This window comes from Zalophus californianus, chromosome 8, assembly GCF_009762305.2.
Source record: "Zalophus californianus isolate mZalCal1 chromosome 8, mZalCal1.pri.v2, whole genome shotgun sequence".
In the NCBI taxonomy this organism is placed as follows: domain Eukaryota; kingdom Metazoa; phylum Chordata; class Mammalia; order Carnivora; family Otariidae; genus Zalophus; species Zalophus californianus.
Window position 1 is genome coordinate 30,324,803 of NC_045602.1, and position 119,057 is coordinate 30,443,859.

Consider the following 119,057-nt stretch of genomic DNA (forward strand, 5'->3'; position numbering starts at 1 on the left):
AAAGCGTTCTAATGTATTTGTAATCATTTAACTAATATGCACCGTATAGCTATCATGTGTCAGTTCAAAGAGCTAGGAGGAATAGGTCAGTGACCAAAACAGATAAAAACCTCTGCCTTCCCAGGCCTACATTTTAGAGGAGGATGCACAGTGAAAAATTAAATAGGAAATATTGTTAAAATGTAATAAGCACTATGAGAAAGATAAAGCAGAAGAGAGGAAGAGGAAATGCTGGTGGTAAATGGGTGCCATTTTAAACAGGGTGTCCAAGCAGGGCCCCACTCGGGATCTGACATTTGAGCAAAGTGGTGATCCATGCAGATACCCAAGCGAAGCCATCAGCAATAGCAAGTACGAGGCTTGGAGGTACCATGGGTCTGCTGAGTACACATTCACTGATAAGTGTTCCTGCAAAATGTATATTGTTGTTTTATGTGCATCATTTTAATTTTCATAATTGCATTTGTAATAGTCTGGGTTTTCCAGAGACAAAAGAACCAAGAGGGGGGAGAGAGAGAGAGATTTACTATAAAGAATTGGACAACATGGAGGCTGAGAAATCCAGGATCCGCAGTCAGCAAGTTAGAAACATAAAATTGACACATAAAATTAACCATTCCAGTATTGTATTATGTTTCTCATTCTGCTTCTTACTTTCCTTCAAAGTAATGTTTTTTAAAATCAATAGCTATGGTAGGCAGAGTTCTAAGATGGCCCATGATCTTTGCCCCTGGGGCATGATTATGTTATGTTCCAAGGCAAAGCAACATTGCAGATGTAATTATAGTTACTAATCAGTTGACATTAAGATAAGAAGATTACCCAGTGGGCCTAAACTCATCACAGAGTCCCAGTAAAAGCAGCTTTCTCTGGTTTGTTGCAGAAGAGAAAGTCAGAGAGGAGCCAACCATGAAAAGGATGCAACATGCCATGGCTGGCTTAAAGATGGGAGGAGCTGTGTGCGGAGGAATGGGGTGGCCTCTAGAGTTCAGAGCACCCCTGGCTGACAGCAAACAAGAAACTGAGGCCCTCAATCCACTACTACAAAGGGCTGAATTCTGCCAACAACCTGAACCAGCTCAAGGCAGTTTCTCTCCCCGAGCGTCTAGATAAGAGCCCAGTCCAGCTGACATTTTGATTTTAGCCCGGTGAGACCCTGAAAGGAGAACCCAGTCATGCCATGCCGGGACTTCCGACCCACAGAACTGTGAGCCGGTAAACGGGTGTTGTCCTAAGACGCTAACTTGGTGGTCCTTTGTTACGCAGCAATACAAAATGAATATAATAGTGTTGATGTACATTGTACTTATTTAAAAAACACTAATATCGTATTTGTCTCATGTGAGTTAGGATTCCAAGAACTTTACAAATATCAATTCCCTTAATTGTCATAACTCTGTGATACGTAACTCTGCGTAACTCCCATTTTACAGATGAAGAAACTAAGAAACAGAGAGGTTAACACAATTTGTTACTTGTCAAATGTCAGGTGCTAAAACCAACAGTGAGACTTAGGTGATCTGGCCTGGGGAATTGATGCTCAAGCCCCACATGTAGTCCTTTGCTTCTAGGTGTTGCATAATATTTCTTTTTTCTTTTTAAAGAATTTATTTATTTATTTGACAGAGAGAGAGCAAGCACAAGTAGGAGGAGCGGCAAGCAGAGGGAGGGGCAGAAGCAGACTCTCTGCTGAGCAGATCCCAGGACCCTGGGATCATGACCTGAGCCGAAGGCAGATGCTTAACCAAGTGAGCCACCCAGGCACCCCTATTGCCTATTTTATACTGTGCATTTCCCATACTTAACTCCTTAGTTCTCCAGGAATGGATTTCTCATGGCCCTGTGCAAGGAGCTCACTGAGGACTACAAAGAGTGTTCCCGGGTCCATGGGCACACACGAACTGTGACTAAGTACCTTAGATGGTTCTCTAGAATGGTCACATTTGCCCACACCTCCAGCAGCCCCTCAGGACCACCACATGTCTGTTATGGGCGTTTTCCAGCTTTCTCATTTTTGTCAATCTGATGAAAATAAGGTGATATTTCATTACTTTAAAAAATTTTTTTTGAGATTTTATTTATTCACTTGACAGAGAGAGAGAGAGCACAAGCAGGGGGAGCAGCAGAGAGAGAAGGAGAAGCAGGCTCTCCACTGAGCAGGGAGCCCGACATGGAACTCAATCCTAGGACCCCGGGATCATGACCTGAGCTGAAGGCAGACGCTTAACTGACTGAGCCACCCAGGTGCCCCTTCATTACTTTTTTAAAAAGGGAATTTCTTGGGGCACTCGGGTAAGCATCTGACTCTTGGTTTTGGCTCAGGTCATGATCTCAGGGTCATGAGATGGAGCCCTGTGTGAGGCTGTGTCCTCAGTGCAGAGCTTGCTTGGGTTTCTCTCTCCCTCTCCCTCTGCCCCTACGCTCTGTGCTCTCTCTCAAATAAATAATCTTAAAAAACAAATAAAGGGAATTTCTCTTTCTTTTTATTATGAAACACATATTACAAAGCCTTTGCTAGTCTAACCATTTTAGGTTCGTTACGCATTAGCATTAATTATATTCATAATGTACAACCATCAGTATCTACAGTAGTCTCCCTTATCTGCGGTTTCTCTTACCCATAGTCAACCTGGTCTGGAAACAGATGATCTTTCGGATGAATCACCAAAGGGTCAATAGTAGCCTAATGCTATGTCACAGCGCCTCTGTCTTTCACCTCACTCTGCATGGGCACTGCACTATCTTGGACCATCACAAGAAGAGTAGAGTACTGTAAGATATTTTGAGAGACAGTAATCACATTCATATGACTTTATTACAGTATATTGTTGTAATTATCCTATTTTATTATTTGTTATTGTTGTTAGTCTCTTACTGTGCTTAATTTCTAAACCAAAATTTATCATAGGTATGTACCTCTAGGAAAAAACACAGTACGGAGAAGATTCAGTACTGTCGTCAGTTTCAGGCGTCCGCTAGGGATCTTGGAATATGTCCCCCACACATGAGGGGTGATTACTGTATTTCCAAAGGTTTTCATCACCGTACACATCGTTGCTTTTAATTTGCGTTTCTCTTTGAGCATCTCTTCATTTGCTTTTCAATACATTTGCATTTGATTTCTGCATTATTCACCACAAGAAAACAAATTAGTGAAAGAGAAGAAGCTCCAAATGAGTAGAGAAGCTAACACAGCACGGTTGCCTCTGAATCACACAGCCTTGAATTTGAATCCCAGTTGTTACCTTTCTAACTGGGTGAAAAGTTCGTATCTCCTTGAGCCTCAGTTCTCTTAACTGAGGAATGAGCATAATAGTACTGGCCTCTTCAGGTTCTTGTAAGTATTAAATGAGGTGATATATGTAGAGGGCTATCACCATTCCTAGCAAAAGTAAGTATTCGATAAATGGCAATCATTATTATCATTATTATTATTATTAATTTGGTTTGGGCTGCCATTTCATCTGAACCTTCCCTGACCCCCTGACGATGGAACAAGACGTCCTCCATGTGGGCAGCACCATCCTTCCTACCCATGGTCTTAGGTTCAGGGTTTTGTGGAGGAAGAAACAGAACCAAGACATATTTTAAATGCAGAACCAAATGGAGGGGAAAAAGTTAGATAGCATTCCAATGTTAATCTTAAATAACGAGCGATCTCAGCACCCACAGATAGGGCTGCTGGGCTGGGGCTGCGGGAGTGCACATTCCCCAGCAGGAGGAGAAATGGCTCTGTGCTACTTCCCGCCCTGCTGGAGAGGAGATGCTGGGTCACACTGATACCCATTTGAATCTCAAGGAGTGCCAGATGTACGCTTTCATGTATATCTTTTTTAAAATGGCATGAGATGCTAATGCCCGTGCATGTTTTGAGTCTGAATCCCTTCACTTTAATTGATGACACCAATAATAACTAAAATCGGCAGATTTCACTTATGATGTGAGCTCGCCACCATCATTTTTTTGAAACATGAGCAGGTTTTGCTTCCCACTATTATTATCTTGTGTCCTGTTACTAGCAGCATGGACTACAGTCATTTCATTAAGCTTGCCAAAACGCAGAAAGGACCGAAGTGAGCTAAACAACAACAACAACAAAAATAGTATTACTATGTAGGAAAAGTAAGTGTTTTCAACTCTAAGAGTGAGAGCCCAGTAGAGCCAGCTTGGTGGTATTGGCACAGTGTTCAGTGTTCTTTCCTTATGCAGTTTAATCAGCTGTTCACTGGCATTTGAAAAAGAAAGAGAAAATTTAATTGCCCCGTGTAAGTCCTTTTTAGAGTATACGTTTTATTTCCCATTTTATTGAGGCACTTCTCTTCCACTTTTTAGATTTTCTAATTATAGAATTTGCTTACTGAAAATGTGTGCTTTAGGCTAGAAAAGAATATTTAGAAATCCTTACCCCAAAGAAAAGCAAGTGGGAGTGGAAATTTGAAAGAGGACCGCCTAATTCAGCACTAAAACCAGTGTGAGAAGCAGTGTGTGAGTGTGTGTGTGTGTGTGTGTGTGTGAGCATGTGCATGTGTGTGTGTGGCTAAAATGTGCTTTTCAAAGTGCTGAGAGGTTGATGGGAATGTTTGATTAGCTCCTCTGAGAAAAGAGAAAAGTTGCTTGGACCTCTTCTTGTTTCTTCTTTAGAATAATTTGGATGGGATTTGTGATGCAGAAAAGCTTAAGGAAAAAAGGATATCCATTCTGTGTGGTGGAAATTTTTTGAAAAAAAATTGCTCTCTTCAAACAAGGTATGTCTGATGAATTACTAAGCTATGTAGATAGTTTGCTTTCCATTTCTTATTATAAAAACCTTAAAATGTATTTATCATTAAGAAACTACAATACATACCTTGACCAAGTAATCAGTCTGTACAAATTTTAGTCTCAGGAGAATTGGGAGGGGGTGGGGGGAGTTGACATCCTTGTAAACAACTAATAATATGTAGATCCACTATAAATGAATTGTGCTGAGATAAGATTAGAACAAGATTTTTGACTGTATTTTTAAACCAATGTTATTATGGTTAAACAAGTTGGAAAGTATGACATAAGTCTCTTTATTATGCTGCCCTTTTTTATACCTTGCTTCCTCTATGGAATATGATAGCAGTGTAACGAATTGCTTCCAACAATGTATGAAAAGCAGTATGAGAAAAGGACACATTGATGCTAAGTGAAGAGAAATGATTTAGTGTGGTTCTAAACTTCTCTCTACTCAGATCTCAGTGGAATGTAGCTAGTTGTACAATTCTGTATCTTGTTTCTACTGGAAGTGTTTTCTTAGGCTGAAAGCTTCTTTAACTGATAAGCCCGAGAAAAGGCTGGTATTGTTAAGTCTACTATTGTAGCTCAACTTTGCCCAGGGAAACAGGGTATAAAATCTCTTTTAAGTATGATTTGTGTCAAACTAGTATAAACATGGAATAAATGACTCAAGCACACAGGTTAAACAGAGAGGATAAGATTGAATAGTTAGACTTGATCGTTTCCTCCAAAAAACCCAGGCATCTTTGCCATCTCCAGATTGAGAGTGGAATTCCAGATTTTCTTTGGGTTTATTGTAAAAATAAAACCAGGCATTCTTGGCCGTGGTGGTTATTCAAAAATGTGAGCGCTAAGAAAGTAGCATTTTGCCATTACGTTGCGTTGCAATAAATTTGGAAGTTTTGGTGGTAAAGTTCTGAGGTTGTTTTTCCCTCCGTCTCTTGAAAGATGAAAACACCCTGCAGCAAAGCAAGATCAAACGCTATTTGTTTGTGTATTTTCTCTGTTATGTATGTTAGCTCCAAGTGGTGACTATGCCTCCTTCAGTAGGAAAGTTGGACGTGTCTGTCTTTTATTTATTGAATTAAAATACCCTCTTTTGTAAAAGGGCTTTAGACAGAGAATTGTGAGACTAAAGGGCTGCATTTTTAATTGCAATGTGCTGGTTTCCCAGACCAAGCTTGATTTAAATATATCTTACACCTCACCACGGAAAGGAAACACCTAAAGAACATTGGAAACACTTAGTATCCATCCTGAAATGGCGTTTACTCTAGGAATATCATTTAGAAGATCTAGTGATCTCTTTTGCCAAGTTACTGATTACAGGAAGAATAGTTTCTTTCAGAAAAAAAAAAACACACTGGGTTTCAAATGGTTTATGAATAGCATCGGGAAGACAGAAATGCTTGTGCTGTTCTCGTCTGTAATTCCTGTCAGATGTACCGGAACGCAGGAAAGCAGTAGGGTTAGCGCACTGTTCCAAGCCTGGAGTCCTATAACGGTAACGGTTCTGCCACTACCTGGCTGAGTCACCTCGGGAAAGGTGAGCAACCTTTCCTGACTTTCGCTTCCCCATCTGCAAAGGAGAAATCGCAATGCCTGCCCACATCCCTCCCACGGTGGTCATGAGCTTCAGTATTGATTCTCAGCTCCAATAGGGTTTTGAAACTTGAAAAGGTCTATAGACATGTAATCTCCGCCCCCCCCCATATTCAAAACCAGATTACACTGGAAGGAGTCATTGGTCTCAAAATAAATGTTTCGTGGCCTCCAGGATGTTACTTGTGGCCACATGTGTAACTTCTCTGCTTGCTTCTTTGGAAGCAGAAGCCAGGTAGCAATGGTGGTGGGTGATCTGTCAGGAGAAGGGCGTTCCAGCTGTGTGAGCTTGGGGAAGTTATTCCACATCTCTGTGTCTCCATTTCCTCATGTAGGAGATGAAGAATGGACAAGATCGTTTCTAAGTTTCTCTCCTAATGCTATGGTTCCGTGCACCGGGACCTCGCCAATATCAAGACATGGCCAGGCCTCTGTACATTACAAAGTGAAGAAGTAGCAAAATGGGTTTTGGAACCTGTGGTATATTTAAAATATTTATGTTTACCTAACTAATGACTTTTTGAGGTATACAAAAATGAAACCTACCATAACTGCATATTATATAAATATAACACAAGTATGTATATATGTATATACATGTGTATATATTATATTACTATATTATGATAATATATATATGTTACTAAGGACAGTGTGGGCCAAGTTGTATAACAGACTTCTTTCAGTTTTTTTTTTTAAGATTTTATTTATTTATTTGAGAGAGAGAGAGAATGAGAGATAGAGAGCATGAGAGGGAAGAGGGTCAGAGGGAGAAGCGGACTCCCTGCTGAGCAGGAAGCCCGATGCGGGACTCGATCCCAAGACCCTGGGATCATGACCTGAGCCGAAGGCAGTCGCTTAACCAACTGAGCCACCCAGGCGCCCTGAGACTTCTTTCAGTTTTCTCGTGCATTTCTATGACTACCTATGTACCCTCGTGTAGAGATAATGTCAAATATCTAAATTTAAGGCCTTCCATGCAAGGCCAAGGCCAAGTGGCCCTCCTGGGCTCTGTGGATCCTGTGGGAGTTTGTCTGGCAGGAGGACCCACCCCTTCTTAAATGTGTTAACTTCGGCAAGTTACTTAAGCTCTCTTGGGCCTCAGTGTTCTCATCTGTAAAAGGTGTCTGTTATTAGTGCCTACCTCATAGGATTGTGGCAAAAGCTTCTGTTGGTGCCTGGTACACCATCAGCACCCAAATGTTAGCAAATATTTTCTTTATTATATGTGGCTGGAATGAAGAAATCTGATCAGCTGTGAAACAAATCAATTGTAATACTTTTCAAACTTTTAAACATTAACTCTGTGGATGTGGGTAGCAAACAGATTTGTGAAATTATGTGATATTAATATAATTATTAGAAATGTGTTGCCATTTCTTCCTCCAGAGGATGTGAGCTAATTCATCAATCAGCAAATGATAAGCAAGAGAGGCAACTTCTGTGATGCCTGTAATTCGAGAAGCCCCAAGGGCCCCCCCCTCTCCTTGCCTAAGAATGGGTCCCTCTGTGGTTTGCAGGAGGTGGTGGTATTCCTGGCCCTCTGAACATACAGAGGGGGAGCTAGAGAATTGCCCAGGAGACCTGCTACCTTTTACAGGTATGACAGGTCCTTGTGCATGTGGCGATGAGCAGCTTCTGTGAGTGCAGAGAACAGGTAAAGAAAGGAGCAGTAGAGCAGGACAAATTTAGTTGCAGTGTCAGCAATGCCTGTTGGATATTGTGCTGGTTGCTAATTTTTAATTAAGCTGCAGGAGTGCACGCCAACAGCCGGGGCCTCCACAGCCCCTGGTCAGCCCGGATCCGGCCCTAACTCCTGTCATTTGCCTGCATCCCTGGGCTCACCGGCAGCTGGCCTCTCCAGGGGGTGCACCTGTGCCCTGCTGGCCCAACTCTTGTCACCAGCCTCCACTGCTGTGCACAGCGCGTGGTGAGACCCTGCAGCCACAGGAGTGCATGAGGACAGTCAGCGGCCCACACCTGCTAGAGGGCCAGCAGCAGGGCCTGGTTCTTGCCATGACACGTGTGTCTGCACCTGGCCCCTGCCGAGACCCAGGCCCCTGCAGCTGACCCCTGCAGCTCCTGCATGCACACCACCAGCTCTGGCTGTCACCACTGCCTACCCTGGTCTCTAAGGACCCAAACAGCCCTTGCAGATACCCCCAACATGCTCACCAAGGACTACCCGGTTGTCAATGTTGGGGACCCCAGCAGCCACAAGGCACCACAGGCCCCACTGGACCCAGAGTCACAGGGCGCCCCAGCATGCCTCGATCCACCAGTGAGGACACCTGACCAAAGTAACCTTCCCTTACTGAAGTCAGGCCATAAGGTCTAGAAGAGGTAACTCGACACCTACGCAAAGCTATGAGCATCGTGAAGAACTAGGGAAATGACATCACCAAAGGAACACAGGAAACCTCCATTAACTGACCCTCAAGAAATGGAGATGCATGAACCACCTGACAAAGAATTCACAAGTGAACACAGCTAAAGAATTTAATGACATCAGGAAAACAATATAAGAACAAAATAAGTTCAACAAAGACACAGACAACATAAAAAAGAACCAAACAGGGTGCCTGGGTGGCTCAGTTGGTTAGGCGACTGCCTTCGGCTCAGGTCATGATCCTGGAGTCCCTGGATCGAGTCCCGTGTCGGGCTCCCTGCTCAGTAGGGAGTCTGCTTCTCCCTCTGACCCTCCCCCCTCTCATGCTCTCTCTCTCTATCTCATTCTCTCTCTCAAATAAATAAATAAAAAAATCTTAAAAATAAAAAAGAACCAAACAAATTTTGGAACTGAAGAGTAAAATTTTAATTAAAAAATCACACACACACACACATTTAAGTCGGTGTGAGATCACCTAGGTGAGTTCCTGTTTGCAGACCAGGAGCTGAAGGACCAAAATCCAACAAGATTCCCAGAGGTCCATGTTCACAATGGAGCAAAGACTATTTTGGTCTTGTTTATTGCATTTTTCTACGGTTACCTCATCCATTACACAAACAGTTGTGGATACGGGATTTAGAATTTGTTTTTAATCAACTAGAAAACTTTTCCACTTCAACAGATTGCAAATCTTAAAGAAATCTCCTTAGAGACTTCCTATCTGACGTGCTCGGGGCTGCCTGGGGAGCGCACAAAGCAGGCACCAAGCGATGCTCTGAGTTGAGACCTATAAAAGCTGTATGTCGTGTGGCAAACCTGCATTAGGCAAATCCCCCACACAGCAGATGTTGTGGCTCGGATGAAATCCATTGCCACATTCCAGTGCTTAATATCCTCAGGGAGAAAGGTGAACTGAGATAATGGGATGCCAAAGTCCTCTTCTGAGTCAAACCTACAAGCCGCGGGTCTTGGAACAAAAGGAATACTAGTTTGGTTTAGATTCAGTTTAGGGACTATTTTGGTGTTTGTGTTTTATTTTGATGTTACAATTTTTAAAAATGTGTAGGCTCCTTTCTGCTTCCTATTACTTCACTGGATGCTTTTTTCAATTCTTTTTGAAAATGCTAGATATCATTCCTCCGCTATTTGATTGGTTCAGTTGTCCTACCATCATCTAGAAGATTTCCATGAGAATGGGCTGAAGATCCTTATAAAAATCTCTGAGAGAGTAGGAAGGAGCATGGGTGTTGAATCGCTCCCTTTCTGGGGCCCTAGAAGAATTTAGCTCAATGGCAGTCACAAACCCATATGGTTCCTTCACCAACAAGTCCCAAAATCAGCCATAATTAACCTGGGCAGCTTTGCCTCTATAGAGTCTTCAGCTAGAGTCTAAATGCACCATGTTTGCAAGAGGATGAGATAAAAATGACGTGATTGATGACAGTACTCACGATTAACCACCATTGAACAACAAAAAATTGTATTTGCTGACACCCACACAGCTCTTCTCGTGTGCCAGACACTGGTTTAAACCCTCTTCATATATTCACTCATTGAATCTTAACAGCAACCCTATGAGGTAGGTTGTAACTACTCCTATTCACAGATGGGACATCTGAGGCACTGAGAAGTTAAGTAAGTTGTCCAAGCTCACACAGCTAGTAGGCGACGGAGCTCAACCTCAAACCCAAGCAGTCTATTTCCAAAGCTCACGTTCTTAACCTACCAGGCAATGAGTACACATGCCCCTGGTTTTTCTGTCACCGCACCAAATTAATCTTTGCCATCCCTGAAAACATTGTTTTCAAGCCAAGTAAATTCCAAAGCAACTATTCCTTCCTGCAAGTAGAGACACAAGAGTAACCCTGATGGAGAGGAACTGAAGTTTTTTTATTTCTGTCATTCTTAGATGAGCTCCTGACTTAAGGACACTTTTCAGGTGTGTTGGGTAGAACCTGACTCTCAGGGGAAGGCTGAGGTACAGAGCTCATTATCAAGCCCTAGGAGTAGCCGGTCCCCAAAAGGTGTCCTTTATCTTCACTCCAGGGCTCAGTTAGCAGCAAGGCACAGAAAGAAACTTGTTTCCTAATGACTCAGACTTCAGAGAAGCACTTTCCCCGGTAAGGGTCTCTACATTGACAAGACTCTAGTAAAAATTTCTCAAATTCCTTCCTTCAGTGAAAGAAAGGCTAAAGTTTTGTGTGGACATGTGGTAAAAATTCATAAAAACCACCCTTCAGGCTATAGTGGGAAGGACTCTCTGCATTCTTTCTTCTCAGATTCAAAAAGAAAAAAAAGAGAGAGAGAGAGAGAAACTATTCCTTCAGGGGAACCCAGTGTATAGTTTCCAAGAGATCAGGTCACTGGCATCTCAATGCTAAGTGAATTCCCTCCTCCGGGTTCCTCTGTGTCCCAGACAGAGAAAACAGGCTTTGGAAGTAAAGGTGCGAGTCAGCTTGCCCAGACTGGCTTTGCTTATATAATAGAGTGAGTGAATCTATAGTCCAAAAGGTAAAAGGAATTTGGGGAAGCAGAGATAACACTGAATGACAGGAACAACAAATATTTATTGAGCCACCATCATGTGCCATTATAATTCTACATGCTTGCGAAGAAGAGTGAACAAAATAGTCTCCGTTCCCCTAGAGCTTGCCAATCTGGGGAACATTGGTGGTATTAGGGGCTGTGAAAAACCTAAGAACATAGACTAAAGAGACTGGACAGAGCAGGGAGATGAAGTGATGATTTGCACTGCATGGTTAGATAAATGTCTGATAAAGGGACATTTAAAAAGAGAGAGAGAGGTGAAGGAAGCCATGGAGCAACCTATGTGAATACTTGGGGGGAAGAACAATCCAGGCAGACCAAAGAGCAAATGCAAAGGCCTTGAGGTAGCACCATGCTTGGGAGGGCCACGGTGTCTGGAGCAGGCAGAGTGCAGAGGAAAGTTCGTGTGGAGGTACTTGGACAAGTCGACGTGGAGGGCATTATCCTAATGTTCCTCAAGTTCCCCCAGGAGCCCCCCACTGCCCACTCACACACCCCACCTGCGGCTCTGGCCTCTGCCCTGGATGAAATCTGAGTAGGTCCCTTAATATTTCAGGCCACACTAAGAATTTTTTTTTTCTAACTTATCGCTATTTATTTTTTGTGTCGTCTCTTCTTTGTTCTTCTATTCCTCCTTTCCTGCCTTTTTAGTTTTTTAAAATTTTTTATTGTTATGTGAATCACCATACATTACATCATTAGTTTGTGATGTAGTGTTCCATGATTCATTGTTTGTGCATAACACCCAGTGCTCCATGCAGAGCGTGCCCTCTTTAATACCCATCACCAGGCTAACCCGTCCCCCCACCCCCTCCCCTCTAGAACCCTCAGTTTGTTTTCAGAGTCCATCGTCTCTCATGGTTCGTCTCCCCCTCCGACTTACTCCCCTTCATTCTTCCCCTCCTGCTATCTTCTTCTTTTTCTTTTTTCTTAACATATGTTGCATTATTTGTTTCAGAAGGACAGATCTGTGATTCAACAGTCTTGCACAATTCACAGCGCTCACCATAGCACATACCCTCCCCACTGTCTATCACTCAGCCACCCCATCCCTCCCACCCCCCACACTAAGAATTTTTAAAAAGACCTTGCCCACATTACACCCCCAAACAATCAGTTTGGCCATTAATATGGATGTAACACTTAAGTAATGCTGAAAAACCGAACAATGGCATTCACAGTTTCAAGTTTCACCCTGCCCCCCGGCCTAACTGCTGCTGTGGGGAAGGGGGCAGGACTGGATTCTCTCTCTGCTCTGTGCCTCTAGCCCCTCTGCCCCTTGGCTGCTAACAACAGTATCTCCCTGCCCAGAGTTGAAGTGGGTACAGAGCGGAGAGGTAAGGGGACAGAAGGGCCTTGTAAGCGGACACTGATGTAAGCTGGCCCCCGGGGCTCCCTGGGCTTGGCAGGCACGTACAGGGATTTCTTGTTCACATGGGGCACTGCCGCAGGTTCGGAGATGCTCCCCATTTGTTGGGAACCCCAGGTGCTGTTACATATGGATCTGCTCTGGCTGGGGGTTTACGGGGTTCCTTGCTCAGCCTCTGAACACCCGGCACTCCCTCTCCTGTGCCTCCTGCTGTGGCCTCCTCAGCCCTCCGGGCACCTGGCTTGGGCAGGACCTAAAGTGACCCCAGGCTGATGCTGACACAGAGGCTGGTTTGCCACAAGCTCTTCCCTCTCCTGTAGATGCCTGAATCATGAGCAGGACACCAGTCCACTGTGCCCCCAAGCCCAAGAGACACAACCACTCAGTCATCTCAAATGGGGCTACGGGACATCCAAGCTGGACTTCCAAAGATAGTGACCAAGAGCCGGGATGCCTGGCTGCCTGCCTCCCTCCAGACCACACCACAGTTGGCGGAGCCAAGAGGGAAGCTGGAGACTGGACAGCAGGAATTGCTTTGGAGAAAGTTATTGGCGTTTTCCCTCCTCCTCCCCGTCCCCAGATGCAGGAGGGGAGCAGGGGAACAGACAGTCGTGAGATGACACCGTCAGGGAGACCACTTGGGAACATGGGAGTAGTTCTCACATAGTCTCAGCTGACGCTAAGACAAAGGGTTTTAACATCTCATTACACAGTCAATTACAATACACTCCAGTGTTTATTTAGATGGGTGTGGTTATGCCTGGTTAAACTTAAAAATACGCCTGGGGCCTCACTGTACCCTAAATAACATTTGTGTGAGAGAGAAAGCTCTATGTGAGTTCATGCCCAGATAGGACTCAAAAAAATCTCCTGGCCTTACAGTCAAGACAATTATATCATACAATGTCCGTATTTTTGAGTGTGCGTCTTGAACTATTGTCAACAGAGTATTTCAAAAAGCCTCGGATATATGTGTCAAGGCGAAAAGGAAGGTGAACCCATCCTGGAGAGTGGTAGAATGGGGTAGTGAAGGGGGTTAAATGCGAGGCCTGGGATGGAATTCTGGTGCTGCTCTGTGTCCATTGTCCTTGGACAGCTCACTAAATTCTCTAAACCTCTATTTCCTACTCTGAAAAATAGGCATAATTGTACTTAGCTGGTAGGAGCATTGTGATAATGAAACAAGATGGCCCATGTGCAGTGCGAAGCATATGGTAAGCACTCAACAAATGAAGCTGTGGTCATCGGAGTGGACTCTAAGCTTCTGAAACTTCCCATGAAGAACAAAGAGACCAATCCCATCTCATGTAACAGGCCACACTGGACAGCAGGGCCAAAACTGTCAGGAGGGACGTGAAGGAGGGTTGGAAGCCTCCGGCAGAGCTGAGAATGGTCTGGAGAGGGCCTCTGGAGCCTGATGCCACATGGCTCCCTTCGGAGCTCCCTGGGTCCTCCTGCTTCAAAACAACTCCTTCCGCTGGTTCTCCCCAACTGCCGGGACTTAATCCTCCATCCCTCAATTGCTCAGCCGCAGTGACTGCCCCCCTCCACACCCTCCCTTCCCCCCCCACCCGAGCCTATGGTTGCTGGGATTCAAGAATGTGCTTTGCCCCACGGCCCTGCACTTGCCCCTCCGCAGCATGAGGACAGCTAGGACCCTGTCATCTGCAATGAACCCACTCGTTACCAAGAGGCCGACGGGAAGATGCTATGGACCTTACAGACACACCCTCATCTTCCTTCCCACCTCAGCTGGAAGGCTATGTGAGACCTGAGAATGTTTTTTCTGTGCCTCAGAATTGAAGGCAGACCAAAAAGCACAGAGTGTTCAGGCCAGTCAAAGCTCTGGGGATTGCAGCTGGACTGATCCAAACACACGGCTCCAAATTCACAGTGGATGGCCCCTTGGCAACCACAAACCTCAAAGCCCAAGGGAGAAAACCCAGTGGGAGGAGGCAGGACTACTCCACAGTGTCAAAAACATTAGGTAAAGAAGCTTCTGATGAGAGAAGCTCCTCTTCCAAAGCTCCACGAGAATCTTTTAAACACACACGGTTTCCAGAGTAACTGAGAGGAGCGGTCATGGTCCACCTCGTCTTTTATTAAGGTCCTCAGCCCTTCCCCCAGATTGACTGCCCTTCTATTACAGAGGATAAATAACTCTTGGAAGGAGTTCTTTAGAGCTCATTTGGGGGCATGCCTGCAAACTAGTATTTTTTTCCTACTGGCAATATAGGATCTAAACTACCACTTCAGAGACGTAATTACTGTTTGCAGCCTCACTGGAAATCACTATTGGTCGAAGGTTTTGTGGATGTGGTAAGCATTACCATATGTCAGGTTCTTAACGAGATACAAAATGATGGTCTGAAACATGCACACCAACAAAGGCTTTCCCTTTTTGGTGTTCTGACATGTAGAACCATGGCCACATGGATCAACGAGGCTGACAGCATAGGCATAGCTCAGTCATGGGACACAGGGACGACCTCTCTAACCCACCCACTGCCCACAAGTAAAGATCGCTGCTTTAGGATTTGACCTGATGGTACATGGTGATCAAAAGTGGTCCTAGAGAAAGTGATCCTGAGTTGTTCACATCCTAGTTATAAAAAAAAAAAAATCACCTATATTGATGGAAAATTCCTAGGTTGGAACATCAGTAAGCATGATACATCCTTAGAAATACACTGGGGAAAAAAAATTCTCACAAATCAGAGTTTCTCAGCCCTGGCACTATGCCCATGTCATGCTGGATAATTAATTCTTTGTTGCGGGGGCTGTCCTGTGCCCTGCAGGATGTTTTGCAGCATCCTTGGCCTCTCCCCATTAGAGGCAGAGGCCCCACCCAGATTATGACAACCAAAAATGTCTTCAAACATTGCCACATCTTTGGAGGGGTGGGGCAAAATCACTCTTGGTTGTGAACCATGGCCATCAACATACCGGGAACTCCACAGTGACATTCTGACAGCATAGTTTCAAGGTCACCCACTCCCATGTTTGCCTCCCAGAGCATTCCAGATGTGCAGGCTGTGTTCCTCATTCTCAGGGGCTGTCCTCACAGCTTATGGGATTCTCTGTCACACTTCTTCCCAGAGCCCTGCTCCCGGGTTGGAGACAGCCTCTCAGACCCCAGCTTGGTGCTACCAATGATAGGCAGGCACAGGTGCCCTTTTCATTTTAACCGTTTTCATTTTCCCACTAATCATGTCAGGGAAACAGATAACTAAAACAACAGAAATGAAAAGGCTTTGAACCAAAGCTTCAGGAAATAGAAACCAACTCCAACTGGCTAGAGTAAAAGGGCCCAGAAACATCTATGTCATGCGCTAGAGACTGGGTCCAGCTGGACCTCCTTCAGACTGGAAACGGGACCTGGGAAGTGGCCAGAAACCAAAGCGTCTTCTCGCCCTGCCTCTCCTAGAGAGCCACAGGCTTTCTCTTCTCCCCTCTCTTTCTGCCTTCACCTTCTCCGTCTCATTCAGGACCCCACGTGGACTTCAGGTTGGCTCCCATAGTTTTCAAGGCTTTCAGGATCCTGATTCCAAAATCACAAGGGAGCTCTTGATTGGCCTATGTTATCTTTTCTTGCCAGACCAGCCAAGTCACACAATTTCCGCTAGTGTTATTTCTGCATCTGACTATAATATTTGAGACATTTATTTCAGGTGTCTTTAGAGATTAAAATCCTAGATATCACCAGGCATTTAAACATGCAAAACACGACACAAATGAGGAGTGGAGTTTCAATGTTGTAATAATAGCATATAATAAATCACAGAATTATTTAGAATTTACAATAATAGTTATGTGAGGGGTTTGATATAGTAAAAAGAGCACAAGACTAAAATAGAGATCTGGCCTTAGACAAGTCACTTCACTGCTCAGAATTATAGGGAGAGTAATGTCCATTCTACCTCCTCAAGACGTTCTTAGGTTCTTAGGTGATTCAGATGCGAGAATTGTTGAGAAAGCATCTTACAGACTCTGGCATTATTGGTCTTCTCCAGTTAAAAAGACAGGTACTGTGAGTTAGGAAGCAGTCAGGAATATTTTTTCCCTGCAAGCCCAACTGAAAGGGAAATACATTATCTCACCCATCAGGTGGTCCAGAGGTGGGCCCAGCCTCCGGGCACAAGACAGGCAGAGCTCCAGCTCCATTTCTCTGTGATTCACTTGGCTGCCTTCCACCTTTTGGTGTTGAATCGTTCCTCACACTGACTTGTCTCATGGTCACAAGATGGCTGCCAGCAGACCAACAAGGGAGGCACCCTCTCTCCCTGAAAAACATAGGACTAAATCTTTCCATTCTGTGCGTCTGATACCACTCAGGACACAGCCCACCCTTGAACAAAGCGCCATCACGTGGAGAGTGATGCCGTGCTGATGGGCTCAAGCTGAGGTTCTGAGGCAATCCCCAGCAAGGGGGAGATTGTATATAAACAATCTTTAGCTGAGACTTGGAATCAGGATGCACCCCAGGAGCTGGGGATGGAGCAGCTTCCTCTGAGTCATCTGTGTGGATTTATTACTCTTATCAAATTGGGGCTGTGTTAGGAAAGAGGAAGTAGGGAAGCAGCTGCCCTGCTTAGGCAGCCAACAGCGTCCGGTCCACACAGCCTGATGGAGAGCACATCTTCAAGTAGCCTGGTACATTCTTTGGAGCCAACATGGAGAAAAGGCAAAATCTCACCTGCATCCCTTGCCTATTTGGCTTGCACATTTCTCTTGGCGTTTCTTTAAGACAAAAGAAGGCTCAGTCTGTTAAGCGTCCGACTCTTGACTGTGGCTTGGGTCATGATCTCAGGGTCGTGAGATCAAGCCCTGCATTGTGTCCTGCTGGGCGTGGAGCCTGCTTAAGATTCTCTCTCTTCCCTCTGCCCCTCCCACCCTCTCTAAAATAAATAAATAAATAAATCTTTAACCAAAAAGATAAAAGAAGGAAGGAATTGGAAAGAGAAGGAAAATAAGGAAAGAAAGAAAAACCACCACGATGCTTTCTGGCTCGCTTCTGTGCTCCCTCCCTCCTTCCCTCTCTCTCTCTCTCTGTCTCTCTCCCTCTCCTTCACAAAATCCTGGGGGATTGTAATGGTGTCTGCTGGTGTCATGGCAACAGGAAATGCAGTGTTTCAGGCCCAGCCCAGAAGAATATGATCTGTGTGAAGGTTTATATGCAGATCAAGGCCACCTCCACATTGTAAAGGCCCCTCCTAGGACCCGGTCTTCCTTTTTCCGACCTCACTAGATCAACCCACATCCATTGACAAGCAGCTGAGGCTTTACATCAGGCAGAGATGGTGAAAGAAAGGCTGCAGATGTGGCCTCTCCCCATTCAGAGATGTAGGTCCTTAGGGGATTTTTTGGCATTTTGGAAACATAGCACAAGCCTCTCATAACTATTAAATGTTTCCAGATGGACACTGGCTCTTTCTGCCTTGTGGACAAAGAGTATTGTTAGGTGCTCCCCCTTGTAGCGTCATAGATCAGACACACACCAGCATTGCATAAATCTTACACGCCCACTAGGGCAGATTTTCTGCAAGTGAGGGGCTCAAGTGAACCTCTAGGGGGCTTATTAAAAATGATGAATGCAAAAATAATTTTTTAAGTCTTCCATGTCTCCCTATTGCCTAAAGGATCAATTGCACATTCTTTAGGCATGACATTCAAGGCCAACATGGCCCCTTCTTTTCTCTCAACAGTCTGATTCCTCTCCTAGCCTCTCAGAGCAGCTCCCAGTTCCTGAATCTACTCAGTCCCTTGGGTCCTGTCCTTCCCTCACCACTCACTGTGTTCCAACCTGCCAGTTCAACTAATTCAAGCCCCTTCCGATCCCTACACCCCAGGCCTACTTGACCATCCACCCCTTCTGCCATCACTGTTTGCTCTTCAGCAGAGATTCTCAACTCTGGCTGCACAGGGGAGCCACCTGGGGAGCTTTAAAACAGTATCAATACCAACTCAGACCAATTACATCAGAACAGTTGAGGGAAGTGCACTTGCTTATTATGAAACAGCCATTGCAAGTGGTGAAATGCAAAGAAATCTGGGCTCAGGATGCCCGATTTGAAGTCCAGTTCTTCTTCTGCCCAGCCATGTGACCTTGGGCAAAGTACCTACCCTCTGCATGCCTCCACATTTCCACCTCTAAAATTAAGGCAGGAACTAGCCCCCACCTCATCAGGTTGTTGAAAAGATCATCAAATGAATTAATATATCACTGACATCATGTCATGTGCTCCATCAGTGTTAGTTATGAGGAAGGTGCATCAGACTCCCTCTAGAAGACTCTAGGCAACTTGGTGAGTGGACCTGCATCTTGCTCCTTTCTGCCTAGCACAGAGCACACACACAACTTTTTTTGAATGATTAAATGGATTCATGAAAGAAGATGCATTTCGAATTTATGAGGTCAGAGAGATTTACAAGGAAGAGGTGGCCCATGAGCTGAACCTCGGATAGGCTTGTGAGAGGCAGATGAGGAGTGGAAGGTATTCCAGAAAGGGCAATAGTTAGAGCACGGGACAAGACGTGGAAGTGCTGCATGTAGACAAAGACCCTCCTAGGACCCCAGGTATGCAAATTGCTGCAGTGTGATGGTTTGAAATATAAGTGGGGCCATTTCAGGAAGAGTCTGTAATGCCTCACTGAGGAATTCCGGCTTTATTCTGTAGACAATGAGTGGACTGTGAAGAAGGAGTCTGAGAGGGTGAATGGACAATCCGACCCATGCTTTAGGAAGCCAATCCTCCCCAGCTGGATGCAAGGGTGACCTGGAGCCTGGAGAGCAGAGAGCAAGGAGCAGGCTAGGAGATTATTGCAGCTTCTCATTTGATATCAACATTATCTATGTTCAATTTTCAAAAAAAGTTATTCTATTAATTCTGACTTATTAACATATGTGCACAGAGTAAGGATTAAAATAGAACAAAACCGTCAGACTCACTTCTGTCTCTGATCACCACTTACCCAGTTTTCGTTCTCTAAAGCAATCACTGCACTGTTATTAAAATAAAAAAAAATTATAGGAGAGTACTGTGGACAATTGTATGCCAACAAATTGGATAATCTAGCTGAAGTGGACAAATTCTAGAAACACAAAGCCTACCAAGACTGTGAAGAAATAGAAACTCTGAATAGACCCATAACTAGTAAGGAGATTGAATCAGTAATCAAAAATCTCCTGACAACAAAAAGCCCTGGGTCTGATGGTTTCTCTTGTGAATTCCACCAAACATTTAAAGAAGAACTAACACCAAACCTTCTCAAACATTTCCCCCAAAATGCAGATAAGGGATTACTCCTTAAGTCATCCTATGAGGGCAGCATTACCCAGACACCAAATCAGACAAAGGCACTACAAGAAAACTACAGTGTCCCCTATCAATACAATATCCCTTATAAATATTGATGTAAAAATCTTCTACAAAATACTAGCAAATTGAATTCAGCAGCATATTAAAATAATTATACAACACGACCAAGTGGGATTTATTCCTGGAGTGCAAGAATGTTTGAACATACACAAAAATTGATTAATGTAATACACCATGTTAATAGAATAAATGGGGAAAAACAAACACATGATGATCTCAACTGATACAGAAAAAACATCTGGCAAAATGTAACGCCCTTCCATGATAAAAACACTCAACAAACTAGGAATAGAAGGAAACTACCTGAACATAATAAAAACCATATATGAAATCTCACAGCAAACCTCATGCTCAAAGGTGAAAGACTGAAAACTTCTCCTCTAAGATCAGGAACAAGGCAAGGATGCCCACCTGTTTTCTCCACTTTTATTCAACATAGCCCTGGAAGCTCTAGCCAGAGGAATTAGGCAAGAGAGATAAATAAAAGACATCCAAAATGGAAGGAAGAAGTAAAATTATCTCTGTTTGCAGATGATATGAATTTATCTGTAGAAAATTCTAAAGATTCCACAACAAAATTGTTAGAATGGGAAAAAAAAGTTGTTAGAATAAACAAATGAATTCAGTCAAGTAGTAGGATACAAAATCAACACACAAAAATCAGTTGTATCTTTATACGTGAACAACAAACAATCTATAAAGGAAATTAAGACAACAATTCCATTTACAATTGTATCAAAAAGAATAAAATACTTAGTAATTAATTTAACCAAGGAGGTTAAAGACTTGTACAATGAAAACTACAGAACATTGCTGAAAGAAACTAAAGAAGGCATAAATAAATAGAAAAGTATTCCATATTCATGAATCGGAAGACTTAATATTGTTAAGATCTTAATACTATCAAGAGCAACCTACAGATTCAATACAGTACCTGTCAAAATCCCAATAATGTTTTTTGCTGAAATTGAAAAACCCATCCAAAAATTTATACGGAACTTCAAGGGACGTCAATTAGCCAAAACAGTCATGAAAAAGAAGAGGCAAACTGGAGGATGTACAATTCCTGATCTAGAAAACTTACTACAAAGCTATAGTAATCAAAAAAGTGTGGGACTGGCATAGAGGTAGACATACATACAAATGGAATAGAATGGAGAGCCAGAAATTAACCCTTAACGTTATGGTCAAATGATTTTTGGACAAAGGTGCCAAGACCATTCAATAGGGAAAAGATATTAAACTGATAAGAACCTAACACCGTAAACAAGTACTAACTCAAATGGATCAAAGATCTAAATGTAAGACCTAAAACTATAAAACTCTTAGGAGAAAACAGAGGACAAAAGCTGCAAATCATTGGAGGTGGCAATGATTTCTTAGATATGACACCCAAAGGCATAGACAACAAAAGAAAAATAGACAAATAGTCCTTTATGAAATCTAAAAACCTTGTGCATCCAAAATACTGTAAACAAAGTACAAAAAATGGGAGAAAATATTTGCAAATCATATGTGATAAGAGATTAATATCCAGAAAGTATAGGTAACTCCTAAAATTCAACAACAAGGAAACAATCCTAATTCAAAACTAGACAAGGGACTGGAATGGACATTTTTCCAAAGATTGACAAGTGGCCAATAAGCACTCAAAAATATGTTCAACATCACTAATTATGAGAGAAATGCAAATCAAAACTGCAATAAGATGCCACTCCACCCCTGTTAGAATGACAACTATCAAAAGAGACAGAAAACAGGAAGTGTTGGTGAGACTCTGCTGACCCTGGAAGCCTTGTGCACTGTTAGTGAGAATGCAAAATGATGCAGCCCCATTCTGAAAACAGTATGGTGTTTCCTCAAGAAACTAAAAATAAAACTACCATATGATCAGAGATTTCCCTTTGAGGTATAATAATCACAAAAGAATTGAAAGCAGGGTCTCAAAGAGAGATTTGTACATCCATGTTCATAGCAGCATTTTTCACAATAACTAAAATGTAGATGCAAACCAAGAGTTCATCAGCGGATGAACAAATAAGTAAACTATGGCTTATACATGAAATGCAATATTATTCAGCCTTAAAAAGAAAGAAATTCTGACATATGCTACAACATGGTTGAGCCCTGAAAACATACTATTTGACATGGGCCAGTCACAAAAAGCCAAAAAATGTATGATTCCACTTAAATGAAGTACTTAGAGGCAGAATGCAGCCTGGTGGTAGCCAGGAGTTTGGGAGATGGGGGAAATGGGTAATTTTTATTTAATGTGCTGTGGAATTTCAGTTTTACAAGACAAAAGTATTCTGGAAATAGATGAATGCCGATGATGGCATATTATGAGTGTATTTAATCCTGTTGAACTGTACTCTTAAAAAAATTGTTTAGCTAGTACATTTTACATTTGTGTATTTTATCCAAATAAAAAAAAATGGGAGGAAAAAAACCATGAAGAACCATATAAATGTTATTATTTATTACCAACTTGCTCTTTTCTAACTCCGGGCAACAAGAGATTGAATTAAATTGGCTGGCAACTCTACTACATTGGCATGTATTTTTATCTCACCATCAAGCTTCATTTTTCATCAGAACTCTCATATTCAGGACTCTATTTTACAGTTCACAGCAGAAGCCGTAAATGCACAGATCAGGAACACATGCTTTTGGAAACTCCAGTTGTTTCTCTTCGAACCCCAGTGAGCGCGTGGGGTTGTAGGGCTCCAGCATTCTTGTGCGTGGCTTTGTGGCACAGACAGTCTGCAGTAATTGCTTAATGGTGTTGGTGGCCATCCTCATCCCAACCTCTGCAATGGTTAAGAGAGGGTTTGAATTTTTTTTTTTACACACATTTCCAAAGGTACCTTTATGTTTTAAGCATTATGAGTAACTAGACCAAGCAAGGAGAGAGATTGAAGTGGTGAAAAAGAGGGTCTGAAAACATTCTGATTCTAAGAGATCAGAGTGATTCTGGTCTTGTTCCATCACGAGCGAGTCAGCATTTGGGTGAAAACTCCTCCAAGGTTAGAGTGTTTCCTGGGAATCCTGTTTGTTTTTTAGCCACCCATGCCAGCGTGGAAAGATCAGATCCCTCATGTCTCCTGAAGTTGTAAGACAGATCTGCAAGCATTTCTCTCTGCAATCCATTTTCCCTCTGCTTGTTGACTATCGATAATGCTTATTGAGAAATAAATCACATGTCATAAATTGAAAGTGTACAATCCACTAGTTTTTAGTGTATTCATAAGATTGTCTTTGTTTTGTTTCTTCTTTTTATTTCCTAGGGAAAGGAGAGAGCCTTTGCTACTCACTCATTGATTCAATGTGTATTTATTGAGCACATAAAATATCAAGTACAGATCCCTGCCCTCATGAAGCTTGCATTCTAGTGGAGAACACAAACAATAAATAAGTAAAATAAGTAAACTGTAAAGTATGTCAGTGGCGATAGTAACATGAAAAAAAAATAGTAGAAAAAACAGGTTGTACCAGTTGGTGGTAAGTGGGAGATGGATCATAAATTAAGCTAGGTGATAAGGAGACGTCTCAAGAGAAGATAGCATTGAAGCAAAGACTTGAAAGAAATGAGGGAGTAAATCATGTTCTCATCTGCGGGAAGGGCATCCAGGTAAAGGAAACAGTAAGTGCAGAGACCATGAGATGTGTGTTCTAGAAACAGCCAGGAGGCCAGTGTGCCCAGACCTTAATACGTAAGGGAGAAATGAGGTCAGGGGGCCACATAGGGTCATAAGCCACTTGTCAAGACTTTGGCTTTGATTCTGAGTAAGGTGGGAAGCACTTTAGAGTTTTGATCTGAGGAATGCTGTGAACCGATGTACTTTGAACTGGGTCATGCTGGCTGTTGTGTGGATCATGGAGTCAGAGGGAGAAGGAGACGCCTTGTTAGGAGGCTGGTTGTGTAACTGTGTGTAAGCCTGAAAACACGTAAGTTGTTCTGGAGCTTCTCAAACTAGTAAAAGACAAACAAAATATTACTTGTTATCACCCTATTTCTAAAACATAACCCAGCTACTTAAGCATCAAATTGCAAATAGATTGTACACATGGTTTTATTTCTATTTTGAAACTAAAAAGCGTTATCTGCCTATTATGTAACCAATAGTCGATTACCTTTATAGGAAATTTAATACATTTGTTGCTGGGAAATTAACAAAATCATCAGTTCTTTTTGAGGTTTACTCTTGCTGCCTAATTTAATTGTTTTGTAATAAAATCTTTCATATACTAAACAGTTTTATTTAAGTTAATTGTATCAGGTACTTGTATTACTCCCTCGGCCATAATTTGATAATTGCTTTTTATTAATAAAATCTGCATAGTCCTGAACCTAAATATTGGATATAAGCTTGCACTGGACCTAGCTAGTACCAGATTGTGTATTCATTTCTCTACTTTGGTGGCTTCAAAATCAGCCATGGAAGATTTACACACAGAAATCAACAAATGCTACAAGTTGGGGCTTTTTTTTCCCCCAGAGAGCAGATTTAGCAGCATACCATGGGGCATAGTGGCATGCAGGGTTTGAATGCCAGATTTAGGCCACACAGCGGTGGCACTAGGCAGAGAGGATGTAACAGGAGCCATCCACCCCAGAGGGTGGGGGTGCTTTATCATTGACATTGCTTGGAATGGCTAGCTTATAAAGATAATGAAAAGCATACCAACCTTAAACTTTATATTCTCTAGACAAGGTTCTTCCTTATTGCCCATGCTCACGGCAGATCCTTACCACCACTCCCACCCCCAATCTGGTCCTACTGACTGCCTGGTCACCATGGGTGTGACCAGAAACTTTTCTAACCCTTAGTTTCCTGAAGGGATCATAAAATCTACCACACTGGCTTATTGTGAAGATTCAAGACCATATAGAGTACATAGTATATGGTCTATGTAATGAGTAATGGTAGTATGACCAAACCTTTTAGCGTTTCCTCACAGCCTCAAGAGAAGGAGGAAACTCCATATAGATCAACAGCATCTTCATATCTACTCTGCTTCCCAGCCTCTGAGCTCCTGTCAGTGCTGTTCCTTCCGCTTTGGGTCACTTCTCCCTATTTCTGCGCGTCCAAACTGTTTGTCTTTCAAAATGACCCAATTACTATCACCTCTAGGAGACTTTCTCTTTTTCCCATGGCTGACATAATCTCTCCTTCCTCTAAAATTTGCTGGCTTCTTGGGGAATCTCTGGCACTATCCCGGACCTACTGGGATTAGAATCTGCATTTTAACAAGATCCCCAGGTGATTCCTATGCATGTAAGATTTAGGAAGTCTTGCTCTAAATCACTGGTCCTCAAACTTATCAGCACATTGGAATTACCTACAGAGCTTTTAAAAAACTTAACACCTAGACCCCACCTTAAGAGATTCTGATTCACCTGGTCTGAGGTACAGGCTGGGCATCAGGGTCTTTTAAAACGCCCAGATGATACTAATATGCATCAAAGTTTGAGAACCTCTGGTCTGTAAACTCCCCTTATACTCCCTTATGGAGCCTGCACACTTTCTAATGTTAAGGTTATTCGTGTCTACGTATGTTTTCCCACTTCTAGTAAACTGTAGATCTTTTAAGAGCAAGAACTATTTCTTTGCTCAATTTTTATCACCTCCTCCCTAACAATACCTAGCCATATAATGGGAGTTCAATAAACATTTGTTGCATGAATGATGAATGCAACATTTATTTGTAATCTAAAAATATTCTCTCAATACCATAAGTGTAGCTTTTGTCCTAATTTGAAGACTGGTTGAAACTATTCCCAAAATTATGGAGTCATTTCCTTTTCAGTTCTAAGGAAAGACCAAAGCTCTGAAGAATGGGGGCTGGTGGCTAGAGTGGGCTTTCTACCTGAGGATGGACTGACTCTCTGGGTACCAGCAAGGCTGGCCACTGCCATCTCTGTGGGCTCCTTGGAGAAAGCTGCAGCTTGGAACCCAGAGACCCCAGGGAGCAATGCCAAATGAAGGGGCCCCTCCCCACACTCCAAGCGTCCAACTCGGAACTCTTGGCTGAAAAGTGATGGTGTTATTGTTTCTTCCTCTCTAGGGTGCCATTTTGATGTTTATGGGGATTGTTGTCCTCACTATGAAGGCATCTGTTATTGAAATGTTCCTTGGTAAGTACTTTTATATGTGTATCTGGATACGCTTTTAACATTTTCCTAAGGTCCAAAGAATCTTGCCAAGAAAATGTTTAAACCAAGACAGAGCATATAAACAGTACAGTGTATCTTTTTATGATAAACATTTTAGAGAGACGTTTAAGTGAGAATGTTCAGTGTAGATCAAATTCAGGATGTACATGTGTATATATTTTTGTATAAAGAAAATTATGTATCACATGTGTGTACATATTACACACATATCTTGCCTTCTTCAGCAACTAGCAAATGTTTCAGATGGAGCATATTTACAGATTCTGAATTTAGAAATCTTGTTTCTTATTTCTCAAAAACAAAAAATTCTTATCACTGACATGGCCTCATTCGTACCATTGGTGACTCATGATTTTAGAGATGAAACCCATGTCCGTGATCAGCGGAGAACACAATTTCGGGTGGGCTCTCGAAGAGCAGCACCTCAACCGGAAGAGAGAAAAGGATTGATGGGTTTAGCATTAAGCCCAAGGGTAATCTTCTATTAATCTTGGCCGTATCGGATGGAGCGACCCTGTGGATCACTATAATGTTACCAGGGAAGGGTACAAAGACCTTTTGGGCAGTCTATTTGTTTGCTAGGGCGCCACAACAAAATACCACAAACTGGGTGGCTTGAAACAGCACAGTTATATTCGTTCACAGTCCTGAAAGCTAGAAGTCCAAAACCAAAGTGTCTGCAGAGTTGGTTTCTTCAGAGGGCAGTGATGGAGACTCTGCTCCATGCCTCTCTCCCAGCTTCTGGATGTTTGCCGGCCATCTTTGGCACATCTTGGCATCACCCCAATCTCTGCCTGCATCTTCACATGGTGTTCTTCCTCGGTGGGGTTGGGTATCTGTGTGTGTCCAAATTTCCCCTTCTTGTAACACTAGTCATAGTGGATTTGGGGCCCAATCTACTCTACTACGACCTCATCAGAACTTAAATAATCACATCTATTTCTTTTTTTTTTTTAAGATTTTTATTTATTTATTTGAGAGAGAGAGACAATGAGAGCGAGAGAGCACGTGAGAAGGGGGAGGGTCAGAGGGAGAAGCAGACTCCCCGCTGAGTGGGGAGCCTGATGCGGGACTCGATCCAGGGACTCCAGGATCATGACCTGAGCCGAAGGCAGTCGCTTAACGGACTGAGCCACCCAGGCGCCCCCACATCTATTTCAAAATGAGGTCACATTCGGTTTTGGGGGCTGGGACTTCAACATATGAATTTAGAAGGGACAAAATTCAACCCATAATATAGTCAGAATGTTCCAGGTCTGTGTGGAGGGGTTCTACACAGCCGAGTTGGAGAACGAAAGAGAAAGAGGTGACACTGGGAAGACAAGAGGGCGCGCACACAGTGGAAGGAGACTAGACAGGGAGTCGGAGGGACCATATGGATTCTGGTCCAGACTGCCCCACCAACCTGCTAACGAATAGTCACTTTGGAGCTCAGGCTCCTTCATTCCCACCTTGTCCTTTGAGAGGCTGCCGCCTCTCACACTCCCCCTTTGGTTAGTGGGTTTCTTACATAGGGTAGGTGGGGAGTCAGAAATAGGAAGGCTTTAGCTCCTATAAAACACACAAAGCGAGCAAACCCCGAGGCCATTTCATACTCTGCATGTCCCCCATATCACAGAACCAAGAATGGAGACTTGACTGTCCTTCCTTGTCCCCGGCCTCTCGCAGCCTGCCTTTCTGCAGAACTCTCTCCCCTCAGGGCTGCTCATTCAGAAGGCGAGAAATCAAAGCAGGCAAAGGAGACTCCTGTCACACAATCCCCTCTCTGTGTCCTCACATGTCTACCTCCCCAGCATCTCTCTTACTTATCTGCTTGTCTCCATCCCATGGCCATTCCCCTGTCTCTCCTCAGGACTGGGACAGCCTCCCTGCCCCAAATCCTGACCCCTCTAACTCCTTCTCCTCCACACCCCAATTAATCTCTCTAAAGACCATGTCTGACCACCACTCGTGATTTAAACTCCTCCGTTTTCCCCTTTGTCTTTGGGATGGAGTCCACATCTCTAAAAGTGCCTTGCTTGCTGGGGAGGCCTTCCTGATATGGCCCTTGCTGTCCTCTGCTCTCCTCACTCCCCATGGAGCCCTCTCTGGTTTCCAAGGAACTAAAAAATTCTGACCTTCTTAGTCCCTGGGGCTCACATCGTTTCTCCTCTCCAGGCCTTTGACCATGCTGGGTCCCTTGCCTGGAATGCTCTTCCTCTCGCTCCCACACCCCCACAAGCCCTACTGGTCCTCAGGAAGCTTCCCTCTGCCCCCCATTTGATCAGGCCATCTTCCTAAGGGCTTCCAGGGTGCCCTGTATTGATTCTCATCATAGCTGCATGGCGTTCACCTTGCCACTAGGCTGGCTCCCCCAAAGCTGTGAACTCATTGAGGGCAGGAGCTGTGTCCTGCCCATTGCTACATTTTCAGTGCTGAGCACATCTCATAGGTACTCAAGAAATATTGTGAAATAAATTATTCTCAGGGATGCTAGATTTGTAAGGTGTCAGAGTCCAACTCTGCACCTAATTCCAGTGTGTAGGATTTTCCTCAACACCGGCTGGGTGTCCTACAATTCAACTCAATTCTGACACTGTCTACCTGGAAACAGCATCAAATTCCGCTGGCTAAGGGCTCAGTCCCACAAGACTGCCACACACACCCCCCACTTCAGATGCCAACAGAAAGTCCAGGTTGTCACTGTGCTTATGACTGACTGGCTAGAAATCAGAGGTTCCCATGACCCCCTCTCTGGGTTTGATGACTTTGCTAGAGTGCCTCACAGAACTCAGGAAACCAATTTACGCACGACTATAGATTGCCAGTTTATGACAAAGAATATTCAAGAATACAAACCAACTGCCAGACGAAGAGATATATGGGGTGAGGTACGAAACGAAGGAGCTTCTGTCCCTCTGCAGTCTGGGATCCAGCAGAGTAGCAATGTAGAAGCGTTCTGATTCATCAGCATGGAAGCTCTCTGAACCCTATCCTTTTGGTTTTTTTATGGAAGCTTCAGTACATGGGCACAATTGATTAACTCATTGGCCTTTGGTGATTGATTCAACTCCAGCTCCTCTCCCCTGCCCAGGAATCAGAGAGTGAGACCAAAACCCTCTATTTGAGGTTGGTTCCCCTGGCAACCAGCTCTCTCATCTTTAGGGATGCCCCAAATTTACCTCATTAACATAAACTCAATTGTGATTGAAAGGGGCTTGTTGTGAATAGCAAGACATCTATTTCACCTTTATGGATCTGATTTCAGGAATGGAGGACAAGAAACAAAATATTATAACAAAAGATGCCCCTATTGCTCTTATCATTCAGGAAATTTCAAGAGTTTGGGGAGCTATGACCCAGAAACTTAGCCAAAAGACCAAAATACATATTCACTATGAATCAAATATCACACAGTACTGTCTAATGATTCCCCCAAAACCCTCTAAATTAATGTCGATTAGTGTTTAATATATATCAGAGCTAGCATTTTTGTTTTAGACAGCCTTGAATTTAAGATACAGCAGAGTTTCATGCTGTCTTTGGAGCACCACGTGTAATCAACAGCTGCGCTTACGGGAAGCAAGTGGAATGAATAAACAGGCTAAGGCAGGAGCCAGCAAACTTGCAATCTGGTTCCAGCTTCTGCCCCGAAGAACTGCAGCTTTAGCCAAGGTGGTAACCTTGACCTTTGTGTCCTTTTTATAAAATAAAAGGATAACCTCCAAAACTCCTCCCAGCTTTAATATTCTGTGATTTGAAGCATAATTTTATGATTTATACAACTGTAGAGAATGAGTTGTCCTGTCTTTGCTATGAAGCTCTGATTTATATGATGCTAGATGTTTCATTGAGTACATAATACCAAATTAAAGCATGGGGGAAATTTGAACTGCTTTAAAATGATCTGCTTTGTAAATCAGTTTTCAGGAAGGTACTATGGACACTTAAAGAGAACCAGAGCTGAGAGTGTTTAAAGTGGTAAAAACAGATTTTAATCAGGAACTACTGCAGTAGAGCAGATCTCACTATAGAAGAGGGCACAATTCCAAATACAACAAGGAACACGGAGATTTATATCTGAGCAGCAGGTTGCAGGGGTTGGTGGATGGAAATTACTGAGAGAAGACATCAATGGTACAGGGCGCCTGGGTGGCTCAGTTGGTTAAGCGACTGCCTTCGGCTCAGGTCATGATCCAGGAGTCCCTGGATCGAGTCCCGCATCGGGCTCCTGGCTCGGCAGAGAGTCTGCTTCTCCCTCTGACCCTCCCCCCTCTCATGTGCTCTCTCTCTCTCTCTCTCTCTCATTCTCTCTGTCTCAAATAAAAAAAAAAAAAAACTTTAAAATTCAATACTGGCCTGAAGACTGGGATACGAGTGCCCATTAACCATACTGATGATTTCGGTATGCACTTTTCATTGTCATAAGTCTATGGGATTTCAATATGACCCAATTAAAAAACAATTTATCTTGTCCTTTTTAATTGTAAAAGAAACATATTCTCTATAAAATATGGGATTTATATATGGAATATACTATAAAATGGGAAAATATACAAAATATAAAATAGAAATGACAATGCCATCATTATGAACATTTGGTATGTTTGTTCTACTTATTTCTCTCTGCATATATTCTAATTTTGTCAGAATCATCTTTCAGCTTAGAGCTGAGCATTTGCCAGTTCATCTAATATTCTTTAACACATCATTTGTAATAAATGCTCAGAATACCCCTACTGTTGGGACATTTCCAACATTTCACTATTTCCAGATTGCCATCATCAATAATGCTATAGTGAACATTTTTTACATAAATTTTTGTCCATATCTCTAATTATAACTTGGGATACATTCCTAGGGGTATAATTTCTAGGACAAAGAATATAACTGTTTTTAAGGCTATTGAAATATATTACCAAATAGCTTTCCAGAATGACTTCACCTACTTAGCTTCACCAGCAGTGTACCTAAGTGTCCTAATCTCAAATTCATGCCAGGATTAAGTATAATCTTGTGTTCAGTATTTACTGACATGATATGGGAAACTATCCTGTTGTTTGGCTTTAGCTTGCATTTTTTACCATTAATGAGATTGAACATTGTTTTAAGCTAATTCATTTGCATTTCTCTATCTATAAGCTATCTGGATGATAATTTATTTAAATTGAATTTTAAAACAATTATGCCTCAGCCATCTTAACTGTACGGATGGCTACTCTAGAGAGGAAGAGAGTGAGAAGTGGGAGGAAATCTTTTATTTGAAAAAGTAATTTCAACATTCAGTTTGTGTTGAAATTTCAAGCACTGCTGTCAAAGGGTGAGAACTTTAGTCAATGTTATTCAAAACTAGAACACTGAATTTTTAACAGCTGAGAAGTATTGCTGCAAATTTCATAAACCATGATTGCCTTGGAACTTTGGACTCTAGACTTAATTTCCTCAAGCCTTCTAGACACTAATGGCCTCAGTACCCTAATAACTAGCAACTCCCGCAGAAGGGAATGGCTTTCAGACCTGTGGTCCACTTTGTACTTTGAAATGAGTATCAGTCATCCATCCCCATGCTCTGCCTGGCTTCCTAAGAAAAGCGACACAAGACTGATTTTTCCCTTTCCCGAATTCAACACTCAGTTCACACCTCACTGTAGCAAGAGAAGCTTTACAGATGAGAAATGAAGACTCCGGGGCACAGGCACATTTTCAGCCTATTGACCAGCCCTCCCCTTGAGGAGTGGTTTCTGGGGAGTTTTAATTAACAAGCACCTAAGCCTAGGAAAGGGCCTCTGTGTACCATTGAAAATAATGACTTTATTAACCACTGCGGTAAAACTGAACCCAGCTATGCAGGTTTTCAGCCTGGAGGGTCGTGGGTGAGCAAATGCGAGTGATGGGGTGGTCTTACTGAAATATTTATAGTCCTAATGATATGGAGACTTATAAACCACTTGCCACAGGCACAGAGGCCCAGAAGGACAGTATTTGATTTTCCAGAAGAATTGATACCCAAATTTATGACTATTTCAATTACTCCTTCTAATTAACTTGCTTAATTTTCTTTAACATATTTATTTAGTATTTGTTCTTTAAAATATTCTAGGATTCGTTGTTTTTGTGTATAAAATGAAGACGTGTCTTCGCACAGAGTTAAATGACACAGAGACTACTATAAAAAATTAGACCTCCAGGACACTCACACCCACCCAAACCCCAGAAGTAAATAACACCTAAAAAATGTCTGCCTTCATTCCACTTGGCTAGACTTGTGGTTCCTACTCAGTTCTCTTTCATGTGTCTGTTCTTGCAAGACATGGTATGTCAACTGTCCAGCCTCAGCTCATGCTACTGGTCAAAACTGGGGCTAATTCAGGAGTTGCATCATTGGTGCAGACTAGCTAGATAATCACAAGATAAATAAAAATTTTCTTAAAAACCCTGGTGGCATTTTCCTTCAAAGTTATTTGCCAATCAAGAATTCCTAATTCCATTTATGCCTAAATTGAATATCTGTGTTGTGATAAACACACACACACCACGAAGCAGAATGCCTATTTTGATTACTCTATCGCTCCACATTTACCTCTGGAGTCCCAACCCTACCCAGAAAGTGAGTTTCTCAAAAAAGTGGCTAAAATGGAGGCAAGTTAAGCAGTGGGTGAGGTAGAAGGATGCTTGGAGAGGAAGGAAGAAGAATGGAGAATTGGCTAGCCTTTTGAAAGGAAAACACTGCTTTTCCATCTACAGGTAGAATTAGCATCGGGACAGAGACATGAGCTTTTTCAGATGTTACTAATAAAAAAGTGCTATGAGAAATGTTCACAATACATATCGAAATTCTAAGTGGGCATATATTCCAGACAAGAAATCTTATTTGGAAATTTATTTAAAGGAAATAAGGGCACCTGGGTGGCTCAGTCGGTTGGGCGTCTGCCTTGGGCTCAGGTCGTGATCCCAGGGTCCTGGGATCAAGTCCCGCATCGGGCTCCCTGCTCAGCGGGGAGCCTGCTTCTCCCTCTCCCCTGCTTGCGCTCTCTCTTGCTATCTCTCTCTCAAATAAGTAAATAAAAATCTTTATTTTTCTAAATAAAGGAAAAAACAAAGGATCAGGACAAAGAGGAAGTTATTTATATTGTCAGAAGTGGACTAAATTATGGTACATCCATACATTGCAATCCTTTCAGGCACTCAAAATTACTGTGAGAGGAACATTTAATGACAAGAAAAAATGTTTTATATATCCTTAAGTAGAAATAAGTTAAAAAACATTGTAAACAGTGTGAGCATGATCAAACAGAAAAAACGAAAATATTAGATCTTTTGTGTTCATCTATGTTTTCTGTACTGTTCTTAGTGTTTTTTACATTCTTCTGTGAGGAACATGTACGATTCTGGTAATAAGAAAAAACTGGTCAGTGTTATTTTTTAAAAACACAAGGCTCAAGCTGGTAATGCGACTTTGAACTAAAAAGAATAAAGAGTTCCCCGTTCTTCCTCCGTTGTTATACTTCCTCAAGAGAGCAGTCTCCCAAAGCTGCTCTGCTCCTGTTTCTGAGGAGGAAGGTCAGCTACAGCGCAGTTGGCCTTAACGGGGTACAGAAGCTGGTGCTGCTACAGCGGACCACCAGGGGACACTGTGGTCTCCCTTCAGACCCTGTGACCAGTCCCTCTCTTCTCCCCGGCCCACTTTCCCCTTGTATCCTTTCCCAGACGGCCCTCCCCTGGGCTTTTCTGTAGCCCCTCCATTCTACCTTCCTTCTACCTCCCTCACACGCGCACGTACGCATGCACATGGATTCTCGGACCAGTTGAAAATTAGCCATTTGGAACTCCAGTGTGGAAAAGAGGAAAGAACCCAAGAAGGGCCTGGTGCTCACCCTACCTCCATCATTTATTTCTGGCACCAAGCAAATGAGTGTACTTCTCGGGTCCCTGGTTTCCTCCTTTGGTGACTAGAGAGGGCAGACTCGGTGTGGTGAAATACAAAGCAGCAGAACAGAGGACAGGTACCCAGGAGGTATTTTTGGAAGGCCTTCAGCAGGGGCCAAGTTAAGTACACAAACCATTCATCTTAGTTCCTCAACCTTCATTTAAGGGAACATTAGTTCCACCTATGAGACTATTTTAACATGTGATGGAAGCAACAATAAGGGTCAAAAGAGAGAAAGTGTTTGGGTAAAATGATATTGATTAGATTTTCTTTCATTTCCTCCATGTAGTTTTGCTGGCAACTGGAATACACTCAAATAAAGACATGACCAAGAAGATCAAAAGGCCCAAGCTCGGTAAGTAAAACTGCAATTCCTCATTAGCATAAGGCTTGTGCCTTCCATGTAGAGGGCTGTTGTACTTGTTTCAGATAATTTGGAAGGTTTGGGGACTTTTTGTCTTACTTCAATTGCTTTGCATTCAGACGGATTAGTAATGATTATTATTTATCACCTACTTCATTCCAAAAAGCATTTGGGATAGGAGTGCTGACTTTAGGTGAGAGATATGTGGTTCCATTATATTGGAACATTTCAAAATGCACATACAAAGACCAGGCAACACTGTGTCTCTATGGCTAAGCTGGAGTAGGTATTTTCTTGCCATTGAAATGTCAATTCCCCATACCAGAAAATTTAGTCTCGCTAATACAAATCTGCCCTCCTTCCAGCATGCTCTGGGATCAGAAGGTAAATCTCACAGCAAAGCCCAGAAGGCTTCACACCTAATCAGTGGATAGAGGAAAAATAAATTTCATTTTTGGATGGTATATCAGTTAAGATTAGATGACAGGAAATCTAGAATAACAACTGCTTAAATAAGACTTAAGTTTCTTCCTCTTTCCTGTAAGCATAGTCAGTCTGGGCTTTTATGGAAGCTTCACCATCTTCAGGGACCCAGACTCCTTCTACCTTGTCATTCTGCTTTCCTCAACATGGCTCTCAACTCATTGTCCAAAATGTGTGCCCCAGCTCCATCCATCATGTCCATGTTCCATTCGGTAGGAAGGGATGAAGAAGGATGTATACCCACCGCTTTAGAGATAAGTCCAGGAAATCAAATACACCACTTCTCCTTAAATACCACTAGCCAGCATTAAGGGAGAATGGGAAATGTCTTGATTTCAAGCATCCACATGCCTAAAGCTAAAAGTAAGGGGTTGTATTACAGGAAAGAAGGAAGAATGGATATTGGAAAATCACTAGCAGGACAGGACATAGAAGGAAATGCTCACGTTCAAATGCAGTAAGCACACTGAGATATCTGGACCTAAATTTGTAGGCTTGACGGAGGCCTAGTTAAGGCATATTTATAAAGGACCATAAAAGAAATGCCATAGATAGAGTTAATGTTCTCTGCTCTCTACAACTGAAACTTCTTTATAGGCATTAAATTTAGATGCTTGAAATCAGCAACATTGATAATCCGAAATAAAAGAAAGATATTTGCTTCACACACCATTCTTTTTTCCTTCTGTTCCTTTAAACCCTCCATGTGGGATTTCCTGTTGAAATGAGACCAAAAGGGCAGCCAGCCACAGCCTCCAAGCCTAAAATACTAAAAAGGAGTCAGTTGCTTATTTATTCCTGTCAGTACCGAGAGCCAAGAGAATCAGCCGAGGGGCAGATGTGTGTTCAAAACAATGATTGGGTTAATATAGAGACAAATGCACACCCAAGTATGAATTCCTTTGGGCTGTTTCCAGTATCTTCATTAACTCATACACAAAAATCATGAAAGGTTCCGTGATTACCGTGACAACGGTTTTCAGTGACTATGAAAGGCTGTGCTAAATGACCCAAGGGCAAACCTCTTTGAGAGACCTCAAATGGATTGAGTTTCTGATATGCTAAATTCTAACCTTATACTCAAAATCTCCCTGGTGATGCAGCACATTTGAATCAATAAATGCATGAGGCCTTTTCTCTAATTAGAAACCCTGGCACAATCATTAAATAAGGGGGTGGGGGGGGGAGATACAATGAAGGTAATAGGATATTCCCAAACCATGGCAGTATCTGATTCTTTACCTCAGGAGTATTAACAACTGACAGTCTATAGCTTGAAGCCAAAGCCATTTTCATTTTTTCTTTTTAGTGTTGTCAGTCTGCCACTGGGGTAGGTGACCAAAGGCAAGAAGGCACACCATTCATTCACTTTACGAGCATTTATTGGGTACCCACCAAGTACCAGGTACTATGCTACACACCCAGATACAATAGCGATTGAGACTCAGCCTTTGCCCTTGCAGAGCTCAAAATCTAGGGAGAAAGAAAGACAAGTCACCAGGCAGCTAAAGGTGCTCCAGGAACATGGAGAAGAAGCTGTATATCTGGGAGGGCTTCCTGGAGGAAACAACACACCTACACTGATATGTGAGACCACATAGGTATAGACCAGGCAAAGATGGGGAGGAAAGAGTGTTCCAAGCAAGAGAAAACAGCATGCCCAAGGCCTGGAGAGTGGAAAGAGCTAAAAAGTAGTCCAATATGACTGAAATCTAGAGTAGGAAGTGAATGTATTGAGATAAGAGAGGGGGTAAGCAGGTATGGGATCGTGGAGAGCTTTGTTACCATGTCCAGGAATCTGGACATCCTCATGAGGGCAACTGGAATATCTCGAGCAGGTTATGTTGGTTGCAATTAGCATAAATCCAAAAGGGATTTTTGTAGGACATGGAGCGGCTCACGGCGGGTTGGCAGCTAGAACTCACTGGAACTGTACCCCAGATGACAAGCCCTCAGTACCTCTACTTCTCTCTACATGTCTGCCTCACTGTCTCCCTCTCCCTCCCTGTCCCTCCTCTCCCCATCTCCCCCCCCCCCGCCCCCTGTACACACTGTGTCTCTCAGTACTGTCCACATTCCTGGGAGAGAGGACCTCATTGCATCATCCCAGGCTGCAGGGTGGTTCCCAGAGAAGAGTAAGCTGGTTAGGGTTGTGCTAGGGAAATAAGACCATCCTGCCAACCAAAAAACCCTCCCTGCCAACAAATGAAGAGAGAGGAGAGAGAGAACGCCATTTGTTAGTGAGAAAAAGCTTGGAGATTTATACGCATACATGGGTATACCGTGAAAGTGTCTACCATGTCTGAGCGGCATCTCACACAAAGGAGTCCAGCCAAGTGGGGGACAGAACAATTACATCTCTTATCTCCTTGAGAGATGAATGCGCCTGTCTCCTGTATGCCTGGTTGCCCCTGAGCTCCTTCTGGAGGTAACGTCACTGTTTTACTCTTACAGCTGATACTCAGAGTACATCTTACAGGGAGCTGCTAAAGGGTTTTAAACAGAGAAGGGAAATCATAAAAGTCAGGCTTTAAACAAATCACTCTGGCCTCGGTGTGAGAACAGCCTGGGCCAGTGCCCCTCAGTTCCTAGAGGCAGCACCTGCGACCTTCTGCCCAACCCCCCCCCACCACCCCTCACCCCACAGCCGGACTGCGGGAATCAGACCGCTGGGGCCGGGGTCCAGCCCTCTGTGTTTAGCAAGCCCTTCAGGATCTCCAGTGCCTGCTGACATCCAAGAACCCGTGGAGCAGAGAGCTATCCCAGATCAGGGTTGCTTCCAGATCCGAATGTAAAATCATGGGTACCCTTCAGTGCCCTCTGACCTCTCCTCTAGCCAGCCCTACACTGGCACCAGTGTTCCTGCAAGACGGATGGTCCTCACCACCCAGAGGACTGGAGGTGAAGTAACAAGAAGAAAGTGATCCAAGAGTTCTGGTCGGTGGACACTGACCCTACTACGCATGCAGCACGGCTCTTGAGTCCTGAGGATCTAGTGCCCAAGACCCAGTGCACGAGTTGGCAGAGCCAGATTGGAAATGCAGGTCTGTGTGAGGTTCCACCCCGGAGGCTGTTCCCAGTCCCTCCTGCTAAGCCAGCCAGGGCGGAGGAATAGAATCCCTGCTGCCTGGAGGCAGAGGGGGTTTGGGATGATCACAGGCTGACCGAATAGGAAATAGAGTAGAAGAGCTGTGCAGGTAACAGGAAAGGAGGAACCAGCATGGGTATCTTCCTTTGGTCTGGCCAGAAGCCATACGCCATATGAGTGCGTCTATTCGGTGTACAAGTAGGGTCATTTTGCTTTAGGCAACTGTCACATTCTCTCCCCCATACTTCTTTTTTTATTTCTGTTCTTCTTATCTCCTTTTCCTTTTTCCAATTCTTTGGTCTGCCCGTGGCCCTCCCAGGGGCCCTCATGGACATCACTCAGCTCCACTGGGGCTCCTTGAACGAGAAGGTAGTACATGTAGAAAATAATCTGAAATGGGGGGTTTACAAAAGGAAAAACAAAGATTTAAAAAGAAAGAGAGAGACAGAGAGAGAGAAAGAGAGAAGAAAGAAAGAGAGAGAAGAAAGAAAGAAAGAGAGAAAGAAAGAAACAAAGAAAGAAGAAAGAAAGAAAGAAGATAAGAGAGAAGAAAGAAAGAAAAAGAAAGAAAAAGAAAGAAAGAAAGAAAGAAAGAAAGAAAAGAAAGAAAGAAGAAGAAAGAGAAGAAAGAAAGAAGAAAGAAAAAGAGAAAGAAAGAAAGACAAGTTCTTACAAATCTCTTCCTCCTACTTACACATGACCATTCATTTCAAGCTGATATTTTGCTTTCCCATACACAGCTGTATTGGGCACAATGTTATTCCACCATACTTGGCTTATCACCACTTCATTTTCTAAATCAAATCAAGTCGGACTCCAAACTGCCAGTTTCCAGGGGCTGAGAAATTAAAATTCCATCATTACAGGGGCTTCCTCCTTCCCCGAGCCAGCCCCTGGAAACCTTGTGCAGTCAACAACATCCAGGGAGGTCCCCTGCACTGCTCAGTGTCCAAGCCATGTTACCTGTAGAAGTTGGGCACTCCATTGTTTTCTGAATTGGTGGCATCTTAGGAAAGATGGGGAAGTCCCATGCCTAAGGGGCACCACCCCAGGTATTGCTCCAAGATGATGCTCCTTCAAGGCAGCTGTTAGGGAACAGGATCATTTCCCTTACTGGGACCGTCCTGCCCACTCCCACCTTCCCAGTCTCGGATCATTTCCTCTCCATCACTCTTTGGGCCAACCAAGCCCAGTGCCCTCAGACAAGGGGGATTTGGAGGACTAATTCGCAGTGCCTGAGGGAGAGTTTTCTTTGGGCAACTCTGCCCTCTCTCTTACAACCTTGAGTTCCAGAGGTGTTTAAAGACAAATGGCTGACTACCTTCTTAGAATAGTATGAGGGAGTGGTGCCTGGGTGGCTCAGTCACTTAAGTGACTGTCTTTGGCTCAGGTCATGATCCCAGGGTCCTGGGATTGAGCCCCTTATCGGGCGTCTGCTCAGAGGGAAGCCTGCTTCTCCCTCTCCCACTCCCCCTGCTTGTGTTCCCTCTCTCTGTCAAATAATAAATAAAATCTTAAAAAAAAAAAAAGAATAGTATGAGGGAAGAAATACAATGAAAAGAAACGTAAGTTAATGTCTCAATAAATTAGCCTGCTATATGGTCCATGGTAAAGTTCACCATACTATATGAAATGAGAGTTTCACCAAGTTTATGTTTAGAGGTGATTTTCCGAGGTTCTCATTTCCCTGTTATGTTTCGGAGCCATGGAGCTGGCCTTCCTTAGAGGCATGTCAGTGGTAGATTTAGTCAGCACAAACCTGTTCAAGCATTTTATAACAAATGACCAAAATGTGGCTACATTTTTCTGGATTGTGGAAAGCCTCAAATAATGATTGAAGGATTTAGGTGTGTTCATAACACTTTTCCGAAGGCAGTCATGATACCTTATGAATTTTAAGGATTAACTTCATTTATGTGTAGATTATGTGTTCAAAAAGGGCCTACTCTTCAACTCATGAATATTTCAGCCCACACTGTAATAAACACATCATATGTTTCCCCTTAAATTATGTCTGCCAACAACTCTCGAACAATCCCTGCCCGTCAGTGCCTGTAGAGAAAGAAAAAAGCTTTTAAGTTATCAAATTTCCTCGGTAGCTTTTCTACATGGAAGGAAGCCCCAGAATAGCCTCAGAAGCAATGGCTTCAGCGAATTGTGGGTTCAGATGAGGTGGCATAACACCAGTGAGAGCCATGATGATCAGCTCCTTAGAACATGTTACCAGCTCTCCAGCCTGCAGTCTCTCTGACTTCACTGAGCACCCAATCTTGTGTCAGATAAAATAAAGTTATGCCGAGGTCAGACTTTCTGGACCCAATTCCCATTGCCAAACATACACTAAACTAGTTTAGGTGGCTCCTGTGTGTGCTGCACTTCCTCTGTTTTGTACTTATCACCGTTCTTTTTTAAAATATTTTATTTATTCATTTGCCAGAGAGAGAGCATGCACACAAACAGGGGGAGTGGCAGGCAGAGGGAGAAACAGACTCTCCGCTGAGCAAGGAGCCCAATGCCAAGCACACGAAGACCTAATTAGTGTTCATTGAGTGTATGTTGAATGGATGGACAAATGAACAGCAAAAACAACAAAAATCCACTATAAAATAAAGCAAAATGTGGTGATTATTACATAAGAATAACAAGGGATATATGAGTAGGGTTCATACTGATTTCACAAAGAAGCATTTGAGGTAGGACATGAGCTATAAGTAGAATTTTACAGACAGAGATAGATGGAGGGCTTTCCAGGTAGACGAAGCCCAGACATCCTGGGGAAAAAGTGGAAGGTGTGGTCAGGCTATAGTGAGTGAGGTGGTTGGTTTAAGCATGGGGGAAGTCCTGGGAGATGCAGCTGGGACGTGCATTTGGACTAGGCAAGGCCATTCAGAGAAGTTTGTTCTTGGCCATTCATTAGACGGTGGGACCCTCAGAGTCTTCAGAGCCATCTACATGATGAAGACAACAATCAGCAAGATAAACAGCAGGATGTTCTCCACAGGCAGTGAAGCTACATTCTGAAATATTTCACTACGTTTGAGTCTGTTGAAATAGTCTTAGCTTGCGGTGAAATGTAACCTTTAATTCACATAGTTCTCTCCAATAAGTTAACCTTAATACTTTGTAAAGCATGGAAGATCTTTGCAATCAACCTTGAAAGGTTGATTTCCCAGCTGCCTTGGGCATGAAGAGGTAATTGTTCTGGGGCTTGGTTATTTAGTGCATTGGACACTGATGAAGAGAGATACAGCTCGAGGTGGTTGTCAGATTTGGGTATAACACGCACACAGCTTCTTGAGTAGGTTCGCATGTTGTTAGCTGCAGCAACTTGTAAGTAATCCCCAGTGTGTGCTAGCTTCTTAGACACCTGGTGCCAACACCCGTGCATCCTCTGCACAGATAGGTGTGTGTGCCCTTTCTCAGACCACGAAAATGGAAGAGGATTAACTTTCTAGCCCTCCTTCTAGGGGTGAGAAGAGAGGTGCAGTTTTTTAATTGGTAAACTCTACCATGGCAATTCTCAGGAATAACAGGAAAACAATGGGATAAATGCACAGATGCATACACACACACATACACACACGTGTGTGTGTGCACACACATACACATAACCTCTATGCAAGAAATATTCACCTGTTGATGGTTGTCAGTGATCTTTGTGTTCAGAAAAGTCCTGTAGGATTAGAGTAGGGAAGAGCAATTTAACTCTTTCTCTTCAGTTATGGAAAGAGCAACCAGGTGGAGGTGGCAAAGTCTTGGCTTTAGAGCCAGAGGGCCTGAGTTCAGGCCCTCCCTCTGCCACTTATTTGATACCTGAGCTTGAGCAAGTCAACTCACTTCTCTGAAATATAGAAACAATATACTTCTCAAGGTTTTGTAAAGATCAAGTGAAAAAATGTGTATTAGAGTCCTTAGTGAACTAGAAATAGGTTATTTTTAGAGACACAAACTTTTGCAGCTGCCCAAAACTGTGTTGCCACAGATAGATGAACCTCCGCTATCCAATCACTCCTTCATCGCTGTCCTTCCGTGGCATATGGATAAAGGTATTGTCTCAAGCCTGGTTAGAAGGACCAAACTTCACAGACTTTTTGATGTGCTTAAAGCTTGAGCTTGGAGTTACCTGTTGAGGCACGTGCTCTTTACTGGGTCTGTCTTTATAAACATTTTCCATCATATGTCTTATGTTTCCCTCAACTATTGCTTGATATGGTCTTCTTGAGAAATCTTTCATGACCAGAGGAAAATACTTCTTTGACCGCCCCCCCCCCCCACGGCTTCACAACTTGGCAAAAAGCTTGGCTCACGTGAGAGCGTGGGACAGTGCTGGAATCAGACATCAGAGTTCAAATCCAACGCCACCATGAACTAATGCTATAATTTCATCATCCCAGTGTTAGCTTGGCCACCATGGGTCCTCAAATGCCAGATTAAGCCTGTGTAAATACCAATTCTATAGTCTTTTTAGAAGTCTGGAGCATGCGCCATGATTTCTGGAGAATCTGCAGTGTACTTCCTCATGATTTCTCTACCTAGTCACTCCTGTGTTCCCATGGCCTTCCTGTTTTGCCCTGCCCTGTGACTCAGCTACTTTACTAACTCCTACAAGAAACTTCCCTGCATCTGAAGTTTTATCTATTTTGGAGTCTTTACTACAAATTTTCAAGGACCAACAGATGAGGTCACCTCGTGGATCGTAAAATTTTCTTCCACCAGCTCCTCATTCTACCCTCACACTCTCTCCCTTACCATCTCATGCCCCACCCACTCTCTCCTGAATAACAAACCGATTTTATGGGTAGATGTTTCTCCTTGCCTCTCTGAAGAGTTCAGCCCACATACAGGCCCTTGGAAGCTCAGCCTCTATCCCAAGTAGGCTTATTAAGAAATTTCTTGTGAAAAAAACTAACATGTAGTCCTGAAAAGAGTGTGAGCAAGAACACTTGTTGACATCTTGGTTATAGCGGGATTATTAATTCATCTAATTCTCTCATTATTTGACCCCTGCTTACCTCCCAGACTGCATCATAGACCCCTCTCTCCCTCATCCACTGTTCTCTACACACACTGGCCTCCTTTATGTTCTTCAAACCACCGAGCCCATTCCCACATCAGGGTTTTTGCCCTGGTTCCTCTTTCTGTCTGGAGGGTCCTTCTTCTAGACCTTTGCTGGTTGGCACCTTCTCATCACCAAGTACCAGTGGTAGGAGATTAAGTAGACAGGAGTACAGAGACCAATCTTTTAGGGCCTTGTAGAACATCTCGAGGAACTTGGGCATTATCCTGAGGGCAATAGGAAGCTAGTGAGGGTTTTAAGCAGGAGATTGATGAAATGTGATTACTTTTTTTTTTTTTTAAATATCACACTGGCTGCGCAATGGAGAAAGGACTGGGGCAAAGGGAAAGGCAACATGGAAGGAAGAAGACAAGATACGAGGCTATTATGTTAATAGTCCAGACAGGAAATATTGGTGACTTGGACCAACATGGAGGTAGAGAGGAATAGCAGCTTCAGAAATGAAACTAATAAGATTTGCTAATGGACTGGTTTCATTCATTCACTCATTCAGGATTCTTTTTTTTTTAAATATTTTATTTATTTATTTGATAGAGAAAGAGATAGAGAGAGGGCATGTGCAAGTGGTGGGGAGGGACAGATGGGGAGGGAGAGAATCTCAAGCAGACTCCCTGCCGAGCATGAAGCCTGTCATGGGGCTGGATCTCATGAACCTGAGATCATGACCTGAGCCAAAACCAAGAGTCGGATGCTTAACAGCCTGGGCTACCCAGACGCCCCTCAGCAGACATTCTTGATCAGCAGTAAACAAAACAGAAATCCCTGCCTTTGTGGGTATATATTCTAGTAGGTGAATGAAGTTACAAGTGAAACTGGGACCTTGAAAAGTAGTAGTATTTAAACAGATAAAAGGAAAAAGGGTTCCAGGTGTGAGAAATGATCCAAGCCAAGTTTGCAAGATAATAGGCATTTGAAAAGTACCAGCAACTGTAAGTGGCAAGCCCAAAAGTTCTGTGGAAGGGACTGTGGAAAGGCCTTACGGATTTTAGAATTTTTTCAGAGGCAGCAAAAAGGTATTGATGTGTTTTTACCCAGAGATTCGAGGTAGTTTGAGGACTGTTTAAGAAAAATGGGAAAGAATGCTTTGCAAAAGAAGTCACTATAAAGGAAAGATTACCATGATTTGGTCACTGGGTGTCAGGGTCAAGGAGATGGAAATATTCATCTTCAAATTTTACTTAATGGTCATTTTTGTTTCATTAAATTAACATTTTTGTATGATTCTCCTAAAGTAGGATTTTGCTCTAGTTCAATATCACAGCCTAACAGAATCAACTTTCATATGAAAACTACTTTTGCATAAGTGCTTTTATGTTACAATTCTTCTAAACAGCCAGGAGGTGAGCTTATAATGGCTTTCTCTGAATGGATTAGGAAATCTGTTTTCCAAAAGCAACACAGCTTGCCTGGGATCAGCGAAAAGATGAATGGAAAACAAGAAGTAGAGTCTTCCCTTTGATTTGGCCTGCTGTGTCATTGGCTTATTGTATGTGACATCTCCTGGTCTGATAACCCATCACCTGATCCGTTATTAGATCAGGCAGGGCAGAAGGGCAGAAGGACGCACAGTGCTGCCTCTAAGATTCCAGTGTTGCGTGAAATAGTGGCTCAGACACTACCGGTTTTGCCCACAGACCCTCTGAGATCCATACAGCAATCACAGGACCTCAGGGAGTGCAGCTAAAGGTCATCTTTCAGTTCTAACTATCCGGGTTGCAGGTGGTTCTCTTTTGCCTGTGGCTGGTGCCAAGGGCCTCTGGGAAGAAATCCTTGGCGGATTCTGTGATGCTCTGATGTTGAGCTGTGTCATGAAAGTGATAGCGACCATGAGAAGGCAAGGCATCCTGTGAGGGAGAAGAAGAACACATGGCCGAGGAACAGGTCTCTGTGCAAAGGTTCTACCCAAGCAGCTCTGGGCAACCCCAGGATCTCTGGGCTCCCTCACCACCACGGTGACGACTCAGGAAGGAATGGGAGAGGCTCTTGCCTTGCTTTCTGAAAACATTCCTGGCAGGAAACCTTTTGATGACTTCTAACTAAGTTGTCTCCTGAGGTTAACAGTGGGGTACTCTTGAGCTGCCTTAATTTTGACTTGTCCTCTTAAAGAAGTCTTATTTCTGCACATCTGAGAAAACATCCAGAGAAAGGTGAAGGGAGACACGAAAATGAATCTAAACAACAAAAGAGAAAGAAAAAGGAAAACCTAAGCTGTAGGATCGAATAGTTCAAAAGTGTTCAGAGGAAATGCAAAGAGAAATCACTTCATTTGGGCCGTAAGTGGATGGAGGAAAGATTCTCAGAGGTTACAAGAAAACAGACGACTTCACAAACAACCGGGGGAATACTGGAAAGAACTAAACCGTGGTTTCCATACTCAAAGAAGAGTGGCCAAGAAGATGCAAATGGCTGCCACTTCCAGAGGCCGGATTCAGACATTACACTTTCCAGTGATTTTGGCAATTACTTTTAATTAGCTCACTCTCTCCAGCTTAATTTTCTGTACAAATTTAACAAATATTTGACCTTTAGCCACACTTTGCCATTGCACCCTGTTTTTCCAAAGCACATGAGCGTATGTGCTTGATTTAATTTTTTCCCTGCTATGCGTCAAGTCACTGATTTTACTGATCGAACTGGGTGCAGTTAAAGCAGATCTCATTTAAGGTACTTCTAGGCCTTTGTAAAAACTGAGACCAAACAAACAAACAAACACCCCTTAAGGGAAAGGGGAACTTGATTAGCAGGAAGCAAAATATTCCCATGTGACCTTTTCCCCCTTGTCTTTTTAAACCAACTATTTCATGGAAAACCCCTTCCTGTACTGTGAATACCCTGAAGTCTTTCTGTAGCTTTGATCACTGTGTAACACTCATGAAATAAGCTTCTAGATTTCTCCCCTTTTAACTTCTCCACTCCAGAAAATTTGGGTTGGCCTGCCAGGAGAGCCGAAACCTCTGGGAGCCAAAGTCACATCCACATTAAATCCCAGTTCACAGAGCCGGTCAGCTCCTAGTTCAAATACCTGAGAACCAAGAAGGCAGGCTTCCATTTTGTGTCCATGTGAAGGAGCAGATGCATTTGGGAGTGGGGGAGTGGGGAATGGGGTGCAGAAGGGAGGGGAGCTGAGCATGTCCAATTACATCCAGGGATCAATTAACTAATTTCAGGAGAGACGACACTGGTGCCTTTAGGCCCCAAATTGCCTTTAAAAAAAAAAATAAATAAATATTCTACGGCTCAAAATAGTAAATGCAGCCTTGACTATCAGGATTGAAAAGAATGAAAGATAAAAGGAACACAGCTTTGGAGAGGAGGCCACCTGTGGTAGGGAGGAGAAAACCCGCAGGCTGCTCAGAGCACAGGGCTTGGCTTCTTAACCGAGACCACAAATTGTTTTAGCCTGCGATCAGACCTGCCCCCCACCGCCACCCCGCCCCCAGGAGAAGGGCTTGCACGCTGGCCCAGCCCTGCATGGCCAAGATCGACTGGGAGGGGTGTTTAGGAGAAGAGCAGGAGTTCTAACTTCACTTCTCTCCGTAGTCTGAGTGAAACGCAACTCTGCTCTGTCCAGGTACATAAGGGTTAAAAAAAAAAAAAAGTGTGCATCTTGGATACAGCTGGAAGCCATTAACAACTCTGAGACCATCTCGGTAACCCAGTCAGAGGGTGGGTGGCCTGGCAGAGATCCTGGATCCCTGTGTGTAATCACGGACTCTTAGCACTGGGCGGGGCTTTATTTCTCCCTCCCACCCAATGCAGAAATCCCCTTTTCCACTGTTCAGTCCCTGCTCGCAAGCTTCCCGAGCATGCACTGCTTCAGGAGGCAGCCCCTTCCTTCAGGGGCAACCTCAGGCACTAGAAAGTTCTTCTTTGCAGAATTTGCTCTGTAGAAAATCTCCCCTTTCACTCTCGCTTGGCCGTCTGGTGTCATGGCACACAGCAGTCCTACTTGGGAAGACAAGGACCCCTTTTCTCGTCCAGATTCTCACCTCCTCGTGGCTGAACGGCCCCGTCTGACAGCCCACCCTCACGTCTGATGGTTTCTGGACTCTTCCTGAGCCTGCTTACTCTCTGAACTGTGCTCATGTTTCCGAGTCCCTTGTGAAGAATGGGGCCCAGAACAGAAGACATTCCTAGCTACAAGGGCACCAGGATAGGATCGTCTAGGAGACCTTTTCCTTCAGGAGTTTTGAGGGCCATTTTTTCAAGAAAGACGCAGCAAGTCCCCCTTTTAGGTACTGCCACTAGAGAGTCTATGCCACCTCATTCCGGGGCAAGCTTTCAGCTCTAGAAGACTTGCCTGATGGACAGTGCTAGTCTGGCAATGGCTGCAACAAAGCCAAAAAGGAGAGAGGAAGAATGAATTCCCTCTGGATGCTCCATGGGGGAGTTCCTCGCTTTCCACCAAGTGTTGGGGAGATGAGTAAAGATGGGTCTCATCTTGCTCTGGATCTAGGACCCGTTCTCTAGGACCACAACCAAAGATCTCTTTCATGATCTGTCTCCCCATCCAACAACCTTCCATTGTGCCCCACCTCCTGAACAGAAGACAAGCACTACCTCCTCCCTCACCTGGCCCAGCCCTCCCGTTCTCCATCCTCCTGGCCAGCTCCAGCACAGGGCCTCTGAGGCAGCAGGCCAACCTGGTCCTGGCGTCCTGGCCCCCGGGCCCAGCCTCCCTCATTTACCCTTCCTGAAATGCCTTCCCTTTGTCCTGTAAGGTTGTCTGAGAGGTCCCTCTTTTCCTGGGCTAGCTCCTGAGCATCTGAAAAATCAGTGTTCTCCAGCCATGGGCTCAAGGTGACATTTCTGACCCTTGGAGGTGGGTCTTTTCCCAGAGTTCTCCTCTTCAATTGTCTGGAGAAGCACAAGATTCCACCTCTGTTTCTGCTCTCAGCAGGTTAAATGCAATTGATGGTCATTGTTGTTCTTTGGGTCTGAGGAGTGTCCTAATTATATCTTTGTTTTCATTATATGGAGAGGACCCAGGGCCAGCCCAGGCTCTGGCTTTTGGAGATTAAGTAAATGAACAGTTATGACCTAACAGAGTCACCCCATATATAAGCTGATACCACTAAGTGTAATTTTGACCTCATTTTGCTTTCCCAGCTGTGCCCCAGATCAACTGCGATGTCAAAGCTGGAAAGATAATCAATCCTGAGTTTGTTGTAAAATGTCCGGCAGGATGCCAAGACCCGAAATACCACGTTTATGGCACGGATATCTATGCATCCTACTCGAGCGTGTGTGGCGCCGCGATTCACAGGTGGGTAGCTCCAAGCTCCTTAACAAGGAGCAGTCAGGCTGTGGGGAGGGAGCTCCCCGTGCAGGTTGCCTGACTGAGCAAGCAACACTGTACACATGTAACTGTGGCAACCCTACCCCATGGGATTATACAGAAGCCATGCGTGGTCCCAGATCTCCTTTCACAGCGCTCCCTGGAAAGGACCAACTTCTCCCTGACCCTAAGGGGATGGGGAGGAGAATTCCACTCTCTCATGTTCATGACAAGGAAACCATAGTTCTCGGTGACATAAAGCATGTTTTTTCTACCGGTAGGTGCTGAATGAGGAAATCATAGGGATGTGATTAAGGAAGGCCTGGAAATTCGGAGAAGAAATGCCACGGCAGTGGTGATGGCCTGGAGACAAGTAGAACAGGAAAAGTGAGGAAGAGGGTGACAGGTGGTTCTGCTCAGGCAGCTGTTGGTTTGGGCTCCAGGAACGAGGGCAGGAAGTAGGACATGCTTTGAACTAAGTCACTGCCTAAATGAAGAGCGGCAGAAGTGACCTTCACAGAACCCTTTTGCTTAGGCTGGGAGTCCAAACTCGGGAGATGCATGTTTACTTCCTGTCTTTGATAATAAGGCTAAGAGTGTCCACGTCGAGCATCTCACTTATGTCACCTTATTTAATCCTCACGGTTCCCTATGCGGTAGCTACTACTGTTCCCCACATCTTAAGGATGGAGAGAGACTGACTAGCTTTTCTAAGGCCGCACTATTAACAAGTATCCAAGTGGGGACTCGAACCTAAGTCCAGTGCCCACGCTCCTAACCACCACTTTGAGATGGTTTGGGACATGACTCCTGAATCAATGCTCAGCCACCAGACACTGGGCAAAGTTTCTGAAGTATTCGGGCTTCAGGATCTTTTTCCTTCTCTTCACTTGCACACCAGTCAGGTGATGGAGCCATTGTGTCCCTGCCAGAGAGAGGGGGAAAGATGTAAAACTTACTCCCTCTACAGGTGTCTCGTCAGTAGCCTCTCAGAAATTTGGGGAAGCAGCAAGAACAAAGTCTACGTGTAAACTGAGATTTAAGAATTACCAGCAGGGTCTGTTGGCCGTCCTCCTCACCGCCGCTGCGGAGGGCTGATGAGCTTGACTGATTTTCCAACGGGAGCAGGACTCTGAAGGTTCTATTATGGAGAAGTAGGGAAACATTCAAGAAAAACTACACCAAACCCTGTTTCTTAACCCCAGACTGTAGAAAAAATATTTTGCTTTCACTCTGAAAGAAATTTCATGCAAAAAGGAAAGAGGTACACAAATCTACCCATACATGCATACGCATGTGCACGAATACACACATGCTCCCACACGTTTGCACACATGTGCATGCTCACATGCATCCTTACACATGCGTGTGCATGCCCGAACAGCGTCCACACCTTGAGCACTCTCCAGTCCGTGTCTGTGTGGACACTGATGTCTGTTGCAGGGGCCAAGCCTGTCTTAAGGTCGCCTATATTTTTCCAGCTGGAATCCAAAATGGTTGGCACTTGCTTCCTCTGGCCCTCGCTGGCTCTGTCTTGCCTTTCCGTGTTTCCCAGGCAGGTCAGAGTCGCGTGAGTTAATCCAGCCTCACAAAGATGTCGTCATAATCACAGTAATCCCTTGCACTGTGATTCTCTCCTTCTAGCATCATTTCAACCCCACGAGGCTGCTGTTAACATTCCCGTTTGTTAGAAGAGGAGCTGAGAAATAAGGAAGTTAATTCAATGGCTAGTTAGTTGCACATTCAGGATTAGAGCTCATGTCCCGGGACTTCCAGTCCAGAGCCCAAGAGACACATTTACCTAAGAACGGGGGAGCCCCAGTACTGCTTAATAGACAAAGGGAAGTGGATGCAGACTTTGGACCGGTAAAAGTCGGAATGGCTTTACGATGGATGGACACACCACCGGGGACAAAATAAGAACGGTATTGACAAGGACCAGGACTCGGCAATCCCAGCGTTTGGATTGGGGTGTAGGAACTCGTGGAGAGACTATAGAGGAGGGTAGAGGGGTGAAAAAGAACTTGAATGTTTCAAAAAACAAGATTTGCTACTTGAGCAACCAAGTGCCCGTTTGAAACTTCCTGGACCAGCGTCTGATCTAGTGGGAAACTCTATTCGGAAAGAAGTATCACTGTCCATGAGGAGGATGAATAGGGGTCTTAAGGGAGAACAGATAGGAATTTTGGATACTCTCAGTTTTTTGTTTTTTTTTTCACACACAGAACAAGTCTGTTTTCAGAAGGCAGGATTCAAGACAGAGAACTTGAGTAGAAAGTACACACGGGGCCTCCAATATTGGCCTGTCAGAGCCCCCCATGTTCAGAACTGGAAGGCTGGGGAGAGCACACTTTGGTTTAGACATTCAGATTTAGCTTTAGGATTTAATATTCATACAATATATCATAATCAGATGTCTTATTATGAGTGATTCCCTCAATTCTTTCAAACCAAAAGGATGATGAACATATTTGAGGCATCATATTTTGGCTCAGTCTTGTCCTGAATCAACCTCTGTATTTAGAGTGGGACCAAGTACTGGGGAGAAGGAAGATTTCTCCCCAGTGGGGCGATGAGGGGGCCATCCTCATGCAGAGCACTCTTCATGCTGATTTCTGACCAGATGCCTACCCTGAGAATGGCAATTGTTCAAATCCCAGCCCTTTTCTCCGAACATGCAGCTGACCCTCAGCTGAGCCCAGGTCCCTGGCACTGGGGTCGGGGAGGACAGGAACCTGAAGGCTATGTCCAGCATCATGCAGGGCATCTGAGGATGCAAAGAAGTGAAACCGGTTTTTGCTCTTTCAGAGAATATATACGAGGTGCCTATCCCTGAGTGAGGATAGAAATGAGGTCACATTTACATAAATTCTCCAAAGTATCATGGCTCCTATCTGCTTCCTAAGTGAAACCACAGCCTCTTGCAGGCTCTCTGCCTCCTCCAGTGTCTCCTCCAGTGGTCGAGTCTCTGGTGCTTTCCACCTCCATGGACTGCCGTTGGCATCTGGAGTTTATAGACCACTGACCTCCCCAGCATCTACCCTTCTCTAGAATATCTGAGAAGATCCACATCCTCCAGTTAAGTCCACCCTCAAGATGAGGCATCCCTCTTGCCTGCAACAGAGAAATCTCATGAGCACACCATAGTTCCGTCCTGCACCTTCCCTGAAGGCTGGGTTTTCAGTCTCACATCACCCTCAGATGGGGCGTCAGCAGCCCTGTCCAGCTTGAGAAGCCCCTGGGCCCTTCCCATTTCCTCAAACAGCCTGAGGGAAGCTCACCACAGGACCCCCTCCCCCCTCACTGCGAATGGCACCTGCCGTGCTTCGGACTTCACTTCAACAGGACCAAGTGCCCCCACACACATTTCCTCAATACAATGGACTATGAAACTGAGGGCAGAATAATTTCCTGGGAGGGAAAGAAAAAAGCTGTTATTTCTATCTTCCCCATTAATTATAAGTAAAGGGAGCAGGGGATAATTTTTTTTTTCAAATAAATAGAATGTTCAGCCTACACAAGGGCTGTGCTCGTCAATGCTGAATGGCCAGCTCCCCCAAAGCAGGGGTAGTGCTGAGTTACCAATTTCAGGGGTTTAAATCCTCCCACCATGGCTGATTTCAAGCTACCGTGTGAAATGAACCAACTCTCACAATCCTGGAAAGTTAACGGTTGGCTTTCATAAGCCCATGTGGGCGGCATCCACACACCACCGACAGGCCTTCCAACGCACACAGAAGGATAAAATATTGTCTTTTCTCTAAGAAAATGTCTAATCCAGTTGGGAGACAAAAATCAACTCAAGAAATGTTTAGGAAAAAGCACAAGACCGAATAAAAATCAGAGTCTGGGTTGTGAGACAAGAGTCTGAGGCATCGTTAGGAAGGGATGGAGCCAAGTCTTTTCAGAATTTCTCTGGAGAAGAAACTGTTGGGCCTCATCAGGCAGAAGTGGGAGCTGGTTTTCCAGAAGGAAAGAGCAGCATGAACAAGACACGTGAGTGGAAACCATGTGCTCTGTGGGGGGTGCTGAGACCAGCCTGGCTGCACCTGGGAGACCTGAGCTAACGGATTCTGAGCTCCTGAGAGAAAAGAGAGGGCAGGGTCACAAAGATTTGGAAAGATGACCCTCAAAAAATAAACAAAAATAAAAAAATAAATAAAAATCTCTCCAGGTCAGAATAAAAAGAAAAAAAAGATTTGGAAAGATGAGGAGTTGGCATCAGGAGGTACCTGTGCTTTTGGACTCTGAGGGGCAACTGTGACCAACTGGGACAAACCCAGGATTCCAGGTCAGCTAGACCTGGGTTCAAATCCCTCCCTTGCAATTTAACCAGTTACAAAATCTGGCCTGAGTCACTCCACTGGTCCAAGCCCAATTCTGGGAAATGGGAACAATAGCACCGCCTTCCCTCTGCAACCCACAGGTTTGCCAGGAGGAGCCGATGAGAAAAAAAAAAATTACACAGGGATGATTTTAAAGCAATTACGTGCTCTATATGTCAAGTACTATTATCACTTTCCTTCCTTCTGGGTCATTGAGCAGTTGAGTGTTGAAAGTTCTTGACTCATGAAGGTGGAAGGGCAGGAAACGGCAACTCTCATTCCTGGGGGGGAGGGAGGGTGTTGATGAAAACAAATCCAAGTGCATTTTTAGCTGCCTGCGTGCCACAAATCAGAGATCCCCACAGGAGCCATTTTAGGCTCTGGCGCAAAGAAAGGACAATGGGAAGGGACACCGAGGAACCAGAATGGAGGCCTTGCTTCACATGCAAGCAAAGAGGTAGATAGGTCAGTCTCTGTCCCATCAGGATCTAAAATCTTCAAAATCGTAGAAATTAAAGAAACGATTTCTAGGAGCTAATCTTTTTAATGAGTTCAGTTTAGCCATGCACCTCCCTTCCCTGGCCCAAAATAAAAGGAATAATGTGCTTTGTAAAATGTCATGGCCACCCTTCAAAATAGCGGGAGTCATTCTGCCATGTCATGACACCAAATTAAAAACGGTCAGGAAAGACATTTTACTTAAAAGAACAAACTAGTGGGAATGAGGAAACCAAGGAAAAGAAATCTGAGGCATGGTGGCAAAGAGAAATTGCTGCCTAACGAAACAACCAGGTCCTGATAATAAGAAAGAGGACATCTGACCTGGAGGTCAGGTGCTGGGCCATGCGATGGAGGCACCCTTCTTGGGGGGTGGGCTGCAAGTCAGGGTAAACCTTGTCTGAATCTCCCTACTTTCATATCTTTCAGTAAAGACAGAGGCCGGTTTGATGGTCGGTTGATTGCGTCAAACGGTATTTTTCTGTTCACATTTTGTTTCTCTTCATAGTGGCGTGCTTGATAATTCAGGAGGGAAAATACTTGTTCGGAAAGTCGCTGGACAATCTGGCTACAAAGGGAGTTACTCCAATGGTGTCCAGTCGTTGTCACTGCCACGCTGGAGAGAGTCCTTCATTGTCTCAGGTAGGCCCACGCTCTGGAGACGCCCCGCCATGCCCGGGAGCTTGGCCTAAGTGACCTCACGGGATGAAATGTGCTCTTTTCAATGTTCTGTTGGCTTTAGTGTGTGGCCCAACTCATTTCATCAAAATCTGAAGCATCAGCTCTTCCGATAATTAGGATCATGAAACAATAAATTATAATGATGGTGATAAATCACTACAAAGTCTGGAAATATTAAAAGGCTCCAATTGCTCATTTTATAAAACACTGCAGCTACCTGTAAATCCAGTCAAACTTTTAATGAAGTGAATTACATTTAATAGCTTGGGTTTTTTTTTAACTACTTCTTTAGTGAGGCCAAATATGTCTCATATCTGGATCCTCATTTCTTGATATTTCTGGTAAATGGAGAGGGATATATGCTCTTAGAGAACCGAGCTACTATTCTGAGATTTCTTTTTGTTTAATTAATTGTTTAACTAGTCAGTTCTTGCTCTCTAGCTCCTTAGGATTTTTGCAGATAATCATTTTCACTCTTTACTTTTCTCTTCCAATGAGGTGATGTCAGTGAACTAATGACTAGTGTGATTTCACAGTGAAAAGGTAGCCAAGTGTCTCTCTATTATCATGACCTGCCCTTGCCTATTTTTGTGAAATTCCCCCAACCTAACCTTTTATTCTGAATTTTAATTGAAAGAAAAATTAAAAGAATACTACAATGAATACCCATATTCCCTTCACCTAGCAACATTTGCTTTATCTATCTACCTATCATTTATTTTATTTTGTTCTAATCCCTGTGAAAATAACCTGCAAGGCATCATGACATTTCATCCCTCAATACTTCGGCACACAACTGGTAAAAACAAGAACATTTTCCTAAATAACCACATTACCAATACCACCCCTAAAAAATGAACATTGATACAAGAATGTTATCTAGCAAATAGTTCTTATTCAATTGTATCCAGTTATCCTAAAATAGTCTTCATAGCAAGTTCTTCTTCTCCTTAGTTCTCCTCCTCTCTCCTTCCCTCCCCTTCCTCCCCCCTCCCTTCCTCTCTCTCTCTCTCTCTCTCTCTCTCTCTCTCTCTCTTTCTGATCCACAATCTAATAAAAATCACCCATTGCATTTGGTTGGCATGTCTGTTTACTCTCTTTAAATCTAGAACAAGCTACCACCACACCACCTTTTTTGGCCATGAATGGCAAAGACATTTTTGAAGTCCCAGCCAGTTGTCTAGTGCTGTGTCTCACGATGGGGACCACAAACATGTCCAGCTATTTCCTCATGACTGGATTCAGGTTAACTATTTCGCCAAGGGTGCTACCTACGTAGTATCCTAGCTTATCCATTCTGCTGCATCACAGTGGCCCTCTCAGGAGGCACAATAATGTCAGTTTGTCCAGTCATTGGTGATGCTACAGTTGACTGGTTGGATACATTACAGTCTCTCTCCATGGTAAAGATACCTTGTAATTAATAAGTAATCTGTAGGGTGATACTTCCAAACAGCATGAATAACTCATTCCCCAGCAAATTCACCTAATGATTTTAACATCTATTGGTGATCCTTGCAATAGCAAGAATTGCACTAGAAATTAAAAAATTATGATTGTTCTAATCCCATCATTCCTTCCACATTTATTAGCAAGTATTCTTATATAAAGAAGAGGGGTATTTCCCCCTCTCTACACCTATTTTTTCAAGTACCATTATGGACTCATGGATTGTTTTTGAAAATATGTTATAATCCATTATTATCATTATTCTTTTTGGCACTCAGATTTTCCAAGTTTGGCCAGTGGGAGCCCTTCAGGCTCTTTTTTTTTGACATGTCCTGATTGGTGTTTGAGCACAACACAGTGTTCTGTCACCATCTTATACTCGCCTTACTCTGGGCTTTGAATCTCCCATTTTCTTCAAAAAGGCTTCACATGATTTTAAGTAGATTCTAATAAAGCTTCCCAGCACCCCAACAAGATTAGGAGCCGAGCCACTCTCCTGAGGAACCACCTATGGAAGGACCAACTGAAGCAAGGAGGGGAGAAATATTTTGTAACATAGTAACTCTTCCAGTCCAGGTAGTTTTCTTGTACCTTTATGTGTCCCAAGCCCCAACTCCTACTATACTCCATTGACCAGAGTTTTAACAGAACTAAAAAGAGACCTTTTAGGATTCTTCACAACTTGAGCAGTCCCTGTTTCCTCTTGCCTGCAGAATTCTGCACACCCAGGGCTCAAATTAAATGGGTTTCTACGTCAGATAGTAGAAGGTCATCAAACACGGTACTGAGAGAATGCAGAATAGGGGCCATATGAAAATGCTAATATCTAGAATCCAAATGTGTCAAATATAGAGAGAAATATAATCTCTACATAGGTGTTTACCAAGTCGCTCCTGGCTAAGTAAGAATGTTTCAATCTTAAGTACATAGCCTGCAATTCAAGAATCCCAACGGAGGTTTAAAAAGAAAAATTAACTCCAAGAGAGTAGAGATATTTGGGGTTTTGTAAATGAAAATCAGTCTGCTGAGATTATTCCCTATAAATCTCAACTTCCGTGTCCCCTCATTTCACGTAGTGACATCTAACCAAAACACTTCTTGCCAATTATAACAAACGTGTGTGCTTCTGCAATGGCTAGGAGCCTCTTCCAAATGGGTGAACAGGGAGAGCTCATTGCAGCATAAGGGCATTGACTGGCCAGTAGCCAAGGCTTGCTCCCCACTATCTGGGGACTCAAGTTTAGCTGGATTGGGTCCGAATCCTCCTCTGAGGGCTCAGGTGCCTCCGTAACCTCTCTCTAGGTTTTTATTTCTAATTTTCACAGATCACTGTGCTTTTAGTTAATTCACTTTGGCGGGCAGGGATGGGAGCAGGACCCGGAGTGTGCATTTTTGGTCAGCACAATCTTTTGACAGTCCAGGGATAGGCAAGGTCAGAGAGGGACCTCCTAATACAGCCCATTTGTTCTTTGATCCACATTTCAGAAAACTGAGCTCATGTTCCTTTTCCTTCTGAATAGAAGCAGAAAGAACCAGAGGATTTCAGATGCGAGAATAGTAAGCAGAGGGAGAGGATGTCTCTGCGGTGCACTCTGTTGATAAAATGAGGCCTGCAGCCGTGGGGCCCTCCTTGGGTCCGAAATAACCTCAATCACTGTTATTTGGAGGAGGCCCAGACAAGGGCGGGGGACCTGGAAAGGCCAAGCTCTGTTCCCGGGGTGAGGGGGGGGGACTTGAATGAGATGAAATAACTCCATAAGCCCAAACATTTTGCCTCATCACCACTTTGAGTGATATTTATAGGTAATGTCAGCATAGAATCTTCGCATCTCTCTGGTAACATATAGTTCCAAAAGAGTTTAACTCTTTTTTTTTTCATTAGATCCCTACAACTTAATGTAGTAAATTGGCCCATATCGTTGTCCATATTTCCCGAATGAGAAAAATGAGAGTCTCAGTGATTGAGGCAGCTAATTAATGGCAAATTGGAACAGAAACCTAGAGGTTCTTATTCCCAGTGCCAGGTCCTTTCTGCCCCTGTCATTCCGTCTGCCTCCTGACTCTGCAATCCCTTGTATCAATGGGGTTTTTGGCAAAATCCTGCTCTAGATTCTGTCCCACCCGTCAGGCTCTCCATACGACACTCCTCACTATCTCCTCACCAAGCCTATCCTGTAAAACTACTTCCTTAAATTGTGTGTTAAAATTCTTTCATTATCAGATGTAAATATTGGGGAACAGGTGAGACCCCTCTGAGTTGTAACAGAGACCTAAGCATTAAGGTATTCCTTCTCTGAATAAATACTTATTGAGCATCTCCTACATTGCAGACACTGCTCTAGGTGCCGATTCGACAGTTACCAAGTGAGACGGATCCCCTACCTTCGGGGGTGAGGGGAGGCTTCTGTATCCCAAGTGACACTTTCCATCTCATTGTGGAGCAAAACTCCCATGGAGGCATGTCAGGCATCATTTCCTGGTGGAGGGAGGCTTTGTAGACTGCAGGCTTCTAGGGCAATTTTCAGTCCTATCGGGCTTGGTACCTCCTTACCCAGCCCCGATCACCTGATCGTCTTTCTTTTTTATGCCTCCTTTGTTTCCCTGATACATATTAACATTCCTTCTCGTCACCTGGCCTCTAAACTCTCTTTCCCTAGGTGGGCAACAAATGCTTATTTTGAAAACTACTTTTAGGTTTCTCTAGTGCCATGGAATTCAAATGGATCCCACAGGGTCCGTGAAAGGGAAAGAGAGCTATTCTGCACAGCTAGCCTGTGACCAGAGCTCTGGGGCATCCAGAAGGAGAGCTTGGGGAGTGTTTTTACATCCATCTACTGACCTAATTAAACATTCAACACCACATGTATGAAAACCTTAGCTTACATGTCACATCTTCATGAGCAGAATAAGGGTTACTAATGGGAACTCTGAGTCATGGAGATTTTATTGCTTCCTTCCTAATATTAATAAAACAGGCTCTACAGGAAAACAAAACATCTCTTGACTTTCTTATTATAATCAACAATTCACCTGGGGGGGGGGGGGAGACTGACGGATTTATTGAACACCAGAGAGATAAATAGGAAGGAGAGAATCAACTTACCAGAACAGAACCATCTAAAACTTCTAGCTCTAGAAATAAATCATTTTTTTTCCATTTTTTTTCTTTTTTTGCAGAAGGTAAACCCCAAAAGGGTGTAACCTACCCATCGGCTCTTACATATTCATCAACGAAAAGTCCCCCTGCCAAAACAGGCAAGTGTTCACGTGTGATTTCATCTACCCAAGTTTGTAAACACGTGTTTTAGGAGGTAGTATAGAAATTAATATCTTAACTGGTCAAGCTCCACTGACTCCGGCAATATTATAACAGATGCCAAGAACACGGGCACAGAAATCAAGGGGATCAGATGGGTAGGTTGAAGGATAATGCTTTAGTTTTTGGGTTTTGTTTTTGCAATTCCAAGATTATATCTATGTTTGTGTCATTTGCATTCAGAATGATGGTTGCCTTTGATTGTACTGTATTGTTGCTTTAGAAGATGACAGGTCCAGGGGCACCTGGATGGCTCAGTCGGTTAAGCATCTGCCTTCGGCTCAGGTCATGATCCCAGGGTCCTGGGATCGAGCCCCGTGTCGGGCTCCTTGCTCAGTGGGGAGCCTGCTTCTCCCCCTCTCTCTCTGCCTGCCGCTCTGCCTACTTGTGCTCTCTCTATCTCTCTGTCAAATAAATAAAATCTTTAAAAAGAAGAAGAAGAAGAAGAAGAAGAAGATGACAGGACATTCTGTCTAGAAACGTTCCCTGGCCGTTGAGAGGGGAAACGCTGTCTCTGCTCAGGTAGGAAATGAAGGGAAGCAACGGGGATAATGTGGTGTATGTGTTCACAGAAAGCAACTCATGGAAATACACCAAGCCAAAGATACACTGTTTATGAAGTTGTGTGGACCCAGCTTCCTGTGAACCACAAATGGAGTACAGGTGGACCGCAAACGAGGAAAATACCTTTTCCTAGGTTTCTGTGTTAAAGCGGGAGCTGGACTATGCATTATTGTGTCTTTGGGGGCACTTTGATTTCCCACACAAAGAGAAGGGATAAACATCCCTTTCCAACATACACATAAAAGGGATACTTGGGGTCTCGCCCAGCTTCTAGAGGAACCGCTCCTTAAAATTATAGTCTCATTAAAGAGTAAGCTTTCACCAGTTCAAATAAAAAAAATCCCAGTGAGAACTGTAAAAAGTGCCCCCCTTTGTGGCTACCCAAATGATAAAATTCCTACAGAAAGTGGGGGAAGCAGATGAGATGAAGACATGAGGGCCAGCAGTTGGTTCCTCCAGTCTTGGCATGCCCCTATAAAGTGCTTCTTAATCCCTCCAAGACTGTGAGTTAACAGGTAAATCAGGTTAGGATGACCCCCTCAAAGCATAATAACCTTCTTCCACGGGAAAATATCTCACTCAAAAAAATAGAAAGCACCTTCAAAAAATAAAAATCAAAAGCATCTTGATTTGCCTGGTGCAGCTCCTGCTGAGGATGGACATTCCTAAGATTTAAATGCTGTTTCCCCAGGCAGTTAGCAACCATCATGCAGGCAGCTGTTACTTGGCTAGAGTCTCAGGCTACTCTGAGCTAAATACAAACAGGTAAGTGTTGGTTTGTAGAAGCTCATCAAACCCGAGAAGGCACATTGCTGGCGTTACAGTAAAAGAAAAAGGAAAGTAAATCTTTATTAGAGGCTGCTGAGCAAGAGTGGCAGGAGAACCCCCTCCTGGTTCCCTTTGGTCATCGGCCCAGCCCCTCCCCCTGGAGGCAAATCAAGCTGAAGTTTATGATGATATGTTTGATTTCCTAAGAACCTCCTGCCCTCGCTGTCTATCCCCACTAAGGCCACCCCTTGCCCTTGTCTTGAGAGTAAGACAGTTTCCACCAGAACTCTACAGTGGTCTTGGGCCACCCTCTGATGGGAACCACGTTCTGGAATCTTGAGGCTATTTATGACTTGCCTTCCACTTTGTTCCCCTTTTGAGGAAAAACATACAGAATTTGGAATATAACAAATGTGGGTCCAAATCCTGGCTCTGCTACCGATTGTTTGTGAGACCTTATGTACATTCCTTGACCTCTTGGAATACATATTCCTTACCCTAAAAATGGGAATTCTTGAATTGGCTTCCAGGATTGTGATTAATATCAAATGTGAATGCTTATGTAAAAGAGGCCATCACAGTTGTCTGGCACATAGTAGATGCTCAATGAATATTAGATTTCCTGCCCCCGTGTGTAATCCTGAGGCCTGTAGTGAGTTAGTGGCAGGAAGAGCCAAGTCCTCCCCAACACTCCGACCTCCAAGCACCGCTGTTAAACTGGCTTCAGTGTCTTTTTCATGGTGCCTCACATTTGACACCTACTGAAAGCACTGTTTTCACTGGGGCAAAGAGACGTGTGACATAACATGATGACAGACGTCAGCTACTGCCATTGCTCGAATACCTACCACGTGGCAAGCAGACATGATCTCTAATTATGACAACAGCCCTGCCAGATAGGTCCAACCATCCCCATTTTTCAGGAAAGGAAGCCAGGCACAAAGAACTTTAGTGGCCAAGCTGGTGAGAGCTGAAGTCAGAAGTCCAGTCTAACATTGCCTGGCAGTTCTCAAATCAGATTTCCAAGGCCCATCCCAGATCCAGTGAATCAGAATCTATGTGGTTAGGGCCCTGGGGTCTGCATTTTAACACTATGATCTAATGATGAATCAAGTGTAGGGAGGAGCTCTGAGGACCTCCTACTGCTGCTGAGAAGGTAGTTGTCTACAACTGTTCATGACCTCGGGGCGCCTGGGGGGCTCAGTTGGTTAAGTGTCTGCCTTCAGCTCAGGTCATGATGCCGGGGTCCTGGGATTGAGCCCCACATTGGGCTCCCTGCTCGGTGGGGAGCCTGCTTCTCCCTCTGCCTCTCCCTCTGCTCATGCTCTCTCTCACTTTCTCTCAAATAAATAAAATCTTAAAAAAAAAAAAAACCAAAAACTGTTCATGACCTCGTCCAAAGAGTAATATGTTAACAGCCTAAAGGAAGTTTTTTATAAAAGTTTTCCCATGAAAATCTTTTGAAAAGATTTCCATGAAACTTCCATGTATCTGAGATTATATGGAGAAACTATTTTACTGGTTTCATTTTTTTTTAAGATTTTATTTATTTATTTGACAGAGAGAGACACAGCAAGAGAGGGAGCACAAGCAGGGGGAGTAGGAGAGGGAGAAGCGGGCTTCCCGCCGAGCAGGGAGCCTGATGCGGGGCTCGATCCCAGGACCCTGGGATCATGACCTGAGCCGAAGGCAGACGCCCAACAACTGAGCCACCCAGGTGCCCCAACTGGTTTCATTTTAATTTGCTCAAAAGGAACCAGGTACTATGAAGAATTCATTTTGGGTCACATCTAGCATTATGTTCAGTAAGGAATTGTGAGCAGTTGGGGTAGAGCTTTTTCTCTCTTCATTTTAAAGACGGTTCTATTCCATGCAGGAGAGCAAGCAGAAACAACAGCCCGTGGGAGACCATGGAAAACCAGAGATGGACCTGTTGGTTGAATTGATGACATGCTTGAAAGTATCTGTGTTTTAAGCAAGTAACACAAATGGCTGTCATCAGGATATTTAATCTGTTCTCCAGCAATCAGTATTAGTGAAGGAAGACTGGGGTATTTAGAAATATCAGAATTATCCAATGGTGTGATAAAAAAATAATTCATAGTTCCAATATCTAATAAGTGTAAGGTGGCAAAAATGTTCATTATTGCTAGTTTTATTTTTTAATTATGGTTTAATTAATAATTTGTAAGTAAAATGTACTATAGGGTTTTATATATTTCTTTCCAAATTAATAATTTTATCCTATTTCATAAAATATACGAGTCATTCTATTAAATGGCTTTTCCCTTTATGAAGTAGGTCCAACCTGGGCCTGCATTCCCCTGCCAAGGCACTAATGGTTCATGGCATTTACCGGAGGGTGAGACAGAAGACTATTTTGGAGAAATTAGAAATTTCCCTAGGACTTGTTATGAACACTCAATTCCTTTGAAGTCACGGAAATGTCGTAAATCACACAGGTTCGGTTTTGCCCAAGGATGGCGTTAAGACTGGCTGAACCCCCAAGGCCACTCACTGCCAGGTCTTTAGCAATTTGTCTGACACGGTCTATGGGCAGATTTAAAGGTGACCCACTGTTAGCAACAACAGGGTGAATGAGAGATCTGTCTCCTGCCCTGATGGCCCTATGCCCACGAGAGCAGACTGAAGGGCCAAACTCCCATCCGTGCCCGGGGCACCATCAGCCAGCCTGCTCTCCTGAGTCACTGCTGTGATCCCTGCAGAAGGTGGCAGCGGTAGGGTGACAAACCTCCAGATGCCAGTGCTGGGTAGTGGGTCTACATGCCCCGCCCCACATCTGTCTGCATGGCTGGTCCACAGGCACAGGGCCGACACCATTTTCCCAGCATGCTGTGTGGTGTCAAAGGGGAAGTTGTGTGGTGTCAAAGGGGAAGTTGGGTGGTTCAAAGGGGAAGTTGGGTGGTTCAAAGGGGAAGTTGTGTGGTGTCAAAGGGGAAGTTGGGTGGTTCAAAGGGGAAGTTGGGTGGTTCAAAGGGGAAGTTGTATGGTTCAAAGGGGAAGTTGGGTGGTGTCAAAGGGGCAGTTGTGTGGTTCAAAGGGGAAGTTGTGTGGTGTCAAAGGGGAAGTTGTGTAGTTCAAAGGGGAAGTTGTGTGGTTCAAAGGGGAAGTTGGGTGGTGTCAAAGGGGAAGTTGGGTGGTTCAAAGGGGAAGTTGGGTGGTTCAAAGGGGAAGTTGGGTGGTTCAAAGGGGAAGTTGGGTGGTGTCAAAGGGGAAGTTGGGTGGTTCAAAGGGGAAGTTGTGTGGTGTCAAAGGGGAAGTTGTGTGGTTCAAAGGGGAAGTTGGGTGGTTCAAAGGGGAAGTTGTGTGGTGTCAAAGGGGAAGTTGGGTGGTTCAAAGGGGAAGTTGGGTGGTTCAAAGGGGAAGTTGGGTGGTTCAAAGGGGAAGTTGGGTGGTGTCAAAGGGGCAGTTGTGTGGTTCAAAGGGGAAGTTGTGTGGTGTCAAAGGGGAAGTTGTGTGGTTCAAAGGGGAAGTTGGGTGGTTCAAAGGGGAAGTTGTGTGGTTCAAAGGGGAAGTTGTGTGGTTCAACGGGGAAGTTGGGTGGTGTCAAAGGGGAAGTTGGGTGGTTCAAAGGGGAAGTTGGGTGGTTCAAAGGGGAAGTTGGGTGGTGTCAAAGGGGAAGTTGGGTGGTTCAAAGGGGAAGTTGTGTGGTGTCAAAGGGGAAGTTGTGTGGTGTCAAAGGGGAAGTTGTGTGGTTCAAAGGGGAAGTTGTGTGGTTCAAAGGGGAAGTTGTGTGGTTCAAAGGGGAAGTTGTGTGGTTCAACGGGGAAGTTGGGTGGTGTCAAAGGGGAAGTTGGGTGGTTCAAAGGGGAAGTTGGGTGGTTCAAAGGGGAAGTTGGGTGGTGTCAAAGGGGAAGTTGGGTGGTTCAAAGGGGAAGTTGGGTGGTGTCAAAGGGGAAGTTGGGTGGTTCAAAGGGGAAGTTGGGTGGTGTCAAAGGGGAAGTTGGGTGGTGTCAAAGGGGAAGTTGGGTGGTTCAAAGGGGAAGTTGGGTGGTTCAAAGGGGAAGTTGGGTGGTTCACAGAAGCGTGCAGTGCCTTCTCATCTCACATGCGGTCCTCTTGGCTGCTTTTTTGTGCACCAGAGATGCATCAGCCCTAAGCAGAGTCAAAAGCTAGAGCTAGGATGCGGTGGATAAGCTGAAAAATATCCCCCCACCAAAGATACCCCTGTCTTAGTCTCTGGAATCTGTGGATTCTTCGGTATCTGGCAAAACACCAACAGGGAGAGGGAGGGGGGCTTTGCGGATGGGATTAAGTTAAGGCTTTTTAGATGGGGAGGTTATCCTGAATCATCTGGGGGGGCCGTGGGGGGGCAGAGGGAGATCTGATACACACGGAGGAGAAGGTCATATGAAGATGGAGCAGAGGGATACCCGAGGATGTCGGCCGTGAAGCCTGGAGGGGGGTGGCCGCATGCCAAGGAATGCCAGCAGGTGCCAGACAATGGAAGAGGCAGCTTCTGTACCTGGCGTACCTGCCATGGGGCTCAGGAGACCCATGTAACTGTGGCTGTTGTTCCCTCCCAGGACTGGGGCACTGTTCAGTTTGGGGGGCCATTTTGTGTCTCCTTCTGGCACAGACCCATGGTTGTCAATTCAATAGCCAATGCCCACTGGGTAGCCATTTGTCCCCTTGCCCTGAACCTTCAGAGAAATTGTCAGGGCACTCAGAATACTAATAAATCGAGACTTGTTTAAAATCGTGGAAACAATCTAAATAATTACACATGAATGAAGAGCCCAATTTAGAAGTAGAATCTAGATGGTCCTGACCATCTAATTATTTCTGTCACCCCATTTTACAGATGAGAAAACTGGGACCCAGAGGAGTTAGTTGACTAGCCATGAACCAATGTAAGCCAGAACATCTAGAATGAATTTTCTAAGAGTCAATCATAGAGAAAGCCCCAAGGGGTCCTTCCATCCCTAGGTCAATGCTAACTGACACAGAAGGAAACAGAGGGAGGGAAGGAAGAAGGACAGAAGACAGGAAGAAAGAAAAAGAAAGTTCATGAACCATTGCTCCTGGTGTCTGGCAAAATAATTTCACAGTTAATCGAGTTCTACCCTCTCTATGTTGCTGTAGCATTTAAATACTGTTTTAAATTGTTTAAATATTTTATTGTTATTTAGTGTTTGGTTTGTTTATTGGCTCATTGCTCCATCCAGGCTGTACATTCCTTTCAGACAGGTGGATTTTATCCTCCGCAGCAGCTAGCACAGATCTTTGCTCAAAGCTAGCATTCAATAAACATTTATTTTGTTTCTGTCTTCAAGAGCCTACCAGCAATTTTGTAGGCCCCAGTATCATTTCGTCTCTTTTACAGGTGAGGCCACAAAAGCCTATCAGAAGCCACCAGTCCCAGGAACAACCGCACAGCCGGTCACCCTGATGCAGGTAACAGGAGCCCCGGCCACTGAAGCCACCCACACCAGCCTGCCAAAGCCATCCCCATCCACAGGTTCTACCACCAGCAGCCTCAGACCACAGCCTATGGGCCACAGGAGCTGGGAACTGGGTCAGTAGGTAGATTGTGTGTTGTCATGTGCTAGCAAAGTAGGAGACTGGGCTTTCTGAATGCTTGTGTGGAGTGCCCATCTCCCACCTTTTGAGCTGGGTGAGGGGTCGTGCTAAGACCTGGGCCGGGAGTATGTGGTTGTGTCCTCCCAGACTCAAGGGGTAGACTTGAGCCTAAGGCTAATTCAGGACCAAGCTATGAGCTAAGCAAACCATGCAGAAGGGGCTGAAGACAGATTCAAGAGCGGGACTGTGGAAGGTAGAATATTACACAAAAGCTTCCTATTGCAAAATCCGCATTTCTCCACGAGCCCAGATGAAGGAATAGTGGCTTCAATGGAAATACTGTTGGGTTTTAAGTGACACATTGTATATTCCCGGAAGCCTCCAAATATTAGAAGCAAACAAAACAAAACAAAAAAACTCCTATAGGGAAAACCAGAGAGCTACTTTTATTCCTTTTCTGATCGCTTTTTATGCATCCATCTCTTAAGTCATGTTTTAGCTTTTACCAAAGTCCGTTTTATGAAATTAATCTCGGTAGTACATCAAACAGGACCTTAAGAGCTCATCTGAGAACCCCATCTCTAGTTTCTACACAGGCTTATATGCCAGCCGCCCAAGGCTAATAAGCACCCCTCTCACTTGTAAATGTCTTCTGGCAAGAGCTTGGAAAATTCCGCAGCAGGAGTGACAGACACTTCTGTCTCAGCAGGCCTTTCTAAATATTTCCCACCTGGGGCCATTTTTCCCTTCCAGGAGGAAGTGCCGGGGTCTTGTTGTCTTCAGCGTCACCTCCAGCTTCCAGACATTTCCGACACACAGCATGGCCCTTCCCCCTCTCATATGTATCAGAGCCCAGCCATGTATTCATCCTTTTCTCTGACAAATAATTTCAGCACTTGCTAGGCGCTAGACACTCTTCGAAGCACCTTACAAACACTCGCCTAGGACATCCTCATACCAGCCCTCTGCAGTAGATCTCAGTGGATGGATGACTTCTACTTTGACTAATCCCTTGTCCTGATGAGGAACCCGGGCAGCAGGGCTGTGAGCAAGCCCGCCCAGCTCACACAGCTGAGAAGCGGAACCCCCAGCAGCCGGGGTCTCCTGTGACTGGCCTGCAGCAGGCGCCCCTGCCATCCACGAGCACCCCGGGCATAGATGAGGCCGTCGCAGAAGCAGGCCGTTAGGCACCACCAACTCCCGCTGTGATGAGTAACAACAACAGTGGAATGCAGGTCGGTCCAGGCTTCCCCGGGTTGCGCACACCGCGCACCCCTTTATTCAATGTTCCTAATGACTCTACGAATCTAGGAGTATTATCAGTCTGTTCAATGAACGACCCATGGAAGAAACTATGATATAAAGTCCCCAAATAAAAATACCATAAAAATACTGTCTGGAATACATAAGACACGCCCCCCATCCCGTTCCTGTGTAACCCTAGCCGGCGGCCAGAGCACAGGCTCAGGGTGCCTGCCAGCGAGAGAAATGGAATGAAGGAAGGAAGGAAGGAAGGAAGGAAGGAAGGAAGGAAGGAAGAAAGGACGGACGGACGGACGCTGGGTGGGGGAGCCCCACAGCCAAGAGTTTTCCTCTTTCTGAACTTCAGGCTCTTGACTTTTAGAGCCCTTGATTCTTTCAAAGACTTCGGAGGACTTGAGTAAGTTGTTTGTTCCTGGGGCCTCCTTTTTTACATAACACATATAATTTTTACATAACACATATAATTAAACATGTGGCATATTTATTTGGCTACACTGGGAGCCTGGAAATCCTGGGACACATTGGGCCTGTGCATGTAGAAACCTCAACCACCTCAGGTTGTGGTTCCCACCCTGGCACAGTCTCATTATTCCTGGCCGGGGCACAGGGCCGTTGGCTGGCAGCCTCCCAGCCCATCGGCCTCCCTCTTCAACCTCACCCAGCCCCCGTGCCCAGGGCATCCCACAGACTGCCAGGCAAACACTCAGAGCGAGGGCTCCGGCCCGCATCCACCGTAGCTGCCAAGAAAGGGGCCAAACTGGGCAGGGAGGAGGGGACAGAGGGTGAGAAAAAATGATATTGCCAACTCAAAGGATTTTCTGTAGGGACGAAGAGAAGTGAAAATGGGTGTTTGAAGACCTGTGTCTTTCTGTTGTTAACAGTTGAGATACTTTTCACATATCATACAATTCACCCATTTAAAGTGTACAATTCAGTGGTTCTTAGCAATCACCAAGTTGTGCAACCATCACTGTGACCGATTCTAGAACATTTTCGTCACCCCAAAAAGAAACCCTGTGCCCATGAACTAATCCCTCCCTCCCCAGCCCCAGGTAATTGCCCATCTACTTTCATGAATGCCTATATTAATGTATGGCCATAGATATTTGCTGTGATATTTTAGCCCAACTAAATTAAATAATATTTAGTGCACAGATAATCCCTTTTCTTCTTCAAATGAATTGAGCATGTTCTGCCAACTCTAACAGAACGACTCTTCTACTGTTGATAGACAAGTGAGTTGTCGTTACTACATTTATTAAGGGCTTTCCCCTCTCTTTTTATATGTGACTAGAGTCAAAAGATTGTAGAAGTTGGTTGTGGATGGGGTGGCCAAGTAAAAGTTAATTTATTTATTCAACCAACAAATATTTATTGCATGCCTACAATGTGTCAGGCACTGTTCTGGGATCTTGGGCCGCACGTATGAACACATTGTACCAAGATCCCTGCAATGGGTTCGCTTCAGCTCTGGACACCCATAAGTGTGTAGCCAGAACAGGAATAATCTGCATTTGGGGTCTATGAGTCCTCTTTGCTCTACAATGAGCTAAAGAGCTGCCGCTCACACAGAACATAAGAACTTGGAGGGAGTCTAGTGGAAAGTGGAAACTTCGTAGCTGGAAAAGACAGGGGCTCTCCCGGCCCAGGAAGAGGAGCTGATACACGTGGAAGAACAAGGAAGATGGGGCTGGACACCCCTTAACTGACCCATGAATGGGTAAACCTAACAAGATAGCAAGGAACAAGTCAAGGCTGGGGGTAGGGGAGCCAAGAGCCAGAGCGATAGAGACCTCTCGGAGGGACAAGAGTGAGGCTGTTCTGTTCGTCATGGAAGATGCCAAGGACTACACAGGCACCCACGGGGAGCTAGGCAGCTGCAGGGCCGCATCCCAGGGCCAGAGGGGGGCAGCAAGGTAGAACCAGATCCACAGATATACTGAAGAAAGAGTTCTGGAAAAGGCCTGCTACAGGGTCAGCTAAATCTACCACAGGCTTCCAAGGGTGGGGCTGCTTTGCTGGGCATTATTTTCCTAGTCAGGTTCTTTCCAAGAAGTGCCACAGTTGCCTCAGGAGACCTAACTGATTATGTCTGTCCACAGAGAAGGGGCAGACCAAGGAGGGGAGCGGAGCGCCACCTAGTGGCAAGGCATGTGGATGGCTGTGGGCATTCACCTTTCCAGGGAGGAGGAGGGAGACCAGCATCTCCGACTGCCCTTCCCGCCCCCCACACGCGATTTCCCTTCTCACCAGCACTTATCTCCTCTCTGAAAGTTTATCTTGTTTTCTTAAAATCCAATCTTACAAATAGCAAGAAAAAGAGGAACCTTCCCATAGAAAAATGGGGGAAGGTCATGACCACGCAAGCCACAGTGGAAGAACTGTAAGCGACCCAGACTTCGCACTTACGAGAGTATATCCTAAGGTAATTATCATCTGAGGGTGAGAAGGAGCCTGGACACAGATGGTGTTCCTCATAGAAAAATAAAGATAAGCGGTTCAACTGTCTACCATCAGAATGGTTAGAGTGATTACCACACAGCTATTAACATTTTGGTGAATATATGCACTTACTGACATGAGGTTGGCCCGTGACAGACTGTTCGGTCAAAGAAGGAGGCGACAAAACGGCACGGGTGCTGATCTCGCTTTGGTACTTGTCCGTACGTGAGAATGCGTGCCTAGAGAGAGGGAAACAGTGCTTTATGCCATGGTTGCGCACCCGTAACTGCAGGATAGAGGGATTGCAGGTGAGTTCTTACTATACATGGTACGTATTTTTACAGTGAGCACATATTCTCTTTGCCATTAGAGAGAAAACAAAGTTACTTTGAGTTTGTATTCAAATAATTGGAACAAAGTCAAAGGGAGTGAAACATTGACTGTGGATAGATGCGGCTTTCTGAGGAACTGATACTGTTCCATGACCTTCTATCTCTTCCCCTCTGTGAAATTTGCCTCTTTCCCTCAGCTCCTTTTCACATTGTTCCCTTTCCCCCAAAACGGACTTTGCGTCCCTTTTAAAGCCTTGCTTCAGAGAAATTGCCCGATAAATAATGAATGCTGAAGTGTATTTGATTTTCTCACAAAGTAATTAAGGATAACCCATTGTGTACCTTTAAGATGACTGAAAGCTAATGTTGTCTGCATCAATACTGGGCAAATTGTGAAATGTTAAGTGACATTGCTACTGAAGGATTACTTTAGCCTCCTCAGGAGTGGCACAGTTGAGGAGAATTATTGTAAGAATAATGAAGTGTAAAAAATATATGGCCATTTAGCAAAAGATACTTACTTTGACAAATGTGAAATACAGGGGTTATTATTACCTGGAATTTTCAGTCAGTATTTGGAGTTAAATCCCCACCACCAGCCCCCTTCTTTTTCCATTTCAGGGCCTCGAGGCTTGGGGTGGATTCAGACCACCCAAGGACAAAGCTTTACCTTAGTTCTGACCTTCGTTGGTAATGTCTTGCTAGGTCGGATCATGGAAAGAATGAGAACAGATTAAAATTCATGCTCTGACCAGGGCAATGTTATTACAGGTCGCTGGTCCCCCAGCTCTCCCACAAGCAGCCACAACAGCTCCCATGCCAGTCCAGGTAAGGACCTGAACTCACCTCTCCAGCTCCTGGTGGAAGTCGAGCGTGTTTCTATGGGTTTGTCCTCCCAGATTCCTGCCATTTGATTTAGATTTGGACAGAGAGCCTTAAACCAGTGATTCCAACAGAAGATACTGCTCAAGGGCCCCACTTGTAAGGAAACTTGAAAGGAAAGCAAGGGAGCCATTAAATAAGCAAGGCTTTCACCAGTTGTCATTCCCTCGAGGCAATTTTGTGGAGGTTGTGATCGAAATTCCTAAGGATTCAGTAACGAGGCTCTTATAAAGCTGAAAAGGGATACTCTCTGGGGTTTGTGCTTGAGGAACCAGGGTAAAAGAAAGAGAACATTTTTTAGCATTGTCTAGGAAAGGGCAGGGCCAACTTCGGTCGGGTGCTTCTCTGATAAGGGGAATAGAAACGCATTCTCTCGCCTCCAGGAATTCTATGAATTATGACACTCCCGACTGTCCTTTCTTCACTTCTGTGTGCATCCCTGAAAGGCTTGGCTGAAACACTGGCATTGCAGAGGGATGAGGCAAGTTCTCTTCTCTGCAATGCCTGTGAGGCCTGCAGAGATTAGAAAGGAAAAATCGAGCAAGGCTAGATACTTTCTACAAACTCTGCTCAGGGCTTGGGCCACAAGCTGATACACTTGGTAGAAGGACACAATACCTTTTGCAGCCACAAGGCACTGCCACGAGGGGAGTGGGGGCGAGGGGGTTGGGGCTGGACCTCCTAAGGAAAAGAGTTCAGGCCTTACTCTTGCTGGGGGATACCAGTCTGTCCTCTGCTTGTTAAAAGATTCCTGGAGACTGTAGGTTCTGTTTGGCTTTGATACCGCATCAGAGCAGGGGCTCCACGGGAGCCCCCAGACAGGACTCGCATCTAGGAGCTGCACAGTTGTACCTTTGCCAAAGGACACGCTGTTGTCCTGGACAAAGGGTTTTAGGAATCAGATCGCTGGGCAAAGCAAGGACTCCCAGGCCATCTTAGCCTTCAACAGGCCCGTGGGACTCTTCAGGCAGCCAAGCATGGGGCACTCCCTCCTCCTGTCCCTATGGCTAGGATCTTTGCCTCCTCCACAACCCCCAGAAGGAGAGCCAACCACAGACAGCTCGACCAACTTCCGAGGAAAAGCGGAACCAGGGGCAAATGAAGGGAAGAGAGCAGCTTGCAGGTTGCATGTGAATCAGCTGGTGCTGTGTCATCCCCTCAGGTATCCAAAGTCAGGATTCTCCCCAAGCTGCTTTCCAGAAAACTGCCAGAGCACAGGTCAAACTCGGGAAGCTGCCAGCTGCGAACCGCCCCGGCTCCACCACACTGGCAAACACCTTTCTCCCTACCCACTCACGGCTAGCCTCAGCAGCTCATCTCCACGTCACCAGAGCTTGGGGGCAGGCCAGGGTGTTTTCACCTCCAGAAAACGTCTCTTTGCTTTGTCTGTTCTCAGTGTGTCAGAGAGAAAATCTCTGGCAGTCCGGACACCCAATAGCATTCCTGGGCTGGGTTGGCTTGAGAGGTCCCCAGCTGGGTGGCTATGCCCCCACCCTGCACAGCCCAGGACCCACCTCGGGGACTGAGCTCAAATACCCAGACACACCACCGCAGATCAGCTGTGCTTCAGGGGGTGGGTGCAACAAGGCACATTACCTGCTCTCCAGCTCCTCTTTGTCACTGCCAACAACCCAAGGTTACTTGCAGTGTTTGATCCCACTCCCTTTCTCGAACCTTACTGCCTCTGGTCCTCTAGCTCTGAGACTTCTCTTCGCCTTCACGCTCCCATATGCTCTATCTCCTTGAACCTCACAGATGCTCCCAGCTCCCTATGAACCCTCAAATCCTACCCAATTCTGCTGTTCCTCTCCCTCCATCATCATCCCCGACACTTTGCTCTGAGCCTCTCACCCACTCCCGGAGAGCCCTGGCCTCGGGAGCACCTCCTAGCCCATGGGCACCCAGACCTCACTAGTCCCGCAGCCTCCTTGGGGCTCCTGCAGGTGGACGGAAGCCACTTGCACACCGTGAGTAAAGGCAGGTCAGAACACTTAGATGCCCTTCTGCCGGCTCTTCCTTCAGAGACAATCATGCCTATCAGGCAAGTCACCCAATTCTTTGGCTAGAAAATCTTGAAAATATGGGATTGGGAAGAATTGCATAAAGTACCTCTGGTCTCATTCGAAACCAAACAAATGAATCCTTGGAGCATGCCAGATAGAGGCTTCTGCCCGTGTCAGAGAACTTTGAGTGAGCAGTCAGGGGTTTCCCAGCCCCTTCGCTGTTAGACAGAACTTTCTAGAACTTAGGCCCACAGACCCTAATTTGTTTGAATTGGAGCTTCGCAAAGTGTTTTCCGAGGACCTTGCTTCCAGGGATTTTGTAAGGTTCTCCCTTCTCCTACTGCACAACTGTGTGAGGCCAGATTTTCTTTGTGTACTTGAACCAAAACAACATATCACACAGACTGAGGAATAGATATCAGATTCGGTCTGTCTTCTGTTATGCCAGACATTGAAGAAAGTTGTCACTCTTCTCACCGAATTGTTTAAAAAAAAAAAAATAGCTGTTACTCATAAAAAGTGTGTTAAAACAGAATAGCTCTATCGTTAAATGGGAAATAGTTAATATTCTGTTTCAGATGAGAGAATGCATCAATTTTTAATATGATAAAAACAATAGATATGACCCCCACAAACAGCCGCCCTTTGGGATCTTCAGTCATTTTCAAGAGCATGAATTTGAGAGTCCTTCAAATATATGAAAGGAGATTTCATGTCCACGTTTAGGTCCCATCTTTTCTAGGATAAATTTCTCCAGTTCCTCCCACAGGTCCTTCTGTGACCGGTGGTATACCCGTTAGCTACACTACAGTCCATGAGTGACTCAGAGCAGGGCACACAGAGCAGAATGCGATCCCACTCGCATCGTGCGCCCGGGAGGGTTCTGCGCCCGGGAACTACCTCTCTCAGCCTAAATATCCCGCCTCCATGAAAACATCCCAAGTTGCATTTGGGAGAAGTCCTGTCAGCCCATCCGTTCATCTCCTCCTGAACTGGCAATAACTCAAGCCACCAGGACTTTTTTTCTCTTGCTCTTCTAGAGAAGTGGGTCACACCAATCCTGTCTTTGTGCCATTGAGTTTTTTGAACCCAACTTAGAATATCATCACACTTATCGCTATGAAATTCTCCTTTAGTTTTGTCTCTTGTAATCTTCCTGAATCTTAATTCTGTCATTTAGTGTATTAACTGTCCTTCCAACTTTTCTGTCATCCACAAAATTGATGAACATGCCACCTGCCTCTATTCTTGTCACTGATAAAAAGACACCACGTGGGACCAAATCTCATGAGCCCCACTAAATACCTCATCTGTGTTTAGGGCAACCCATTAACAGACACGAGCAGCTATGTATGGACATAATGAGGTTGTCATTGACCTCAATACTCATCCTCTGCTCCACAGGACACCAGACTTAAAACCCATGAGTGATTCCTGCTGCCCCTCCCGCTATGCCTCTGCGCACTGATGTAACTTCACACATCCCCAATTTAAGCCACCCCCCAACACACACACACTGCAGAGGAATCATTCTTCAAATGGTTCAAAAAAATACAAATTTACTGAGCATGCTGTATGTCAGACCCTGTGCTTTGGGTTAGAACTACAGAGATGAATCGGATATTCTCAGATCCTAGAATTGTGCTGCGGGAACTTCTGCCTCTACAGGTAGAGGGTCCCACCCTCTGGTCCTCTGCCCCCTTGAGGCCCCAGCGCCGGACCCTAGCCCTCCTTCGGGGCCCCCTGAGCGGGGACGGGGGCCCCCCTGCGGGCATGGCTGCTCCTGCTGGATTCCCGGGGGAGGGAGGGGTGCCCCTGATGATTTCAGTTAGAATTCAGTGACTTTGCCTCAGAACCATTCGGCTTCATGCTGCCATGTTTGATCAAATAAGCTTCACTGGGCTGGAAACCCAACCATGGAGTTAAAGTCGTTTGCGTGAGAAAAGGTGGCCAGCTCACACGGAGCTCGCAGGGAGGGTAACCCGTGTGCAAACCCAGGACCGTGGATGGGGAGGGTAACCCGTGTGCAAACCCAGGACCGTGGATGGGGAGGGTAACCCGTGTGCAAACCCAGGACCGTGGATGGGGAGGGTAACCCGTGTGCAAACCCAGGACCGTGGATGGGGAGGGTAACCCGTGTGCAAACCCAGGACCGTGGATGGGGAGGGTAACCCGTGTGCAAACCCAGGACCGTGGATGGGGAGGGTAACCCGTGTGCAAACCCAGGACAGTGGATGCTTCGCCGGGACGACAGCTCCCGCCCAGAACCTCGGACGGTCCTCAGCCTCCTCGATAGCCCCGTGTCGTGGGCCGGCGCGCGGGGACGCCCCACGGCCAGCAGCTGGCCGGGCGCGCGCGGGTTCACGTCAGCAATTGGGAGCCGTCCGAGGGAAGCGGGCGGCTCAAGGCGGGAAGCCAGGCCACCGGGAGGGCGGGCCGGAGGCGCCCCGGAGGCCCGCTGCCTCTCAGACAGCCGCCTGCTCACCCCCACACCCCTTAGGAATCTCTGGGGCAGAAGCCAGGGGCCCGGAGGGCCACCTGCGCTTCCGCCCCATGAGACTTCAGAGCCCTGAGGGCCGTGTGTCGTGGCTCCCGCTTGGGTCCTGTGCTGGTGGCTCCCAGATGGCCGGGGAAGAGAAGCTGGAACCAGAGCGAAGATGATCACCAGGGTCTCCGAGGCGGGATTTTGGGCCGTCCCATTTAGTGTGAGTCACGGGGAGTGTGGCAGGGGGGGTCTCTTCGGGGCCTCACCCAGTAAGTGCCCTGCGGTGCTCAAGGCTCGAAGACTCCCCGGGAGTGATAAACAGTGGGGGGTAAGCCCGGCGCCCAGCGCAGCCCCACCTCGCCCTCTGCAGCAGTCTCCTCACCTCTAAAACGGGGTCGTGGTTGTCACCCAAGTCACGGGGTTATTTGTGACTTACCGTTGCCACGTGCATGGTCAGTGCCTGACATTGAGCGCACTCTCGGCCAGTGTTAGTGGTTCTACGTTTTTACCACGGGAATCCTTCGGAGCCAGTGTCTCTCCTGGACACGGACGGTATGGAGGAGATGAGCGAGCAAGCTCGGCCACACACATAAGTGGTCGTGTTCTAAGACTGCCTTACCCCTTTCGGGGTGATTTTGTACACATTTCCCTCCGTGGCAGGCAGGTCACGACAAGTGTTTACGACCTCAGCTTTACACAGGAGAAGACTTAGGGCCGGAGAAGGTGGGCGAGCCCCCCAGGCTCCCAGCTAGGGTTTGGTGGACACAGGATGGGCCTTCTGCTGCCTTTCATCCTCTCATCACCTGGTTCCTCCTCGACGCCAGGTTGTAAGCGTTCCCACAGACTGACGTGCCATTACTACCAAGTCCAAAAACACCAAGTCTCAGCTGTCCAAATATTTGTCAGCCCTCGGCGTTTGGAGAAAAGCGATTCGGTTCATACTTGTCCCAAACAAATATAAATGGCACCAACAGAAGGACTGGCGCCCAGGACGGGAATGAGGGCTTGGAGATCCTTGCTGTCAGCGAACTGTTTCTCTCCTGCTGAAGTATGCCCAGCATTGTAATTCTCTGTAGCATTCGAGGGGGCTGAGAGCCTCGAGCAAAAACGGAGATGCCACCAGCCCTGGTTTTTGGGTTTTGTTTTGGGGTTTTTTTAGGGAAAGGGCGTGTTTTGCCAGCAGGTGGCGACAGAGAAGCAGAAGGTTTAAACCTATTAATCAGAAATCTGACCTGGGAGATCATCTCACCCAACGTGCAAATGTTATTCCCAAACAAATTAAGGTTCACAGAGGGTCTGTGACTTGTTTAAGGTCATACACCCGGTTAATGGCTGAGCCAAATTATACTCCGTTCTCGCCATGAACTCAGAATGTGCACGAACACAGACTGCCTTTCAAAATAGCCTGACATCCTCATCATACGAAGGAAAATACCACTTCTTTTGAGTGTGTGTTCATCATTGCAGCATGCAGCCAAGCTGATGGGCTCATCAGGCCCTCAGCTTTCCGAGCTGGGGAGGTGGGCAGCGAAGGAATAGAGGAAGAGAAACAGCTATTTTTGGTGTCCTTCTGAGGCTTCATAACACGCTTGTGCTGCCTCTGGGAGCTTCCTGGCCATGACCCCCGCCACAGCCGTCAGGGACTGCGGGGTAAGAATACCCCTTCCCGACCACTCCTTCTACTTTATTAGCACCAGCTTATAGTGGGGGCGTTCAACATTTTACTGAAAGGCCAGGCACCGCTTTGCTATCTACTGCTGGTGGCACAGCGTGAGAAGCAGAGACTCAGGAAACGAGGGGAACACCTGCCCTCTGAAGGGGCCTAGATTTGTTCTGTATCGTTCTAAGGAAGAGAACATAAACAGATGGGTAAGTCAGAGGTACCTCAAATGACTTTGGGCACTTAGTGGGTGCTTCATAAGCGTGGATGGAGGGATGGATTAAGATTTCAGATCGATACAATGAAACATTTTCTAACAGTCTCAGTGGTCCAAGAAGGAATGTACTGTCTTGGTTGAGTATGTAATGAATTCCCTGTCCCTGGATGTATTCAAGCATCAGCCATGCAGTCACTTGGTAGGGATGTTGTAGAAGCATGCTGGGGGAGATTGGTTTGGATTGGATGAGCTTTTGGGTCCCCTCGAATCCCGGGATCCTTATTTTCTATGATTCTTGGTGCACAGTGAAAGAATGGAAAAGGCAAAGATGTTTCTGTCTTTGGTTTTCAGAGCTTTCCAAGAGAAGAATCCTAAAGGTTTCAGGTGGCCTTCTAAAGCCTGGTCCCATGTTCCTTTACTAAACTTTCTGCCACAACTGAAAAATGTTATCATCCTGGAAGTTCATTTGAGAGCTTCTGCTGGTTTCACCAAAATAACAAGTTTGCTTCTTTTTAATTTTGAAAATCAGGGGAAATGGACTTGTGGCAACCTGGGTTGGTCCTGTTAGATGCAGGTATTTATACAGCCCAACCTCCTGGCCATGACGAGATGGAGACACATAGGATGACAGAGTTAGGAGAGTCTGGCAAGCCGGCGGGTGGCGCAGAGGCCACTCCTGTCCATCGGGTAGCAAAAGGGAAATGAGAAACCTGAAGGCTAAGTTGTACAACGGGAGTGAGTTCCTCGCCCCCAAATGAGGCTTTGATGCTCATTCCATCTCGAAGCATACCCTGACTTCCTGCTATTTCCCCTTCTTTCTTTGCAGAGGGGTATTCAGCTTTCCCTTCACGTGAGTGGGTGTTGTTCGCTTTTTACGGAATTAAGTGTTTGAAACTCCAACAGCAAACCCAGCTCTCGGTCTGAGGGCAGATTTTACCAGTAGGGAGAGACAGGGTGGAGGAAAGGACGCTGACCTCTCGTTTCTTACCCCCTTCCTCCAACGTGGAACCTTGGACAGTTTCTCTGCGAGGCTCCTGGCTGAGAAATGCCGTTAGACACCCAAAGCGAATTTTTAAAATGATGCGAGGAAGTGGGATGAGCAGACTGACCTTTCATGGAAAGATGAAATCATGTGCTTGGCAAATTGGAAAAACTAACAAGCTTAGAGAAAGCTCACCGCAGCCAAGAGCGAGCAGAACCTCCAGCACCTTCCTCCTCTCCCAGAGCCTCTGGGAGGGTGCCCCTGGACATCCCAAAAACAGGGAGACCAACTGACCAACCTCTGGTGCTCCCTGAGAAACTCACTGGCCTTCCTGAGCCTGAAAAGATTCTCACTGATTGTCTTTAATCCCTTAAATAATACATGTGTGAACTTGGCTCCCATGTAAATGGCTCTAAAGAAAACTGCCCAGCCTGAAAATACACACGCACGCATGCGCACACACTCTCAAAGCACAAAACCCTTTTGCAACTTTACCTCTAATCTCAGGCTGTGGAGGGGAGGGGTTGCTCTCTGGACCCTCTTATTTGTTTGCGTTACTGGGGATCCTAGGTCCTCCCCTCAGTCTATATCTGCCGCCATTAGACTGTCCACGTGTCTCACCCATCTTTGTTCATTGACTCAATCACCAAATGTTGACCAAGGACCTACATGGGGTAGGCACAGTGAAGGTTTACATGATGAGCAAGACCCATGCCCTGACCTTGAAATTTTCAGAATTTTACAGAAGGATAATTTACACTGGCCAAGTGTTTCCTGCTTACAGGTAAGGAAACTAAGGCTCAGATAGACTCTGAGCCTTAACAGGCTAACAGGCAGTAGGAAAGAGACCCAGGTCTTCTGACTTCAAGCCCCCTGAGCACCCAGGAGAGTCCGGTGTCTTTTGTAGGCTGTCAGTAATTCATTCTTATCTCTGAAGGCGGGGGCGGTGTGGAGAAGAGCACAGTCAGCCTTAAGCCAAGTCTCCCCCCGAACCCCAAGCTGGGTGTGAATAGCCATTATGTCCCCATCCCTGGGGTAAGGCCAGATGCTTCCTGTTCTTGTAAGTCACCAAAAGTTTTACTGTTCTTTCCAGGATTTGTTCCAAAAGAAGAATTAAGCACACAGTCTTTGGATCCAGTGTCCCAGGGAGATGCAAGTAAGTGAACTGACAACTGGAAACCCAGAGGGGCTGTGACATCCGATCTGCTCCCCTCTCTCCACACTCAGCCCACCCAGATCCCCTTCTCTCCCACCCTGGATCTATTTATCTCCTCTCTTCTGTCACTTTGTTCTAAGGGGAAAGGGAAGCTTATGGAGGATTTAAACTGTCTGTGTGCACGAAGGGGAAAGGATCAGGTTTTTTCAACATCACCATGGCAACAGGGTGGGATGGAAAGGGGAGACAAAGGAGGGGGTTAAAGGAAGAGATGGGCTTGCCGGCAGGGTCAGTGGCTCCGTGAACAGGTTGGCAGACAGAGCTCTGAGCTGGAGGTGGAAATGCGGAGAAATGGGCAGATTCAGGAGACAGAGAAGGACAAATCTAGAGGTTTGGAGGTGGAGGTGTGAGAGAGGAAACGGACGAAGATGATTTGAGCAACTGGGATACTGGGCACTGCCATGAGGACCCCTGGGATGGGGCAGGTGGGGGCAGGGAGATCGTTGCTGACGGCCGTCTTCCACAAGACATTCGGCCTAGTAGACAGTTGACTACCCAGATCTGACTCGAGAAGGAGCAGCCCACCTGGGAATTCAGAGTTGGAAGATGATGAGCTAGGATTCAAAACCAAGGTTAGGAAAACAGGAAAGGTGACCGAGGGAAACAAGCGGCCTTACACCTGAAGAACTTCAGCACTGAATAGGTGGAGGAGAAGCCACCTGAAGATACCAGGAAGGAAGGATCAGGGAAAAAAAGGAAAACCAAGAGGCAGTTGAGCGTTGCGGGCCAAGGAGATCACCTGCAGATTCCCTCAGAGAGTCGTTGCAAGTCAGCCACCCGTGGGCTGGGAGTCCCAACCCAGCTATGTAGGAGGATCACCTGCAGACATTTTTAAAAACTCAAGATGCCCAATTCCTGGCTCATACCTACTGAATCACCCTCACCCTAGATCTTCCTACTCAGGATACGGGTTGACCACACCAGCATCACCTGCGGGCTTGTCAGAAATGCAAAATCTCATGCTCTACCTCCGACCTACTGAATCAAGTGATTTCTTTGCGCGTCCAACCTTGAGAAGCCCATCCCAGAGTGATTCCCGGGCATCCTCCTTTGTTGAAGCTGCGTAAGCGACTCTGATACATATCCAGGGTTAAGAAACACTGGCCTACTGCATTGGACAGCACAAAGTATTCATCCATAAAATCATATGTTGGAGAAAACCAAAGCAATTAAGAAAATTGGTAGATTGATTCCTGTGGACACTCTCACCTTTTCTTCCTTGTCCTCCAACCTCTGTCCTCTGTGACAGTAATAAATTGCTCATGCAGAACATTTAGTGACTCAGTTCTATCCTGGAGTATTGATGTCATCTTCCTATCGGCATGTTTTCATCTCACTACGAGGAGGCCACTAGGTCTCAGCCCACGTGCAGAGCTGAAACCATGATCCGTAAAGCATCGTGGGAAATGGAGAGCACGGGTGATTCCAATGTCAGCCATCAGGGTAGTGAGTAAAGAGAGCCAAGCAAATAGAGAGCATCTCAGCTTCTTAAAACCTAGCTATGAAGTGAGCACTTCAATCCTGAGCACAGCTCAAGATGTAAGAAATAAGAAAAAAATTGTCTATGAAGAAGCAAAACAGAGACTCAAAATCCATGTGCTTTATTTATTTAAAAAGAAAATCACCTTTGGGCCTCATTCTAATTAAGTTATTTAAAAAAAAAAAAAACTTTTCATTTTAAAAGGCATATTGAGCTAATCTGCTGACAGCTGGAAGGAAAACCCCTGTCCAGGGGCGTGTCTCAAACTTTCGTGTGCACACAGTTCACCTGGAGATCTTGTTAGAATGGGGCTCTGATTCTGTAGATCTGGGTGGAGCCTGGGAGTCCTGATTTCCAGCACACCACAGGTGCGGTGAGCAGGGGGCCCTGAAGAACACCACTGCCACCTGCTGGCAACAATTCTCATTGCCAGCTCAGACCCAGGGAAGAAGGGGTTGGCCCTGTGTGGGGTACAACATCACAAGCCTTAGAACAGTTCTGCTTTTTCCCAGGCTTCCGCGGCATTGTTAAGGCTCTCACTTCTTGCTTTTATTTGATTCTTCCAATCTTCATCTCAAGGATCATGCTTTGGCATAGGCAGTTTGGGGACAGCAAAGGACAAGGGAAGCCAGCTGAACAGGACGAGTTGGCAGGCACTGAATGTCCAGGCAGACAGGAAATGAAAGTTTGCAAGAGCCACTAATGAGCCAAGGCACTAATTCCAGATGGAGCAGAGTCAGCCAGGCCCAGAGAGGTCCTTGTCATCGCCCACTTCTCTGCCTTTCATTGCCAGGCGCCAGTGCAAGGTGATGAAGCACATTCTCAGATACAACTTTTTTCCTTAATCTGCCAATTCTGCAGTATCACTCTTTAATAAGTATCTCTTATCGATTCTGCTTAACACTGTGTCAACTCATGTCCATTTCTTGCTCTCGTTTAATACATACCTATATCCCTTCCTGCCTACTGATCTCCTCCTGGGGAACGGGAAGACCATGGTCGCACGGAAGCAATGCAACATGCATCGGAGAGAAGAGAAGCCTAGTGGTGGCCTCCTGGGCGATTGTGCTGGAGCCTAGAGAGTTCCAGGCGTGTCCAGGCGGCTGCATGCCCAGGCAGAAAGGACAGCACTGCCCGCGTGTCCTCGTGGATACTCCAGCCCAGAAATTCCTACCTTTACTGTCCCTCTCTCTTTCTTCCCCCCATGGATCTCTGTTTTGAAATATTCTTGTCTCCCAAATCTCAGTTGTCCAATGATCCATTCCCCATTTTTTTTTTAACCAGAGGGATATATACCTCCTAATAAGAACTTCTGAACAGTATTGAATAATCAGTTTTATCATACTAAGATGATGTAATTTCAATCGAGAGCAAAGAGGACTTTAACTATTAGCTTATGTGGCTTTCCACCAACTCCTGCAGCATTTGAAAGGTTGAGAAAAGCTTTTAGCCCCCTGCCTCCCTCACAACCTTCGTGTATGCACAGGGGTCCAGAGATCCTAGCCAGAACAACTGGCCTAGTCTTTATCACAACTAAAAGAGAGGAAAAAATTCAAAGCTTGCTACAAACAAGTCCCGAGATGTGTAGATATATGCGGGTAATTCTATGGTTGCCTCACCTGGGGAAGTGAAGACGATTGGTATCAATTTCTCATTCTACCATTCCTGCCCTCCCCTCAGCACTGGCCTTGCAGAATTTTTCATACCTTTATAAAAACCCAACACATAATTCTACAAAATTAAGATGAGGGTAAGAGACCGCAAGCTCCTGAGACTCAATCTGGGTGAATCCTACATTTGGGGGGTCTGCACTGAAGTGGTCTGAGCCAAGGAAAGCATCCGCAGGGCTTTCCCACACTTGACCGGGAGGGCATTGCTTCTGAAGGCTCTAAGTTGGCTGATACAGAGAATTCTAAAGCAGTTATAGAAATAAGTGCTAGCCCAAGTGTCCAGGACCTTGGTGCCCAGTGAAAATCAGTTATGAATTTAAATAAGTGAATAAACCCTGCATCTTGCCATTACTTTTTATTTTCTTTGCATTGGATTCTCAGGGAGCTCTGGGGGAGAAAGAGGAGAGAAAGCCTGGGTTAATGCAATGAGAGATCATCAGAATAACAGAGCCCTTTTCCATTCCTCAGACTGCAAAGTTGACTTGTCATTTTTAATCGATGGGAGCTCGAGCATTGGCAAACGCCGATTCCGAATCCAAAAGCAGTTCCTGGCTGATGTTGCCCAAGCTCTTGACATTGGCCCTGGCGGTCCACTGATGGGCGTTATTCAGTATGGGTAAGTGCTGTTCTTAATCCAGAAACCGAGTCGTGCCACATGCTGAATCTTATGCCACAAATAATACCATCCTACAGCACAAATTCATCTTCTTCCCTAATACAAATGTAAATGAAAGAAATGGAAGCAATTTCAGGTGCCACTTAAGAAATCTGACTCTTCCAGAAGGGAAGGACAGGTTAGTGAACACTTAGAAGTAAATGGCATTTGCACGCAGGGTTTGTAGAGAGCATATTTATTTGGGAATGAGGAGAGCTGGATTCAAGTCTTAGCTCAGCCAGTAACAAGCTACGTGGTCTTGGGCCAGGGCTTTGCCTCTCTGTCCTCAGTTTCCTTTTCTGTAAGCCAAGAAGGTGGGCTGCACCCTGTGCTCTGTCCACCTGGAGGTAAGACGCCTAGAAAATATGGTGCTGTAGGTTGACATTTCTCTTTTCTCCATATGGCCTTAGGCCTCTGTGCTAGTCCTGGAAAAGGTTACCAGGTAATGGGGAAGACTGGGTGGGGAGGGGAGTGGCCTCTACCAGTCAGCTGAGCACCAGCTGACTGTCCCCAGCCCACCCTATTACTCTAGTTAGGGTAGAAATTGAGTGTTCATACTGACCTCCAAGCTCAACTTTTTCTCTTATTGGGGGCAATAAGTCAATCTTATTTCATAGTAATAGGTTTCTCCCTAAATGCCGATGTACAGATGTTAACAGATAATAAGCAGACAATCGGAAGAGCAAACAAGCACAGATCTCAAACAATAGCTGGACTTTTGACCAGGAACCATTAAGGGCAGGATAATGGTCTCACTTTCCACAAAGGACCCTCGGACACAATAGGACCCCTCCTTCCCCACAGATCTTCAGCTTAACCTTAGCAATGGAAACTAACATAGACCTTGGTGCCTCTTGCTGAGAAGCCGTGGCCCCAGCTTATTTGCCTCCCCCCACCAAAAAAGTAAAAACATTTATACCTGACAACAATCAGAGGGTCTCCAGATCCTTCAAAATTTCCCAAGGATCTCCAGGAGCAGTATTTTAACCAAGGTTGTTCTATCAAAGGCCCTAGAATATTGATTTTTTGAACTGTCAAAAGAAATAATCAAAAACCCTTTATTTTCATAAGAACATATAACGTTTGTATTTTTAGCATTAAATCCCAATAACACATGTAGTACTGTCTCCTGTTCCTGTGAAGAAAAAGTAGTAGATGAGTTACCTGGCACTTGTATACAGTCAGAGTCAAATAGATGAAAATAACCAATTTCTGCAAATGTCAACTCTCGACGTCAAAGGATCTATCTTGAGGACTTTAACTTGAAGTAGAAAAATAGGATTTTTTTTTTTTTGGTCATTGTTTTCTTGTTTTCAATATGTCAACCTATTTTCATTCCTGCACTACTTTTTAAAGATAGCAAACAGAGGGCAGTCTTCTCTGGGGAGGAAATGCAAGCACTTTAGCACCAGATGTCCCCGGTCAATTTTATTGGGGGGTTCAAAGCTTGGTGTGTCATCTTGAATTAAAAATAGCTCCTTTAAAAGCTGTGTATACTAAGGTTTATAGTATAATATGAAAATAAGGTAATAAATATGTCAAGGAAGAGAAAAAATGGCAGGAGAAAAGTGTGTGCCAATGAGAAGGTGGATGAACGAGCCAATGTAGCAAGGAAGGAAAAACAATTCGGTAAAGGCTCCTCCCTGCCCCCAGAAGACCATTTCCCCCCACATTTTCCTAATGTGATCACCATTTGCAGGAGAGAGTTACTTCCATGCTTTCCAATTTCACTTTCTAAAAATGCCTTGCTATTCGTCTTTTTTGCGTCCCGGGTCCTTATTAATTCGGAGCACTTCAGAGAAATGGTGTCTGTTTTCCTTCACTTTACGCTCATAGAAGCACATCAATCATCGGCACCCTCCTTAAGCCACAGGGCGCAGGGGAAAGCACAATGAACTAGTGACAGGATATCTTGAATTCTGGCCTGAGCTCGGCTGGGTGACCTGAAGCAGGGGCTTTGATTTCTCCATGGGAGCACTGCCATCTATAAAGTACCGGGGGTGGATGGGATGATGTATTAGGGCTCCGCCAGCCTGATGGTCTGTGATTCAGTGACTGGCTCTGTACTCGGAAGATACTCAATAAATGAATGTTGGGCTAACAGACTAGATGAGCCGCTTCTCTCTTCCTTCCAGCCTCGGTTCCAGTTAGAAATAGGTGGGGAGGGGAGGTGGGGTGATTAGTAACAGCATGATGTTTTGCACGGAGGCGACGCGTCCTTCAGTGGAATGTGGGGAACACAATAAATTGGAGGGCGGTATAAGAAGGATGTGATGAGGGCGCCTGGGTGGCTCAGTTGGTTAGGCGACTGCCTTCGGCTCAGGTCATGGTCCCGGAGTCCTGGGATCGAGTCCCGCATCAGGCTCCCGGCTCGGCGGGGAGCCTGCTTCTCCCTCTGACCTTCTCCCCTCTCATACTGTTTCTCTCTCTCTCTCTCAAATAAATAAATAAAATCTTTAAAAAAAAAAAAAAAAAAGAAGGATGTGATGAGGCACAAGGGGAAGTCCTCGTGCCCAAGTGAAGTTGCTTGATTTCAGCCTCCTGGCTTTCTCCCTGAGGGGCTCCCTCCCATCCTTTCTTTACCAAATGGTCATAGTGCCCAGAGAGGGAGGGAGTGGGGCGGAAAAGGGGAGGACGCAGGAGTCAACGCAGATGTGGAGCCTGTGTTTCTGGAAAAGGAAAAGCAGGAAGAGCCAACGCTTGGCCGGTTGGGAATCTGATTCTTCTCCTGGTGCAATGCCCACCTTACCATCACTGGGATCAGCCCTGCTCTCTCAGAATCACAGAGCCTTGGGGCCATAGAAAGATCCTGCTTCCACCTCCTGGTGTTATAGAGAGGAAATGAGGCTCTAAAAGAAATGACCAGCCCATCAAGAATGAGCCCTCCAAGGAGAGGCCAGTGCTGCCCTCAGAGAGATTGAGTGACTTTCCCAAGAGCACACAGCGAAATGCATGACCGTTGGGGAGAGGGCAAATATTAAATCTTGGGTTAATTCCTAAAATGTCCAACAGAATTGACTTCAAAGTGAAGATTTTGCTCATCTGCCCAAAAAGCTTCTGATAATTGAGCCTTACCACCACACTGAAGACGGAGACACTATCCTTAGACAAAAAGCCAAGGACTGAGCCCTCATCTGGCAAGTGAGTTCTAATCAAGAAGCACACAGCAACAGTCTTGTGATCGCACTTAATACCAATGCGGACACAGAAAGGCCGAGTGAGAGGACAGCCAGAGCAAGTAGCTGTTAGGTGAACTCTAGCCCGTGGAATGAATGAAGCCAAGCCGCTTGCGTTTTCACGGCAGCCTGGATCCACAGGCGCTAAGTGCCTCCTGACCTTCAAGATGATTTGGTTTTAGTCTCCAGTTTCAGGATAAATGGAATAGAGTTGCACAAGTTCTTCTGAACTCTGTAATCAACCCTAGGATATCAACAGTTGGAAAATGGTTATAGAACAAAGCAAAATGTTGGTTTTTCTTCATTTCAAGATGAAATAGACTTTTCTTTGCTCGTGGTTCTGTCGCAGCCGCCCAGTGTTTTGGAAAGTGGCTCTGGGCTGGGCTGCACACCCTTCCTCATCCAGGGCTGCAGCTGTACCCTCAGCGGCTCCCCCCACCCCTCACGGTCATCCCCTCCCAGAAGGAAAGATGCCCAGAGGCTCCCGTGGGTCAGCTGAGCCACCATGTGGGGGACAGAGTGGAGGGAAGAACAAGTATCAGGACAGGTGTGGTAGGCAGAAGAGTGGCCCCCAAACTCGTCTACCTCTGAGTCCTTGGAACCTGTGAATATGTTGCCTCACATGGCAAAAGGGACTCTGTAGATGTGATTAAAGTTAAGGACCCTGAGATGGGGAGATTATCCTGGATTATCCAGTGTCCCCATCTAATCACATGTGACCTTGAAAGCGGAGAACCTTTCCCTGCTGTTATCAGTCAGAGGAACATCTGACTATGGAAGAGTGGTCAGAGATAGACGACTGCTGGCTTTGAAGCTGGGGGAAGGGAGCCGTGAGCAAAGAATGCAAGCAGCCTCTAGAAGATGGAAAAGACAATGGAATGGACCCCCCCATCCCCACCCCAGAGCCTCCAGAAGTGAACACAGCCCTTCCAGGAAGACCCATGTCAGACTGCTGACCTCCAGAACTGTAAGCCTAATGAGTGTTGAAGCCACTAGGTTTATGGTCACTTGTTACAACAGAAATAGGAAACTAATACATTCTGGCACATTCTCTTGAGTCTGCAGCAAAGGAGGTGTGGGCAGGGCTGGAGCCTGAGACAGCTCCATGGGGCTCAGAGCAAGAAGGTCCCAGCTTCACACTGGCATTACTTAGGGAGCTTTAAAAATGTTGATACCCGGATCCCATTCCAGACTTACTAAACCAGAATCCAGTTAATACCCAGGAGCTGATATTTTAGTCTGTAATTCCAGTCTGTTGCCAAGAGGGCAAGAGACAGCTCAGCTCCCCAGGAGTCAAGTGGCCACGCTGTCCAGAGCCCAGATCCCTCCAGTGCCCACCCCAGTCTTCTCGCGCCCTCACTGCCTTTACAGAAATTAACAGGATCCCAGAGCCCCTGCCTGTCATTGGCTCTCCGGGGCCTAACTGCACAGACTGTGCCTCTACCCAACACTCTAAGAGACAGCAGGTGAGCCCTTGAGCCACAGTCCTCAGGGACACAGTCTCAAGGCTGAGTGAGCCCTGAATAACATTTACCCAAAAAGCCTATGCTTTTTCTGTTCCTCCCCATTGAGTCCTCCCGGAGGTAAAAATAAAACAAGGACTGCACTTGACTTCCACCACTTGCATTTACCAGCTCCACCCCCCCCCCCACCGCCCTGCCATCGCGTTGACTGGGCTTATTGCAGGGCTCCCCTGAGATCATTCTCCCTATGTCCCGATCCCTAGATCATTGTGCTAGAGAAGCAGATAGCTACCTCGGTGCACATTAGAACCACTTGGGGACTTTTTGAAAATCCCAATTCCTGGACCAAACCTCAGATCGATTAAATCAGAGTTTCTGAGTGTGGGACCCACGCATCATTAATTTTCAGAACTCCCCAGGTAATTCTATTGTGCAAGCAGAGAGTGCATACTCGGCTATTCCCAAAGGCTTGTGCTGTCATCCGGGGCATCCTCTCCCGGCTCTGGGCTGCCTCCTCCTTCTTTTCTCAGCCTTTCTCATGCTTTCTCCAGATTCTTCTTACTTGTTCTCCTCCCTCCTCTTATGATCCATGGTATCATCTGCGACGTTGTTAGAAAGGCAGAGCCTCAGACCTCACTTGGACCTACAGAATCAGAATCTACATTTTGACACGATCCCTGGGCATGGGGCCCGAGTTCAGGAAGTGCCAAACGTGGAGTCTGTTGCAGACGTTCCATGTCATGGTGCTTCCGAGCCCTGTGACACAGGTACTGACCAGCGAGCCCAAGAGTCTGTGTGTTCCAGCGTGACTCTCAGATCGGCACATTGCATGTCCACGTTTCCCTCCACAGGAAGAGCTATGCAGGTTAATTTTCTTTTTGGTGGGTGCATTGAATTCTTGTTATTAATTACCAAAAGCATTCATCTAAAAACAAAATTTGATTATAAGACCCTGCTTCCCATCTATGGTCCTAGGAAATGTAGGACCAGCGTCCTTTCAAAAGGGGCTAGTTGTACCAAGTCCCTTGGCAGGTTGGCCTGGGCCATGGGGGTGGCCAGAGCCACTCAGTCCTTTGAGAGGATGGGGGCAAACTCATTTTTGCTCTGAGCCAGGAGATGCACTCAAGGGATAAGTCTGCCACCCAGCCTGCAGCTCCCAGCATGTCCTTGGGCAAGCAGGGCCACCCTAGAACATACTCCTGATTCCACAGGCATGGTTCATCTTGGTGACTAAGCCCATAAATTATCACATTTTAGCATTAAGAAGATGAGAAGAGTCAATATAGTTGGGTGATTTTATTGTAACCTCAAGGTGATGCCTTGTGGGAGGAAATGGTTTTGAAAAGTTGGTGCCTATAGGAGATCTGATCAGTTAGTATGTCTCTGTTGGCATAAGAGAGGCTCACGCGGTATTACTGCGAGTACGTGGGGCTAATGCAGGACTCCTCTGGGGCTTCAACTGAAGGGGACTCAGAAGTCTTCCAGACTCCAGAGCTTCCCAAACTTTCCTGAGGATAGGATTCACCTGGATCCCTTGTTTAAAACAAACAAACAAAAATGTCCACCTGCTGCCAGGATGAGATCTGGTTCGTGGGTACTTGAACAGGTGCATCAGGCGAGTTTTACCATCAGGGAGGCCTGGACACACTGACATCCATTCCTGTGCCCTGGCCCCAGGTGCCAAGCCTTCCTCAGGATCACCGGAGACCATTTCTGACAGGCATTCTTCTTGTTTCTTAAACACCCCCAGGGTCATCATTTCTTGTCACATAAATTATTCCTGTCCCTGCACAAATTCTCCCTATAATCTCTCATCATTAGCTTCTCTTCCAAACTACAATTAGTTATTTTCTCCTTGAGCTATAAAACTTCATTTATTTTCTTCCCTTATTTGCAAAGGAAATCTTTGATATTGCTGAGGGGAAAAATGTTTTCCTTTAATGAGATCTTGTAATAAAATAACAAATTAGAAGTTTGCTTAGATAGAAATATAGCTGAACTTTTTAACTAGTCTCTGTCTCTGAAAAGTAACCTGGCTAGGGTGTCAGGCCACCAGCCTATATATCCTGAAAAAGGATACACACACCCATGTGTGCTGGTACCAATATCATTCATTCCTATGATTTAACTACATTTCAATTTAACAAAGATTTATTGAGTGTTTACCGTGCACAAAGCTCTATGTCATTCGCGGGGGATACAATGTAAAATTCTTCTAAGTGGTTTGATTACATTTGTCTGCAAGTCCCTTGATGAATGGCTCAGTAGCTTTGCCTGTAATAATAATTTTAGCAATGGGAGAGTTTCAGAGGTCCTCTGGTCCAAATTTGCAGTCCATTAAAAATAAATCAACAAATGTGATAGAGATTGTGTTTTTCAGGACTTCACCATCTAGTAAGGGAGGCAATATTTTTAAAAGAAATAACACTAAATAAAATTAAAAGCATCTATTCATTGGGTATGTGAATAACTCATCTGTCTGCCTCTGTAGATGGATTCATCCACCTCTGTGATGTAATAAAGAGAAGGATCAGTGTTGAGCTCAGGAGCAGAGTGTTCAACTCCAGTAAGGGTGATCCAAGAAAGGAGAGGACATTGAGCTTTCTTCATTTATTTATTCCACAATTTCCTGTTTAAGCACTAGGGATAGGAAACACTAGGACATAGAGCCTGTTCTCAAAGAGTAACAGTCAATCTTCATGACCTGTGGCTTCCATATTTGCAAGCAAATTCTCATGGTACTTTTATAGCCATCTGCAGACTAGCATGGCATAGGGGTGGGATTTGAGCTGCTTGACACACTGTCCCAGACGAGGTCAAACAAGGCAATGCTCTGCCTTCTTGTTTCAGCTGCCATACTGTTAACAAGTCTCTTTGTTGCAATCTATTTAGTGCCACATTTTTCCTATTTTTGTGCTTTTCGTTGGTGATTTCACTATTTTAAATGGCCCCCAAGAATAGAGCTGGAAAGCTCTCTAGTGTTCTAAGCACAAGAAGGCTATGAGGTCCTTATGGAGAAACGGCAACTGCTCAATAAGTTTCCTTCAGTCATGAGTTCAATGTCAATGAACCAATGATTCAGCACTTTCAGAAAAAGAAAGGAAAACCACCGATCTGTGTGTGATTCTGCTCTAGAAAATGCTAAAGTAGTAACTAGAATGCCTGATGAAGCTACGGAGAAGTAGCTGAACTTACAAATTCATGAAGTGACAACCGATGTGAAAAACAACAATATAGTGGACAGCATTGTGAGGTTAAGAGCCAAGGAGATTTATAGTAACATTATCCAGGGTCAGAAAGCTATTAAACCCTTCTCAGCTGGTGTTTTATTAAACAGAAATATTGCATATGATTAATTATTTTTAACAAATATACATTAAATTAGGTGTCTTCCAACAGAAATGTACATAAAACAAGTTTATATATCGATCTACTGATAAAAATGTCATGACCAGAGGCCCACAGGAACCTAAGCCAGTATTTCCCCTAGGAGCAATGATTCAGTATTTGCTAATTTGATGTTTGCAGCAACTTTATAGAACTTAACTACTGCAAATAAGGAGACTTGGCTGTAAATGTAGTATGGGAAAGAGACAGGTAATCGATTGCTCTGCAAAGTGTTCAATACTAAGCCTCCTCAGCAGCATTCAGGGGAATGCCACGGATGTGACTAAGTGACTAAGTTCTACATTTAAATACATTTTTTTTCTGGAAAAACTTTTGAAAAAAAAAAGTTACATTTTTGCTTTTTAAGTTATTTTTGTATGAGCAAATGATTAGCTTATGATTAGCTATGATTTCTTCACAATCATCAGACATACTTGGGAAATCTTGCAAGGGAGAAAATCTAGCCCACAAATCATTTTCAAATGTATTTAAGTTTTATGAGTTTAAAATTTTACAATTAATGAAGTGGATATTGTGTTAATGTTTGGTAGACAATTACATACTTACCATTGACAATATCAATTTTGCAATTTTTCATTTTATAGCCAATAATATTTTGTTTGTTTTGGCTCAACTCATATTTTATTTTTTAGGCCCTAAGAAAGTTCATATTCTTTGGTCACCAAGGGAAGAGCAAGACTTTGGGAACTCTGAAGCTTATGCAGTTCGAGGGTCCTTTTAAGAAAAAGAGCACAAAATTACAAATACAAAATTAGGCCCCTTGGAAGAGGTATTATTAGCTCCCAGGTTAATTTGCCTCTGAGCAGCATGACAGCCTATTGAATAAAAGGTCCCCTGCAGAGGCTGCTCTGGGAAGACCAGGTAGGAAGCTATAGCAATAGTTCAAGAAAGTAAAGATCAAAGTCCAAACATGAGGATGGGAAGGATGCGAGAGAGACAAGAGATATTTAAAAGGTTGGTCTGATAGGACGTGGCATTTGATGAAGAAAGCCTCAGAAGGTGTCCACAATGCATTCTGCTGGGATGACAGTGAGTGAGAAGAGGGAATACAGAAGGGAATATGGGTGGTTGGATGGAGCAGATTTGGAAGATATATGAGTTCAGTATTGGAAATATCAAACCTGAGATGGTTGTAGACCACCTCCAGGCACCACCCAGTGCATTCCGGATGGAGATGGATGGGAGTCATTTTATGTCTATCTGGGGTTCAAGAGAGAGGACCGGCCAGTGTGCACTGGACAGCTGTTGGCATGTGAATGGTCTCTGAAGCCCAGGAGACTGAAATTGATAAGCTCTCCCATGGAAGTGCATAGATTGAAGAGGGAGGAATGAGGGAGATACGCCCTGGGCAATGCCAGCATTTAGAGGTAGAGATGCACAGAAGAAGAAAGAAGAAATGTGTTTCTTCAATACTGTTCACTGAGAGCCTACAGGTGCTATGGACTGTGTAAGGTGTTGTGGGTTAGAGAAGCAGCGTCAGGTGCAGAGGCTGTAAGCTGGGCAGGAGGGAGGTGACAGGGAGCTGGAGCTGGAGGGTGGGCACATTTGGGTTTTCCAGATGAGGGGATTGATGAGCAAGGTCACAAAGCTAGCTAGAAAACCAGGAAATAGTGAGCCGTGCATTCTGCCTAGAATATAGGCTATCCTGAGAGAGAGAGAGGGAGAGACCAAGATGGAGACAGAGAGCACCATATGAACATGATGGGTTGGAATTAAATTACAGATGGACTTTTGAAAGCCAAAATATGAAGTTCAACAATGGGAGCCTCTGATGATTTTTGAGTAGTTTTTTTAAGCAGATATGCATACAGTTGGCTCTCCAGAGACCAAATAGAGACTCTTAAACAATAGAAACAGCAAGAAGTAGGGTGCCTGAACTCAGAGGGTCGCTGCAGGCATACGGAGGAGGGATAAAAGCAAGTGATCTTGGACGGAGGGACTTACAAGATGTTACTGACAGGACTCACAGGCGCTAGGATGAGCAAGTAAAGATGGAGCCCACATTCTGAGTCTTGATGGCTAGGGGGCAAGTTCAGCATTCGCTGATATTGATCTGTAAAGAATATAAACCTGAAAGCCTTTGAGCGATAGAGCTCCTTCTCTGTGTGATTCCTCTGTGTGACCTGCACAGGGGTTGTGTTACTGTGGCCCCAGTTCAAGAGGCTTCACCCCGCACACAGGTTGAGAGGAAGGTTGGACTTGGCTAACATGCCCACGTTTGCTCATTCTGCAGTTGGCTTTGTCATTATTGTTGTTTGTTTCTGTCGAATCCTTGGTTTTCATCTGGTGGCACTTCATCTGGCTGGGTTTGGCCCCAACGCCCTTCTCCCTGAGCTTCTTTTAAACTTCCCTTGTCTTCCCCAAAGGGAGCTGGTCCTCCCAGTCTCCCATCCCCTCTCACAGAGATAAGCATGCCTGCTGGGCATTTCATTTTGGTTTTGTCTAAGAACCAGCCTGTGTCCGTCATATTTACTAATAAAGGGGAGAACAGAAGGTCACACTTCCAGCCTCCAGGAGTTCTCCTCCAACAGAGATTGATCACCTGGAGATAGTTAGAAAAGTTGGAAAATAGGGATGGAGCAGGGGAGGGAAGCAGGGAGAGAGGCAGAGGATGTCTCCTGTCAGTCCTAGGGAACTGGCTTCCTGGTGACCACCCTGCCAGGTCCCCCCAAGGACTTGCTAAGAATCCGCTATAAGTCCCCTTGGAATTCCCACATAAACCGCCTAAAGCTGCTTCTCCTAAGACCTATTCCTGGTGTTTGTGGAAAGGCTGCTTTTAAAAGTCTTTGCCCTAAAAAAAAAAAAAAAAAAAAGTTGGGGGGGGGCACCTGGATGGCTCAGTCAGTGAAGCAGCCGACTCTTAATCTCAGCTCAGGTCTTGATCTCAGGGTTGTGAGTTCAAGCCTCACTTCGGGCTCCACACTGGGCGTGGAGTCTACTTTTTTAAAGAAGTCTTTTCCCTCCCCTCAAAGGCTTAGTCGCCTGCAGGTATGACCTGCTACATAATTTGCAGAGCCCTAGCTTCAAACATTAAGGATTTCAAGATGGCAGCATCAGAGCATGGAACCAAGTGCAGGCTCTTCTGGAGTGCGGGGTCCTGTGGGACCTTAGAGGTCACACTTGCTTGAAGCCTTGCCAATGGCTAAGTGTCAGTGCTATGTGAGATGTGCTTTTACTGTGCATCCCCACTTCATCATGGGTATGAGAGCACACACACACCTGACAAAGCCCCCCTCCCTCCCAGCCCCCGTACCACCTGGTCATAATATGCATCCACACCCTCTGCTCGGCTGCTCCCGTGCCTATCTGCCCAGCTTACCCGCAGAGACTCCTCTGTAGAAAAGGATTCTCATTCTGTTTTTCTACTTAATTTACTCCACCTCCTCTCCAGCCAACCTTTTGGTTAATAGAGGTTAACCTTTTGGGTAAGATGTGAATATTCTCACCCAGTCACAGGAACCATAAAATGAGAAAATGAAGGGATGTCTTCTCCTAGACGCCACAGTTAAGATGCAATTCCAGTGTAGGGGTAACCCAGGGAGCGGCTATCGGCTAGAATTTTCTCCCTGGAGAGGAGGGTCTGGGGCAACCTGGGGACATGGTGACATTTGCAAAATCCCACTTGACAGTTCGTCCTGTTTTTTAGCAGTGTGAATGCTGTGATCTTTGCTTTTACCTAGATGAGGAAACTGAAGCCCAGAGAAGTTAAGTGACTTCCCAAGGTCACACAGCAAGGAAGCAGCACAATCAAAACTAGAACCCTGAGGCCTGGAACAGACTACTTTTCTCTACACACACTGAGGAGGACCCCAGCCCTCCCATCTGACCATTACTTCTGTCCACAGTGGGACATTTTATAAAATGCAGCTTAAGGCTCTGAAGCGGCTTCCATTCTATTTGTATATAAAAGAATCGACTCTGATTTCTGCTTTCCTCCAAAGATAATAACTTCCCAGCTGATTTTTATTTCTCCAATTCTCACTCTTCAGAGACAACCCTGCTGCCCAATTTAACCTCAGGACTCACATGAATTCCCAGGATCTGAAGACGGCCATAGAGAAAATCACCCAGAGAGGAGGACTTTCTAACGCAGGTATGCGATCCGAATTCACATCATTCTATTTTGCTTCCACGGTTCTCCCTCTGTGTGAAAAAATAATAATAATCCATCAAGAAATGACTCACATAATATTTGTATTTTTTCTAAAATATCATCGAATTTAGGGGCAAGAATCATTATCACACGTATGCTGGAGAGTTCCAGCATGTCTGGTTCCTCGGGTTGGCAGCTTTCTTTGGGAGAAGCAGGACTGCTCTTATAACTGTTTCCTGGTTGACTGACAAGTCATCAACTATGTAACATTAAATGTTATAACCAATTCCATTCAGAAAGCTTCACAGCGTCCCTTGGGGATCTTCTTCCAGTGAGCTCCTGTTATAGTGACAACTGTACAGAGAGAGATAGCTTCTTTGTTTCAAGCTGAGTCTCCTGAGATGTCCGAGTCTTGGTGGCTAGGAGGTGGGGTGGCGGGTTTACCAGAAGTCCGAGTCTAGCCGGCATGGGGCAGGTCCAGAAACCATTTTATCAGTTCACCAGGAGCTAACCAGCCACTGGGAAACAGTTTCACACTAACCAAGCTCAAAGGCTGCCAGTGAGCCTATGCCAACGTACCAATTCATAAATGATGGTCTGGCTTTGGGGGCACTGGGAGGGTTGTCTACCTCTCAGGAAACCTCTTTGTATCATCAACATCCAAAGAAATGGAGAAGTGAGCTGCGGTGGCTTGGCATGGAGTGCACACAGACCTGCCTTTGAAGAAACCTCTTTGAAGTTACTGTAAATATGATACAGTGTACATCTCTGTAGACCAGTATAGTAGTATCTTGAAAATGAAGAGGCTTTGAAAAATGCTAACCAAACATTGGCCAAGTCACTGCTATCCAGGACCCCAAATCAATATCACCTCATTTTAAACATGATAGAGTTGATTTCTGATTTGTTTTTGATTGAATACTTAGATCAATGACATTCCAGTAATGTATCATGGAATAAGACTGAAACTTCAGAAGATACCCTATATCCTTGACGGGATTAGAGTGGTGTCTTAATAAAATCATATACCTTTTTTAGGGGACAGCATATTCTGTTTCTGCCCTGTACTGATCAGGGTTTGGGTTCAGAGAACAGGATCCATTTCAGCAGTTGAAGCAGAGAGGGATTTATTCCTAGGTACTAAATGGTTTTGAGAATAATCAAAAGGCTGAAGAATGAGCTCGAGGCTGAACTTTGAGAGATGACTTCTGACGGCTTCCTGCAGAACCTGGACCTCCAAGGAGCTGCTGTCTCTTCCAAGATCAGGAAATTGCATTCTCAATTCTGCCAGCACAGCCTCTTTGGGAATCTGACTCAGCCAGGAAGCCCCCACAATCAGAGGGCTTCTGCTACAGCCGTCAGCCCCCAAACCAGGCCTCGCCTTTTCCATTCACACCCACAAAATGCATGTTCTGCACCCTCCCACCCCAACAGCAACAAAGCTAGAGACCAGACATAGGTTCCTCTAGCACCACCCAGAGAAGTCAAGTACCCTACAGATGCTCAGCAGCAGAAATAGCAGAGTCAAAAGTACATACGGTCTCTGCCTTGCTTCCCTCTTCTAAATCTCATGTGTGTGCATTGATTCATGAAATTAGCACAAATCCAGGGCTGTAGCTGCAAGGGAGTCCCAACAATGTGATTTTCGGATTTCTGGCCTCAGCTTTCAAGACATGCTGGAAGGTGGATGGGATCTGGGGTTGAGCACTAATGGACCATGACCTCCAGATTTAAGATTGGGTGAGGCCAGGGGTGTGCTCTGTTTACAGGCATCCAACATTCAGCCAGAGGGGCCTGCTGGGTGCCTTGGGCCTTCAGGGACATTATCCCTTGGCTGTGAAGGCAGTTCTCTTCTCAGCGCCTGTTTCCCCTTAGCAGCTGTGCTCTGTGCAACCCGATCACATGGGGTCTCCAAGCCATTTCTCCAGCTCTTACAAATGTAACTATTTGATCCTGTCATTTACCAGGTAAGATTACACTAGCTAGTGGAGCCAGGACCCTGGCCAAAACCAAAAAGCATTGAGTATAATGACATTAGTCCTAAAGTCTTAAGACTTCAGATTGATTTTATTTAGATTGAGGACTGCTTTGAGAATCTCCTGAAAGCTACTCTTCTACCTAAATAAATACTTATATACACAAAATATTGTGTATAATTTCAGGGGATTTGTGGATATACCATCCCTCCCATGCCCCACAGTGGTCCATAGAGCCTGGGGTAAGAGCCCTATCTTCTTATATGCAATTATGCTAACTCTACAGTGACCTGGTCATCCCAATTTACCCCGGAGCATATGGGGTTTCAACACTTACACTGGGAGGGGCCCAGTAAACTGGGACAGTCGGTCCCCCTCCTTCACTGAGAAACTCCTGAGGTCCTAGACAGTGTGAAACAAGTGCTTTGGAAAGCTATGTTCGTGGCTCTGTTACACCTCCCAGCCGTGGCTTTCTGCTGAAATGGAAATCCGGAGTGGCCTGCCTGGGTCCTCACAGCCAGGGCTGGAATGCAGTCCCTCAGTTCTCAGTGAGTACTGTGCTTCCCTGACCAGCCGGACCCGTGCCCCTCCCATGGAACTGGACAGAAGATGCCACTGCACCTGGAATACAGCCGTCCACACCACACAGCCCCTGGAGCCCCAGGCTGTCCAAGCCCCAGCTGCAGGAGGTTAAGGAGAGGCTCCTGCCCCTCCAGGCCAGCCCCTCCTACCCCATGCTCCCAGAAAGAGCTTTGTGCACTTCCAGCACCCAGGCAAAGAAGGGACCTTCTTATTCCCGTGGAAGCCTTTCTCATCTGTTTGCTGGTCCCTAAGACTCTTTTTTTTTTTTTTTAATAATAGAGAATTAGAAGTGAAAGGCCTAAAGTGAAATGGGGGAGGGAAATGGATGGTGGTGATGGTTGTACACCAATGTGAATGTGTGTAAGACCACTGAACTGTACACCTCAAAATAGTTCATGTGGTTTTAAAAAAGTAAAAAAGAGAAACAAACACTCAAAGGGTGGGCATGAGAGTGTTTCTCTGGCCCTCTGGAAGCCGCTGGGATCTTGCCTCTATTTCCAAGCCGTGTGATCACAGTCGCTCCAAGCACAAGTTCTCGGTTTCTTCCAGGTCGGGCCATCTCCTACATGACCAAGAACTTCTTTTCCAAAGCTAATGGGAACAGAGGCAGTGCTCCCAACGTGGCCGTGGTGATTGTGGACGGCTGGCCCACAGACAAGGTGGAGGAGCCTTCGAGGTTCGCAAGAGAGTCAGGAATCAACATTTTCTTCATCACCGTGGAAGGTGCCACTGAGAATGAGAAGCAGTATGTGACGGAGCCCAACTTCTTGAATAAGGTACGGAACCGCCCCAGGGACCTGCCCAACACCAGCATCCGCTGCACTTCGCATAGCTGTAACAGCCATCGAGACTGTTCTCGGGCCTTCAAACGGGTATTGAGCTTACGTCTAGGCAGGGAAGCCTCCAGTGAGGGCCTACTAAGTGAGGGGCTGGAATTGCCCTCTCAGAGCAAGACCCCCCACTGCCCTGGTGAACTGAGGCCAACAACAGCACCTCAGGAGAAGCGGTGTCCCTGAGGTCTCAGATAGAGGCTCCCCAGCGCACCTCCACCAGGCAGCCCAGCAGGGCTTCTCATGAGCACGCACACAGGCAAGCATATACTTGCTTACCCACATGTGCATGCACACACACACACACACACACACACACACACACACACACACACACACTGCAAATTAAACGACCCTATAAACAAGAAAAGGAAGGCAATGGCTCAGGTCAGGGAGATCAGGTTTTCAAACCCTCCTCCTGGGTTCTGTAGAGAGAGCTAGCAGCAGATGGGGGAAGGACAGATGGGGACCCAGGCCTCTGCACCCCCTGCAGAAGAGCAGCTCACCTTTTGTATGTGTTACACAGTGGGGCTCCACAAAAAACCTGCCTCCAAAGAAAAGGCCCCAGCCTGGAAAAGAAAGGGAGGGAGGGAGGAAGAGAAGAAAGAGGATGCCTTGTCCTGACGTGGCTTTGATGCCTTTCCAGCTTTAATAGTCTGTTTCCAGATCTGATAGGGCTCAACCTCTGGCACCCTGCCAAGCTGCTGACCACTCGATCATCCTTGAAATTCTCATCCCCCTTGACTTCCAGGACCCAATGTGGCTCTTATTTCATCGGCTCTCTCCTCTTTCCTGTCTTGCACCCTAAATGTAGACTTCCCCGGACTCGGTTCTTGGCCCTCTCCTCCGCTCTCACTGGGCTTTTTCTCCCTGGAGAGCCCCCGCATGCCCCAGCTCCCCCCTTCCCTCCTCAGCAGCAGACACCCTCATCCTCTCCCCGTCCCTGGTCTCTCCTGAGCTCTGTAGCCATCTGCTCCAGCGGACTGGCTTTTCTCCACCTGATGAGCTGAAGAACCTTAAATCTGACATGTAAAAAGCTAAGTGTACCATCTTTCCCACCAAATTCGTTCCTCCTCTAGACTTCACATGAAGGGCCCCACAGCTGTGCCAGAGGCCCAGAGTCATCCCAAGACACCTCATCAACTCCCAGGGCCACCTCCCTAGGGCAAGCTAGCACTCTACCTCTGGTCTGTCTCCCTGTCTGGGCTCCCCAGTTTGGTGTACATTTCACAGTGAAGCCCACTCATGTTGATGATGAGCTCTTCCAGTTTTATGGGGCCCCTGCCCCAAACCCTTCATTGTCCCCCATTCCTCTTGAGGCCCTCTGGAGTGTGGTCCTGACACGCCCAGTGTCTCCTGCCCATGCCCAGCACCACCGCCTTCTCCCTCCATGACCTCAGCCAGTGCCTGGTGGGACTCCCCCAACTCTGTCCATTGGCTAGAACTCAGCTCAGCCGGGACACTCATCTCAAATACCACCTAGGCTATGGAAAGATTTATAAACCCCTTTTAGGTTTTTGCAACCCATTAAAAATATTTCCTAGGACATTTTAAAGTCATTTCTTGTTTTAAAATAAATTGTCAGTTCTACAACTTCATGTATAGTCACCAGGTCTGTGACTGTCCCTGTGACCCCCGGAGAGACAGCGGCAAGGAGAAAATGCTTTACTTTAGGAACACAACCCTGGTCCCTTCCAGGAGCACACGGGCCAGGTTGATCCATGGTTATTTGCAGCTGCGTTGAGTTTTTTCTGGAATAAACTTGGGCACAAGTCAATAAATATTCATTTGTCTGGAGGCAGGGTTGTCTGGAGGACAGAGCTGGGGTTTTGAAGGCAGAGAGATTTGTGTTCCAGTCTCGGGGACTCAAGGATGTCCCTTCACAGCTGGCCCTCCATTTGCTCCTTCATGAAGGGGGGTTAGATCTGCCTTGTAGGGTTAGGATGGGGGTTTATGAGAGAATGTCTCAAGAACACCTAGTGTGATTCCTGACGTATGTGTGGGACTCCTTGCTGCTGGGCACAGGGCCGCTCTGGAAACACTCCTGTAGCTATTTCTCATGTGTCTTGTTTTCCTGATCAGAACAAAAGCTTTCTTTAATCCTCTCAGATGCTGGTGCCCACCAGTGCCAATCTCATGGACAGCTGCCCGTACAAATGGACCAAGGGGCCTAGAGAGGCATAAATATGACGCTGAAACCAGTGATTCACCTCTCTCTTGAAGGATTTGCCTCACTGATGGCTCTCCCCTAAAGCGGAGACCCAGCCAAGGGAGTAGGAGGGAGTCCAGGGGTGACCCCAGTGGGCATCTGAGTGAGTGGACCGAGGTAGAGAAAGAGCTGTAGGAAGAAGAGTGCAGAAAACAAGAGTCTGTCTGCTTCTTTCTTCGCCTGCCCCGGCAGTCGGGGTCACAGTGACCGCCTGGAGAACTCGACACCCGAGCTGGCGAGTACCCCTCCCCTCTGTCTTGCAGGCGGTGTGCAGAACAAACGGCTTCTACTCACTCAGTGTGCAGAGCTGGTTCAGCCTCCACAAGACCGTGCAGCCCCTGCTGAAGCGGGTCTGTGACACTGACCGCCTGGCCTGCAGCAAGACCTGCTGGAACTCAGCCGACATCGGCTTTGTCATCGACGGCTCCAGCAGCGTGGGGACGGGCAACTTCCGCACAGTTCTCCAGTTTGTGGCCAACATCAGCAAAGCGTTTGAGATTTCAGAAACAGACACGCGGATCGGGGTAGTGCAGTACACCTACGAGCAGCGTCTGGAATTCGGGTTTGACGATTACACCACCAAGTCCGACATCCTGAATGCCATCAATAGGGTGGGCTACTGGAGCGGTGGGACCAGCACCGGGGCTGCCATAAACTATGCCCTGGAACAGCTCTTCAAGAAGTCCAAGCCCAACAAGAGGAAGTTAATGATCCTCATCACTGATGGGAGGTCCTACGATGACGTCCGAATACCGGCCATGGTTGCCCATCACAAGGGTAAGTTGGTCTTGCTGAGCATCTCTGGGGCCTGGTGGGCCAGTGGGACAAGGAAGGGGCTGTCTTTTTAGGCACTGGTTTTGTCTACCATGTAATAAAATGCTCAAAACCACAGGGAACACATTAGGGGTGTTGTTAAACACGACCAGCCTTGCTGAGCAGCAAAGGAGAAAGGCAGGGAGCCCCAAGGTGGTTTCCAAAGTGTCGTGGCAAACCCCAGGCCTACAGATGACTGGGAACATCAACCCTCTCCTTCACGTCCGGCACTCTGAGGCCTTACACATGAAGGTGTAACACACTAAAAAGGAATTTGACTCATTATTGTAATCTCTACCGAAGACCACCAAATTGTGTTAGAAATTTGAAGAAAACTAGTGTTTTAAAAGAAAAGTACTCTTTTTTGTAAGCAACTGCTAGCCAGATGGGGGTTTTGAGGAGACCTCAAAGAAATTTTCATCCAAAGTATTTAAAGAGATATTTCCAAGTAAAAATTTGTAAGAGAGCAACAGAAAGTTTAAAACCATGAAAAATGAGCAAAAATATTTTTGTAAATGCTTAGAAAATCAGTCACATTTGACACCTTTTTCCACAGAATCAATGTTTAATCACCATTTTCAAAAGTACCATAAAATACCATGAAAATACAAACAACCTGATGAAAACCCCTAAGTGATAATAATAATAGTAACAATAATAAAAGTAAACCAAGTTGTCAGTGAACACCCAAGACCCACAGATAAGTGTTAGTGTACAAGACTCACTTGGGGCCAGGGTTGCTCCCTTCTGTGCCTGCATTTAATTTGTTAGTTTGCAGGATTTTCAGTATTCTTTAAAGCTGCTTTGAATCCTTCCCTAAACAAGGAGGGGTAAAAACAAGCCTTAATGGACCAGCAGTTCTGCTTTCTGGAAACCAGAGTAAGCAGACAGCAGGTTCAAGCAGTGACTTACCCTCGTAGAGCCTGTGGGGCAGACTCACAACGGCAAGACGGGGGATGGCCTGCGTGCCAGCAGTCACAGCATCCCTTGGGCTCATGTCAGCAGAGTGAAGATGGCTGAAGGCTCAGAAGGAACCTACTCAAAAGTTCCAAAGTGAGTGGGCAGAGCCTGGTGGGCCAGCTCTTGACTACAAGCCCAGGGCTGTCCTGCTATGTCCAAACATCTGTCTCCAGCTCACGTTCAGCCCCACTCTTACTTATTTTTCTAAGTGGACTTCCATTGGCCTCACCCAAAGGCTATCCTTGGCCTCCTCAGCAGAAGTGAAGACTGAGGGAGATGTCCTGGGAAGCTTTAAAGAACTAGGACCAATAGATGCAATTACATGGAGACAATGAGCATTGTGTCCCTAGAAGTGTCCACAGCAGGGCTGGCTGACCATCTGTCAGAATTGCTAGGAGAAGGTTCCCACGAGGGTGGACTCGAGGATCTGAAAAGCTAAATTTCGAATACCATTTGTGTTGTCTTTATTGGGGGGCAGCCTTTCAATCTTTGTGCAAAAATGAGGGCTTAGTCCATCTAAGCCATGTTCTGCAGCAAATCTGTTCCCACTGCCGCTGGGCAGCATGTTTAAGCCCAATGCTCATGTTCGTAGACAACAATGTAGACAATATGCAGGGAAAAGACACTGGTGAGGCAAGAGAAGGGACTGGCAGCTTAAATGCAGCTTAATGAGCCACAGTTGAAAAGCAGCTTCGGGCCAGAACCATGTGAGGTGTGGATTGCTCTCCGATCAGCATAACAGGGCACTGGGGAGATGCTGGACGTGGCGGCATGGGCTGCCACGGGTGGCTGGGCAGGAAGGCCACAGCCCGGCTCTTCCCTCTGTTTCATGGCCATGTAGCTGACCCCACTCTGCCAGCCTCCCATGCCAGGCATGAGAACAGGCCTTTGTAGAGTAAGGTCAAGCCCCTGCTGGCCAGCCGTCCCCAGCCCCAATCAAGAACCACCCACCAGTCTCCCAGCTTCCCCATGAGAATAGATGCCTAGTCTCTGAGTCTCCTCTCCTCCCTGGGGCCTCTTGCTCCCCACTGCAGTCCTCCACCTTTGGTCCCCCTGCACCCTTTCCCATTTGCATCTAGACGTGCTGGATCCCTCCGGAAAGAACAAAAACAAACTCTCTCTGACACCACATTCGGCTCCCCTTCCCTTTCTCTTTACAGCCAAACTTCCGGAAAGGGTTAGCTCTATGTGCTGTGCATCCACATCTTCATTGCCTTTTTCACTCTCAACGCACAGCAGTTCATTTGGTTCCTTTGGCATCTATGCCCCTGAAACTGCTCTCACCAAGCTACCAATGTCTTGGTTTTTTTCTAAATCCAGCGAGCACTTTGTTTTAATCTCATGTGACCTTCTGGTGAGGTGACCTCCTGCAGCATTCAGCACTGCTGGTCACTCCCTTATCTTGAAAACCTTTCTTCATGTCAGTGATGGAGCAGATGCTGGGTCACCCTCTCTCCAGGTCCTTGTGCAAGGGTTTCTACACTGGGAATGAGATTGCATTTTATGGCTTGTAAAGTCACCTTCAAGCCTAAAGTAATTCGACTCCACTGTTTTAGGTTAGGAAGATCTTGAACTGACTTTTGATGCATTTAAAACTGAGGGGAGGGGAGCCTGGGTGGTGCAGTCGGTTAAGCGTCCAACTCGGTTTCAGCTCAGGTGATGATCTCCGGGTCATGAGATCGAGCCCCATATTGGACTCTGTGCTCAGCGTGGAGTCTGCTTAGAGTTTCTCTCTCCCTCTGCCCCTCCTCCCCATAAAATAAATAAATCTTTAAAAAATTTATAAAATAAAATAAAACTGAGGGGAGCCTGGCTGGCTCAGCCAGGGGAGCATGAGACTCTTGATTTCAGGGTTGTGAGTTGGAGCCCCACATTGGGTATGGAGATTCCTTTTTAAAAAATAAAATCTTTTTTAAAATAAGTAAATAAAAACTCTCTGAGATTTTGTTTGGCTCTACACACAGGTAGAGCAGGCATGTGCATTGTGATGTCATCTGCATGGCATCAAGTTTCACTTGTCCCAAAATATCATCCCTTCTACTGCCCGTGGACATGAAAATCTTATTTATTTGCTCCATTTTGTCTGTGTTTTCTTCCTCTCAAAGATTATAAACTCCTATGAGATAGCAACTACATCAACTCTGTTACTGTTGGTGTATAGCAGATGTTTATGCTTTGGGGAACATTTCTGATTTTGAATTTGTTTGCATCCCAACACAAGAGCCAACAGAGCAACAGAAAGGCAAGTGTTCATTCGTAGTACCTCTTCTTGGGCACACTGGTTTCATCTAAACTTTGTCCCCACAGGAGTGATCACCTACGCGATAGGTATCGCATGGGCTGCCCAGGACGAGCTGGAAGTCATAGCCACTCACCCTGCCAGCGACCACTCCTTCTTTGTAGATGAGTTTGACAACCTGCACAGATTTGTCCCCAAGGTCATCCAGAACATTTGCACAGAGTTCAACTCACAGCCTCGGAACTGAATTCCGAGCAGGTAAAGCACCAGCCCATGCCGCTCCCCTGACTGGCTCTGGCACAGCCCCCACTGCTTTATGGGGCAGCAGGGTGCGTGCGGCTGGGCGCCCACATGTGCTCTTACTATTCTTCGCCAGTGTGGTTCTGCAGACTTCAGAACTTGGAGTGAGAAAGATGATCGTAGGCTTATAGAAGGAGGCAAAATGATACCTCATTTTGAGGGTTCTGGGGATGTGCATTTTGAGGACTGTTTTCAAAATAAATGTTCAGAATAGAGTGCAGGACTTATGACAGGCTTAAGCAGAGTTTTTGTGAAATTTTTTTCCTTTTTTACTTCTAATTAGGATTCTGTAACCCTCAACAAATTTCATTTTTATGATGACCATACAGGAGTTGCTTAATTAAATGTTTTAAAGGATGACATTCTGAGCGTGTCATGGAGAGTGTTCACAGGCTGTGTGGCAGGACCACCCTCTGCTCTTCCCGTTCTCTGGAGCACCTGCTATGCGCTCAGTCCTGGCCCACGGTAACAACACAACCACCGGGGTGCAGAGAAAATGTGGCGGCAGCAGGACCACTCCTGATTCACCTCCCTCTTCTCTATTATCTGAATCACTGTGTACCTGCATCCCGTAGCTTTAGGAGCAGTGGAGGAACGGCCCTGGAGGACCAAGGTGATCTGGCCCAGAATCCCTTGGGAGACTACGAGGCTGGTTGGCAGGCCCCATTCCAATAGCTGTGGGATCTGGGTCTGTGGGGCAGTGGCCCGAACAGTGGCATGTTTGAAGAGCTCCGTGGCAATACCGCTGTGCTACCACGGATGGAGGTCCACGGAGCTACTTCGGAGGGGTCGGTGTGATAGGAGAGCCCCCGTTTAGGCCTGCTCTCCTGGGTCGCACCCAGCTTTAGCACTTGTGCCGCATCTGTCATGTGTTAACCAGATATTATCATTAGTAGCTGCATTAAAATAAGCCGGGATGGGGTTTAGTTGAGCTCTACTTTTTACTTCCAGCTTCTGCCAAGGATTCATCTCTTAGGATATGAAATCTGTGTGTGCTGGGGGAGTGTTCAAAAGAATCATTAATAAAGATGAATTACTTGAGAAATCATGTTTTGTAAAAGTGTGTGTTAAAGGATGTTGCTGTGAATGGGGGCAAAAAGGTAACACCTGTGTCAATACTTGGGACAAAATATCTACATAAACGACTGGAAGATATCATCCATTCAGCGGAATTTGCCCCAAGCTTGCCAAATTTCTCAGTACCTGGAGAGTGTATTTATTATCAACTAAAAATATTGACGTCTACAGAGAAGAATCCATTAAAGGTGTCAGCAATTTCAAATTCATTAACCATACATTTCACTTTAAAAGCGATCGCAATTTGCAATTTGTTCAAAAACCTTCAAAATACAAAAACTATTTTCAGAAAAGAAATTCTTTATAAAGATACCAGGGACACACACTACTAGTGAGAGATTCAGCTAAGAAACTAATTAAAGAACTTAAATAAGTACAAGGAAAAATTATTCTGCCTATGGTTTTGAATATGCAGAGAATCAGTACAAAAGAGTTTTTTTCAATGTCTCTTCAATGTACACATATAACTTTTTTAATTGAAGGAAAATTTATTTTGGAAAATAGCTTTTGAATATGATTATTTTATATTCAAAAAGGGGCCTTAATACAAAAACCAGTTTGTCATCAAGAAGTAAATATTTCCAAAAGTAATACAATCTTAATTATTTCGGTGTCCTCTTTCATTCACAAAATTGTCCCCATCTGGAAAATAAACTATGTGGGCACTCTGGTTATAGGTATCACAGTTTTAAAGATACATGAAACCTCTCTAAATGGGCCCATCGTGTACCTGTTGTCAGCTAATACCTGAGTGTGTGTGTGGAGGAAAGGAGCATCAGAGGTGCGGTAGTGGAGGCGCCCAGAGGCTGTGGTGTCGTCAGAGTTGTCTGAGGACGTCCAAGTCACCACAGACGGCAACGGGAATCGGGATGGAAAGAGCAGAAGTGAGCCAAGCTTCACCGCCTTCAGTGAACGAGAAGTGATCCAGCTGGGAGAAGACAGCGGTGATCAGGGTGAAGGCCTGAGGTCAGCTCTTCAGGGGAGCTGGGGACTTTGCGGAAGGAAGGAGGGAGATTAGAAAGGCAAAGGGGGAGAGGAGTGGGCCTCTCTCATCCTAGGCCTGAAAATCAAGGGCTGAAAATCAACAGCCTCCCCTTGGAGGTTGCAGATGAGCCGGGGGGCTGGGGGGAGGGCAGGGGGCAAGAAAGGGCTGAAGCTTCTGGGAGCTCGCTGGCTACAGAGAGGAGGGTCCCGCTGTGCAGCAGGGAGGCTGGCGTGGCAGTGGGCCTGGGCCAGGTCAGGGTTGCACAGAGCAGTTTGGAGATAAGGGTCCTGGTGCTGACGGGTGACATGGGGAGCTTGGATAGAAATGCTGCCTTTCTCAACCCAAACTGTGCCCAACAGTGCTGAGGCAGAGCCAGAATCTGAACACTAGAAACAGAACTTTAGACACAATTCACGTCAAACCGTCCAATGGCAAAAAAGGAAAACCAGGCCAGAGGAAGGTCATGCAGACGCAAAGGGACAGAACCACAATTCAGATCTCTGTCTTCCAGTTGACTCATCTGACGGCCTTCCTAGGGGGTCAGAAGCCCCGCCCCCACCTCCATCCCTATGTTACACACACACCTGGGTCTGTCCTCTGTGGGCTATGGTCCAGCCTTTGCAGAGACCTCTGGGTCCTGCAGACTCAGAGCCAATCTCCTAAGGCAACTCTTAACTTCCATTCCATGGTCTCAGCAGAAAAGCTCCTCTGTGCCCTTTCTCCTCCAAGGCAACCAAAACAAGCAGACAAGGAGCACTGGGCCAGCTTCTCTGGGTACATAGGATGTCTAAACTCCACTCAACTTTCTTTTCCCACCTCTTAGGAGTTAGAGCCCTTTGAAAGAAGTTTCTTTGCTAAAAGTTTCCTAACAAGGCTCTGCTAAAAAATGTCCAGCCAAACGGACAATTTTGAGGGTTCGGATATTTCTTACTTCTCCGGGCTCTTTAAACCCTTTTGAGCAGGACAAAACCTCCATGAAGCAAGTTTTCCACCAACAGTCTCAAGGGGCTGGCATGGGTTTACACAGAAGACAATGCTTCTGTGTGCAAGGATTTTCCAGCCTCACGGAGGAGTTTCTAGCTAATCTTATTTCCCCCTCACAATCCTAAGAAAAGTTCTCCCCTTGGATTACCAACACAAAAATGTAGTAAGTAGGAAATATGCTTGAAAGCATGAATTCAATTACTTTGGAAAGAGACATTTATTCAACTAATGCCTTTGAGGAATTCACGGTCCAGTGGGAAACAACACCAAATGAACACCTAAAATCATGTAATTATTACCATGGGATCATACACTAAGTGCACAGCTGGTGATTGCAAACAACCTCATGAGAAATGAAATCATACGAGTGCCTGGCAGTGAGTGTTTGCTGCACGTGGGGCACTCTTCTGAGGGCTTTTCATGTATTAACTCACTTATCTTATCCCTAGGACTTGCTGAGAGAGGTACTATTGTTCTCATTTTACAGATCATGCAACCAGGCATGGAGGTGTCGAGTAACTTGCCCAAGGTAACAGAGCTGGCAGAGGCAGATCTGGGAATTAAACCCAGACAATCTGACTCCAGGGTCTATATACTTAACCACTTTGCTTCTTGTTAATGGTGGCTGCACAGAAGGTTCTCTAGTAAGCTTGACAATTTAAAGTATATGTATAATTCTGCAAAGCCTACTCTCAGGATCTATTAAATGTACAAAGTGAAGAGTCTGTTAAACGTCCAAGGCACACTGCATGTCCCCCCATCATCCCCCTTGTTTCTCTGGACAGCCATCTTGCCCTCACTTTTTTTTTTTTTAAAGACTTTATTTATTTGAGAGAAAGGGTGAGTGAGAGAGAATGAGTGGTGGGTGGGGGAAGGGGGAGGTAGAGAGGAAGAAGCAGACTCCCTCCTGAGCAGGGAGCCCGATGTGGGGCTCGATCCCAGGGCCCCGAGATCATGACCTGAGCTGAAGGCAGATGCTTAACCGACTGAGCCACCCAGGCACCCCACACCTTGCCCTCACTTAAGATGAGAAATTTAACCTCATTGGGCTCCCCATCCTCTTGTTAAACTTCTAATTATCCTTCAAGTCTCAGTCCGAATGCCACCTCCTCTTTGGAGCCCTCTCCGACTTGCTCAGATAGACTTAGGCTCTCTGGATTCAGTCCTGACCCACCCATTTCCCAGCAACCTCCTTAGTCCCTCATTAGCCGGCACCATTCATACACATCATGAGGGACATGGACCACAGGGAATGAGAGCTTTAAATCTAAGTCACCCAACAGTGCCAACCCCTAATACAATGGCACTGGCGGAATGGGAGGCAGAGATGTTTCAGGAAGAGAGAAACAGGGTGTGATGGCGAGAGAAAAAGAGGATCTAATTCCATCCATGCTGCATCACTCTTTAGAATGCCCCTCTGAGGTTTACTACAGTACGTTGCAAGCACTCTTTTTCTGGGACCAGAATCCTCTCTGGGTATCTACCCACAGGGTAACTCTGTTCCTCACTTTCTGCTCTCACTTCTGCAGAAATGAAAACCCATTTTTCTGTTTACCTTTCTGAGTGTCTTCCAACAAACATGTTTTCTTTCACCAAACACCTATTATGTACCAGGCATTGTAACAGACACTGGGGTACAGATGGAGAAGACCTGGTCCCCGCGCAAGGAGCTTAGAGGCTAGCGTGGGAGACACGCAGGTAAGCAGTGAACATCTGACTGATAGGAGAGGTGACAGGCACACTTGGGAAGGCTTCCTGAGCTGGGTGTGTCTGTTTCATCCAGACAAAGAAAGATGGAGAAGATGTCCCAGCAGAGGGAAAGACAGGAGCAAAGGTGAGGAGGCATGACAGAGTGACAGCATGAAATGTGAGGTGTCAGGAAAGGAAGCTGGGGAGAGAGGCAGGGGCCAGGCCATGGGAGGCTCCATTGGTTAAAGCTCTCTCGGTGGCAAGTAACAGAAACTCCATTCACAGCAGCTCAAGCAAAGGAAGGTTTTGGGAAGGAAATCGGAGTAACTCGTGAACCCCAGGGTCAGGGAGACAGCAGAGCCTCAGGAAGGGGAGGAGGAACAGGAACGGGAGAGAAGCAGCAGGCAGCCCTCTCACTGTACCCTGCTCCAGAACGATCTTCATCTGGAGGCTGCAGGGCCACCCAGGGGACCGTGCCGATGTGGCTGGCTGGGGACTAGCACTCACATTGTTCTATCTGACCACCTTGCAGTTAATAACCCCTCGAAGTTCCTAGAATGATCCACTTGTCTGGAATGCTAGTGACCGCATGTCCACAAGTGCCTATGTTGGGAAAACCAACTCCAGGCTGAATAAAAGTCTTCCAGCGACACAGTCTCCCTTTGCTTTGTTTAGAGACTTTACCCCAGAACACCAGTGGTGGCCTCTCTAGGACGTTCACTTCTCTCCACCTCGATGGCTATACTTAGGCTACTTGTTTATAGGCCAGTAGCCTTTGAAAACTGTTCACACTGTCAGGGAAGCAGAAATGCTGCTGGGATCCACTTCCGTTTTTAGTATGAAGGTCTGAGGAGAAATGGACTATTTAAATAACCATCCACACGGAAAGCAAATAAGGTGGAAAGACCACAATTGTAATGCACGCCTGCCTGCCTGCCTGCCTTCCTCTTTCTTCCTTTCTTTCCTTCTTTTTCCTTCCTCCCTCCCCCTTCTCTTCCTTCCTTCCTTCCTTCCTTCCTTCCTTCCTTCCTTCCTTCTTTCTTGTCCTATAATTGAAAAATACCGAGCTTACGTGCAGCCACTCTGGAAAACAGTATGGTGGTTCCTCAAACAGTTGAAATTAGAGCTACCATTCGATCCAGCAATTGCACTACTGGGTATTTACCCCAAAGATACAAATGTAGGGACCCGAAGGGGTACGTGCACCCCAATGTTTATAGCAGCAATGTCCACAATAGCCAAACTGTGGAAAGAGCCAAGATGTCCATCGACGGATGAATGGATAAAGAAGATGTGGTATATATACACAATGGAATATTATGCAGCCATCAAAAGGAATGAGGTCTTGCCATTTGCAACGACGTGGATGGAACTGGAGGCTGTTATGCTGAGTGAAATAAGTCAATCAGAGAAAGACATGTATCATATGACCTCACTGATATGAGGAATTCTTAATCTCAGGAAAGAAACTGAGTGTTACTGGAGTGGTTGGGGGTGGGAGGGATGGGGTGGCTGGGTGATAGACATTGGGGAAGATATGTACTATGGTGAGTGCTGTGAATTGTGTAAGACTGTTGAATCACAGATCTGTACTTCTGAAACAAATAACGCAACATATTTTAAGAAAAAAGGAAAAGAAGAAGATAGCAGGAGAGGAAGAATGAAGGGGAGTAAGTCAGAGGGGGAGACGAACCAGGAGAGATGATGGACTCTGAAAAACAAACTGAGGGTTCTAGAGGGGAGGAGGGTGGGGGGATGGGTTAGCCTGGTGATGGGTATTGAGGAGGGCACATTCTGCATGGAGCACTGGGTGTTATGAACAAACAATGAATCATGGAACAGTACACCAAAACAAATTATGTAATATATGGTGATTAACATAACAATAAAAAATTAAAAAAAAAAAAGAAAAATACCGAGCTTAGCTTTACCCCCTGCCGCCCCTCTTACACAGACTGGGCCTGCAGGCACTAAGCTGCCCAAGTAAGCAAATGCTATACTCGGCTTGGCAGCTGAGACTTTCTTATAAAAAGTACAATTCCAACTGAATAGCTTCTTTCTGTGACTCCTCTAGTTTCACACTTGGTTGAGGTGAGCAGGGTGTATTCAGGTTAATGGCAAATTTGAATCTGGGTTCTCAACAAAGAGGCTTTACATGACTGCCCAGGGCACAGGAATGGGAAAAGGTCTGGAAGCCATGGAAACTGTGCAAACACCAAAACAAGACCCAAAATCAATATAATTGTTGTTAGTCTGACATTCCCAAGGCATCCATAAACCTGTATCCTGATATTACGATATCAATTTTTTCAATTATCCTAATACTCTACAAGTTCTTCTTGAAATCCTGGTGAAAGGGAGTTTCTTTCTGACCTCAATAGGGGGGTTGTGTGACATTTTAAAGCCAAAGAGAGAACGGGACAAGTCAAAGGCACAAACCACTGTGGTAATGACCGTCTAAGATACACACCAAGCAAAATAAATGAGCAGACAGAAATTTCTAAAGGGCAAAGCGGCAGAGCAATTTGGTTTTCTCCTAAGAGAATACCCTCATTGAACCAGGAGACAACCATCATGTGGAAACCATGGGGGACCTTTCCAGGTCCCCTGACCTAAATGCAAGGCCTGGAACACCCACAGGCCTGTTTCCCACTGCAGGGAGGCGGCATTCTCCCCAAGTGAAAAATCAGCCTTTTCATCTGGGAGTTGTTCTGATCCTGGACACAAAATGCTGGAGTCATGGCAGCCTCATGGGGAAGGGAGGGATGCCCACACGGCCAGCAGCCAAGAGGGTCCTGGCTGGACCACAGGTGTGTTCAGGAGCAATCCTGAGGCATACCTCAAGACCCCAAAGATGCTGGGTCCTGCAGTATGCCAGTGAGGCTAAGCCAATACCACTGATCAGTTAGCTACTGTTCCAATGATTGCCTTCCTTCCTACGGGCTGAGGAGGCCTAGGGAAATCCTGGTGACAAGAGCAAAGCCAATCACAGACATCAGTGACAAAGACCCAACGTGGCACCAAGTGTGCTAGCAACTCTAGGATTTACTTTCCCCCTGGCCCCTCCATGGGGTTGAACTGCAGCTGATAAAGAGAATCCACTGCCCTCTGGAATTGGTGTCCTGCCACCCACGTTGCCCGTCATCGGGCCCCTTTCGTTTTGAGGTCCTGTGGGACATGAGGGCCTGAGTGTGTAGTAGGCTGTCTAACCCAACAGGGTCGGCGGTGTCCGTAGCTGTCGAACCTATTGCAGGGAGGCAAGCATCTCCCCCCCCCCCCAGCCGTGGCAGTAATTCCTGCTACGTGCGGACTACTAGCCCCCAGACAGCTGCTGTTTTTTCCAGATGCCCTCCAAAGCCCTTCCTACCCACAACATCCCTCCCAGGAGGTTTCTGGTCGCCCTTGATCCTGCACACCCACAACAGTGCCAAGGCTTACCCCAGTCCCCCGTCCCAGCTACATATGATCTGCCAGTGGTTGAGGAACTCTTTCTTACTAAAGCGTAAAGTGCAGAACAAAGAATTCTCTCTTGAGATCTATGGATGCTTGCAATCACACTGGCTTCACCACACCGGGTGGGTACCCGGAAAGCCTGGCCTGGGGTGGCGCATAGGTTTTGCACCAGTAGTAATGACTGCCTAAAGAAGCATATGAAGAGAGAGTGAGGCCAAGGGCCCTTCAAGAAAGAGATGCTAAAATCAATTAGTGACATCAGCCACGGCAGAGGGATGCGGCAGCTTCAGCTCTCCCCATTGGGATCTACTCACCTCTATAGTTTAAAGAGCAAAGCTGCATCTTGAAAAGCACACTTGGGGAATTAAAAGGGAGCTTTCTTAGCTTTTCCTCCTAAATATGCCCACAAATTCTTTTAAATAAATCTCCTCATTTTCCGGGAAAAATTAGGAATGGAGAAAATTCGTTTTTAGTTTGACTCCTTTTCTAAGGAGGTTTCTCAATAAATCACCTGGAAAGATTCAGGTTGTGAATGTTTTTAAACCAAGAGGTCTTTGTAATGTGTTGCTTTTGGTTACCAGGTCCAGAATTCTCCACGGTGCAGTTTCTTGCTGCAGTCTACATAGGCCCTGTTAGCAGCTGCCCTAGGTTTGCTGGGGTGGAGATGAGGAGAAAGAGAGCTGAGAAGCTGGCCCTCCTGAGGGGCTTCCATACATGCCTGGCACCATCTTTGAGGGACTTAACTGGTATAGTAGACATGAAGGCACCATATTTTAGAGGGGAAAGTAAAGACTCAGAGCTTGCAATTATATATAGAAACTTCTCAAAGGACTAGGTAAGAACAAGTTTCCTGGATGAAAAAAGAAATCCTATATTTTTCCCTCACTGAAGAACACAGATCTTACTTAATTTTGGAAGCAGATCACCACCTGCATATAGGATGGTAGTGGGTATTTCTCATTACCCAGAGACCTCTTTTGTCATGTTTCTTGGGTGTGAGAAGGCATTGCAAGTCCCCTCCTCCACCTATGTGGACAGGAGCTTGTCTGTAGAATCTACCAGAGTAGCCTTCATTTTATTCATCTTCTAAAAAATACAGCTTTTCATTGACTTTCTCTTTTGTTTTTCTGTTTTACATTTTATTGATTTCTGCTTTTATCTTTTTCATTCCCTTTGTTCAGCTGACTTTGGGTTTATTTTACTCTTCTTTGTCTAGTTTCTTAATGTGAAAGCTGAGGTCATTGAATTGAAAGCTTTCTTCTTTTCTCATATAGTTTAGTGCTACAAATTTCCCTCTGAGTACTCTTTAGTTACATCCCACAAATTTTAGTATGTTGTGTTTTTGTTTTCATTCAACTCAAAATATTTTTTCCCAATATTTTCAATAGACTTTACTTTTTAGAACAGTTTTAGGCTCACAATGAAATTGACCAGAAAGTACAGAAATTTCTTTTTTTTTTTTAAAGATTTTATTTATTTATTTATTTATTTGAGAGAGAGAGAATGAGAGAGAGAGAGAGCACCTGAGAGGGGGGAGGGTCAGAGGGAGAAGCAGACTCCCTGCTCAGCAGGGAGCCCGATGCGGGACTCGATCCAGGGACTCCAGGATCATGACCTGAGCCGAAGGCAGTCGCTTAACCAACTGAGCCACCCAGGCGCCCAGTACAGAAATTTCTTATATGCTCCCTGCCCAGCCCCCCGCCGTCCCCCCCCCCCACACGCAGCCTCCCCTACTACCAAGATCTCATAGCCAGGTGGTACATTTATTATAATAGATGAGCCTACGCTGACATATCATTATTACCCAAAGCTCACAATTTACATTAGAGTTCACTCTTGGTGTTGTACATTCTATGGGTTTGCACAAATGTATAATGAGATGTATCCACCATTATAGTATCATACAAATACTTTCGTGCCCTAAAAATTCTCTGAAGTCTGCCCATTCATCCTTCCTCTCTCAAGTCCCTGAAAACGATCTTCTTACTATCTCCAGAGTTTCCAGAATGTCATATAATTGAAATCGTATCTTTCACTTAGTAATATATATTTAAATTTTCACCATGTCTTCTCATGGCTTGACAATTCATTTCTTTTTAGTGCTGAATAATATTCCATTTTCTGGATGTACCACCATTTATTTATCCATTCGCCTACCAAAGGACATCTCAGTTACTTCTAAGTTTTGGCAATTATGAATAAAGCTGCTATATGCATGTTTTTCTGTGATTATAACCTTTCAACTCAGCTGGGTAAATACCAAGGAGCATTACAGCTGGATTGTATGCTAAGAGCAGGTCTAGTTTTGTAAGAAACTGCCAAACTGTCTGTCAAAGTAGCAGTACCATTTGCATTCCCACTATCAGTGAATGAGATTTCTTGTTCCACATCCTTACCAGGCAAAATACTTTTTAATTTTCCTTTGACCCTTTGGTTATTAAGAAGTGTGTTATTTAGTTTCCAAATATTTGGGGATTTTCCAGACACCTTTTTTTACTGGCTTCTAATTTAATTTTACTGTGGTCAGTGTACACACTTTGTATGATTTGGATCCTCTTTAATTTATTGAGACATGTTTTATGGCTCAGAATATGGTCTATCTTGGTAAATGTTCTTGGCACATGGAAAAAAAGTGTTTTTCTGCTGTTGTTGGGTAGAATGTTCTATAAATGTTAATTAGGTTGGTAGTATTAGCCAAGTCTTCCATATCCTGATTGCCTGTCTACTTCTTCTCTCAGTTATTGAGAGGAATATTGAACTCTCCAAAAGTATAATTGTAGATTTGTCTATTTCTCCCTTCATTCTATCAGTTTTTGCCCCACTTATTTTGAAGCTCTGTTATTAGGTGCATACACTTTTAGGATTGTTATGTTCTCTTGACGAACTAACCTCTTAATCATTATGAAATAAACCTCTCTGTCCCTGTTCTCTGAAATCTGTTTTGTCTGATGTTAATATAGTCACTGAGGCTTTCTTTGGGTATGGCATCTTTTTCTATCTTTTTACTTTTAACTTATTTGAATCTTTATGTTTAAAGTGGATTTCTTGTATGTGGCATTTTATGTAGGCAATGTCTCATTATTTGTCTATAATTTGTCAATCTTGCCTTTTAATTATGGTGTTTACACCATTTACATTTAATGTGATTACTTATGTAGTAATCTAGCACCTTGCTATTTGTTTTCTACTTGTCATACGTTTTCTTTATTCCCCTTTTCCTTTTCCTGTCTTCTTTTGGATTAACTGAATATTTTATTATTATTCTATTCTGTCTCCTTTTTTGGCTTATTAGCTATAGTTTTTTGAGGGGCACCTAGGTGGCACAATTAAGCAACCAAATCTTGGTTTTGGCTCAGGTCATGATCTCAGGGTGATGAGATCAAGCCCTGTGTCAGGCTCTGCACTCAGCGTGGAGTCTGCTCAAGACTCTTACCATCTCCCTCTGCCCCATCCCCTCTCTAAAATAAATAAATCTTAAATATACATGTATTTATTTAAAATAAATATATATATATTAGCTGTAGTTTAAGTGATTGCTTTAGATTCAATGATATACATCTATATACTATACTACTTCACAAATAGTTAAGAACCTTGCAACACTAATTCTATGAAATGTGTTAATTCTGGGTTATTTTCAATTTATTACATTTTCTCTTCATTTGGGGTGTGTTTTCCTGCTCCTTCACATACCAGATAATTGGATCCCAAACATTATGAATTTTACCTTTTTGGGAACTAGATATTCTTGTGTGTGTGTGTGTGTGTGTGTGTGTGTGTGTGTGTGTGTATTTGAGCTTTTCATGTCCTACTTTTAAACTTTAAGACAGAGCCAAAGCAACCTTTAACCTAGAGCTGAATTTTTACACAGTGATGATGCAATAATATCCTTCTGAGTCCTCTCCCTAATGCCTCAAACTTTATAATATATTCCACTGTGCCTGATGGAAACATGAACTATTCCCAACCCTGTGTAATATCAGAGGATTGTTCTGCCTATCTATAAGGTAACTCTTTCCTCAGCCTCTGATAGTCTCTTCATATGCTTATACTTATCAATACTTAGCTGAAGACTTGGGGAAGACCCAGTTCAGATCTCCAGAGCTTTCCCGTAGTATGTTGTCCTGAAATCTAGCTATCTTGGACTCACCAAACTCTGAACTCTGTCTCTTCAATTCACAAAGACCTCTAGGCTCTGCCAGGTTGTACCTCATGTCATGGACACTCTAGGCAGTAAGCTAGGCCACAACTTGTTTTCCACTTTCTCAGGAATTATTGCCTTGTTCTGGCTGTTGTTTAATATATGAGAACTACTGTGTTTTTTTCCCCCCTCTACTGTTTAAAGGGGGGAGATAAATCTGGTCTGTTACTTCACTTGGCCAGAAGCATAATTTAGTCTTTCATTTTAAAGAGCAAAGGAGGCCTACATTTTTTATGTCAGAAGGTTGAAATTTAGGGGTTTTTTTGGTACAGGTTGGGCCAAAGAATTTATGCCTAAGGATGTTTATTTTTTATGACATTTTTAAGGTTTTTATTTAGCATCTTTAGGAAAACCAACTTCTTCTCAGTATAAAAGATAATCCTCTTGGAGTAGAAAGAATGCAAGAGTCATGCATCGACTGAGAGAAAACTTCAACAACCTTAGGGCAAACTCAAGGCTATACAAGACAACAAGTTTCCTCAGGATTTGTGTGAAAGGAAGCCTACTTAGGAGGGTTTGTTTGATCATTCTTCAGAGAGTGAGTGAATTCAAAACAGGGAATGAACAAACAAGATTAGAATGATTGAGATATCATATAGAAAAAGCGAATGTCTCATTTGGAAGGTGATTTGAGGCACTGTTCTCAAGAGTCGGGATATCAGGACTCAGTGTCTACAAATTACATATATTATCTTTTATAATCAGGGTGAGAGAGAAAAAAAGAGGGAAAATGCAAAATAGAAATGAGTGATTAAAGAGATTCCTGTCTAATGGGGCACTTGGGAAAGAGAATATTTGTGGTTTAACCCAAAATCTATTTGAAATTGACTTCTCACTGCCATTTTCTACTATAGAAGCTGAAAAGTGAGATACTCACTTTCTCAACATCCATTAAATGTAGGGAGGCAGTGTTGTGGCCAGTTAGATATGTGGAGAAATCTGCTGGAGGGCCACTGGGCAGATTTCCTTTGCTGTCAAAAGAAGAAAAGTCCTAATTAGTACTACCCTTCCCCATTTTTTACCTTCTTCTTGCCTTGAGCTTGGATAACATGACTGGTATTGTGGGAGCCATCTTGAAACCAAACAACAGATGAAAATCCAATTCTCTAAGAAGGGCAGAAGAGGAATAAAAAGAGGCCTGGACCCTTCTTGACATTTTGAACAGTTGGACCAATGCCAACAACTCCCTTACACTGAACCTCTATTTTTTAGGCCATTATTTGTTGGGTTTTCTCAAACTTAAAAGCTAATTCCATTCCTTGCTGATACAGAAGCAAAACATAAATTGGCAGGGCTGCACTTTGTTCGTCTGCACACTGAAGACAAATCAGTCCAGTAATAATGACCAAACACACTGGGAATAAGCAAGGCAAGGTGGCTGATATCCATGACCCATTTCTAATTATTCTTTGCCATTTGTTTTACATGTTTGTACCTAGAAAGACTGTTTAAATTGGTGGAAACTGTCCACTGACTATAGTATCAGGAACCAAATTACTCCTCCAAGTAACACACAAAAAAAGAAATGTTTGGGTAAAGCAACAAGACTTGAGGAGAGGGGAAAAAAGATTTGGTGTCCTGTTTTTCCAGGTGAGGTAAGGGAAATGGAGACGCTGAGTAACACACCTCCTCAGTTACTGATGCAGAAATCTTCAGATGGCATTCGGAGCAAATTCTTGATCCACTTCAATTTTCTCCTCCTCGTCCTTCAACTTGCCATGAGGAATTGAATGTGAAAAATGAGTACTTCTTTTCTTGAACTCCTT

At 45.3% G+C, this 119,057-nt stretch overlaps 1 protein-coding gene across 3 annotated transcripts; it reads left to right on the plus strand.

The window, feature by feature from the left end:
• Window positions 1-4,516: 4,516 nt before the first annotated feature.
• On the plus strand, window positions 4,517-105,938 carry VIT (vitrin). 3 transcript variants are annotated; one of them, XM_027620445.2, is made up of 14 exons: window positions 4,517-4,745; window positions 26,117-26,186; window positions 34,421-34,486; window positions 48,253-48,409; window positions 53,753-53,886; window positions 58,552-58,629; window positions 65,370-65,561; window positions 70,375-70,431; window positions 78,926-78,988; window positions 82,667-82,814; window positions 94,890-94,993; window positions 98,101-98,327; window positions 100,854-101,367; window positions 104,671-105,938. In XM_027620445.2, exons 2-14 carry the CDS (start codon window positions 26,129-26,131, stop codon window positions 104,847-104,849), a joined length of 1,977 nt encoding a protein of 658 aa, XP_027476246.2. In that variant the 5' UTR covers window positions 4,517-4,745; window positions 26,117-26,128; the 3' UTR covers window positions 104,850-105,938. The 3 variants fall into 3 exon arrangements, with proteins under 3 accessions (XP_027476246.2, XP_027476247.2, XP_027476248.2); XM_027620446.2 differs by lacking the exon at window positions 70,375-70,431; XM_027620447.2 differs by lacking the exon at window positions 58,552-58,629.
• The last annotated feature ends 13,119 nt before the right edge of the window (window positions 105,939-119,057 follow it).

Excerpts from the sequence above, each read along its gene's own strand:
- VIT (XM_027620445.2), top strand. The coding sequence starts at position 26,129 with ATGTTTATGGGGATTGTTGTCCTCACTATGAAGGCATCTGTTATTGAA. Across the intron at positions 70,432-78,925 it reads CAGCTCCCATGCCAGTCCAG|GATTTGTTCCAAAAGAAGAA; the intron begins GTAAGGACCTGA and ends TGTTCTTTCCAG. Across the intron at positions 101,368-104,670 it reads CATGGTTGCCCATCACAAGG|GAGTGATCACCTACGCGATA; the intron begins GTAAGTTGGTCT and ends TTGTCCCCACAG.